The sequence below is a fragment of the Nicotiana tabacum genome, chromosome 11 (assembly GCF_000715075.1).
Source record: "Nicotiana tabacum cultivar K326 chromosome 11, ASM71507v2, whole genome shotgun sequence".
In the NCBI taxonomy this organism is placed as follows: domain Eukaryota; kingdom Viridiplantae; phylum Streptophyta; class Magnoliopsida; order Solanales; family Solanaceae; genus Nicotiana; species Nicotiana tabacum.
Genome location: NC_134090.1, coordinates 152,642,480 through 152,786,654, shown reverse-complemented (window position 1 = coordinate 152,786,654; position 144,175 = coordinate 152,642,480). Strand labels below are relative to the sequence as shown.

Sequence of the window (144,175 nt, the reverse complement as noted above, 5' to 3'; positions counted from 1 at the left end):
GTAAAAAGGCGAACGACATTTCGATAGGGCCTTCGTGCTTTTAATATAGTATAGATTAATTAGGGAAAATATTAATAAGTTATTCCCTAAGGGTCGTTTGGTATGATGTATAAGTAGAAATAATGTTGGGATAAAAATTTAATAGCACCTTAATACTTTGTTTGGTTAGTAAACCCGGGATAAGTTATTTCGGGATTAAAATTAGTATCGGGATAACTTATACCTTGTAGGGAGTGGAATAATTAGTGCTGGAATAACTTATACCCTCTTCTTAGAAATTATGCAAATGTCATTTATAATACAACATACCAAACAATGGATAAAAAACAATACCAAGATAATTAAGCCCAGCATAACTTATCCAAGCATAACCTGCATTCAAACCAAACGATCCCTAAGGAGTCGTTTGGTTTGAAAGAAGTTATCACAAGATTAATTATCCCCGTATTAGTTATCCCGAGATTAGTTATTCTACCTTTCCACGGGGATAAAAAAACACTAGAATCCTGGGATAACTAATCCCAAGATTAATTATACTGTAACTTTCTTCCAACCAAATACGGATAAATTCTTCTTAAATTTAATCCCTAAATAAATTATTTCTTATCCCTCATACCAAACGAGCCCTAAAGAATTTAATATTAATTCCCTTGAAACTGCACGCTCGTTCACATGTCAAATTTAAAAAAAAAAACACTCTGTCCCTCTCCTCCCCCACATAAGATTTTAATGTTGCTAAAGTAAATAGGAATCAACCAAAAAGAAAAAAGAACATGATACCCTCTTCTCATAAGAACAACAAAAAGGGCAAAAAATACTACGGTATAACCAGTTTTCGGACTGGTCTATCAAAAATAGCCAGCGTTTACCAAGTCAATGAAAAATAGTCAGTATTTTGCTGCAGCAGAGACCGGTCCAGCATAATATACTAGAGTTCGATGCACCTGTGTATGAACTCCAGCATATTATGCTGGACCGGTATACTTTGCTGGCTCCAGTATAATATACTGGAGACTGGAGCACCGGTGCTCCAAACTCCAGTATATTATGCTGGACCGGTATACTTGCTGGAACTCTAGTATATTATGCTGGAGTTCTTGTGTAATTATGCTGGAGTTCCAGCATACTTATCCTGGAACTCCAATATAATATGCTGAAGTTCAAGTATATGTATGCTGGAACTCCAGCATAATATACTAGCGTATTTTTCGGGTTTTGAACAATGTTTTCGCTCAGATTTATCTCTACATGAAAAGTGGCTAAATTTCGATTACTTTTGAATCTGAGCTATTTTTGAACGACCAATTGTAAATCTGGCTATTTTTGAATTTCTCCCACAAAAAGGAGTGTCAAAAAGAAATCAAGAAAAAATATCTTGCTCGAATGGAATTTTTCGGCCAAATCACACATAGGATTTTCTCACTTTTCGGTGTAATTTAGACCGACTTATTTTCGACCAATTATGAACTTTGAATTATTCCTACTCAAGTTCATTAACGGACCTTATTATTTTTCAATTATTAACAACTTCCCTCGTGTCTCTTGCAGCAAATGAGACAAATAATGTGGATTAGCCAAAAGCATTTTAATGGACCATTCTAATGTAATTTCTAAAAGTATATCTTTGTAACAACAAGAAGGTCATGTCCTTATTTACTTTCCTAGAACTATACTTATGAATTACGCACTGTTGGTATTCTTTGCGTTCAAAATCAGAAAATCAGAGAAGTAAAGAAATATTAGTTCATTAAAAAAAACAATTTCCTAGAATATACTTAACTTACGCACAACTCTGCTTTAGCTTGATTTTGGTGATGAAAGGTTAGCGGCATATAGGGGGCGAGGATCTCCTCCTTTTTATTTTTATTTTTTATTTATCTTTATTTTATTTTAATAAAGCTTCACAAAATAAAAAAAGTGGACCCTCACTTGTTAAGTTTTATTAAGTCCCAATTGTAAAAAATGTTACTATATTTTATGTATGTTTTTTGCTTTTCACGCGCGTTGAAGATTACTTTTTTTGTCACTTCACCACTTAAGGAGAAAATAAATTTACTTGAAACAAAATTAGGGGTAAAAGGTTACCGGTAAAATTAAAATATATAATTGAGCTTTTGAAATAAGTTTAGGTAGCAACTTATAAATTTTCCTTTTAATTATTAAAATTTTGTCGTTTTGTGAAACGTTTGAAATAGCTTCAACCTTAAAAAAAGTATGTTTTGAGTCAGGGTTTTGAAAACAAAAAATATTTTGGTAAGGAACACTTCAACACACCTAAATAGGAGTTCTTTTGTAGTGAAATGTTGGAGAGTCCAATGCAAAGAATAAAATACAGCTATTACTATTACAAATAGACATATGTTATAAAATAATAAGAGAAAGAAAGAAGAATATTGCAGAGAAAAGTAGAGAGAGAATTCTTATTAATTTGGGATGAATTGCAACGGAACAGAACCCCTCTATTTATAGGGAAAAAGTGACTTAGCCACCAAGTAATAAACCCTAAAATCTCTCAAAAATATAGACATTCACCTTAAGTAGAATTCTATTTATAACACTTTCCCTTGAATGTCTATTCAACAAATAATGTGTCTCGTTAAAACCTTAACTAAAATAAAACCCAGTGGGAAAAAAATTTAGTAAAGGAAAAAGAGTACACATATCTAACAATACGCCTGTTGATTGCCTTGTTAAAAACCTTGCAAGGAAAACCCATTGGGACAAAATCTTGTAAGGGAAAAAGAGTACAACGCGTATTAACTCCCCCTGATGAGAGCATCAATTCACATCTTTGAACCTATCCATTCCAATCTTGTGCACCATCTTCAAAAGATCGTTGGTAGAGATTTGATAAACAAATCAGCCATATTAACTTGACTGAATAAATTGTACCTTGAAATCATCATTCTTGATAGATATATAGTCTTCATATAATGTCGTGGAATGGCTTTTCAATATCTCCATAGAGGTATTCTCGCTATCATATTATCATGTTTATAGTTATAGCAAGATACATCTATGCACAAATTGCACTGACGATGTGGTACTTCAAGATCAAGAATTGTATATACTTTAAGCAATTTAAATCCTTTGGGGATTATCATATAAGTATTGTCAAATAAGCCATTTAAATAAAGTTTAGATGCATATCAGCTTTTCATGTCATGCTAGACAAATAAGATATCAGAAACGAATTGCACATATCATTGACTTTATACTTTCAAGTGTTTGAACAATATAGACAAAACTATGTGTCTTTCATATGAAACCAATTCTATTCGAATTGTGTCTCTTCTATTTAGCCAATATTTTTGTGTCTGTAGGCGACAGACTTAAGATCTTCATCTATACTTAGCGCTATCATAGATATCGTCAACGAAAATTTTATATCGGTTCCAATATTTTTTCATAAAGACATAACATAGAGATCTCTTCATTCATATTTTCAGGTACATGAACCTCTCCTGAGGTTTATGAAGTGTTATGTCATGTGATCTTCTAGGTCACTTGCCTCCATATGATGATCATTTTGATCGTTTGCTCATCTTCTTTATCAAAAATTTTATTTGAAACGATCAGTCTATAAGCTTTAAGTACCATAGACTTTATCCTTCTAGGACTTAATAGGAGCATTTGCAATGAGAATATAGTTACTTCTATGGATCAGCAAATGCGTCTGGCATGCTTTGCAATATATTGCAAAAGAATTATCTTTATGTGAACTTCAAGTTCATATTATCTTATTCGAGGATCTATATGTACAAATGATAATTCATTCCACGTAACTTTTTTTCTCTAACTATTTATCATGTCTCCCCCTCATGTTAGAAAAACTAACTTATTTCCTCAACTTTGAGAATCCGTCTTTGTGCGTAATGGTGTTAATCAAAATATACACCGTACATCACTAATAATAAGATGGAATTATTTTGTTCCTGGCCCCGAACCACTTGTGAGGGGAGAATGTAATATACTTTCGTATATAATATATATCAAACTGATATAGATAACTTTATTCTCATAAGCAATAGCTTAGCTATTAAGTGGAGGCACTCAATAAATTATTTTGCTAAACCAGCTGTGATGTAAACCAACTTATCAAGATGAACTTCTTGAATAGAAAATCTTGAAATTATGCTCGAAATTAAATTATTGAGCAAGTTACCTCGCAAACACCGGCCAAGTTGCGAGTTAATAATAATCGCGCATATAACCATCTCATAGATGCATCTTATGTGGTATACATGGCAGGTGAATGAGCCCATATTCACTTTTGATATTTCCAGCATTCATGAGAGTCAATCCCAATTTTAGTTGGTCTTTTAATTAATGAGAACAAACAACATAAGATAATTCGTAAAGAACTTTCTAGTTCTTTAATATTTACCCATATGAATTCTCTTTTATTTTTGCACATCATACTTAAATTGATATGGCTAAATCAATTATGCCAACTGAATAAATTATCAACATTGATAAACTTCAGGTTTACACCATGACGTGTGCAATTATCAATAAACTCCAAGTTTATTATGATATGAATTTTTATATCAATAAACTTCTACTTTATTGTGGCATTCTTTTATTTGTGTAATACAAACTGGAGAATAAAGCGGGCAACTTTTTGCATATATATTACCCCGCTATAAGTTGTAGTAATAGAAAATTTTAAATCTTTTCTTTATTTATAGTCTTAATATAACCAACCGCTTTCGCGAATACTTTAGAAACTCAATTTAAGTTTCTTTGAGACTTACTACAACACAATGCCTTATTGATAATCAATTTTATTCCTCCAAAATAGTAATAATTGGCTCTTCTAGAGCTCTCAATTAATTTGGTACTATCACATATTCATCAACATCGGGTGAATATCTCTTTTAAAGAGAAAGTTATACCATTATGGTTATGGTCAGAATTATATGCAAGATCTGTTTCTTACATTACCGTTGTCTTTAAATAATCACATTGCCAAAATATTTTGGTGTGTAATAGGTACGTGATCAATGATCATTCATGTCATAATAATGACATTATTTTCTTATATCATCTCAAACCTCATTCTAGAGGTGAGTGTGGTATATTCACCACCACTAGCACGTTCATAGTCTTCCAAGAATGAATATGTATTCAAAAATCACACGTCGCATTCACACCATGAATAAACCATAATCATCTATATATGCTTTATAAAATCTCATGTCAAATCGATGACAAATATTACTTTCACAAAGTGAAGGATTATTTTGAGAATACTTATTGTTCTCATTACCACAATGATGACGATTATAATTTCGTCTATTGCCACATCCACATCCATTGATACATTCATGGCAATAATTTTGTCTTTTTTCAGACGTATCGCATACTGCTATTACATTCTCTTTAGGGAATGAGAATGAAGCAAATTTAATGGGATGCGTTTTCACTTCTTGTACCCATAATCATACATGAATTTGATCATGGCAAAGCATAGAAAATTACCACTTCGGGTGGTTATAATTTCTTGTAAACTCTATTTGAGTTATAATAAAGATTTATTGTCTTTGCTTTTATTTAAAATCAAATTATAGAATGTCAAGAATTTAAAAGAGAAAAATAAAGTAAAATACTTACCTTAAATCCAGAATTTAATCATGAAGTAAGTTCATGGAACAATTGACAATCATTATGTTCAATCTCAAAGCTTCTACTCAATTGATTAGAATCTCGTGCTGATAACGTGTTATAAAATAATAAGAGAAGAAGAAGAATATTGCAGAGAAAAGTAGGGAGAGAGAATTCTTATTAATTTGGGATGAATTGCAATGGAATAGAACCCTTCTATTTATAAGGGAAAAGTGACTTAGCCATAAAGTAACAAATCCTAAAATCTCTCTAAAATATAAACATTCACCTTAAATAAAATTCTATTTATAACAACATACATATTTTCATTTGTTAAAGGAAGGTGATATTAAGTTGGAAACCTAGACTTAACACCTTATCCAAAAATTATTTTGAATCACTTGATGTCGTACTATTAATGTATTGTTAGATCAACCAAATCTCACCATTTGAGCAAAATTAGAGATGAACTATAAGCTAGTTCGAGCTGAAGAGAAAGAGAGAAGAGAGAGAAGATATTTTTTTTATTTCTGTAGAATGTTATATGTATCCTCACGTGTACTGTATGTGTTATATATATATCAAGGAAAAAATAAAAATACCCAATGCAGTTAAATGTACAAATGTATTAGATCCTATCTATAATTGGGCCTTGCCTTTGTTGTCTCCAGTTTGAGCCTTGATAGTAGCCGTCTGTAATTGGGGTTCATGTGTTGGACTAATACCTCAAGCTGGAGGGTGAGAACACTCCCAGTTTGGACAGAATATCTCGATGGGCAGCACCATACAAAGACTTAGTCAAAAGATCAGCCAGCTGTGCAACAGAATAAACAAAATGTAAAGAAATTAGACCATCATGTAAACAGTCATGCATAAAATGACAATCAACCTCAATGTGTTTGGTGCGCTCGTGAAAAACTGGGTTCCTAGCAATATGTCGAGTATCTTGGATATCACAATAGACAGGAATAGGAGCATCAATAGATAAACCAAGATCACCCAAAAGTCTACGAAGCCATGACAATTCAACAACTACCATTCTGAGGGCCTTGTATTCAGCTTCAGTGGAAGAGAGTGAGATGGTGGGCTGCTTTTTTACTTTTCCAGAAAATTGGACTACCACCAAGAGTGATAAAAAATCTAGTAATAGACTTGCGAGAATTAGCACAAGCAGCCTAGTCGTAGTCTGAATAAGCCTTGAGTGAGAAGTCAGGTGACTGAGAGAGAAGGATACCTTGAGCAGGGCTATTTATGATATACCTGAGGACATGGAGGCCAGCCAACATGTGTGGCACTTGAGGATGCTATAAAAATTGACTTAGATACTGTATAGAGAATGAAATATCCGGCCTAGTATGCTGAAGGAAGTTGAGCTTGCCAATGAGCCTCCTATAAATGCTAGCATCAGCAGGAGGCTGACCCATATCAACCAAAAGCTTGGATGAGGGATCAAGTAGAGTCACAACATAACTAAAGTGATCACATTTAAATTTAGAAAGAAGATGAGAAGCATACTTATATTGACTCATAACATATCCAGCACGCTATTTTGATATCTTTAACCCCAAGAAGTAGTGCACACAACCAAGGTCTTTGATCTTAAATTGATTATCCAAGAATGACTTCAGACCATTCAATTCAGAAAAGTCATTCCCAGCAAAAAGGATGTCATCAACATAGACTGCAAGGACAACTAGGGAGCCATCAGAGAACTTGGTGAAGAGGGAATGATCATTTTTTCTAGGGAAATAATCTCTGGAGAGCAAAGCCTCAGACAATTTTGAAAACCATTATCTAGAAGCTTGCTTAAGATCATATAAGGACTTTCTAAGTCTGCAGGCAAGAGAGGAGGCAGGGAAAAAAGAAGAAGAAGAAATAGAAGACACCTCAAGGCCAAGAGGAATCTTCATGTACATTTCTTCATATAAGTTACCATGTAAAAAGTCATTGTTGACATCAAGTTGGAAGACTGTCCAATTTCTCTTGACAGCTAAAGATAACAAACAGTTGATGGTGGTTATCTTCACAACAAGAGAAAAAAATTCATTATAGTCTATCCCTCCTTCTGAGTATTCTCCCTGATGACCAATCTTGCCTTGTACCTCTTAATGGTGCCATCAGACTTATGTTTGATTTTACAGACCTATTTACAAGAGATGACCTTCTTATTAGGTGGAAGTGGGACTATGTCCCATGTGTGGTTAGCAACAATAACTTCAAACTCCTTAAACATGGCTTGTTGCCAAGCAGGATGGGAAACTGCCTATTGATAGTACTAAGGTTCATGTATGAGAATGTCAGAAGTAGACAATTTTGCAGGAGGATGAGCTGGGGCAGGAGCAGAAGAATAAACATGAGAACAAACATAATCAGTAAGGTAGAAGGAGGGTTAACATGTCTGGAGGACTTTATGATAGGAGGAGGAGAAGGTGTGGATATGTGAGGGGAAATAGGAGATTGGTTAAGAGGAGAGGGAATACCAGGTGAAGGGATTTTGTGCAGGGGAGGAGAAGTAGGTGAATGAGGACTGGGTGGGGAAAGGATATGAGGTAGATCTGCTTGGGAAGGAAAAGAAGAGGAAGTAGGTGAAGGAGTATCAATAAAGGTGGGAGGGGTAGGGAGATGGAATGTGGAAGGATTATTAGAATGATAGGGAAAAACAGTTTCATAAAGATAACATCTCTAGAGTAAAAAATAGAATGATTAAGAAGACTAAGAAGCTTATATCCTTTCTTCCCACAAGGATAACCAAGGAAGACAACATCAGTTGATCTACTTTGAAACTTATCTCTGCCAGGTTTGGGAGAAGAAGCATGGCAGAAACATCCAAAAGACCGAAGGTATTCATATGAAGGAGAGAAACCATGTAACTTTTTAAAAGGAGAAATGTTTTGTAAAATAAAAGAAGAAAATCTGTTAATTAAGTATATGGCAGTCAAAACACATTCACCCCAGTATTTTAAGGGGAGTTTTGACTGAAAAGTAATGCCCTTGATACCTCTAGAAGGTGTTTGTGTTTCCTCTCAACCACTCCATTTTGTTGTGGAGTGTGAGGAATGGAGGTTTGGTGCAATATCCCATTATCAGAAAAGAATGTTTGACATTCAGAACTGCCTTCTAATTCAAAAGCATTGTCAGACCTAAAAGTCTGAACATTTGAATGAAATCGACTTTAACCATAGAAACAAAATCCTTTAAGACAAGGAGAGCATTACTTTTATAGGTTAGTAAAAGAGTCCAAGTTACTCTAGAAAAATCATCAACTAGAGTGATGAAATATCTGAAATCATTGTAGGTCATTGTGTGATATGGCCCCCATATATCAATGTGTACTGATTGAAAAGGAAAATAGAGTGAATAGAGCTATCAGAAAATGGTAACCTCTGTTGTCTAGCCATAGGATATACAGAACAGAGAAAGGGTTGTTTAGATGAAAGTATACTAGATAAGAAAGAAATGGATCTTATCTTATTGAAAGGCATGTGACCTAGTTGTTGATGCCAAAAAGATCAATTTTATTTCCAACAGGTGAACCATTACATGGTACATTAGGAATTTTATAGGAATCATGAATAGAAAGGACAAGATGTTACATTGTCAAAACAAAAAGAAGTACAAACAGGAGCAACAGTTGAAACACTAGAATCAGTTATACTAAAAGAAGGAACAACGGGACCGACTAAAGTGGATGAGTTATCTAGGTGCAAGAAGTACAATCCTTTAGCAGCTCTACCAATTTCCAATGACCTCTTAAGAGAAGGCACCTATAGAAAACAAGCAAATATGGTGAGAATTGCAAAACAGTCAAGTTGGACAATCAATTTGTGAGTAGATATCAAATTGAAGTGAAATGAAGGTACAAGGAGTACATTGTGTAAATTTATGTCATGTATTAAGTGTAAATAACCAATAGATATAACCTTTACTTTGTAACCATTAGATAGAGTAATTAGAAAAGGAACAGACAATAGTTTGAAATTGTGAAGAAAGTGTTTGTGTGGTGTCATGTGATTAGTTGCCCCAGAATCTAAAACCCAAGAGTCTACATCTAATTTTGATAATCCACAAACATGAAAGTTAGCACTACTGACTACAGAACAGAACACACCTGCAAAGCTAGCAAAAGCAGCATTATCGCCAAAAAAAGTATCAGGAGTAAAGCCAGAAGCAGGATAACCAGGTGTATGTTGATTAGGTATGAATGTGTCTTGAGAAGAAGACTCAGAAGATGGTGATATTGCTATTTAATGAAACCATGAGGAGCAGAATTTTGATCATCAGAATCTGGAGTAGTGATTGTATTCTGCGCATAAGAAGCTGAACCCTTTCTGCCCTTCGTGAACTTAAAATCAGGGGGAACCCATGAAGTTTGTAGCATTTGTCAATAGTGTGACCCTGCTTCTTGCAGTATTTACAAAAGGCAGAAGATGAAGCATGCTTCTTTGAGTCAAATTGAACTCTTTGAGAGAAAGACCTATTGTTAAAACTATGTCCAACAGAAGCAGAAAAGAAACTGAATCATTTGAGAAGTTGGGAATGTGATTGGTGTTTTCCTTATGATGTTCATCATGCTGAAGTATGGAATATGCTTTGCTTATGGAAGGATAAGGAGACACTGACACACCTCCTTCTATCGCCCCCGCGAGGGGCGTAGGAGTTTTTTCAATTAAAGGACAATCGAAACGGGATTTGTTTATTTATTTCAGAGTCGCCACTTGGGAGATTTAGGGTGTCCCAAGTCACCAATTTAATCCCGAATCGAGGAAAAGAATGACTCTGTACTACAGTCCGCGAACCAGAAATCCGGATAAGGAATTCTATTAACCCGGGAGAAGGTGTTAGGCATTCCCGAGTTCCGTAGTTCTAGCACGGTCGCTCAACTGTCATATTCGGCTTGTTTATCTGATTTTATACAATTATGCGCTCATGTGCAAGTTTTAACTCTTTATCGCTTTTATTATTATATTTTAAAAGAATGTGAACATCATTTAAAAAAAACATGTCTTTAGATTGCATCACATGAAATGCACCCGCAATCCGGAACACATTTTTATTCAATATTTTGGGATTTGGATTTGGGTCGCATGAAATGCGCACCCGAGTTTAAGAAGGTAAGATTAATTAAATCGCGCCTAAAGAGTCTAACGCGTTATTATCTTTGGGGAAGACAGTGAAATTCACTAAACAGTCCATCCCAAATTCTAAGTATTTATTATGACCAATTATTGAGGGCCCCGCAACTTGCATTTTTATTTGGCGAGGCTCGTCTCGTTTTATTTAAAAGGTCGTCCTATAGTGGCTATGTTTTCTATTGAGTTTGTCTCTAATAATGAAAGAAGAAGAACGGTCCAACTTTATTTACATGCTTACAAGTTAGTTATTAGTCGGGTTCCGAATATGATTTGCAAAATCCGAACATGAATGTGTATATGGGCAGTCATTTAGATATTACGGGCCCAGGCCCAATGTGCATAACGTGATACTCGGCCTGGGCCACCCTTATTCCAATTGGGCCTATTCAACTTATTTGGTATGTGCTTAACATTCATAAGGGGGAAGGCTAACATACAATGTACAACTTACCTTAATCAAACCATATTTTTACCAACTAAAAAAAAATTGCCATTTGTTTAAGGAAGTAACTATTGGATACCTAACATGCTTCTTGACAACAATGATGAACTTAACAGAACATGGCTACTGCAACATTAATCCTTTTTTATTATAAGCAAAAACATAGAGTTTTCCAACTAAATGATATGTATAAAAGTGCAGTTACACCACAGCTGATTTCATGGTTCTAGTAGAGAAAGTACACTATCATACATACAACTAATGTTCAGTATATTTCTAAAATGAATTCAAAATAACTTCAACTCTTTGTATTCATGCTTCAAATTTCAGCCTACATTGACCAATGTATCTGTTGTGTACCTGGTATAGGAAAGCAAAAGAAGAAGAGGAATGATCAGCAGAGCAGCATGCAACAACACAACAACACAGGCAGTCGACAGCCCCAAACCAGTAACAGCAACAGAGACAGCCCAATAACAGACCAAAACTCAGCAGCAACTTAAGAGAAAGCCCAGCAGAAATTTCAGAAAACCCAACAGCAACAACCAGTGCTAACAATAACCAATAAACAGTGCAAATTTTTGAGTACTAAACAGAACTTCAGCGGAATCAGTGAACAAAGAAAAACCCAGAAGACCCAATAAACAACACCAGCTACAGTCCTGATGTTCAATAGTGCAACAGAAAAGACCTCTTTTATCTCTCAAACTACTCTTTTAGCTTTGGAAAATTAGCTCAACTTTCAGCCTATTTTTGACTTGTGAAGGTTCAGAAAAACAACAGCTGAAAGCTTTTCAAATTCTGAAATCTTAGTGTTCAGCCTTAAATTCTGGTTTTCTAACCTCTTAACCTCTGATGTTCAACCCTTTTCTCTACCCTAAAAGAGCCTATTTATAGGCAAAATACAGGCTGCCTCGTTTCCCCCAGCCCTCAACTCTGCCCATACCCATTTATTTCACATTAACATGTGTTTTGTGCCCCAAATGGTATGGGCAGCTGACAATCTTCAATTAACCCCATGCTATCAAGTTTTGTTCCCCACTATTGTATTAGTTTAATCCTATTTCAGTACCCTATGTCAGCCCAACTTAAACTAACCATTTCTGATCTTTTCACACCCCAAACTACCCCTGTTAACCCCTGGTTACTACTGTTTTACCCTGCTTCAATAACCTGAGATTTTGAACTTCTGAAAGTTCAAACTCAAGCTGCCCTAAACTGAGTTCTATTTATCACATTGCAGCTACAAACCATTCACAGATAATGTCAAACAATCTGCTAAATGACAATGATTCGATCAATCATATGAAGCTATACGAATCAGAATATTTGAACATTCAGTCCTATAAAACTAATCGACGACGTTTATCTAATCGACTATACTAATTATAACATAGAACAATCAGTCGATCAAACAAACAATACGAACAGGGTCCCAAATGGCTTCAGACAACTTTGCACAAAACAGAGGAACAACATGAATGGAACACTTGACGATACTGATCAAATTGAGCATGTATGTCACCATACGTATTCAACCATAAACGGAAGAATAGTCGACCAAATAAAAAGGTCTTATGGAGATGGGGAAAAATTGAAAGAAAATATCAGAAATACCAAACAAACTCACTAAACATGTTATCAAATTCAAACAACACTCAAACGAAAATAGAAAAAGAAAAAGGAGAACTAACTGTGGAAGCTCAACAAAAAAAACGACCCAAGCTTGAACCAGACTCGATCATTTGAGGTCGAACGAACTTTAATCGAAGTGTTCTCGATTAAGGTCTATTAGACCCCAACCCTCTGTTAAAACTGGCCGGATTCCCAAAGTTCTTGTGTTCTAGGGTTTGGACAGTCCGATTTTGGGGCTTGAGGATTTGTGGGTAGATTTGGACCAAACCAAGCTTGGTTTGGTCACGAGTGAGGGCAAGGTAACGGCTGGTATGAATCCGGGGTGGGTTGGTGTAGATCGGGGTTTTGCTCGAACCTTCAAACGAAGATTCGAGACGATGGGGAATGATTCGAACCCAACAGTTTGCAGATCCGTGTTCAAGGTGGTTGGGTGCATCAGGGGTGTTGCTTTGGTGGTCACCGGCATCATTGCCGCCGGGTTCATGGTGAGGGTGAAGGGTGGCGGCTAGGGTTTGGCAAAGGGTGTTAGGTTAGTCTCTTGAGAGAGACGATGGAAAGGGGGGTGTTCGGCTAGGGGGCGTGGGGTGTGATGAGGGGCTTATATACGGAGGGGGAAAATGGATCCTGGCCGTTGGATCAGGTGAAATCGAGGGCCATGATCCCTTCACTTAAAGGGAACGGTGTCGTTCCACTTAAAATGAGGTCGGGCTGGTCCGGGATAAAATGGGTCGGGCATATGGGGATGGCTTGAGGCCGTTGGATGGGATTGGGTTAACGGTTAAGATCAGATGGCCCTTTACGGCGTCGTTTGGGTAAGTGAATGGTCTGATCTGGGCCGTTCATTTAAATCAATCAATGGCTCAGAATGGGGATGCTAATACGGCGTCGTTCCACCGTCTGTGAGACCGGGTCGATGTGGACTGGGTCAGCCATAGATTGGGCCTGATCTGCTTGGGTTGAACATGAGCCCAAAATCCGAGTTTCTCTTCAATTTTGAATTCTTTTTCTTTTTCTATCTTTAACTAACAATCAATAAAATTCTAAAAATGACTTGTAAAACCAAAATTATCCTACAACACTATTAAACTTTAACAACAATTATCACACAAGGTTAAATATTTAATTAATTAAATCAAAATTACACAGCGGCACACAAAAAATGCAACAAAACTGCATATTTTGTAATTTTCTTTCTTTTTCCATAAAACATGACTTAATTAATTCCAAGACGTACAATTAAATCTTGGATGTGCATGCAACATGTATTTTTGTATTTTTTAATTAATCTTATCAAAGGTAAACATTTACGGACAAAAATAATTACCAAAATATCACGCAAATTCTCAAAATTATACACAGATGAAATTTGTTTTATTTTTTAATTTCTTTTGAAGTAGTTTTCCGTGAAGCAAAAATCACGTGCTCACAGACACCATCATGATGTTGGTTTTGCATGAAGAATATGTGTAATTTAGTCCACTAAGGAACTGAAAAAGTTGTTGATCTTCTAAGAGTTTAGGCAGAGCCTCACAGGTGCATGTTGGATCCACATAAGCAACATTGAGTTCATCTTATAACCCTTTCGTCTTAGTAAAGTATGTTTCTATGTCTGAAGATCCCAGGGTAGTAGCAATAATTTCCCTTTGAATCTGAATATACTTTGAATCATTGGATTGACCAAACCGTTCATTTATGTTTTTCCAAATATCTTTAGCAGTATTGAATCCTATAAGACTAATTGAAATCTCTCTAGTCAAAGAATTGGTCATCCATGCAATGATCATGTTATTGCTTCTCTCCCAAGCAAAATAATATGGAGAGTTTGGTTCTGGTTGCGATTTCTTCCCGTTATCACCCCGAGTTTATTTTTGGCCGAAAGTGCAACTAGCATATTCTTTCGCCATACTACAAAACCACGACCATCAAAGGGAGGAGATACTAGGGGAGTATTAGGATTATTTGATGGATGAATATAAAAGGGATGTGATAGATCAACAGAGAAAATAGTGAAACCATCAGTGCTTTGAGTAATAGGAACACTAGTAGATGTCAAACCAAGAGTACTTCCCATTATGTTCGATTCTACAGTTCTACGTCTAATAGATTTTACTTCGCATAAAATTTCTACAACCAATCACAGTAGAAAAAGAGAAAATGATGAAGAAATTGTATCGTCTTCTTTCAAAACCTAAAGAAGTAAGGCCTTTTGCAGAATCTATGAAATTGAGCTGGATTTGAGCTGTCCTAGGCACATAGAGAAGAAGAAACAACTTGATCGGAGGTGAAAGAGAGAGAAGCCCTAATTTTTTGGCGAGCGATTCGTACGGGGCATCGTAAAATTCTCCAGAAAAAATTGACGAGGGTAACATCGATCGGAAGTGGAGATCGTGAACAAGCTAGATTCTGGCTCTGATACCATGTTAGATCAACCAAATCTCACCGTTTGAGCAAAATTAGAGATGAACTATAAGCTAGTTCGAGCTGAAGAGAAAGAGAGAAGATGTTTTCTTATTTCTGTAGAATGTTCTATGTATCCTCACGTGTACTGCGTGTGTGTTCTATATACATCAAGGAAAAAATAAAAATACCCAATACAGTTAAATGTACAAGTGTATTAAATATAATTGGGCCTTGCCCTTGGTGTCTCTAGTTTGGGCCTCCGTCTGTAATTGGGCCTCATGAGATGTGTCCATGTTTACATGTATCAATGGAATAGACAAGCAAAGAGAGTTATTAATGGTCCAATTACAACTCTCTTATATTGTTTTAGATTTTTTTTTTATAAATAAGAAAATGAGATTTTTGTACCTTAACGTAAAATTTGACTTACTTATCAATTTCTAACTATATTTTAAACTATTAACAACATAACAATATATTAGTATTGGTTAATATACGTGATTAATTTTTCATTTTCATGTAAACCAGGATTAAAACAAATATTCATAAACTTTTTTTACCACTCATCAACTACTCTATTGCTACTCCCTCCGGTGCACAATAAGTAATTTTTTGGCCTTTTTTATGGTCCAAAAATGATTTTTTCATATTTCTAGAATGAATTAATTATTTTTTCCCTACATTATCGCTGGAGTAAATAATATTGGTGTATGTGTTAGGAGTATTTATGTGAAGAGATAGTAAGGGTTAATATGGTCAATTTCGTTGCTAATTAATGTTAAAAGGTGAATTTCTTAATCTGTGTGAAAACAACTAAAAAATCATTTATTGTGTACCGGAGGAAGTTATCTATTTTACCCCTTATTATACCACATATATATTGGCATTTAATTTAACTCGCACTATTTTACTTTGTGTTAAATTCAGCTTACTTATTTAGACAATTTCCAAAATAATAGTGTGGAACTTTCCCTTTGTGGCAAGCGTTATGTGGTGGTTTTATTTTAGCTCACAGATGAGAGAAATCAAATTCAAATCCTAAAAGCATGTCCATTTTCAGTTAAGGATTCTTGTGACAGTTCAGTCCAAAATGTTTTTAACTTCGAGTTACGAATTAACTTTACTAAACTTAAAGTACTACAAAATTTAAGCAATGCTAATATACATTGACTTGCAGAGTTAAGGTTTATTATATTGGAGCAATAGGCAAAAACAACTGAAAGGCCCTATTTTACATAGATTATTACAATATTACCTTAGGCGAATATCTCCAACGTCTTAGAAACACATAACCTGTAAATATAAAGCTGAAACTTACAGGACAGAACGACGATTGAGTTTACGAGTTCGAAAAATCTAGTAGTTTTGGCACAAACCATACATTTGTGTTAAAAAATTCACTTAATATATATAAATAATTTATTCAAATTTCAATAAATTTTATTTTCTAAAATCTAGAAAGAAAAAGCTCAAATCCTAACTCCGTCTTCGAAGCATTTCGCCAAATTATTATAATTGCACGAAGAGATATTAATGTACATTGTTGATCTTCAGCTTTTCAGATAAATAGGAATTTAAGGGGTATTAAAAAATTTCACCAAGCAAAACTTGAGGAGATAATGGCCGTCGAAGGGTGAAAAGATTGGGTGTTCATGAATTAGCATATAAGAAGAAAGTGTTAGACACGAGTTATATACGTTCTTAGTGTATTAATTGTTGAAATTCGTACGATCAGAAAGGTGTGACAAGATCATTGCGACGTTTTGAATTAACGAGACGTTTCGTGTCCAAGCATTGCAGATTGATAACTGATCACGCCCAATTATGCCTTATAAAAAGGACAATGCGGTCGTTGCAAATATAATTCAGTTTACAAGTCCGGAGTCGAATCCCACAGAGAACTAAGGCTTAGCTACAACTGTTCACTATCACCAAGAAGACAAGCTTGAACAGTTCCTAACTTATAGATATTTAGATTCTTGTGTTTAACTAATTGATTAACAAATTAAAATAATAAATTAACAACTAAAGATACTAAGAGTTAGAGACAAGATTAAGGAGGTCTAGAGTTATGATTTCCCCAATTGTCGGAATCCTTCCCGCTATGTCTTCTATAATTTCGCCTAAGTATTCTCTACCGATCATGAGCACTCTTATTACCGTAAATCTCTCCCGAGTAATCACGACAATTTACTAGACGCACTCTCCCGAGCTACGCTAGCTGGCTTTTGATACAGCTCACTTCAGATCGCACCCAAGGCTTCGTTATCCCTAATTCCGCCTTTAAACCCTCGGTTATTGATCCCTCATATACTCTGGGAGTGATGTTGTTCAACAATTACCTAAATATGCACTCTCTCCCGAGTTATGCACACTAAATAGGCACAGCTATTTGAGAGCTCTTCAATTAACTACAATAAGAACGTAGTTGAACAAATAGAGATTATACTACAGCTCAATTATATAAAAACATAACAAGAATTTATCCTACAAAAGGTTCTATCAAAACTCTAGATAACAAATTAGCTATTCATAATAGTATGTAAACTACAATACTAAAAGTCATAACCAACAATAAAAAATAGGAAGAGAAAAGAAAAAACTTGTAGTAGAATTCCCAAGCCTTGCTCCTATTGTGTCTCTGCCTCCTTAGGTCAAATCTATGTCAAAAAATATGTCCTCTCCAATTCTTGGCCGACTTCCTTGGTTTAATATAGGGTTTAGGGCTTAAAATCCCGTGTTTTGCACTTTGGTCCCTGAAATTTACACATCCTGCCGCGGTTCCACCGCGGTCGCGCCGGAACCGCGGTCAAACACCCTCTCAGATTCTTCAGTTGTCCGCGACTGCCCTCTGCCGCGGTTCTGCCGCGGTTCTACCGCGGTTGCGGTTTTTGACCCTGTTACGTTTGGAATTTGGAAAAACATAAAACATAAAAGTTGTAGCTCTTTGAGTTAGCTTTCTAACCATATATTGTGGAGCTCAAATGGAGTTCTGAGTAAAAGTTATGTCTATTTTACTAGACAATGCACAATATACCTCTTCGAGTTTTCGTTTTGTTGTTTTATCATCCGTTGATCCCCGAACGCGATCCCGGCTTAATTCCTTGAGCTATTACTCAGACTTCAAAGCTCCAAACCACTTAAATTCATTACATAACATCTATATAGCTCAGAATCACACCTACAAGGCATAAAACACACAATTAGTGCAAAACACTAGCGATTAAAGCGCAAACTCAACTAAAGTGCAGTAAATTAGAGTGTAATAATCGACTAAAATACGTAATTATAGCCTATCATCAACACCCCACACTTAAACCATTGCTCGTCCTCGAGCAATCAAACTACACTTTTTTTTATAGACACGACCTTTTTAAACAATTCTCCTAACTCATCACACCAAGAGTATTTAAAATAGACTAAACACAAAAGCGTAACATCTTCACCTCAAGATTTGACTCATAAGTACCACGCATTATTCACAATTCACCTACTTACTCTAACATAGAGGTCACTGACATTACCTTTCCTTCATGAATCAAGTACCCTCATACAACAAAAGAGAGTAGTTCCACACAATAAAATTTAAGAACACTTAGGAACTCAAGATAGAAAGAATTCACTCACTCTCAGAAATAACATTCATATGCCACAAAAGATGCACCATAAGCTTTCCCGTAGTGTACTACTCTACTAATGGAGCTCATTCAATCTAGGATCAATTAGGACTTTATTTGATTGTAATGTAGGCTACGGGACATGTAGGATACATTTAGATATAAGAGTGACTACAACTCCCTTAGCACTTCAATACATATACTTTAACATTCAAACTTCATACTTATGTCAAGCCAAACTCCACCTTCACATCAATATACATCAATTCCCAAATTATTTAAGCACAATTATATCAAGAGTCACCACTATCAAAGATTTTTTTTTTACAGCAATACAACCTTTTTTTTTTCAATTCAAGAGACTCTTGCTTTTCAAATCAGTGCACCCTTTCTCCTTATTTCATTAGTTCCACTCAAAAGTCAAACCAACCACCCCACACTTTAACTTTTACAAAGTTCATAAACAATTCAAGTGCTCATGAGAGGTTACAATGGTTCAATAGATGGTTAATTCAAACAAATGGGTAAGGCTTGTAATGTGGTTGTCAAAGAAACAAGATTACAGGCTCAAAGGGGTTAACTACGATACATAACAATTAGGTGGGTAAAATATACATATCTGGCTCAACAAAGAAATGCCTATATCACTTCCTAAACTGAATAAAACTACTATTTCACTTTGCAAACACACGGGGCAAGTTCTAGGCATCAAATGCAATGCACAGAATACAACAAATTCTTACACATACGTGGCACATGACTCACTCAAGATTGGATCATCAAGACACTCTAGTCAAAGCAGTTAAGCAAAGTTAAGATCATACAATTTAAGGTACTTCTACAAGAGTCAAAAACTGAGCCTAAGCGTCACAACCAATGTACTCACTATTCTAGAGGCATAACAAAGTCAAGAGATATTGCTTCAATTCAATTCACAACACAATGGCTCCTACTCCAAAAAAAAAACTAACTACACCCGGTTCAAATAAAACCCTTGGAAAAGAACCGTGGTTTAAAGAAAAACCAAGGGGTAATTATTACACTACCTAACAAAAGAAAATCTTTTTGTACTTTAGACTTAAATCCCTCAAGAAAATTTTCTAATAGATCCATCGTCGGGAAAAGTCCAATCTTTTCTATTTAAAAAAAAATTGTTCAATTAAACTAATACAACTAAAATAACATAGAAAGTCACCTAGACAATCTTCTCACCCCACACTTAAAATTGTGCATTGTCCCCAATGCACACCATAACTAATAAAAAGGGTAAAAGAGACTCCCTGGTAGGCCAAAGGCCGAAACATTAACAGCTCATGGGGTACTCAGACTTCTCCCAAGTTTGGTCCTTTGTGCGGGTACCTCACACTTAGTTTCAACCATTTGGTTTGTTGTTGCATCCTTCCAATACCTTTGTTTTCCATGCTCCTAGAAAATAAAAAATTGACACTACAAAAATAATACAATTAAAAAAATAAAAAATAAATAAAAGAAAGCAATAAAGTTAGGTTGCCTCCCAACAAGCGCTTGATTTAACGTCGCGGCACGACGCGGATCACTTTTTGCTCCACCTCGAGTTTATGAATTGAACCCCAAGTTTTGATTCAAGCTTATGATTATGGTCATGGGGCGGTGGAATGAATCTGACTGGCCCAATAAAATAATGTAGTATTCTGCACTTCTTGGCCTTTAGATGAGGTGTGTAATCCCGACTTTCTGGAAAGAAGAATTCCAGAATGTAAGCACTTTGTTCCTCATTCCTTGACTCCTCAAGTGGCTCGGACGACTCTATTTTCATATCATCATCTAAACACAATGTGGAAACATGCTTGGAGTGAGGACCAATGCGCTCAACTACATGAACATTGGGACAATCTACATTCTCAATACTAATGACAATAGAGTCAACTAAATATGTATCCTCAATATCCTTGGTTGACTCTAGTATCTCCTCTACGACATCGGCATCCTCAAAATCTAGATGGTTAGAGTGTTGAGGTTCTACTTTGGATCCCTCCATTGGCACCTCAATTTCCGTCTCTAATGCAAATTGCTCCCGGCTACTATCCATAATATTGATATATTGAGCATTAAAAGCTTCAACTAGTTGACTCACTTGAGCCTCTAAGTTGCGAATAGTTTCATCTTGCCTGCAGTTGTATTTTACTTTGTTGTTCTATAATGCACTTTAACATATCTTCGATCTTCTTTAGGTCAGCTTCCCTAGGTTCTTTGTTCCTGTTATCCCCGCAAGAAAACGTAGAATCATCATAATAAGGGGTTGGGGGAAGATAAGAAATATAAGCACAACCATGAAAGTGACCATCTTGACCACCACACATATCACACACATTCCACACATAATATTGAGTTGGTGCACATAACTCGCTCTCGGGAATATTTTGATAACTTTGCCAAGGGTAGTTTTCATCACAATATTCGTAAAGAGGATTAAAAGTAGAATTACCAACATCAAAAATTTCATAATTCAATGATGCCATGTTTTTTTTAAATCAACAAGTAAAACAAAAAAAAATCAAATACAAAAAAAAATAAAAATAAAAGTTCAAACTTGAAACCTAGCAATATGTACACCTACAACTACACCGTTAGTTCCCCGGCAACGGCGCCAAAATTTGATCACGCCCAACTATGCCTTATAAAAAGGACAATGCGGTCGTTGCAAATATAATTCAGTTTACAAGTCCGGAGTCGAATCCCACAGAGAACTAAGGCTTAGCTACAACTGTTCACTATCACCAAGAAGACAAGCTTGAACAGTTCCTAACTTATAGATATTTAGATTCTTGTGTTTAACTAATTGATTAACAAATTAAAATAATAAATTAACAACTAAAGATACTAAGAGTTAGAGACAAGATTAAGGAGGTCTAGAGTTATGATTTCCCCAATTGTCGGAATCCTTCCCGCTATGTCTTCTATAATTTCGCCTAAGTATTCTCTACCGATCATGAGCACTCTTATTAGCGTAAATCTCTCCCGAGTAATCACGACAATTTACTAGACGCACTCTCCCGAGCTACGCTAGCTGGCTTTTGATACAGCTCACTTCAGATCGCACCCAAGGCTTCGTTATCCCTAATCCCGCCTTTAAACCCTCGGTTATTGATCCCTCATATACTCTGGGAGTGTTGTTGTTCAACAATTACCTAAATATGCACTCTCTCCCGAGTTATGCACACTAAATAGGCACAACTAATTGAGAGCTCTTCAATTAACTACAATAAGAACGTAGTTGAACAAATAGAGATTATACTACGGCTCAATTATATAAAAACATAACAAGAATTTATCCTACAAAAGGTTCTATCAGAACTCTAGATAACAAATTAGCTATTCATAATAGTATGTAAAACTACAATACTAAAAGTCATAACCAACAATAAAAAATAGGAAGAGAAAAGAAAAAACTTGTAGAAGAATTCTCAAGCCTTGCTCCTATTGTGTCTCTGCCTCCTTAGGTCAAATCTATGTCAAAAAATATGTCCTCTCCAATTCTTGGCCGGCTTCCTTGGTTTAATATAGGGTTTAAGGCTTAAAATCCCGTATTTTTCACTTTGGTCCCTGAAATTTACGCATCCTGCCGCGGTTCCACCGCGGTCGCGCCGGAACCGCGGCCAAACACCCTCTCAGATTCTTCAGTTGTCCGCGACTGCCCTCTGCCGCGGTTCTGCTGCGGTCGCGGTTTTTGACCCTGTTACGTTTGTAATTTCGAAAAACATAAAACATAAAAGTTGTAGCCCTTTGAGTTAGATTTCTAACCATATATTGTGGAGCTCAAATGGAGTTCTGAGTAAAAAGTTATGTCTATTTTACTAGATATTGCACAATATGCCTCTTCGAGTTTTCGTTTTGTTGTTTTATCATCCGTTGATCCCCGAACGCGATCCCGGCTTAATTCCTTGAGCTATTACTCAGACTTCAAAGCTCCAAACCACTTAAATTCATTACAGAACATCTATATAGCTCGGAATCACACCTATAAGGCATAAAACACACAATTAGTGCAAAACACTAGCGATTAAAGCGCAAACTCAACTAAAGTGCAGTAAATTAGAGTGTAATAATCGACTAAAATACGTAATTATAGCCTATCATCAATAACCTATAGATAAAGAGCATTTTACCTTCTTAGTGAACCTTCGTGACATGAATCTAAATTAGTCTAACTGTCGTGTGAATTTCATATGTGGATGCCTACATAAAAAATTGATATATTTTGATTTTTTCCATGGATATTTTTGGTCATTAGGTTAAAAGTTGTAGTGTACATTGGTGTCAATCTAGTAGATCGAGATTTCTATAAAAATCACATTTACATGTACATTATGTTGTTTAAAAGAAAAAAATTAAAGTGGTCTTGTGGTCTGAAGAGGTCTTGTGGGCAGTGGATCACGCTAAAGGCCGCTCAGCTGAGGCAAATGGGTACAGATTGTGCATGTCTGCAAGTGTTTATCACAATTGGATGGAGAGAAATTTGGGGGTATTTGACTGTTTGGGTATTCCTATGCTATTTTAGTTGTGTTATTTTATATGTGTTGAAAAAAAAAATTAGATAGAAATAATCCCTCTTATTTTTTTATGGCCATGGTTCTTTTCCAAGGGATGACTTTTGAACCAGGTAATAGTTTTTTGTTTCGTAGGTAGAAATTTATAGAGTTTTGGACTTTTCCGACGATGGATTTCCTAGACAGTTTTTGTTAATTTGTTGAATCTACACTCAATAATTCTAGTTTCATAACATGCAATTTAATCTAGAGAAGAAGAATCTGGAGAAATCTAGAAGAAGAAATGAAGAGAAGACAAAGCCATTTTTTCTTAGTAGAAGAGCAAGAAGATACAACTGATTTCTGGAGAGCACTATTCTATTTAACAAAACCACGTGCCCTTCATACTCTCTAACAATATGATCCTCAAGTTTTTTTGTTTACACTTAGGTCCTTCAATTAGTTTCTTAACTAACTAACAACCAACTCTATCTAATGTTCTTGATAATCCCCTCAAACTGGAGAATGGAAAGCATCGAACATTCCCAATTTGGACATTAACATTTGATGCTGAGCTACTCCAAGTCCCTTGGTCATCATATCTGCTACCTGTTCTTTTGTAGAGATGTAATGAGTGGATATCAATCCATTTTTTATCTTTTCTCTCACAAAATGACAATCTATTTCTATATGTTTTGTCCGCTCATGATAGATTGGATTTGCAGCTATTTGTAAAGCCGTTTTACTATCACAAAAAACCTTCACTGGCATCTGTAAAGACACATCAAATTCCTTCAGCAATCCAACTAGCCACACCAACTGTGCATTAACTGCTGCCATGCTTCTATACTCTGCTTCTGCAGAACTTCTACTAAATGTCTGTTGTTTCTTGGACTTCCAGGAAATCAATGATTCACTAAGCTTAATAACATTGCTGATCTTTTGGTGTTTGGGTAGGCTGCCCATTCTGAATCACAATAGGCTGTAATCTCTTCCAATGATCCCTTCTTCAATAATATTCCTTTTCCTGGTGACACTTTTAAATATTTCACCACTCTCACAGCTGCCTCTAAGTGTGGTTGCTTTGGATGTTGCATAAATTGACTTAAGACCTGTACTGCAAAGCAGATATCAGGCCTTGTTATAGTCAAATAGATCAACTTCCCAATCAACTTCTGATAGCCTCCAATATCTGTCAACTCCTCATCTCCTTTGAGTCCTACATGCTTATCATAGTCAATGGTAATAAGCTTTTGATTTTGCTCAAGAGGTGAACTTGCAAGCTTTGCACCACTGAGTCCTAATTCTGATATAAGCTCCAGTGTATACTTTCTTTGATTCAATAGTATGCCTTTGTGTAATCTCATGATTTCATTCCCAAAAAATACCTTAGTTCTCCCAAGTCTTTGAGTTTGAAGGACTTATGTAGGGTCCTTTTAACTTCATCTATCATATTATTGGTGCTCCCAGTAATCATCAAGTCATCAACATATATCAAAATGATCACCAAGTCTGTTCCTGACTTCTTTGCGAACAAGGAATGATCACTTGCACTTTGCATATATCGTGCCTCAATAAGAGCATTAGTTAGCTTTATATTCCACTGCCTTGATGCCTGCTTGAGTCCATAAAGAGACTTAAGTTAACTTGCAAACCTGAGACTCCCCCTGCCTATGGAATCCTTGTGGCGAAGTCATGTAGACCTCTTCATAAAGATCACCCTGCAGAAATGTATTGTTTACATCCATTTGAAATAATTTCCAAACTTTAGAGGCTGCAAGGCTAATCACAGTTGTAGACATGTAATTTTTTACCTTCCCCGAAATTTTACACATTGTAGCGTTTAAATATTTCGTTTAGGTCTAATATCGCTATTTTAACAAGTTTTGACTCTTTTACTTTATTTTATCACGAAAATAAAAATTACAAAAATATTTTCTTTTATTTAGCTAATTGATAATTTATCTAGTTACTTTTAGTTTATCTACCTTTCATAAAATTAAAAAAAAATAATACAAAAATAGTATTGATATTTTATTTTTCCAAAAAAAAAAAGAAAGATAAGAAGAAAAATTTTGAACTAATTTAGTTTTACTTTTATGTGAGAAGACCATTATTTTGAGCTTTATTTGACCCAAAAAAGACCCAAATTCGGTCAAGACCAATTCCCTCAAGCCCATATCCATTCCACATTTGACTTAACCTAATTTCCTAAGGCTAAGGACGAACCCCGATTCCCAAAAAGAAAAAATGGCGTCCTTCACCCTTCAGCAAAACCCCATCTCTTTCACTTTGAAAAAGAAAGAAGACAAAAAGGGCAGACCCTCATTCCCCATAAAAATCGGCCTCACCCATTCTTGGAATAGAGGCAAGCGACACCCATCATCCTCTGACCCAATTTCCCAAAGAAGAAACAAAATACTCTCAAAAAATTAATTCTCCAACTTCAGAGACAAAGAGACCACACACAGAACATAAAAGGGATTCTTTGCACAAAAATTAGGGGTGGAAAACAAAAAGAAACGAAAGAGTTTTCAACCCATATCACTTCACATATATCACCTTAAACCCATTTGAGATTCCATTAAAATCAGCTTTAAAAAAAGACCCAAACAGTCATCAATTTCTCCATTTTTTTCAGCCGACGAAGCTCCGTTTCAGCCCTGTAATGTCACAAAAGATAGATCAGGATAGTCGAATTTCTGTTTGAGAGATCCATCTAAAGTTCCGGCGAGGTTCCCGTTAACGTGCTGCTGGTCTTATTTCCAGACTTTTGTGGCTTTCTAAAAGGTCCGTTTCTTATCGCTACTCTTCGGGATCCAGTCTATCCTATGCTTTGTTATTGTTATTTTATTTTAGCCTCTTTACTTAAGGTTGATCCATGACTAATTTATTACTTCACTTTGTCTTTCTTTGATGAATACTTTAATCTAGCTGGGTGTTTCTTTTAGTTTTCTTTTATAAAGATAAATCAATAAGCCTGGTGTTGGTATGCTTTGGTAATCAAAACCTTCCTATTGTGTATAGCCCTTAGCCACTAAGCGTGCCTTGAACCTGTCAACTTCACCATTGGCCTTGTATTTGATTTTGTACACCCACTTTGAGCCAATTGCTTTCTTCCCTAGTGGAAACTCTACAATCTCCCAAGTTTTGTTAGCTTCAAATGCTTGAATTTCTTCTTGCATAGCTTGAATCCATCTCTCATCTGTGGAGGCTTCATAGAAAGTCTTTGGTTCTGTGAGAGTAGAGAAACTGGAGAGGTAGTCTTGATAGTGTTCTGGAGAGTGTGTGTAGTTGACATAATTAGAGATTGGATAGACAATGTGTCCTGATGCCTTCAATCCAGTAATATAATCTTTGAGCCAAATTGCTGGCTTTGTGCCTCTGGTGGATTTTCTAAGGATTGGAGCTTCTGCATTGATAGCAGGTTCAATTGACTGAAATTGTTGAGTTGCTACTTGTTGTTCCTGCAAATCTGCTTCAGCTTTCTGCATAATGGCTAGAGGTTCAACTACAATATCTTCAGATGCATTTGGAATGTCTGCATTAACTCCTGTTGGCTCATCCAAATCTGCAGCTGATAAATCTGTTGTTGTATTGCTTGGTTGAGGGAGAAGAGCAGGGATTGCCTCTTCCTCCATGTTTTCATTGCTTAAGTCTTCCTAAGTGTTAACAGAAACACCATCACCATATGTTCTCGGTGCAATAGTGTTCATGTTTGCTGGTGCAAGAATGAACAAATCCTCTTGACAAATTTCTTCACCTTGAAAGGGAAAAATATCTTCTCTAAAGGTTACATCCCTTCTGACAAAGAAAATGTTAAATTCGAGATCAAATAGTTTGTATCCTTTTTGTGTCTCTGAATACCCTATCATTACTTCCCTTCTTGCTCTAGGATCAAACTTTTTTCCTCTAGGAAGGGTACTGGTATAACATAAGCAACCAAATACTCTCAAATGATCTATACTTGGTTGTTCATAATACAACAATTCACGTGGAGGTTTTTTTAAGACCTGTGTGGGTATCTTGTTGATGAGGTATACTGCCATTCTAACACATTCTCCAGAATCTGATTGGCATATTATTTTGAATCTTGGGTGCTCTAGCCACATCAAGGATATGCCTGTATTTCCTTTCCACCACTTCATTCTGTTTTGGAGTGTATGGACAACTGCTTTGATGAACAATCCCAAGTGCATTAAACAACTCACTACACTGACTGTTGAAAAACTCTGTGCCATTGTCTGTTCTCAAAGTCTTAACCATCACACCAAACTGATTTTTAACCAAAGAAAGAAAGTCTTTCAGCACAACAAAAACTTCAAAAGAAAGTCTTTCAAGACAACAAAAACTTCACATTTTGATTTCAGCAAACAAGTCCGTGTATATCTACTGTAGTCATTAACTAAAGTGACGAAATATTATTTTCTATCATAGGTTCCTACCTTGTAAGGACCCCATACATCAACATGCACTAATTGAAACACACAGTTTGAACTACTATTACTTATGGGAAAGTTCAGTCTACTTTATTTAGCTAAAGGGCAAATTTGACAGTCCTTTTGCATCTCTAGCTTTACTTTATTCTTCAAATCTGGCAAATGTTGCATAGCATGTGTAGAGGCATGTCCTAGCCTTTGATGTCACGTTGTGGTTGTTACTCCTTTTTTTGTGAAATGAACTAGCAACAACTACGTCTCCTCTACTAAGTATGCAAAGTCCACTATCTTCTTTACCAATCCCCAGCACCCTGCCACTGTATAGTCCCTCAAACACATAAAAATCAGGGAAAAAACATGCAGAGCAGCATAGGTCCTTAGTCAGGTTGGATACTTATCACACCTCCTTTTTCTCGAGAAGGATTAGGGAGTTTTTCCAATTAAAGTGACATTAATCGAAATAAGATTATTTATTTAATTTCAGAGTCGCCAGTTGGGATAATTTATGGTATCCCAAGTCACCGGCTTATTTTAAATTCCAAATCGAGGAAATTTGACTTTGTTCTAAAGTCTGTGAAACCAAAATATCGGGTAAGGAATTCTGTTAATATGGGAGAAGGTATTAGGCATTCCCAGATTCCGTGGTTTTAGCACGGTCACTTTAATCATACCTGGCTTAATTAACTTTATTCAATTACGTATTTTAAACCTACGTGCATTTTACCTTTTACCACTTTTAATTATTTATGGTATTTGTTTGAACAAGTCGCGATGTCGCGCACTTGTTTGTTTTGTACACATTGCGAATTGCGTACGGAAACTTACACATGATCTACAATATGTTTAATTTATTATTATTTGAATTTGAGATCGAGTAGCGTGAAACGCACACTCGAATTTGGGTTATATATCATGACTATGCTACGGGAACCGTATCCATAGTCACGATGATTTAAAATTAATCGTGCCTAAAGTAAGCTACGATGTTCATGATTATTTCTTTCTAAGTTTGAGATTATTGTAAGACCTTGAGTTATGGAGATTAATTGTGGTAAATAAAGAACTGATCATTACGAACAATCATAGAGTTGGCAGATTTGATTCAATCAATTGCTTGCACTTGTTTTCATACACTGATTCATTTCTACGTGAGAACCCACATGTTCGTGCATTAGTTTTCAACCAAAAGGGGCAATGAAATGGAAACAAAAGAGTACCAAACTAATTCAGAATCAAGATTACATCCAGGCTATTCTATAATTACTTATGAAAATACGACTAATTTATGCCTCTAACTTTAACTCTTATTCATACTTTCCTTCTATGCGTGTGATGCTCAACAGAGATTAGACCCAAATCAGACAAACTGTTCATACTTTATAAAGTAAGGCTCAGTACATAATCGTGTTTTCTATTAAGGTTCCTGAACATTTATTTGATGCTAAAACTAAATCAAAGCCAATATAGCCAACAATACCAAATAGATGCATCAGAGAACAAACACGATTCTATATTAGCATAATAATATCCTATTACTAAAAATGTAAAAAAAAACATAAATACTCAAAGGAGAAAAACAAATTCATAAAGAGGGAATAATCATGTAAGATTAATACCGATTTCCTCTCTTTTTTTACTCTGTCTTTGTTATTCCTATAATCCTAATTAGTAAATTCAGACAACTTAAGCCCGTAATTCTTTTCAAACCAACCAGTTGCTGTTAGGCAAAATTCCTTTATCCTTTTAGACGTGAACAAAAGGAGGAAAAAATTAGAGTTATACGAAGGTATTATTTCATTTCTTGTACTTATAAGGTCCCATATCACTTCAATTTCGCTGAATTAAAATAAATATCAATGAACAAACAGAAAACATCAAAGAACAATTCCACCATATATACACAAATAAATTTCAGCAAATTTATAGCACATGGATGTCCGAACAACCATTACATTTCGAGATTGATATAAATACCTCTACACAGCAGTAGAGATAAACTTCAATAATCAAATAAAGGCGAAGGGAAAGCTGGAGCTCAGCGAAAGTAGAAGTAGCAAAACATAACTTCAGCTTCTAAAATCAAAATCAAAACTCGAACACCTAGAAATTGGAGAGATAAAGCAGCGAAAATCAGCAGAGCCTTCGAAACTCCCTGTTCCCCCCAATTTTCTTCTAATTTTGAAACCTCTTTTGTCGTTTTCAGCTTTCAAAATCTTTCAGAACTTCCAATTTTTCTTGGTTTTTCGCTTGTTGCTAACTGCTTTTGTGTGTGTGTATTTTTTTTTGTGTGTGTGGTCGTTTATACAGAGAGAGAGAGAGTGAAGGGAAAGAGAGAGGGGGTGCGCCGTTTTCATTTTTTCCAAGAGGGGGAGGGGTTCTATTTTTGGGAAAGGGTCCTCTTCTTTAGGTCTTAGGGTTTTCTTTTATTTAAAGGGGAGGGGGACCGGTTGGGCCTGGCAGGCGTGGCTTGGACGGGTTTCGAGGGAGTTGGGCCATGAAAATTGGCCCATGTCCGAATTTAGACCCAAAAATAGCTTTTCCCCTTTTTTTCTTTGTCTTCTTTTCGTTTTGATTTTAAATTCTTGAACAAATAAATTAAAATCTAACTTAAATCTCATTAGCAAATTCTATTTATCTAATAACAAATGCATGAAATATTTTGTTTGATTTTTTATGAATTAATTCTAACAAGTAAAGAGTAGTTAATTCCTAAAAATGTAAATTAAACCTACGATGACATGAAACGAAAATGTGATAATTTTTTATGATTTTTCTTATGATTTTAAAATATTAAACATGCATGAAATGCAACTAAATAAAGAAAAACTCCTAAAATCCATTAAAATTATTTTTGGTCTATTTTTAGGAGTTATTTCCATGCAGGGCAAAATTAGATGATCACAGTTGCCCCTCTTTGCTCGGAAACATGAAGAGTTTTCGAGCAAAGAAAAGTGAGTAATTACGAGCAATTTTTGTCCGTTTGACACCCCATGGGAAGCATTTTTTGAAAAAGTCTTACCGAACCTTGCTTCGGAGGTTGCCTACATATCCTGGCTATAAAGAAATCAGGTCAGTATAGTTCTGGAAGTTTTGGTTGCTGGAACTACCGGATAGCTGTGATTTCACTGGTGTTGCTGCTGTTTCTGCTTGCTGAGCTCCTTATTACACCAAAATCAAAATGAAAAACTAAACTAGTTAAACCTACCAGCTACGAGTTACAAGATTCCTGTCTATAAATCTTTTGAAGCTTGATGTTGAGTCTTGGCTGGTTTTTCATGCAGACTCTGATCTGAATCTTGATGCTTGTTAGCTGCAAGTGCTGGTTCATTCTACTTTAGCTTTTCGAATCAAGGCGGGGCATGCAAAGCTTGTGACTTCAATCATATCTTGAGCAGTCCACATCTTTTCTCCACTTCTGCACTTTGAGGTCACTTCTTTTTCTTTTCTTCTTTTCTTTTATTCCGGATTGAGACTTCTTCTTTCGGTCGTCTCTTATCTTGCGCCTCGAGGTTTAACCTGCTCAAGCATCAAAACAAACGAACAAAATTTTTCTGTCCCAGTTTTCACTAGGAAAAATTTCGTGAGTTATTTGTAACCAAAACTCTATACTACCTCATTATTGAAAGCAACAAAAATCAGGATTGTGTATCCTTGAAAAAAGAGATTAGGGAGTGGAGACCCTATATCTAAAATGAAATCAATTAGGGAAAATCATAAACTAAGGAATGGTGACCATATGTTGGCATTATGTTATACTGACATCAGGTTATGCTGGCATCAACTAGGGAGTGGAGAGCCTATGTTGGCATCAGGTTATGCTGGCATCAACTAGGGAGTGGGGACTCTATGTTAGCATCAGATTATGCTAGCATCAACTAGGAGGTGGGAACCCTATATTAGGATCAACTAGGGAATGAAGACCCTATATTGGCATCAGGTTATGCTGGCATCAACTAAGGAGTGGGGACCCTGTGTTGGCATCAACTAGGGACTGGTGACCCTATGTTGGCATCAGGTTATGTTGGCATCAACTAGGGAGTGAGGACCTTATGTTGGCATCAACTAGGAAATGGAGACCCTATGTTGGCATCAGGTTATGCTGTCATCAACTAGGGAGTGAGGACCCTATGTTGGAAAAGGAGACTAGAGAGTGGAGACCCTATGTCTAAAACAAACCAAGAAGGATTTTTTTTTTGTTGAGAAAATCATTCTTTTAAACAAAATGCCACAGCGCTTATTTTCTGAGGGCATGAACAAACGATTTTTTTTTTCAAACAAGACTTCTTCTCTCTTTATTTATAAAAATTATCCTAGGAAAAAATTCATTAGACTAGGTTTTCTCATCTTAGGAGAAAAATTCATTAAACTAAGACGTTTATCTTAGGAGAAAGATTCATCAGACTAGGTTTTTTTTTAACTTAGGAGAAAGATTCATCAGACTAGGTTGTTTATCTTAGGAGAAAGATTCATCAGACTAAGATTTTTATCCTAGGAGAAAGTTCATAAGACCAGGTTATTTATCTTAGGATAAAGATTTAAATTCATCAGACTAAGATTTCTATCCTAGGAGAAAGATTCATCAAACTAGGTTTTCTTATCTTAAGAGAAAAATTCATCAGACTAAGACTTCGATCCTAGGAGAAAATTCATTAGACTAGACTTTTTTTGTTATCTTAGAAGAAAGATGTTGATACCCTATTTTTCCCTATAATATTTTTTCAAATACATATACAACTTCAAAACTATGCATTAGCATCAATTGACATTTTTTCATAATTTCTACATTTTTAGGGATTTTTAATTAATTTTATGCGGATATTTTATAATTACAAATCGCATCGCAAAGGACTTTATAAATATTTCATGGTTTAATTTTGCTGTTTATATTCATTAAGCTCAAATTATTTCATAAGTAGCCATATCTACATTTTTTGTTATAATTGCAATAACTTTGCAATTATTGCTCATGCATGCATTATTTTACCAGAAAATAACTTGTTGCATTTTTAAAATATTGAGTAATTATTGTAAAGCATTTCTATGCATGAAAATTATTTTTATAAAATATTTTTTACCAATTATTTGGGTATTTAATAAATAGCCCTTTTTATTTCAGACTTAACCCTTTTAATACCAGCCCAAAACCCCCTTAATATTAAACCAAAAACCATCCCAAAACCCTTTAGGCCCAATCTGTATTCACCCGACCCAATACCCTGGCCAATCCTGGTCGTTGATCAAAATGATCAACGGTCCAGATTTTCCCTACCATAATTAAACCCTAACGACTCCCCCCCTCCCCAAACCTCTCATTCTCTCCTCTCACCCGCCGTCACTCACCTCTCCTTCTCTCAAATGCTCTCTAATCTTAACCCTAACTCACCCTCGCCGTCACTCATCCATTGCCATCCATGGTGGTTTCTCACCACCTCGGGCCTCTAATGGCCTCTCCTATGCTGGGTACTTCCGTCTCTAAGGTCCTCAAGGGACCAGGGTTAGTCCGCTTACGCCTTTGGTTCTTTCTCGCCTGTTTTAGGTCATTCTGGTTCGATTTCGAGTAAGAATTTCTTATTTTTCATCTTGAACCTGTGGAGTTCTAAACCTATGTCTTCATCTCTGTATTATTTCTTAAAACCCTAATTTCATCTTTTGAACTTCTCAAATATGTACATATCTGAGATAGATTGAACTTATTTCACTTGTTTTTTATGAAAATCTTCTGGTTTTACGAGTGGGTTTCCATTTTCTTAAACTAGGGTTTCCTGAAAATCCTTTTCTCCAAAACGTTTTCTGACTTTGGATGTTTGATCCGCTATTCTTATGTGCTTTTGACCGATTATGTTGAGTTTGCCTCGACCCTAACTAGTTTATGCTAAAACCCCATTTTTTGACATTTTTGCTTTGACTCTGAGTTTGACCATATTACTTGTGCACTTTTTTCATTCTATGCTTTGATTCTTGTGATTTTCCTTTAGCTTAATTCGATATCTTGACAAGAGGGGTTGTTCTGATGGTAAGCAACCTCCACTTCCAACTAAGAGGTTGTGAGTTCGAGTCTCCCCAAGAGCAAGGTGGGAAATTTTTGGAGGGAAGGATATCGGGGGTCTATTTGGAAACAACCTCTCTACCCCAAGGTAGGGGTAAGATCTGCGTACACACTACCCTCTCCAGACCCCATTAAGTGGGATTATACTGGGTTGTTGTTGTTGTTGCTGTTAATTCGATATCTTATGATTTTTACCCTAGTATGTCTTTATTAGGGTTTATGATTCGATTCTCGACTGATTTTGTGTGTTTATACTTGGCCTACTTGTTTATTCATGGAAATCTATATTATTCTCCCTTAAATTGGTGTTATTTGTTTGAATTTTGATTCATTTATTTGCTCTATTAAAACCTATGTGTTGGTTTTGATTATCTCCCTATTTTTACACCTTCTAATTATTTTCTTACCTTATTAGAATCAACTATGATACTCACAGATTCCTCAAAATGGTTTTCTTAATTAAACCCATGTTATTTACCCTTAATTGCCCATTATGTGCTTAAGTTTTACTCGATTCTTCTTTCCTTAAATACTTTCCTGCCCTTTACCGTTGGTTGATTACCCCTTAATTAGGGGAAACCTTACTGATTTTATGCATTGTTGAGTCTGTAAATTTCCTTAATTGCTGAACAATTAATCTGTTACCTTATTCGATTTAATTCTTAACCAATATATATGCTCTCCTCTATTTTCACTTCTGGACACGAACATTAGTTCACCACTACACTTACACTCTAAAAAGCTCTATGTTCTTCTTTTCTACTTGCGATATTCATTAGTCTTGCCTGCTGTAAGCCAAGGTTAGATATTGCACAACATCTGCTTTACATCTTGTGTTCTCTTTCCCTAATTGGTATGTCTCTGATTTAATTTTAGAATCTAAACCCTATGTGTTTCATTACTACCTTAGTTCATCAGTTATGAGTTCCATTCTTGTTCCTGTTTAGTGTCTTGCTTAGCATGCCTAACGCTGTCATGTTCAATATGTGATTAGCATGTGTAAATTATACTTGCCTGTTTACTGTTTATCTAGCATGTCTAAATCTTATTTTGTTTAGTGTGTGATTAGAATGTCTACATTATAAGTGCTTGTGTGGTGTTTGCCTAGTTTGCTCATTTAAGTCCTTGCCTACTCTGCTTTACTAATGGGATCATGCTAAGTCATCTAGTCTCTCAAGGCAATTCTAGTTGTGTGTTTGGTCATGTCCAAGGTTTATGTGTTCTCAACATGTCTTTGTTGTAATCTCTGCTCCATGTCTCAATCACCTACCCTTTCTAACTTATTAATTCTACAAGCTCTTGAGAATTCTGTGCATCTGGTTGCTTATGTGCTCCACTATACAGTAAGGTGTATACTATGTGTCCCCAACCCCTCTCTCCCTGTGTGGAGTTTGTTTGCCAAGTGTTTCTGAATCTGGTTGTTCTATGATTTGTGTTCTGATTTCAAAGTGTTTTCATACTTTTCTCAAGTTGTTTTACCACCAAAACTAGTTCTGATTTTCAGAAAATCTTTCACTCCTAAGAGTCCTCTTTATACTGTTTACCAAAACATTTTCAAAATTATGTCAAGCACTCTCACTTACTCTTAGGTTATTAAGTCATGCCCCTCTGGTATGCGTACTGCTTAGAGATCCTTGAGATCTCTCTGAACTTTGGCATATCAGGGCTGGCTCTTCCACACTACACATAATCAGGCTTTATTTGAGAAAGTCTGGGTGTGATCACTGCCTAGGATCCTTGAGGTCCTTAGGGAACTCTGACACACCTGGACACAAATGTGGCAATGAAATCTTGGGCATTTGAGACTACTGAAGACCTGGTACTTCAGGTTTGCCTTGGGCCTGCATCAGGCTCCCTATAGCTTAATTTCTATTGCATTTATGTAATTTAGTTAATTTTGGTCTATAATAATTATTTGTAAGCAGATATTAGGGTAACTAGTGAAACGGAAGGGTAGCTGTATGGTACTATGGGGTAATGCTGGGTAGAAATCATGTTTTTAGGCTTTACATTACGCAAATCTTCACTAGAAATCATGTTCTAGGACTGGTGTGTCTATTTGCATTTAAACCATGTTAAACCTGCACGCTAGACATCCTGTTCTTAGGGTATTCACGCTTATTACTTCAACATACTACATGTCATATATCTCTATTCGAGCTTTGATTTTGCATAAGTATTTTCACTTAGAGATCCTGCTATTAGGTTAATAATCCTGCCTTAAAAAATTTAGTCATCTCCTGTATGCATTAGATACCATGTTTTCTAAGAACTCTATTTGCATTTGTTTGAACCATGTCTATTTCGATCAAATCAATAGCTGTCTACAAAAAGGGTTTAAAAATAGTCCAAACGCATAGATATCACGTCCTATTGTCAGCATGTCTAAAATTAGTCTTTGTCACTTAGATCAGCATGCCTATATGATTAACTCACTTCAAGCTGTTTAATTAATTCTCAGATCATGACTGCACATAGACACATGCCTAGGCAAGCCTTAGGCCATTAAATAACTGTGAAATCTAGTTCTGTTTATGTGTGAAATTATCCAGGCTTAACAGGCTATAAAACCAGTAGGCAAACTAGTTAGTATTCTGCCACTTCCCTTAAAACAAACGTTGCATATCATGTATCTGTAACATTCATCTAGATACCATATTCCTAGGCTTTCTGAACTTCTTCAAAATCAACTGTTTGGGACGTGCTGTCTATTTGCCTAATACATGTGGAGGTAAACATGAGCCTTTTAACTGTTTTTTCTCTATTTGCTTGTCCTACATGTTATTTGTTTGTCGCCTAGATTTTTGCCTTTTAAATACCTTAAGTTTGTCTAGAACTGCCTAGATTTAGAGGTCCTAAGCTCCTCCAGGACCACAAGGAAGGGACGGGTAGCAGCACGCTTAGAGGTCGTTAATCAAACTCACTTATATAACCATTAAGGGGAGGATAATGGGTAGTAAAAGGATATGATGACCTGCACGCTAATGTCACGTGTAACCCCTCAAGTTGAGGAGGATTACCGGGTATTGCACAGATTGATCCTGTAGGTTAATCAACTTAGGACTTCCCTTTCCCAATTTCTATATGTGTTTAAATTATCTAAACTTCCCTTTTCTTTACATATACGTGTGTAAGCTGTCCAAACCTCTTTTACCCCCATTATCTAAACTTCCTTGATCATATATGCATTTAGATGGGGGGAAATTACCTTATTTGCAAATACGTGCTTACTTGTTAATTGACTAATTCACATAGTTTAAGTTCGGTCGGGACCCACCATTGTGGACCGCGAGGAATGCCTAACAACTTCCCCTCAAGGTTATTTCGAGCCCTTACCCTAATCTCTGGTAATGCAAACTAGTTATATGACTTAATCGCTTTAGGTGCCCTAACACACCTTAAACTGTTAGGTGGCGACTATTCAAATACCCAATTCCCAAAAGGAAACGAATTGTTCCCCATGAATGTCGAAACCCGGACTTCGCGAAGGAAAAAGGGGGCACGACAAAAGATTCATCAGACTAAGATTTCTATCCTAGGAGAAAAATTCATCAGACTAGGTTTTCTTATCTTAGGAGAAAAATTCATTAGACTAAGACTTTGATCCTAGGAGAAAGTTCATCAGATTAGGAATTTTTTTTGTTTTGTTATTTTAGGAGAAAGATTCATCAGACTAAGATTTTCTTATCTTAGAAGAAAGATTCATAAGACTAAAATTGTTTATCCTAGGAGAAAGATTCATCAATCTAGGTTTTCTTATCTGAGGAGAAAGATTCATCAGACTAAGATGTTTATCCTAGGAGAAAGATTCACCGGACTAGGTTTTTTTTGTTATCTTAGGAGAAAGATTCATCAGACTAAGGTGTTTATCCTAGGAGAAAGATTCATCAGACTAGATTTTTTTTTGTTATCTTAGGAAAAGATTCATCAGACTAAGATTTCTATCCTAGGAGAAAAATTCATCAGACTGGGTTTTCTTATCTTAGGAGAAATATTTATTAGACTAAGACGTTTATCCTAGGAGAAAGATTCATCAGACTAGGTTTTTTTTTGTTATCTTAGGAGAAGGCTTCATCAGATTAAGATGTTTATCCTAGGAGAAACATTCATCAGACTAGATTTTCTTATCTTAGGAAAAAAATTCATCAGACTAAGACTTCGATCATAGGATAAAGATTCATCAGACTACATTTTTTTATCTTAGAAGAATGATTCATCAGACTAAGATTTTTATTGGAAGGAAAATCCATCAGACTAGGATTTATTACCCTAAGAGGAAAAAAATATGAAGAGCGATGACAGGATTTTATGCACACTAGCAAGACTAATAAAGGCAAAGATATGAGAAACTTCTCTTTGTCGACTCTTCTCTTCTCTTCATTTCTTCTTTTTTTTTCTCGTTTTTTTTTTTGAACAACTTTTCTTGCACTGCTTTATTCTTGTTTCAAACAAAGAAAATTTTGTCAGTTCTAACAGTGGTCGGTTTGTGGCTTTGAGTCCTGGGCAGCTTGGCTTTTGCTCAATCAGCTTGAGTTAGTTTCAAGAGACTTTTGCTCTGCATCAACCCTGATTGTTTCTAACCCAGTACTATTTGTATTTGTGGTGCTCACAATACTGAGAGTAAATTGAACTTAAAGTTTGGAACATATAAAACATTCTTAATTTTCTGATTCTCTAGGATTGTAGCATCTCCAGCATGTGTGATTTCAGATCTATCTCGTGTAGATGTTTGTACTCCAAAACTACTTTGTCCTTTTACAGGTCTAATGGTATCCAATACATTCTTGCAAAATGCTATGTGATGCGATGCTCCTGAGTCTAGTATCCAATCATAAACACATATGTTGGATACACTAGACATCAATGACATAATACCTTCCACGTTTGAAGATCAAGTTAACTCTGATGGTCCTGCATTTCTTTTTTCTAGTGAAGTTCTCTCCAACAGGTTTACCAACTGTTTGTACTGTTTTGTTGTGAGATAGTTTCCTTGTGGCTGATTACTGGTTTCAATACTTACATATATGTTAGAATTATTAGCAAAAGGTTTATATGTACCTAGTTGCCCCTTCTTCTTGCTTTTAAAATCTGGAGGATAGCCTATTATTTTGTAACAATTCTCCTTCAAGTGGCCTTTATAACCATAATGCTCGTAGATCAACCTTGGTTTCTTGATTTTGAACATTTGACCCCTTCATGCTAGCATTGTTAAAGGTTCCTTGTTTGATTCCAGAACACCTAGTGTTCTTTGACTCTCATCCTCTATAGCTACTACATAAGCCTGATTAACTGATAGAACTGGTCTTCTCTGCAGTATATTGCTTCTTACTTGACTGTAGCTCTCATTGAGTCCCATAAGGAACTGCAACAATCTTTGCCTCACTAGATGTTCCACATAGGGCCTCGATTCTTCACAGTCACAAGAAGGTAATGGTGTTAAAATGTCCAATTCATCCCATAAATCCTTCATTTTTGAGAAATATGAGGTAACCGACTCAGTTCCTTGCTTTAGACTTGCAATCTCAGCCCAAAGTTGATAGATTCGAGTCAAATTATCCTTATCAAATCTCTCTTTAAACTCATCCCATACCTTCTTCGCACTAGAAGAATACATGATGCTAGGCACCAATTCACCAGCTACAGTGTTGCTCAACCACGAAACTACAACAACATTATATCGTTCTCACTGTGTCTATAATTCTCCTTTATGCGATCCTTTTACACATGTACCGTCCACAAACCCTAGATTGTTCTTCACTAACAGTGCAACCCTCATTAGCTCTACTCCATATGGCATAGTTTTCTAGCCCTGTGAGCTTTAACGAGATCAATGTTGTTCCAGGTGCATCTGAATCTCGAAGGAACAGTGGGTGATTGCGAGGTAATTGTGCAATTTCATCTATCGCCATGACTGAACTCAAGGTTATACAATTACAGTACTCCGATCTGCGCAATTACAGCAATCAAGGCTCTTATACCATGTTAATTTGTTGAATCTACACTCAATGATTCTAGTTTCATAATATGCAATTGAATCTAGAGAAGAATCTGGAGAAATCTAGAAGAAGAAATCAAGAGAGGAAAAAGCCATTTTTGCTTAGCAGAAGAGGAAGAAGATACAACTGATTTCCGTAGAGCATTGTTCTATTTAACAGAAACACGTGCCCTTCATACTCTTTAACAATATGACCCTCAAGTTCTTTTATTTACACTTAGGTCCCTCAATTAGTTTCTTAACTAACTAACAATCAACTCTATCTAATGTTCTTGATAGTTTTCTTGAGGGTTTAAAGTCCAAAGAAAAACAAAAAAAAATCATTTTTTCTTTTTGAACTAATAATGGAATGGGAAGAACTTGAGTATTATGTAGTTTGACATGTTTTATATCGGGGCTTAGAGGCGGAGCATTTGCAATAAGTACTTTCTTCATGATCTTTGTAATTATATGCCTTGGAAACATATGTGACTTTCTTTTGACATCGAGGCTCATCTTTTGACTCTTTTGATTAATTCTCATGTGCTCCAATTAGATGATAATTGTTCTAGTTGCTTTAACTTAAGAGTCAGGTTTGAACCATCCTGAGTGAGTCATGTGCATTGTGTGAGGTGAGATTTTGGTGTACTTTGTGCCATCCTTGCTAGTCTAGAACTTGCCCCATGTGTGAGTCGAAGCGAAATGATTAAGTCTTGTAAGTTTGGGAAGTGATATAGACTTTCTTTGATTGACCATTTAGCCTATTTGCCTATAACTAGTGCTAATATTATCCGTAGTCAACTCTTTTGAGCCTGTAGATCTTTTTTTGGCAACCACATTACAAGTCGAATTCCCTTTGTTTTAAGTCAATCTTGTTGAACCTTTACTTCCGAAAGCACTTAAGTAGCCAGAAGAGTAAAGAAAGAGATTGAGTAGCTTTTGAGTGGAACCATAGAAAGGCCTAAAAGGTGCCCTTGTGTATAAACAAAAAAAAAACAATAGCAAAATATACCAAATTAAGGAGAGTGAAAAAAAATAACACCTCGTATATCTTTGTCCGGGCTAGTAAGTATATATATGTTGAGTGGTTAATGAAGAAGGGCTTAAGTGTATATGGTTTCATGGCAAGACATTGAATTGGTCATGACAAGAAAGTGCTTAGAAGTGAAGTGTAGTGTATTAAAGTGCTTAGGAGGGTTAGTCACTATTTTCTCAAATATATCCTACCCGTCCCTTAGCCTACATTACAACCTATAAAGTCCTACTTGATCCTAGACTGTGCAAGCTTAAATTAATAGAGACTTACACTACGGGCAAGCCTATGGAACGAATGTGGGTGGCATAAGAGTTTCTTTGTGAGAGTGAGCAAATTCTTTCTATATTTGAGTCCTTAAACTATACTTGAACTTATATTGAGTGTGTGGACTACTTTCTCGCTGTGGTTTGCTGGTGAGGGCACATGATTTGCAAGGTATTGGTAGAGACCTTGATTTTTGAGTTGGCACAAGGAGCGAGTCATAGTGTGGAATGTATTACAGTCAAGTTTTGAGGGGAGGATGTTAGAAAGAGTCACATGAATATTTTAAATGATCTTGACATGAGTTTAAAACTTGAGGAAAGGTATGAAGAGTGTATATGTTGGGTTCTAAGAGTTGATACAAACCATTGTCATTGGTATGATGTTTGAGTATGTCTTGAAAGGTAATTCTTGCCTATGCACTTAATTTTAGGTTGCTCGAGGACGAGCAAGAGTTTAAGTGTGGGGAGGTGATAAAGAGTGAAAAGTGCATGTTTTGAGTGTGTTTGTGTATTAATTCTTGTGTGAGTTCTGAAAGTTCACACCGTTTTTAAAGTAACAATATGCTCATTATGTGTTTCTTATATGTAAGAACAAACTTGCGTGGAAAATGATCAAATGGGAGAAAAATTTGGTGAAAAAAGAGCTGAAGAGAAAAGTCCCGGACAGCGAAGCGAGGTTCATTTCGCCAGACCGGAACTGGAGGAGAAGAAACCAGAAAAAATCCCGGATAACAAAGCGAGGTCCACTTCGCTAAACCGGGACCGGAGCAGAGAAAAAACCAGCTTCTCCAATCCGAAATCGGAGAAGGATAATCCGCCTCATACAAACCCTAGTCACTATAAAAACATCCTAAAACATGATTTTGAAGGGAGAGACACTACTTTGGAAGGAGAAAAGACTTTAGAGAGTCAAGAACACGCTAGGAGCAAAGGAGAAGGATTCAACTTCACGTTTTTCCCTCTTTCTTCCTCTATTTGTATGATTGGTTATGAATTCTAGTATTGTAATTTTACATACTATTATGAATAGCAAATTTGTTATCTAGGGTTTTGATGGAACGTTTTGAAAGATGAATTTTGTTATGTTTTTATATAATTGAGTCGTTGGACTTCGCTACTTGTTCAACTACGTGTTTGTTGCTGTTGATTGAATGGCCATCAGCTGACTGTGCCTATTTAGCGTGTATTGATTGAAAAATGGTATATATATATTTAGGTAGTTATTGAACAACATCACTCTTAACGTATGTGAGGGATCAATACAGAGGGTCTAAAGGTGATATTAGGAATAACGAAGCCTTGGTGTGATCTAAGTGCGCGGTGTACTTGTGCCAGCTAGCATAATTCGAAAGAATACTTCTAGTAAATTGTGGTAGTTGCTCGGAAGAGAATTACGACACCCAAAGTACTCGCGATCGGTAAAGAATCTTTAGGCAAAATTATAAAAGACGCAGCGGGAAGGATTCCGACAATTGGGAAAATCATAACTCTAGACCTCCTTAATCTTGTCTCCAATCATTATACTTGTTAATTGGTTGTTTTACTGCTCTTTATATTTGTTAGTTAATTAGTTAGAAATAAAATCTCAATCTTTATAATTTAGAAAATTGTTTAAACTTATCTTCTCAGTGATAGCGAACAGTTGTAGCTAAACCTTAGTTCTCTGTGGGATTTGAATCCGGACTTTTAGATCGTATTATATTTGTGTGATGACCCGAAAGGTCATCACTTGTTTTAGAAAGAAATTTTGTGTCCCGAGGCCTTAGAAGCCTCCTTTTTCCTCACATCGATTTGCGCACGGTTTGGGCATATATCCGGAACGCTTTTATATGAAAATGTGATGAAAATATTCATTTGGCCTTTAAAATTGAATTTAAGTTGACTTCGGTCAACATATTGGGTAAACGGACCCGTACTTGTGATTTGACGGTTCTGGAGGGTCTCTAGGAAAATATGGGACTTGGGCGTATGCCCGAAATCGAATTCCGAGGTCCCAAGCCCGAGAAATGAATTTTTGAAAGAAATTATTTTATTGAAAATATAAGAGTATTTGGAAATTTGATTATATTTGAAATTCATCGTATCGAGCCCGTTTTTTGGTTCTGGAGCCTGGTACAGGTTCAAGATGACATTTAAGATGCGTCTGTGAAATTTGGTGAAAAATGGAGATTATTTGACGTGATTTGGACCTACGGTTGAAGAGTTATGAACTTTAAGTGTTCTTGATGAAAATGATGAGTTTTGCAGTTTAATCCATAACTTTCCATGTTATTTTGATGATTTGATCGCACGAGCAAGTCCGTATGATGTTTTTGGATATGCGTGCATGGTTGGTTTGGGGCACCGAGGGCTCGTGTGAGTTTTGGTTAGGCCACAGAGTGGATTTAGACTTAGAACATAGCTGTTGCAGGTCTCTGAACCAGCCTGTGCGGCCCGCGGTGATTTCTTGCGACCGCGGAGGAGACTTTGCGGCCGCACTCGATTTCTTGTGGTCTGCGGTGGAGCTCTGTGGCCGCAGTCACTTTTGTGCGGTCCGCGGAGAGGGTCTAAGAGGGGTATATTTAAACGGACTTTTCAGTTATTTTTCACTTTTCAAAAACCCTAAAACGTAAGAGGCGATTTTCCAAACACTCTTTCTTCTCCAAAACACTAGTAAGTAATTTCTAACTTATTTTTTTTTGCTCCTTAACTTCTTTTAACAAGATTTCATCCTAGAATCTAGGATTTTCATAGGGAATTGGGGATTTTGGGTAAAACCTAAGAATGTTGAAATTTGGGGGATTTAGACCTCGAATTGAGGTTGGATTCCAAAACCAATTATATATCCGGGCTCGGGGGTGAATGGGTAATCGGGTTTTGGTCCGAATTTCGAGTTTGGACCAAGCAGGCCCGGGGTCAATTTTTGACTTTTTGGGGAAAATTTTATAAAACCTATTTTCATGCATTGGAGTTGATTCATTTAGCATTTATTGATATCATTAAGTAAATTGTGGCTAGATACAAGCGAGTTGGTGGTTGAAACAAGAGGTAAAGCGGTAGTTGAGGCTTGAATTCTATTCGTGGCATCGAGGTAAGTGTTTGGTCTAACCTTAGCTTGAGGATTAAGAGTTGAGTCCTATTTGCTATGTGTTATTTGATGAGTATGACATATAGGCATGGTGACGAGTATATATAAATTGGTGTCAAGCATGCCCGTGAGTCTTAAATTGAAATCGTTGTGTTCTTAATACGTACTACAAATGCCTAAGTTGTTGATTCTCTGTGTTGGGCAAGAATTATGATTATTCTCGTGGAAATTGCTTATGGTTGAGTATTGGTTCTAGTTGAGGTCTCTTTTGTGAAGATAAATGTTGGAACAAGTTTGGTTATAGCTAATTCCCTTGACGGGACGTATTTACTTCTTACTGTCGATTCCCTTGCGGGATATTATTGTTCCCTTGTCGAGATTCTTTTGTGATTGGCATTGAAATATTATATGGATCGGGTTGCACGCCGCAACAATATTATATGGATCGGGTTGCGCGCTGCAACAATAAAGGATAAAAGTGGGTATCGATTTGTTACTGTTTCCTTATTCTTTCTGCTGCGAACTTTGAATTGTTCTTCATGCTTTTCTCCTGAGTTACTGTCGGTAAATGATATTCTCCCATAGCATGTCCCCTTCCCATCTTTAACTGCTAGCTGTCCTTTATTATTACTTGCCATATATATGCTTTAACTGCACAGGTTTAGTTGGTAGTCTTGTCCTAGCCTCGTCACTACTTCGCTGAGGTTAGGATCGACACTTACCAGCACATGGGGTCGGTTGTGCCGATACTATACTCTGCACTGTGTGCAGATCTCGATACTGGAGCATACGGATCATAGAGAGAGGTTGCTACCTTCAGTCCATCAGGAGACCTGAGGTAGTCCTGAAGGCGTCCCCTTCTATCTTTATATTCCATTTTCATTTGCTTCGGAGACAAACTGTATCTTTCTTTCCAGACAACTATTTGTAGTATTCGTAGATGGTCTGTGATATTGTGACACCAGTTCTAGGTAGAGATGTACTTTGTATTTTTTCGTACTTGTATTTGGCTAGGTTATCATATTTCATCTTCCGCATGTCTTTAATTACTATTAATATTCCACTGTTGATCGCATGTTGTTTTAAACTATTTAAAAGGCTAAGTAAGAGGGTTAGTGAATCTATAATACTCGGCTTGTGTAGCTTTCACGAGTAGGTGCCATCACGACTCCCGAGGGTGAGAAATCCGGGTCATGACAATTTGCTCGTCAATGGTGGTAGCCTTGTGATTTTTCTGGATAGTTTCACCGGTTCCATTTTCTTGTTGGTGGAACAGGGTTGCTTTTTGGATGATAAAACATGAAGAAAAGAAGAAGAGAAGAAGGGAGATGAAGAGGGGGGCCGGTACGTGAAGGTTAATACTGCTGGAGGAATTTTTAGAGAAGAGGAAAAGTTGAGTGGAGACTAGGATGACTTGGCAGTTGACATGAAAAAAATAGAGTGAGTCGGCTGCCACATCGGGCATCCATTAAGGTTAGGGGCAATCTCATCAAGTTTTTTAACGGTAGGGTGGGTTTTGGACGTAAAGTGAAAAGAAGGACAAACGTGTACTATTTTTTTTGAAGGGAAATGTGCAAATATCAATAATAATAATAATAATAATAATAATAATAACAATAGCAAGCTAGGGTAAAAGACCCGTAGCATTGTCTTTAGTACATACTAGAGAAATGCCTTCTAAGGCACATTCATTGCCTAACGCAGTTAGGTTAATACACACATTCATAAAACACGATCTAACATACATATGGCCATCCTGGTCCTTGCAATAGGCATCCATTGCAAAGATAGGAGGTGATACAAAATAACAAGTTTTATTATAATTATGAGACATTAGAGCTTCTTTTGCCAACTGATGTGCTACCATGTTCCCCTCGCGAAAGCTATGCTTCATTGTGATCTCCCCTTGATTGGTAGCCTTCTCCATTAACCACCTGCATTCATGAATTAAATCATTATAAGTAGGATAATCATCATGAAGGAAGCGTAAGACCTCTGTGGCATCTGTTTCAACTTCAACTGGGAATATGTTTTCATTGATAATTCTTTGAAGTGCATGTCGTAGTGCTTGGAGTTCTTCCTGGATAGGTGATGTTGTGTGATACTTCTCGTAGTAGCCCAACATCCATTCGCCTTTGCTGTTGCAAATTATTCCACCGATACCTCCATGTAAGCATCTATTGTTGAAGGCTCCATCAATATTGAGCTTGTACCAATTCCTTGGAGGAGCCTGCCACTTTACTTTAAGCTTGAGTTTTATATTATTAGTAGTAGGCTTGGATGTTAGCAAGTGGTATTCCAATTCTTGTTTAATAGCCTTGGTTGTGTTGATATGATTGCTTGTATTGTTCACGTTATTTTCATTTCTGTTTTTCCAAATAACCCATAATACAAATGGAAAAATTTCTTACCATGTCAAGAAATTATTGGTTTTTTTAGGATTCCTAGTACGTAAAAAATCTACCCAGTGTTCATTGTTTATTTGATTGGTTAAGGCCACCCCCATGGTTTGCCAAAGGGACTGAGCCATCGTGCATTCCTAGAAGATGTGTATTGTGGATTCATTTATGTTCTTGCATATGGGATAGTCAGTGTCGATATTAATACCAATGTTTCCAAGGTATTCTCTAGTAAGGAGACATGAGTGATAGCATTTCCATAGGAAGAACTGGATTTTCCTTGGATATTTTGTACCCCATATGCAATTGAATTTTATATTTGAGGGTAGTTGTTTATCAATTAGTTTGTAACAAGAAGTGGTTGTAAATACCCCACTAGGGTTCATACTCCAGATGAGGTTCTTGATATGAGTAGGGTCGGAGGTTATAACTAAGGAATAGAGAGTAGTAATAATACTTTGAGGAAACTCAAAAGAAATTTTTATTAGGTCCCATACGTCATTATTACGGATGTCTTTAATTTTTAAACAATTTTCATTATAGGTTAGGGGGCCAATTATATTATCTCTAAGGTTGTTGAAATTTGGGATCCAATTAGTGTCCCAAATATTCATGCTCGAGTGTTGGTCTACTGGCCACCTTATTCCTTGTTTAAATATGGTCTAGCCCTTTAATAGGCTTTTCCAAGTACTAGAGCAACTCTCAGTTCTATTAATATACTCATACAAGCTAATGAGAACATGAGCCTAGAGGGATGTCAGGTTATTAAGAATACACCATGCTAGGCTTGCCAGAAGGGTTAAATTTTTAGATTTTGCTTATTTAATCCCTAGGCCCCCCTCATCCTTTGGGTTTGTTACTATATTCCAACCAATTAGGTGAATTTTTTTCTTTTCTCTAGTAGTTCCCCTTAGAAAATCTCTCTGGATCTTGTCAATTTCCTTCAGGGTTTTACTGGGAAGTAGAGATAATTACAATAGGTGATTTGGGATTGTGTTGAGAGTAGAAGTTATTAAAGTGCACCTTCCCGCCATGCTCATCCACTTAGCATTCCAGTTATTTAACCTTGCCCGCATTTTATTAATTACGGTTTGATAGTCTTTATGCCTAGGGTGGTGTTGTAGCATGGGAAAACCTAGGTAAGTACCAAATGATTTGCTAACTTTTATGTCAAAGGTGTTTGTGGTCATTGTGATATTTTTCTTAGTGCAAGACTTTGACACTAATAATTTAGATTTATCTTTGTTGATATTTAGCCCGGAAAGGCAACAGAAACTTTCCATGCTTTTCTACATATTTGTGATAGTGTTATTGTTTGCACGACCCATTAAGGTTAGATCATCTGCAAAGAACAAATGGGATAGTGGTGGACATCTTTTGTTTAGCCTAATGGGTTCCCAATTATGAATATCAACTTGATGTTCAATATTTTTTGATAACATGTCCATGCATAAGATGAAAAGATAAGGGGACATTGGGTCACCTTGTCTAATTCCCCTAGAGGGATAGAATTTCTCCGTTTTATTGCCATTTACTAAAATGGAGATTATACTAGTTGATATACAATTAAGGATTAGGGAAGATATATTTGGAGGAAAGTTGAAAAATTTAAGAGTTCTGTAAACATATGACCACTCTAATTTGTCAAAAGCCTTTTCTAGGTCAACTTGAGTATGCAATTTTCCTTTTCTTTCTGAGTGTTAAACTGTTTTAATACTTCTTGAATAATAATAGCATTGTCACAAGCTCACCTATTTTTAATAAAGCTACCTTGTTGGTTGTTAATAAGATGTTTTAGGAAGTACTTGATGCGGTTAACAATGACTTTAGTGGCCACCTTGTACAAAGTGCTGCATAGGCTGATTGGCCTAAAAAAATTTAATTGATTTGCATTAAGGAATTTAGGGATCAAGCATAAGTATGTTTTGTTAATTTCAGGAGGCATAACCCTTGTGTCAAAGATTTTTTGGCATAGATTTATAACCTTACTGCCTAGAATTGGCCAGAATTTCTTGAAGAAAAAGGGGTGTAGACCATCCGGTCCAGGTGCCTTGTGTGGTTTGAAGGAGAAAATAGCTTTTCTAATCTCATGATTTTTAGTTTACTATCAAGGATGGATAGGTCAACTTTTTTGTAGGTAGTGTTATCTGATTTTATGGATTTTTAGTTAGTATTATCATGAGACATAGTAAAGATACTCTGGAAGTGATTGAAACATATGTAATTAGGGCAGATTGATTTTCTATCCAATTTCCGGATTTATCTTTAAAAAAGACAATATTATTCCTCCGTCTACGGTTAGTGGCTTGGATATGGAAGAATTTTGTATTTGCATCCCCTTCGTTTAACCAATTGACCCTAGAACGTAATTTTCAGTAGTCCTCTTCTAACTTAAGGATTGTGTCATATTCTTCAATAAGATTTACTTCTAGGTCTCTAAGGTATTGACTAGTTTGGTAACTAGGAGAGTTTTGTATACTATTAATACGTTTTAAAGTTTTCTTTTTCCTGGCAAAAATATTCCCAAAGGTAATTTGTTTCCATTCCAATACCTTTTTATGGAATGACTCCATCCCTTCAATTATATTCCTGTTCACCCAACTATCAGACACAACTCTAGGGAAATCAAGATGAGAGCACCAGAAGGTTTCAAGTCGAAATGGCCTACCATGGTTATTATTAATTTTATTATCAAGATTAACCAAAATAGGTTATGGTCCGAGTGTAATTTAGGAAGGTGTGTTACAGTAACATTTGTGAACTCTTGTAACCACTCGAAATTGGAGTATACCCTATCTAGTCTCTCCATTATTATGCCCCTTTTTTTTTCTACGATGGTTGAACTATGTGTATTTACACCCCTTAAACCCAAGGTCTACTAAATTACAATAGTTGAGACAATTTATTAGGGACTTAGTCCTTTTTTGGTTGATAAACCTGCCCCTAAATTTATCCTCCGAGTCTATCACTTCATTAAAATCCCCACGATTAACCATGGTCCATTATACCTATCAAATGTGTCTTTAAGATTATCACATAACAACTTCCTAGTAGCTATACCATTACTAGCATAAACAGTAGAAAATAACCAAGTAAGGTTTTTATGTTTTACCTCTATCATTGCATGAATTGCTTGGCCATTCTTAGTAAAGTTGCTAACCGTCACCACATCATGGTTCCATAGGATTCCCAAACCTCCAACTTGTCCAAACAGCAGGAACCTCAACCATCTCAGTGAAGTGAAAATCTTCTAAGATTGAAACATGACTCTCCATTTTTGTTTCCAACAAAGCAACTAGGCATGGCCTATGGGTATCCATAAGCTCACGAAAGTGTCTCCTAAATTTTGCATTGTTTGCTCCTCTCACGTTCCAAATTATGATATTATTTGGTTGATACATGGGATAATTATTGATTGGTATGTTGTTTGGGTTCCTCCTTATGGAAGGAACCAATATCACCACATGTTTTCCCACCATGGGGTTGTGTGGAGGACGGATGTCCCAGGAGCACTTGTAAAGTGTCGTCGGACAGCTGAAGATAGACTTCCTTTCTAGTATATCCCTGAAGATGAGTATTTTTACCTCGTTTAGGTTTGAAAAAGCTACTACTGGCTCCCCCAAGTGGGCCAAGTCATCCTCTTCTTCCTCTTGAAGTCCTTCCTGGTTCTGCATGTTTTGTACTGGTGCTTGATCTTCCATTGGATCTGGTTGTGGACCTTGTTGTTGGTCTTGCATGTGCTGTGGAGTCCACTGTGTGAAGAAGGGGTTTAGAAGCATCATGTCCTCCGGTACAAAGTAGGGGAGGTTGATTGGTGGATTCTGTGGGAGCTGTTGGTTGGAGTTGTGAGGTATGTTCCACATTTGTTGCATGGTGTGTACTAGATTTTGGTTCAAGGAGGGTGCTAGAGGTTGGAGAATATTGCTCATCCACATTTGATTAATATAGTTGTTCATTACTAGGCTCATCCCTTCTGAGATTAGTTGTGCAAGGAAGTATGTGATTTGAATTATTAGGATTGACTCCTGATCGTTGATTTCCATATTGAAGGAGATTGCATGCCCTTCGAGACCCAACTCCACCCATGATTGAGGTACCTGGTTGGGTGGACTCGAGGGTTGGGCATATATTACTGGATTTGGGGGAAATTAAGGAGGAAGTGGTGGTAGGTTGTTCATCCTTTGGTTCCTTGAGAGATGAATTAGTTGGATCAACCGATATATCCTTCTCAAGGTAAGTGGAGGTCTTGCCATTGTTAGTATGCTCGGGTAATATAGGAGGGATAAAATCTATTGGAGTAGTAGATTTTGCAATATTTTGCTCTACTTTTGTAGGAATTGAGAGGGATTGCATGTGGTTTATATCCAAATCTTGCATGGATATGTCCTTCTCCACTTGGCTATCCTCTATGTCCATGTGTTGCATGGATGAGTTGGTATACGGGAGGGATTTTGCATGGTGAGTGCGAGTAGATTTACCTTTGTTTTTTAATTGGTTGTTAATATTAGAGGGGTAATTATTTTTACTAGAGTTAATGATTTTTTGGAGTTTCTTATTGGTTAGCGAGGGAGTTAAGTCCAAATCCATTTTGTTGGACAAGAGATTTAGGAGATTATTGGACTTAGCAGGTGAGACATGTTTTGGACACATGTAGTGTTACCCTTTATCTTGCCATGCAAATTAGGGGAGTTTTGATTTAAATTTTTTATTGATTTTTCCAAAACTATGTGCTCCAGAGGGTTATTGGATAAACCACCTTCCTTACCATTGGGTGGTTTTCCAGCGAGTTCATTTGCTACTGATGTTTCAACATCACATTGGTCACTTTGGACAGTAGGGTAAGCTGCATTAGGGTTAGTGAGCAATTGCTTATTAACATAGCTCATAGGTTGAGTATTTAAATACTTACCTGACAAGGCATCATACATGCGAACTTTAATACCTGGTGCAACAGAAGAACTCGCCTTGTCCATGGACTGATTGGCTGTCTTTGATTTGTTTTTCCTGGGGAAAGAGACTGTCATCCACTCATGTGTAGTTTCTTCCTTAGGTTATGGTGCCTCCTTTGGTAATGGACCTTTATTATGGCCGCTTGTTAGAATCGTATAGGGGGCAGATTCTGCTTGAGTGCCCCAGCCTTCCATAGACTTTGCACAAAAAACCTTCTCCTTCATAGAGTATAGGTTGTTTGTGGTGGCCAATCATGATAAAATTTTGTACTGGCTGATCCAGCGGTAATTCCACACAAAGTCTCGCATATCTTCCCCTTAATGTGGCTGATGTGCATGCATCCACTTTTAGCAGTTTACCATTGCAGTTTCCAATTTTTGTTAGGATTATGCCATCATAAAATTCTGTGAGGAGTTGTGGTAATCTTATCCAAACGGCGGTATAATTTTGGTATGCATTTGTGGCTACAAAATTAGGCACCCATTTTTGCACTGATAGGAAAAAGCCATTGATGAACCAAGGTCCATCATGTAGTATTCTAGTCATGCTTTCCTTTTTGGTCAATTTGATCGTGCAGTAATCTTCCCCTAGATATATTAGAGGGTAGTTTTCATCTACCTTCCATAGTTCTTGGGTTTTCCTCTTTAAGTAATGGTGAACTAGCCGTTTGCCTATGAGTTTGATGATGAGTGAGTACTTCCAAGGATTGTACATTCTTTCTCTATCATCCTCAGTTAGTATGATGTGCTTCATGTTTTGGGACAAAACCTCCAGGGCAGTGGCTTCCAAATCAGTTGATTGGATATCCATAGTAGTTGATGGGAATCTTGGTATTGATTGGGAGGCAATGGTAAAGATTTCCCCTTGAATTAGTTTATCTTTGTAAGAGTGAGTAGGATTGATTGTTGGTGAAATTTTATCAGGGGATTTGGGAGGAATTTGATGTGGATTCCCTGAGTGTTAGTGTAGTGAGATGTTGCGAGTATTTAATATTAACATATTTTGCCATATACAACACTGACTATTTTTCGATTGTCAGTCCGAAAACTGGCTAGCTCATGCTATTTTTAATTTTATCATCCCTACATATAACGATTATTGCACTGAGAGTGAAATTGTAATGATGTCTTTTTTCCTAGGAGCAATACAACGAAGTAGAACATTTATCTAAAACGAAAGCTACATCGATTATGACACGAAATTTAATTAGATCATAGCAGCATGAGAAACTAAACTCGAAACATGGGTGAGTTAAATGATTTCTTACAATAGTACAGGGATAATAATGACCTTTTTTCCTAAATTATTTACGGCATAAATCAATTGTTGCTGTCGTATTAGCATTTTACTTTTTAAAATTTAAAGACTTTGTAAATGTTTTATTTTCAAGTTTCTCTGCGTATCTCTTGAGAAGATTGAAAATTCACGATTAGCAAATCAGTAAAACAATTCATTAGGAAGTAAAAAAAAATGATGTTTACGTGGCATTTCTTTTAGATCAGTAAATTTATTTATTTCTCACTTTTTTGTTTTCTCCCTCATTTTCCGTCTACAGTAGTTTGAACATGCCAACAGTCACCAAGTATAGTTATCATAAAAATTAGTTGCAACAGTAAATATTATTTATGAACACTGTCCTTGTAAAACTACAAAGCGATTGGAAATGCTTTTACTCATTTGGTTTTGTCGTTTTGCTCTATTTTATTCTTATACAATTGGTTTTCAATTCTTTTTCTTATATATATATATATATATATATATATCAACTCTTCTATGTATTACCGTTGGTTAATTAAGAATTTCACTTTCATTTCATCTTCGAAAACGAATGTTTTGGCGTTAGAGTTTTGAGATTCCTAGGAATGTTAAAATACTTGTACTTGCAATTAGATTCAAGGAGTGACAAAAATACATGTAAGAGATAACTCTGGACGAGGGAAACTGAAAAGAAGATTTTACTGAAATCAAATATTACCATGAATATTTTTATATCATACCTCATTAGTTCCACTTTATGTCAATTTATCATTTTTAATTTGTACTAATAAAAAGAATTGCACATCTTTCAATATTTAGAATGTTTTTTACTTAAATTTCAATTCTATCCTTAATAATAAGACACAAGATGTAAGATAAAAGTATTCCTTTTTTTCTTAAATTATGCGTCAAGTCAAACATAACCATGTAAAATAAAACAAAACAAAGTGTCACCAATATACAAGTGACGCGGAGACTTAGCTAGGAATATTTACATTAGCTAGTAATTACTAAGGGGAATGCTAGCCAGATATCCCAATGCTCAAAAAGGCTGTCGAAGTACGTTCAACAGTTTGTTTTCAACTGACTTTGGATTAACATCTATATAGCTACTACGCTATGACAGTGAATTTCAAAAACTAGAATATACTGGAGGAATGAATCCTCTACATTGGTGATGCGTAGATCCTTACTTAAAACCTTCAGTGATCAATTGGCTTTGCGCACAGTAACATCAGCTTCAATTATGACAGTATCATCCATAATATAACCTTTTCCAGGATGACATAGCTCACTAAGAAGCATGAATGATGTGAAACCCCAGTCCCTCTCTCTTTCGTTAAATTGGTTCTTAACCGTACTTCATTGACCACTAGTCACACCCTTGAGCGCGAGAAGCTTACTATTCTAGTGAAAGACTAGAGATAATAGCTGCCTAACACATTATACCAAGACAAAAAGGCAGTGGGACTATCCTCACTTTCCCGAAGTCCCTCCCGTAAGGGAAGAAAACAAAGAAAGCCATCAGGCAAACCAATCCGGTGGCTACAGATTTTGAAATTTAAGGGGGGAAAAAGAACTAAGAAAACTGAGCAGGCAAGAAGAATAGTCTCTTGCTTTAATCCGTAAGTTGGATGCAGAAGGAGATGTAGATATCCTACATGGGACTACCATATATGAGAGACTCAGCGAATTCATAAAAAAATAGTATTATATTCCACCGTATCGCCGGGACAAAGCAGAAAAACAACCTTACTTCTGCAGCCCAAACTGGTTATATCAGCATATCAATAGTGAATAGGTTCAGCTCCTTAAACGCCGGCAAGGCTCCGAGGATAATTCAGGCCCACCGTCGCAGCAAACAGAAGCCTTTAGAGGAATATACTATCCCTCCTGCTACTTGTGGAGCCTTTGTGTTCTTTCTCATTTGACTGCTCAACTTCTACTTCATGAATATATTATTCTTTATGGATTAGTTATAAAAGTAGAAAGCTCAGCATTAATTCTGTCTCTGTGCCTTTTTCACTGCTTCACAATGGCTCCTAGGTGCATGGTGAGATTTCCATTCCAGTAAACTAATGGTGTCATGATTAAACTTAAAAAACACAAAAAGTGCTCACTTTTGCTAAACTTAAAGAACTAAATATGTTCAGTGGTATATTTAATAGACGTCTTTAGATCTACACTCGAACATAAGGGACCATTTATGTTATTATCTCTAAGAAAATATATATATAAGTACATTAGAAGATGTTGTCTATAAAAGCTCAACATATGACTGGTACAGAGTCTTTGAGGTTTTTCTAAGGTTTTGTCCAAGATGGGCACGGCCTTTGAGGGGTTAGAGGATGATTTTTGTACATTTGAGGAATAGCCTCTTATTATTAGTTAGCTTTTGGTGCACACATAAAGTTCTTGCGTATAGAAGATTGGGTAACATTTTCAGGAACATACTATTCTGTAGGTTCTCTACTTATTGGTATACGTCCGGTACACGGGAGCTTTTTCCATATTTTTTAACTAGTTTTTCCCACATTCATTTTTAAAAAAAGTTACCTTACCGGGAAAAAGATGACTCGTACAGGCCGACAAGATTCAATTTAATGGACAGATCTTTCCAGAATCAATTAGACATACCAGTATTAAAGAGGCCTTTTAGACAATACTACAGGTTAAAAAATAATGATAAAGGTGATCCCAATATGGCTTTCAGCAAAACAAGCAAAAGGAACTCATGGAGAATTAGCATCACAATGTTGAAGCATGTTGGCAGAAGAATTGAGCAATAAAACATTTATGAATCCACATCATTGTTGGAGCACTAATGAAAATCAACAGCCCAATGAAAACCTAGATGGCGTGTTTTATTATTAACAGTCAAATCTCAAAACGATAATACATGGGTGGAAGTTCATTTATTAATTAGTTCCTTACGGATGAAAGAAAAATCAAACATACGCACAGAATACTTCCTGAAATAAGCTATCCAGAAAAGTCTAAAGTTTGATGATTACTCTCCACAGCTGACTACGAGGGTGTTTGGATTCGCTTTTAAGCTGGTAAAATCAGGTTTTAAGTTCTTTTTAGTTTTTCTTGGTATTTGGCAAAGTTAAAAAGTGCTTAACATAAATTTAAAACTGCTTAAAACAAGCCAAAAGTAATATATCGGGCAACCCCAACTTTTTGTTTTTTGCCTTAAAAGCTATTTCCGCTGAAAAGCCACTCTTTTTAAGTCAATCCAATGGCCTATGACGAAAAACAGAAAAAATCTAACGCAACAAAACCTTATTCAAATGGCTTAAAACATGCAGTTGTTAGAAAACCAATAGATGTTCCCTCATTTTATTAATTCATGCACAAAATTCATATCTTTTATACACAAGTGAGATCTCTGACCTTTTCTCACTGTGAACTTGTTCTGAAGTTGATTGTGAACAGCTAAGCTAAACTGAGCATATCTACTCCACCCGGAAGGCAAGCTTTGCGTAGATTGATAAACAGTCTACAGTGTTCCCTTTTGGGAATATCAATATCCTCCTGCCAGCCACAATGCACCATATAGTACATCAATATCATATCCCCATTAAATTTTGTCGCAATCCACTAAAAAGGGGGATGTTGAAAGAAATTACCATTTATATCCTCCTACATTAAAAACATCAGAGTACCACTTCTTCACCTTCAACCTTGAAAATTTCTTGATAGTCCATGTGAACCGGACTGACACAGGATCATCCACCGCCTGTACATCAACCACACTTGCTGTGCCCGCTGGTGCAACCGCCAAAAATTAAAGCGTGCAAAATTTAGGAAAGATAGAGAAAAGATACAATATCAGTCAAGCAACCAACTACTCAATCCCAAACTTGCTGGAGTCGTTGGTATGAATCCTCTACATATTTTGCTTAATTCGGGTCCATTTCATTCTAATATTGGTAATGTGCAAATTGCACATACTACAATTCAATTGACGTAAAGATAGATATATTAAACTAGTGGAGTAAGGAAACTGTTTCAATTTAAATCACATACTTTTCTTATTAATCTGTTCCAAAAAGAATGATATGCTTCTATAGTTGGAAACAATTTAACTTTAAACTTTTCATACTTTATCCTTAATGAGAAGCTTTTATAGCCACACAAATATCATGACCCCACAAAACTTTTGTCCCTTAAGATTTTATGACCACATGTTTCAAAAATCTTTTTTTTCTTAAATTTCGTGTCAAGTCAAACTACATCTAAATTTAAATGGAGGGAGTACCAAAAAATAAATGAGACAAACACATACATTATTACTCAATATAAGTGTGTGTGAGAGAGAAAGCTTGTGTGCATATTGTAAAAGTAGGTGAGTTACCTTCTATAGGCCGAGGTCTCTTAGTAGGAAAGCCGCAACTAGGAACATTCATTTCCTGCTCTTTCGACTACCAAAGACGAAGCAAAGTAATAAAATTCGATCCAACAAAGATGGACAATTTTGATTATCTTTCGCATTTAAAGAGAGAATTTAGGTAAAGTTTACACCACAGTAGCATCATATTATTAAACTCAGCAATATTCATCCAAGGATCAATTTTTTTTTTTTTTTTGGGAACTCCATCCAGCAAAGCACCTTTGAACAAAAAGAGTAAAACTATAAAATAAGTGATTAATTGAGCAAGTCAATGGATTAAATTTGGCACCATGGCATTTTAGAGAAATTTAAATCAATTTTCACACAATCACAGGGTTAAGCTATTTTAAACCCAAAAACAAAAATACTGTGAACAGAGTAAAACTGTAAAAACAAAGTAAATTCACACAGCAATACAGCTAAAAAATTCAGTCACTATCATATTTTAAAGAAACTTTAGGCCAATTTCACACCGCAAGCACAGTGGAGTATATTCAGCACCTATATATAAATAAACAATCAATTATTTTAGAAACTACACCAACCAAACTACTTTAAACAAAAAAGAGTACGGGAAACAGAGCAAAGCTGTAAAAGCAAAGTGAGCAAAAATTACAGAGAGATGGAGAGGAAGATTACATCTATCAAAAGAGGAGCGAGGAGAGTGATTAGCGGAGAACAGTGACCGTCCAATTGGCAGTGAATATGAGATCTTCCGTAATTGAGAATTTAATGTATGTGAGAGGAATGTAAATGTTTGGCATGATGTATCAAAGAACTTTGTTAGAATCCAAGTTTTTGTGTGACAAGGAAAGGGGGGAGGATTGTTGTTAATTTTATTGTAATCGAATATGTGTCTATTTCAAAACATCTCTGTCTCATTGATAGACGTTCCTAGAGTATTAACAGTTGATATTCTGTGTGATAGGATACTGGAACCTTTTACCTTAGCTAGAGATTTTGTGTTCAAGCTTTCCAAATTGAGAACCTTTAGATAAAGAGTGTTTTACCTCTTGAGGGGTCTACCTGACATGAACCTGAATTAGTCAACTGTGTGAATTTCAAATACTGGTATACACAAAAAATATTGTTAAAATTTTTTATTTTTTTCCATGGATGCTTAAATATCTTCGTTGTATTTATCCAATACTCCTATTATTTATTTTTTGGTCATTAGGTTAAAAGTTGTATTCTATATCAGTGTCATCCGCGTTTCTATAAATTTGCATTTAAAACACAGATTTTAAAAGAAATGGAAAAGATTTACTTGCTAAAGGGAAGCGTTCTTGTGTTGAGAATGATTATGAATTTAACACCAGTCTAGAGTTTGTTTGAATTGCTTGATGTTGTTGACGGCTGTAATGTGGATGGACCAGTAACAAGTGCTATTGCTGGACCAATCACAACTCGAATGATATGATCTTGATTTCCTTAAATAAAATGTGATATTCTAATCTCACCGTAAGGATTTCTTATCAACATCCAAGTATACTTTAGTAATACCAACATAGTGATGTATTAGCATTGATTTACTAAAAAGCAATTGATTTATCATTTTCACACAAACTTCACAAAAGAATACCTATAAACCCTTATCTTTGAATTCCTCCTCCATAATTATCACAGATTGGCATGGATTGCTATACTTCTCGTTGCCTTTACTTTGTGTCAACTTCTGTTGTTGTATGCCTTCCTATTTATGAGGCCAGTTGCCAAAGCATACACTACTACTAGAATTTATCTAATTTCGTATGGTCAAAGATCTGTCGGAAAACCGACAAAATTCCAACGACAAGAAATACTACGTTGCCGATGGAAGTCCTCGGAATCCACCAGAAGACTTGTGGCGCCAGTTTGAGGGAAAATCTTAGCGCAACTTTTTCAGGCGGCTAGCCGATGGACATTTATTAAATACATAAATTATCTATTGTTTTAAACCGTCCAAAATGTATAAAAATATAATAACTTTTGGATGGCTAGCCACATCATACTTACTGAGATAAGTGTTTTCCGACGGGGACTCTTTAAAATTCCAACGAATAGCCGTCCGAAACGTCTTATAAACTCCCCGAGTCCCCTTTCTTCCCCATTTTTTCTCTCTAACCCTTACTCCCCTTTTACTCTCTTCCAAGAAACATTTTGTCGGACATTCAAGAGCTTCCACCAACCACCATCTTTTCCAGCCAATCACTACTCTCCCAGCCGTTCAATAGCCGGACTTCCTCACTGAGAAACGAAATTCTGGTGGAGCTCTCGATCTCGCAGGTGATTCATGGCCTCCTGCTTCGGCATATGCTGCTGTGTTTCGTCATTTAAAAATGCTCCGGCAGTTAAGCTCCACATTTTTACATGTCTTTAATCTGTCTCTTTCTCTTGACTTCGTTGCTTGCTGGGTTTACTTGTTTGATTAAGTCAAAGTGAGGAAAATAAGCACAGAAGGCGTACTACCAAAGATATAGCCATCATCAAAATCTATTGCATTGCTGTAACATTCTTTCATACTCCAATGACAATATCACAATAAGAGTGTGCCACACGTTCCTGATTGTGCACGTACTTCAAAAATGAAGGAACATCAGGAAAGCGATATTGTTCACTGCAGTGATTTCGAAGGGATTTCTGAAAGCAAATTATATCCCATCTCCTATCTGCAAAGCCAGAGCATTGTACTCGAAGGGATTGCTTGCTGGTAGCCTACCTTTTCCTGTAACAAAAGTTTTGTTCTTTTGATTCGCCTTTTCTTTTGTATTACATTTACTTTCACAATGTGTGCAGATTTTGTTCTCAGGAAGTTTGATGTACTTGCTTTTGGGATCCCACTTAGGTGCAAGAGTCCCATAGCTAAGTCCTCTCTTGTTGCTACTATGGTGTTCTTGTAACCATGATAGTGCATAAGATGACTTATTCCACTTGCTAGTTCTGTCTAGTTCATGCTTAACCTTGCCTAGATCTTCTTTTAGGGCTCTTATCTGCCCATCCTTTTTGTACAACTTATCTTTCATTTTTCCTAGATTTTCTTTAAGGTGAGATGTATGTGATTAGCTTTCTTTTTACCTATTCCTAATTTCAGTTTTAAATTTTCAAATTTAAGCTCTAACGCAGTGGTGTCAAGAACCTGGTTCTTCAACTCAGCATTTTTACTATCACTTTTACTAGCCCTGAGTTCCAGATTTTTGCACTTAGCTTTCAAGATTACACATTCCTTAAACACTTGTTCCTTTTCATTGTTTATGACCTCAGATTTATCAATGAAATGTAACTCAGATAGCCTTTCTTTAGACAAAAATTTAATCTTGTCTTTGAGATGAATCACGATTGCCTCTGGTTCATCATCTGATTCTCCAATGGCCATAAGTGCTTATTCATCTCCATCTTCATATTCTGAATTCTCATCTAAGCTTTCTCCCCAAGCAACAACCATAGCCTTTGTTGATCCTTTGTTCTTCTTGGGATGAACCTGTTCCTTCTTCCTGTTTCTTCGTTCAACCCTTTCTTTCTTTCATTCAATTTCCCATTGAGGACAGTTTTTGATCATGTGGTCAGGCTTACCACATTTGTAACACCCCTCGTTGGTCTGTTTTTCAGGGACCCTTGGTTTGTTGTAAGTTGCACCTCTTGAAGAACCCTTTCCTCTCATTAGATATTTCTTGAAATCCCTCGTGATCATAGCCATTTCATCCTCCTCTAGATCTGCACCTTCAGCAATTTTGAGAGCCAGGTTTCTTTCCTTCTTGGGTGCATCCATCTTCATGGTTTGCCTTCTAAGTTCATAGGCATTGATATTTTCAATTAACTCGTCCAACTTGAGAGTAGCAATGTTCTTTGATTCCTGAATAGCAGTGATTTTGCTTTCCCAAGTAACTGGCAAAACCCTTGTCAGAATTTTCTCAACCTTGTCTTATTCAAGGATAATCCTTCCAAGAGACTTAAGTTCATTTGTTAGCGTTGTGAACCTTGTATACATTTCTTGGATGGTTTCTCCTTCCTTCATGGTAAAATTCTCATATTGAGAGTACATCAGTGTTCCTCTTGATCTCTTCACTTGAAGAGTTCCTTCGTGAGCCACTTGCAAAGTGTCCCAAATTTCCTAAGCAGTAGTACAACTTTGAATTCTACTGTACTCGTCTGGACCAAGTCCATACACAAGCCATTTCTTGGCTTTAGCATTCTTTTCCCACTTTTTCAAGTCCTCAGCATTGCAATCAGCTCTATTTTTAGAACTTATTTTTCTCTTTTTAGGTTCAGGCAAAAGAACTTTACCAAGGCACCCCACACTTTTAAATATTTCAAGTTAGATTTATAACTCTTTCATAATTTATAAGGAGTTTTTCCAGTTCTTCTATGTGGTATTCTATTTTGTAAGTGATATGCAGATAATATAACTTCACCCCACAAATTATCACGTGCATTAGAACTAACTAACATGGAGTTTATCATCTCTTTCAATGTTCTGTTTTTCCTTTTAGCAGCTTCATTAGACCCAGGTGAATAAGGCGGAGTTACTTCATGGATAGTTCCATTCTTTTTAATAAAAAGTATTTAAAGAAAACTATTTTCTACCTTTATCAGATCTAATTCTTTTGATTTTTTTACTGAGTTGATTTTCAACCTCAATTTTATAAGAAATAAAAGCATTAAAGGTATCATTTTTGTTTCTACGTAAATACAACTTAGTATATCTGAAAAGATCATCAACAAAAGTCACATAATATCTTTTACCACCTCTAGTCATAATCTGCTTTAAATCGCCTAAATCAATATGAATCAAGGATAATAATTCAGTTTCTCTATTTAGAGGAAAATAAGTCTTTTTAGTGCTTTTAGCTTCAGCACATATTTCACACTTATCAATAGTATTTGAGTCTAAACCATATATTAATCCTACTAACTGTATTTTCTTTATATAAGCGACATTAACATGTCCTAGTCTAGCATACCATAAAGAAATAGACTCAACCATATAAGAAGGAAATACATTTTCATTGCTAATATCAGAAATATTAAGCACAAATAAGTCATGATTGTAATATCCACTGCCCACAAAAATATTATTTTTGGTCAATACGACCTCGTTATTTTCAAAGGAAACTTTCACTCTAACTTTTCCTAATAATTCCACTGAAACCAAATTGGTTTGGATAATAAGAACATGCGACACATTACTCAATACTAGAGTTTCACCAGATGTGAGTTTGAGAAGAATTTTTCCTTTCCCAATAATGCAAGTTGTTCTTGAGTCACCAAGATGAATAGTTTTTTCTCCTTCCTCAACTTGGGTGTAACACAAAAATTCATTTTTGTTTGCACAAATGTGCCTAATAGCGCCAAAATCTATCACTCAATCTCTCACATTTGTCACATTATTTATTTAGAAAATAATGTGCCTAGTAGCGCCAAAAATTCATTCTTGTCAAATACAAAATTTAATAAAATACTTTTTAGAAAAAATAAAAAAAATATTTTTCTGGCTACGGATTTATGGAACCCCACTTTAGCGGGGACTAATTCAACTACTTGCTTACTTTTAGGATTTTTTTTTCCTCTACTACGCTTGCTTAGATTGGACTCCTTTCTATCTATTTTAAATCCTCAGCCTTTTTCTTTGTAGTAAGAAATCACCTTGTCTATTCTTATAGAGTTCAGTTTAGTGCTTATTACTTGGTTGGAGAGGAACCTTGCAACATAAGAGTTGACTCTTCCTTTCCTATGTTTTTAGTAGACTAAGACACAGACTAATGTTATGAGAAGGATCAGTAATTTCATTTAAAAAATAATATATTAAAACCAATCTGCTAAAAGTGAAATCTTTATATCATATGTGAGAAAAGAAAAAATAGAAGTAAAAAGAATGGTGATAAATAAATTATAACAATCTGAATGGTAACATGTGCCGATAAACTCCAATACTAACATTGTTGACATATTCCAATTAAAGATCATAAGTTTCTCCTTCATCTTGTAGTTCTTAAATAACCAACAACAAGAAGCAAGTTAATATGGCTCAATCTTACATGTTCACAGTAGTCTTCCTTGCCTAATTCGTCCATAATTAACTAAAAAATAATAGTGATAATAAAGTATTTAATCATGGTATAAATAGCTAAAAGAATAGCGTACGATTTTAATATTTTCATAATGAATAATACTTTTCAAGTAACAAGTATCCATATTCTTATGTCAACACTATAAACAATTGGTGTATTACGTGCGAGGCACGTACATAGAGACTAGTATTATTATAAAAGCACGAATAATAAAACGTTAAATGTTGAATGACAAAAATATCCTTTAAATATTGACCGACTTTTAAGCCCTTTAGAACTAAATAATTCTTTCATATAATAATTCCATATTGAATAAAATTGTAAAAGCAAAAAATCATTACTTTGCTTTGGAGAATCAGCGTTCACCAAGTAAACTTCTTGTCGAATGTCTCTCAATTTGAATAGGAATCTGTTGCATGTTTGGTATTCTAACTCTCTTTGTTTCTCAATTTGAATAGGAATCAGTTGCAGCTTATCAAGTTAGTTTCCTATATATATTGAATCTCGATCCAATTAAAGTACGCTCCATTGACGTGTTTTGTGTTTTCATGTTTTAAATCCTTAGGACCAAATTAGTGCATATACATCAATTAATTTCTTCATCTATTTTCCTCTGTGCATGATATGTTTTGAATGCACATTTACTGATTTTTTTAATATTCTAACTGTATTTGTAAAATCTAAATTATATGAATATTTTTAAAAAAAAACAATATTTGTCGTGAAACTACTAACATTCTTTTCGTTGTCGAACTTCTTAATGCTGGTAGATTAGCTAGGTGAGATAGTGCAATTCAAGGTACTCAGAAATTGCAATTCTGGAAATGTTTATTTTCTAGAGTATTATTATATGGTGTTATTTTAGTACACTACTTGAAGAAGTTGAGAGATTCGATTCAAGAATTTAAAGAGTTTCTAGCTTCAAACTGTCTTTATCCTTTCAGCTAATTTTGGATTCAATATGCAATAACGTTGGTGAGTGATATTTATTTCTTACAATTTAAATGCTCATGTATCGTAATTGCTTATCCAAGAATGTTTTTAATTTTAAAATTATCGGAAAATTGTTTATAATTAAGTTTTATTTATGAATTGAACTTTTCTATATTATTTTTATTCAAAAACTAGAACTAAAAATGATAATGTAATAAAATTTTAAAAACAAAATAGTAAAAAACATATATTTTTCAATGTGTGGAGTTTGGACATAAATTTATAGATATTTAAAAAAAGTATAAATTCAAAATACATGCATTAGTAACTTCTGTGTTAGATATCAACATATAATTGAATTAGAAATAACACATATGTAATACATCATTTATCACATAAGTCGTTATTAACACTTTGTTCATATAAGTAATAAATTAAAAAATATAATAATTTTAAAATATACTGGTATGGATTAGCTAGATAAAAGAGTGGGTTAGTTAATATGAACATATAACGAAATCAACGTACTTTTCTGGTTAGAATTATTCACATATCCTACATTCTCTATTAGTTGCATATAGGGGTGTACAAAGGAAACCGACAAACCGCACCAATTCGATAATCCGAGTCAAACTAAGAAAAAAAGTTCGACTATGATTTGGATTGTTTTGGAATGGTATTGGAGAAAAAAACCCGACCATAATTAGTTTGATTGGTTTTAACTAAAGAATGTCAAACCAAAACCAAGCCAACTCAACATTGCATATATATAAATTTTAGATATATTTAATATATAAATATACTTATTGTGATGTAATTTATAAATATTTCTTAAACTTTTTCATAATTTTATCTTTTAAGGTATTAATTCAAGGTTGAACTTAGAACTTTTGAATGTTCCAATAAGTTTTATAGCCATTAATATTAGTAACTTAAATAATGTTAACAAAAGCACAAACCAAAATTAAATCAATACTAATTCTAACAAAAGACATTCAATTCAATACTACGAACGACAATGTATTGAATATCTATTTTTTATTTTGCAATAATTTAGATAACTAATATTCCCTTATTAGTGTACTTATTTTAGTATGACTTAATACTTTCATATTATGTTTATTTTTATTATGTTTTTTTCATTAGCGATATTTATCGTACATAATTTTATTGTCTTTATTGTTGAATATTTTAGGATAATGCTATGACACATCTCATATTTTGTATTATTTTTTTTGAAAAATACCTTATATAGTTGTATCTTACTAGGATTAAAGAAATATTTTGAGCGTAAGTAATAAGTTTTGTGCTACGAAGATTTTACTGGTAAAAACCCCAAGAAAACCGAAAATTCGAGATTGAAAAATCCGAATTTTATTGGTTTGGTTTGGTCTTTAAATTTAACAACCCGACACAATTGGTTTAGTTTGGTAATTGTAAAATCCGAACCAACCCGACCTATGTACACCCCTAGTTGCATATGTTATTGAAGACTTCTAATATATACTCTCTTATGTTAGCATTCTAATTTTCCATCCTTTTCTTCTCATTGCTAAAGTATTACGTACAACGTATGTACATAGAAACTAGTATACTATATTAAAAGTGCGAAGACCCTTCGTGAAATGTCGTTCGCCTTTTTTACCCTTTTAAAATAGAGTTTACCTTGTACAAAATAGTAATTTTATTATTTACCTAATATTTAGAAATAGACATTTAATTATTTTCTACTATTTAGGTATTCGAAAATAACTAAATTTGGTGTATTAAGTTCTTCCTTATTTAAAGTTTGTAATATAACATATTTGTATTTCTTGCTGGAGTCTTTATTGAACACGATTGTAGTGAAAAATATTGCTTCTTCCCAAGTTCTTATTTATTTCCTTTTTTTGTTACTTAAAATAATTATTTTAGACTAGAATTGGTTTGGAATAATTCTATTAGTTAAAAGATTTAATACCATTTTGAACAATAAATATATGAAATTTACATGTTGTCCTATGCATTTATGTTTCAATCTCCTATTCCTAATATAAACATGCAAAAAATAGTAAGAGTTACACTTGAGTCATAAAAGCATGTCTATAAAAAAAGAATTTCCATGCAGTAAATTTAGCTTTGTCACATGTCTTTATTGACTATATTGTTGAGGTATTTCTATGGCTAAACCATTTCTTTTTCTTTTTCTTTTATGGGAATGGTTTTTAGTTTGCTTTTCTTCCATATGTTTGTGTGTTTAGTTTTCCTCTTTAATTGTAATTAATTCTTTGGAAGGATTAACATAAACATATAATTGTTGTGATCAATATTGGACAAAGATTTGCATGTTCAGGTTTTAAATTTTGTGTATTCTATCGTAAAGTTTTGTAATCCTCTAACTTATTGGATTGATGCAACATAGTATTCATATAGATCTACGCCTTATGACAAAAAGGAAAAAAGAATAGTTGATTGTTTGTGAATATCAAGGTCCGGCTTCTTACTTTTTTCCTTTCCGAAATTTGGAAAAATTTTGTTTGATCCCTGCACATATTTTTCTAATTAAGTGATGACGCTTATCAATTTAGTAACAAGAAATACACAACACCTTTTTTATGGAATTAACATGAAAGATATTAGTCATATCCATGTCAATGCGATTTAGAGGGCGTTTGGATTGATTTTTTATTGAGCTGGTCAAATCAGCTTTTAAGCTCTTTTTTGCTTTTTCCAGAGTTTGGTAAAATCAAAAAGTGTTTAAAATAAGTTAAAAATTGCTTAAAACAAGGCAAAAGCAATAAGTTGGGCACTTTTAACTTATTACTTTTTGACTTAAAAATTATTTCTGTTGAAAAACCATTTTTTAAGCCAATCCAAATTGGCGCTTAAACTTAATAGAATTTAATGGAATTAGCATAAAAGATATTCGAATTTGACGGAACATATACGTGAAAGGTAAATGTAATTTGTATGTTCTATTATAAATGCACAAACTCAACATGAACTTTTAATTAAAAAAAATTATTATTTAAAAGTAAATATCACATTAAATAAAAATTTTATTTAATTATTTTCTTAATATTTATAACCTTGAAATCAAATAACTATTTTCTTATCAAATCAATTTTTTTTGAACTCTGTTGAATTCCTAATATTTAAGACTTGAAAATCAATTATGATTTTATCTTATATGGTTGAACTGTTTAACATAATTACAAAAAAAAAAATGTTTAGAAATGTAAAGAATTAGAATTTTTTTTCCTGCTATCTTACTTTTAAAAGTCTCAATTAAAATAAAAATTGATTATAAATACGGGAAAAAACTAAAACACTACATGTATGTGAGAGTTGCAGTTGAAAGCATAAAATATTTTTGAATCAAACTATCTTACTTCTAAAAAGTCTCAAAAATGAAAACTATTACAAATACAGAAGAAAACACTGGATATACACGAGAGTTGCAGTTGAAAGCATAAATTTAATTTTGATTTTAATATGAATTTTATAATTTCACTCCTTCTAGAATATTATTAGCACAATTCTTTAAAGTCCATCAATTATAAGTAATTTTCTTACAATCTTAGTCTCTTCCTTCCATAAAGTGACAATATCTGAATGCATAGTTATGTGCTTCAGACAGTGAATATATAAAATCTCACTTCAAAGCGAAAGAAAAAATAAATTAATGAGAATGTAACAATTGTATTCTACTTTTGCAAAGTGATTTCTAATATGTTAGAAACAATTCTTATGTAATTTTATATATTAAAACAAGAATATGCATTTTGCTCATGAGAAAAGATAAGGATGTCTTCTGTTAGTTGACTGAGATGATTAGGATTTTTATAGGATAATTTTTTCTTTTATTGAGTAGTTAAATAAAATTAATAAATAATTATTTTCAGGAACTCACACTTTTTTTTAACTTTTATTTTATAACTTAAATACATATTTTAATACAATATTATCAAATTTTTTTTTAAAATATTTTTATTGAGATAGGTACACGCGCAACGCGCATACCCAAAAACTAGTTAATTTGAAAAGTATTTCTGAGCAGCAATTTGTGTTTGACCAAACTTTTAAAAACTGATTCTAAGAGCCAGTTTGGCCAAGCTGCCAAAAACTACTTATTTTAAAAAACACTTTTATTCAAAAGCCCTTTATGAAAAAGTACTTTTGCAAAATAAGTAGTTTATATTTGGCCGATTCGTTTGAAATAGTGCTTTTTGCAAGCTCATTGTGTTTGACCAGTCTTTTAAAAAAGTACTTTTAAGTATCAAATTACAAAAAGGACAGTAAAGGTTCAATTTACGATTAGTATTATTTAGAAAAGAAAAATAAACTTAAACATTTATTAGAAAATAATTCTAATTAATATAAAATATAGTTGTTCCAAAGCAATACTATTGAGTGTTTGGTATTACTTATTATTTATATGATAATTTAAATATGTCAAAATATGTCATTTAATATAAATTTAAAATCTACGCTTAGGAACAAGAGAAAGAGAATAAAAATATAATTAAAATAAAAAAGAGAATAAATGTATGGCAGAAATAAAAAGAAAAATTAAATCAATGAGGGATTGAAAAATATAAATTTATTGTAAGATTATTTTTGTCTTGAATAAATGAATTTTCTGCTTCTGCTTTTGCTTTTTGGAAGAAGTTTGAATTTGTAGCTTCTCCCCAGAAGGAAAAACCGCTTCTGATGCCGCTCAGAAGTACTTTTCATTTAGGCCAAATACCTTAAAATTTTCAAAAAGTACTTTTTTGACAAAAAAAAATACTTTGGGCCTCCTAGAAGCTTGGCCAAACAGGCTCTAAGTATATTTTTCAAAATTGCTTTTATAGAGAAACTATTTTTTTTACATTTTTAAAATTACTTATGCTTCTACTCAAAGTCACTTTTTTCTTCCAAAAGCTTGGTCATAAACTTCAATTTGAAAAAAAAATGCTTTTGGCTTTGGAGAAATTCCGTCAAAAAGGCTAATTTTTTTTCCCCATCTGGTATCCGGTACCTGCATTAAAGCCCGACTATATTCGGATTCGCACCGTGTACCATTCGGGTACCAGTAAATGCTAAAACGAAATGTCGAACAATGATTTAATTACCGACACGCCCGCCAATGTCAAGTCACCGATATTTTTTTTTCTCTTTCCGTGTTTCAATCCACGAAATAAAACCCTAATTTCCCATTTTCCCTCCCTCTCCAATTTTTTCCCTCGTCTTTTTCTCTCGGAAGGTTTGAATAAATGGCGGCGGCTGGCAGCGGCGGAACGACAACTTCCTCAGCCTACGAAGGCACCGGAGGCGGAGCAGGAGGAAAGTTCCGGAAACGACCTTTCCTTAAGAAACAAACTACTCCATACGATCGCCCTCCGACGGCTCTCCGGAACCCTAGTTGGCTCACGAAACTCTTCGTTGATCCCGCCACTAAGCTCATCACTTCCGGTGCTCAACGGTTCTTTTCGTCGCTCTTTCGGAAACGTCTTCTCCCTGCCCCAACGCCGTTACCACTTCCTCCTCCAGGTTCTCCTTTTGCACATTTTCTCTATTGGACTATATATTCGTATTTGAAATTGTTTGGTTTTTGCTTTGTTTTCTGTTGCCTTTGCATTGTTGTTGTCAAAAGTTGTAATTTCCTTTTTGTTACGTCTAGTGGAGCTCGATAATTATAAAAAAGAGTCTTATAATTAAGAGTTTAAGTTATTTACACTGGCCAATTAAAAGTAATTGCAGGTAACTTTAGTTTTTTTGGTAGCTAACTATTTTATATTACCACTTGAAAACATGTACAGCTCTGTCAAAAATGAAAGGTATGCAGTTTAGACATTAGTCCTAAACTTGAAAATTGCTGGTAACTTTAGTTAATAACATTGATTGTTAATCTAAAATAAATACTCCCTCCATGGACACGGGACTTTTGAAACTTGTGTGGCTATGAAAGCTTCTCACTAAGGTAATATTGGAATTGCAAAATTAAGAGTTTCCTTATTAGGGAAGGGTTCATTTCTTTTTGAAATGGACTGGTTCATATAAAAAACAGTCGGAGTAGTAAGTTACTTGCTATGACATGTTAAATTACGTTGACGGAGTAGAATTTTTTTTACATTGTCAATGTATATAACTTAAATCCTACAACGAATTATAACTAGTTTGGGATGGAGCTGTAAAGGTACTGGTTATTATTTCTTCTTTTTGAGTGCGTAAATAACAGAATTCTATTACTATGATGTATGCTGTAGTTTTAAATTTGGCTCATTAAAACTTTGAATTGAGGCAGTTAGTAGTAATAGTTGTTGTAACTATGTCCAAAAAGCAGAATGCTTTTAATGATTTTTGTTATGTTTCAAGCTGTTTCATGATATCAGTTGGTAATGTCTAGTTGGAAATTTTACCTTCTTTCTTTGGTAAATTCAGAAAATTTATTAGAAAAAGTTTGCTTTGTCCCCGTATACACTTTTCTGTATGGTCTAATTGTATGTGAATTGAGGTTTTTCCCTCTCAGATGTTCTTCGTTCCAGAAAATTGATTAGATATACATTAGATAAAATGGGCTAAAAAGGAAAAGAAAAAAAAGGAATACTTAAGCTGATTTGAAGTAGTATGATTGAGTCACAGTGATTTTTACTTCGTCCAAGCATTGAATCTCCTGTCTCATCTCAATTAAGAGGTAAGCAATTCATGTAATCTTTGACCTCTTGCCAATTGATTGTAGTAGCTTAATCGAGATCAGAAGCAAATTGTTCAAATGCTTCTAATTTTGCAAATCATGCTAATTCTACTTTTAATACCAGCTTTGATATGAAGGTACGAGGGAGATAAAAAGGGAGTATGTTAGTCAAATAGAGGGCTCTCATGGGGGTGTAGTTCACGGCTTTAGCCTTAGGCTAGGGACCTGTAGTTCTTGTATGGGCAAACCCTATTTCTTTTAGAATAGAAGTGATCTATCATCAAGGAGCTAAGTTAGAGGCTTAATGAGCTGCTTTTCTTGATTATGTTGAAAGGATCAGATTACTCCGCTCGTAGGGAAACATATCTGGTACCCTTTTCCTACTAAGTGCATGATGGCCACTCCAGACATAGTGGTTAGACAACTTCTGAGCTTTTGAAGTAAAACTATATTATTGTTTCTAGCTGATGTAGTCTGGTCTTTTTCACTGATCTAACCAAGCTGAACATGCCCAGCCTACTGGTTCATTTGCCTGCACTAATTAAAATCACCGATCTCCCATTTTATACATAACTTGGGAGCTATTTCCTTATCATAAACAACTTGGGAGCTAGTTAGTTATGTCTAACGAGTGGTAGCCTTTTTTTTTTTCTTTAAAATGATGTGATGGTTGACTGAAAGGGTTGGAGTAGGCTTCAGCCTCAAGTTACCCGAGTTTATGGTTGGAGCTCGACGAATATTGACCATTAGGCAAACGCTTGAGGTTTATATATCTTATGCTGGCTATTGAAGAAAAGCTGCATCATCTGTTATGTGTCTCTTTGAAATGGATAACATGTTTGACTTCCAGCATAATTAAATTCATCTTGTGCAACCAGTGTTAATTATTAACCACTCCTTATCGGAATGATCATTTGAGACAAATCACTGACATTGCAAGTGGCATGTATGGTTTAAGTTTATTTGCTCTGAAATTCTTTTGGGAAGGAATTTGCTCTGAAATTTTAATTCCTGGTCACCTATCAAAAGACATTCCTCCGCTATTCATATTTCCTTCTCATCACGAGAAACAAGTAATGTGGCTTTTGCATCTATTGTCTCTCTGTTATGTGGGTTACTCTAAATTGTTCTCTGACATTTCTTAGACGAATGTCTTCCTATGAGCTTTGTTTGCTTCTTTTTGTGTTTTCATTAAGTTTTACCATACTTTAGTTAAGACCTGATTTGCTTTTCGGTACAAACAGAAGCAAGACAAGAACCAGTGGATCTGCAGCAGGAGTCTTGTCCTAATGTAAGTTTATTATGCAAATCTTGTCCTCAAAGCTTCTGAAACCTGGTGCTTATATATTTTATTTTTCACGTGTTTGGATCACAAGAATTGTCCATCTTCCTAGACACAGCAATTTTGTTTTTTCCTTGCTCATATACTTGTATTGGTGGTCCAATGTTTCACAAGACTTCAATCATTTGTTTATTGAGAATAATAACTTGATATAAATATATAGTATGGTATGCTGATAAAGTTCCCCCTTCGTCCTTCCCTCTTCTGGAACAATTCTTCTTTTTGGTGAAGGATCATGCTGGAGCAGTAGTAGTCACCGGACATGAAATTTGCAACTCTGAGGGCAGTGCATTCTCAGAGCTTGAGCAACTGTTAAAACAGAAGACATTCACCAGGTAAGCTTTGGGATAACCTAGCAGTTGCTAGAATTGTATCTGGTTTATCTCTTGTTTCAGGTTTCGGTATTTCTGCATGTCTATCAAATGTAAATTGACTGCGCTGCTGCATACTCTATTGGTGGTTAAATCTGCCATTTTTTCTAATGTGCGTTTTCGTAATAACATACAATAGCAAACTGGAAATCATAGAATTTTGATCTTGCTGTTGCCCCCGTACTTTGGTTCAATGTAAAGGTAGTAAAAAGCGCTTTGTGTGGTAGGGGCATGTCACCATTTCGAATCCTTCTTGATTTATTCTGGTATTTAAGTGGAGAAGGGTAGATTTGGGAGCCAATTATTCACTTAAGTTTCGAAGCTGTAAACAACCGATTTCTCAACTATTAAGCATACTTTAGATCTTGTGATGTTTTTTCCTAGTAATTGCTCTTTTGTTTCATTTTGATTAAACAACTTCTTTTGAACTCTAATGTAATTATCTATCTGAATTTTATATTCATGATGTTGGCCTCAATGAGGTCATCTATATCTTGGATGGAGGGTTAGGTAAACATACGCTCTGGTTTCATCGTCTCCTTTTTGTCTTAGCAACTACTTTTTAGAGGTAGCCACTGCATCTTTCTTATTAAGTACTTTTAATTGATTGCTGGGAGGCTAATGTTCTTATAGGAATCTTGTTCAATCGAATCGAGTTTCTAGAAACTTAACCCCCCCCCTCTCCCCCCCCCAAAAAAGGAAAGAATTGACAGTTCTAGTATATTCATATTTGGTTTCAAGGTGGCATGCGATATTTACTAATATGAAATTTGGTGCGTGCAGAGCTGAAATTGACCGTTTGACAGAACTTTTGCATTCCAAAACTGTAGATACCTCTGTTGGGAATGATAAGAGAGCTGAATCCATTCAATATAGGCCTGTAGCCAATTATTCTAGCTCTTTACTTGAAAAAAATAGGGCTGAGAAGGTTACATCTGATGCAGCTGTTGGTACTCCTGCCACAAGTTCGAGGGTAAGATGAATGCCTTGCCTGGGTACTCCACATGTTAGCTTTGTGACAATTTTTAAAATTGGGTCAGTCTGACATCTGTGTTGTTGATGGTTCCAGGTCCCTAAAGGCGATGTTGCATCTCCTGCTGAACTGGCAAAAGTTTACATGGATACTATGCCTTCAAAGATGTCATCATCAATTCTGAGTTCGCAAAGTCAAGTTGTGAGAGTAGATACACCACTGCTAAAGAATATAGCATATTCCCAAAATTTACCTATTACATCAGTGACAACAAAGACTGCTGGTCTTGTTGGGGTTCGAGCAAATGGATTTACCACTCCAAGATCTCGTGGTAGATCTGCAATATACAACATGGCGCGCGCTCCATACTCCAGAATTCGTCAAACTGATGGTCAAATGGTGCATTTGCTTCTCTGCCTACTTTACTGTTGGAAATTATTTAATTTGTTTGAATTGTTGGTTTAACTTTGGTCCTCTATCAGGCTAGTAGCTCCACATACAATGCATATAGCAGGCCTTCTTTATCTGAGTCAGTCTTGGAGCATGATGGATATTTTGGCTCTAAACAGGTATTATTTGCAATCACTGTGGTCTTGAACTGATTTGAATTCTTTATTTTTATGTATTACCATCTGTGAGTGAATTTCACCTTTTCCTCTTTCAGCCACTCAAACGGAGAAGTTCTGTTCTAGAAGATGATCTGGGATCTGTTGGCCCCATGCGGAGGACTCGACAGAAACCCAATCTCCTATCAAATGGAGTTTCTCGTCCTAGTCCAGGAGCAGGGGTTGCTTCTTCTTCTGTCGTTTATCAGGAGGTCTCGAAAGTTGTTGGAGATAACAATGTGCCGACAAGGTATGCCCACATTCCTTCCAAGTCCAGTGAGACATCTGCGAAGATATTGGATCATCTTGAATATCTGACCCCAAAGGAGACGTCATCAGAATCAAAACAAGTTGCAGGGAAAGATAAAACACCCAAGAAATTGACACAGAACATGCTTCATGGACAAGCTCTTAAAAGCTTGGAGTCTTTGGATTCGCCGAAGCTGCTTCATATTGCACAAGACAACAGCCATAAGCTGGAAAATTTGTCTAAGGTTTTTCCAACTGATGCCCATGATTCTAGTTTGCAGAAGCAAGGCAAAATAGAACAAAATGGGCAAAGGATATCTATTAGCGAGTCCACCGTTTTACGAAAGAATGATGCAAAATGTTCACTTGAAGATGCTCAACATGCTCAGCTAGTTTTGGAAAATGCTGATTCCCTGGATAAAATGTCTGCAGCTCAACCTCAAAAAAAGCAAGCTTTTAGGATGACCGCACATGAGGTTCATTCCCTTTATTCAATTCACTTGGAATCTTTGAATGTCTTTACTAGCTTTGAATTTGAGCATACCGTGTTACAACATATATTGACCTTAGGGGTGTTCATGGTTCGGTTTGGATCGGTTTTTCCCTAAAAAGAAATCAAACAAAGTAAGTCGATTTTTTAAGTATTGGAACCAAACCAAACCAAACCAATTAAGTCAGTTTTTTATAGATTCGATTTATGTCAATTTTTGTCGGTTTTTCGGTTTTTTGATTATTTATCGGTTTTTCTTAAATATGAGACATACACTACCAAACACATATTCCGGCGATTACATTTTTAATGTAACACTATCAAACCAATTGTTCTTTGAGAAATCTATCATTTACCAAGATATATTGATGATAATTGAATCAAATAGTGATGAATAATTTAAGGACTCAATTAAAAATAGATTATTTTTAACGTGAAATAGATTCTTGTACTTAGCAAAAAAAACTACCAATCAAATAGAATGTAGAGGCAAGAAACTAAATTATTATAATAACAAAGAACTAGATTAAAAGTGCAAATGATCAACATGTACTACAAAATTTTAAAAATTTTGTATACACACACACGTGTGTGTAATAATAAATTTTAAATAGCTACTTCTATAGTCGGTTTGGTTCGGTTTTTTCGGTTATTTTTTGATTAAAACCAAAACCAAACCAAATTTGATCGGTTTTTTGAAATTCAAAACCAAAACCAAACCAAACCAAACCATAAAAGTATCGGTTTTTTTTTTGTCGGTTTTGGTTTGGTTTACGGTTTGGTTCGATTTTTGGGGTTTTTATGAACACCCCTAATTGACCTTGTTGGTGTATCTTGTGAATGCTTGTGAACATCTTGCTCTTTGTATTGCACTTTTCAGACAGTTCCTTGTGGCGCAATGACTATTTCTCTATTTTCCAATTCCATATATGAGTAGATACTCAAGGTTTAGAGGTCTGTTTAGGTGGTTGCTATTTAACTTTGCTCTGCAGCTGATGCCACTGCTGCTGTGTCAGGACTGCATTGTGTCCTAATATTTGCTTGTATTGCCTATACTTCCTCAGTTCCAATTTATATGGCATTCTTTCTATTTTAAGATGTTCCGAAAAGTTTGACCCTATTCCATTTCCAGCAAAGTCACAACTTTCAAGAATTTAAGTTCATTAACTATTCACACATTAACCTGATTGTTTGCTCTATTTTCAACCACTACTTTAGTTCTCTTTCATCATCATTACTATGTTATAAAAGTCAAATTAACATCTTAAATTCTCTGTCCGGTCAAACTCGATCACATATAATGAAGTGGAGGGAGTACTTTTTTCCTGCTTCATGGCCAGTACTCACTTAAAGTTTGGGGTACTTGCCTTTTTAGTTTTATTCATCTGTGTCTTCACCAGGACTCTTTTACGCTTGATGTTTTGCAGACCATAACAAACTCAGTTCATACGTCCTTTTGTTTTTTCCCCCTCATCTTTGCAGGACTTTTTTGAGCTGGACGAGGACATAAACTTTGATGAGTCTGCATCTCAAGTGGCTGAAGGGAGAGATAAGATGGGTACATCTGATGCTGAAAAGAAGTCTCTATCTACTGATGGAGCCCTGAACAAACCTGCAGCTTTTATTGAAACGAAGGCTACTCTGGGGATTTTGAACAAAAGAAATGATATGGAGGCTCCTGATGCTGCTGTTATCAGCGTCGATAGCACCAGTTTCCTGCCCAGTGCCAATTCCCTGTCACCCGAGGTTGTCCCGCCATCATTTGGGTCTAACAAATCAAAAGAGCCAAGTGTTGATAAGGTCCCAGCACTTCTATTTTCATCGTCACCCCCACTCACAGGGTTAGAGCCAGAAAGCTCTAGCAGGTTAGTTCCTACTTTGTTATATTCCTCAGATATATATTAATCCTGACCAGTTTTGTCACCTTATATTCTGCCATCCATTTGTGTCTACTGATAATGTTAGCAGCTATGAGGGTGCTTATTGTTGAACATACCTTGCTAAGAGTACCTGACTTATTTTTTTTCTCCTACTTGTACTTTTTCATGTACATGTGTCAGTGCACAGATGCAGATTTTTTTTACCTTTCTATGCATTTCCTCCAATGTTGTTTTCACACGATTCAAGGGATCGCTAATGGTTCTTTGTTCATGTTGTGTACTCTTTTGCTCTAAAAGAAACAGGTATATATAAGACTATCTTCTTAAACTATGAAATATTAGAAGTTAAAGACAGTTATTAGCCAAACTGATGGCAGAAGAATAGGCCACATAATAATTAACCTTTAGAGAAAGGGTTAGGATTCTGAATTGTACTTACTGATTTGTGGTGATCATAGCAAGTTTTCTAGCCCTGAATCGGTGATTCAAAAGAAAAAATTAAGAGATATTGTAACAAAAAGGAATGTGTACACTGAGGTTCATAATTTGTGTGTGATTGCCGACTTTAACCAATGTTGGTTGGAGCTAAAATAGTTGGAGTTGGAGAAGAGGGAGCAGAATTGAGGTGAAGGGGCTTTTCAATTTGCTTGATTTTGAAGTAAATGATAAAAGCATAGGGATTTGTAATCTTCAATGTATGTTTTTCTGGAGAAATACGAAGGTATTGAAATGAAATTATGCTCAATAATTGGTGACCAGTACATTTCCCTTTATTCCCCTTTAACTTATGAACACAATGGATAAGAGACCATTTGTTTTCTCTATAATTCGCCTGTTCCGCACTCCCCCTATTTGAATTTGACTTGGTTAAATAGGCGATGGATGATGTACTCTTTTAGGACATTCTCCTGATGATGTCCATGAAAACTGGAGTATTTTATTGTATATGCTCAACTATGGGTGAATAGTTAGATCTTGCGTGAAAAGTGCCAACTTTTCAAATATCTTGATATTTTTTTTATTGGATACCCCTGAACAGATATCTGATATTTGATATTTGACATTGGGTTTTGATGTATGCCCAAGTAGCTTGAGATTGAGTGTAATTGTTGTTCTGTATGGTACTTGTGGTCTGCCTGTTTATTATTCTGATTACATGTTTTTTCTGAAGCATGGAAGTCCTAGCTCTCTTGATGCAGACTCTGATAAAGATCAGATGTGATAGTTATTTGTTCCCCCCACCCCGACCCCGCACTAAAAAAAATTCATGCTATTTTTGTTATGTTCTTTTAACCTTCAAGTTGATAGGCACTCGGGATTCCAGGTATTTTGCACGATGTAAACATCTGAAGCTCTTCTGACTAACACTCACAGTCTATTATTTTTTTAATGTGATTGATGAAAACCTAGGGGAATAAAATGTTGAGTTATTATTGTCTAGCCTGACCTCTAGTGTGAAAGGGTAATCGCCTGTTAGAAGAAGTCTAGTAGTTGAATTTTATTTGCAAAGAGACTTTAAGCTGAGAACAGGACAGTGAAGATTTTAAGTTGAGAACAGGATAATGAAGATTTTAAGAATGCTTAGCAGCTTGCTGGAGAAAATCAAGTGAAAAAGGAAATTAGTTGGAGGTCCTTTGAGTTTTATGCACGCTTTCTTAAAACTACTTGAAAGCATGTAACAAGTTTCTTCACTTATCTACAGCTTATGCAACCCTCCTTTTGGCCTGGCAAGTGGTCCGTTGGAACTCTTCGAGTCAGATAACTCACAGAAGCATGGAAAGAGCAATGGAAAGTTGGAAACTTTATCATCTGGTCTATCACCTTCAACTTCATTTGCTGCTCCATCAAGTGCTTCTAGCTTCAGTAATGGACAGTTTGCACCTAGTCCTGCTATCTCAGCCACCTCCCTCTTGGCATCAAGGAATGTCCCAAAGGATGTTCAATCTGGTAGCTCAAGCGAGGGTGCCCCTTCCACAAGCATTTCAACTGCTGTTGGCAGCACAGCAGGCAACTCCATTACCTCAGGTAGCTGCCTGTTTAGTTCCGCTGCAGCATCTTCAGTATCAACTGAACCTCCTATCAAATTTGGGCTGTCTGAAGATCCACCAACAGTGTCGACGCTATCAACAACTTCCAGTGCAGACAATGCAAACTTGAAAACCAAAGCAACTAATTTTGGCAACTTGAGTAGCACTTCATCTTTTGCGGGCTCATCATTTGCATCTACAAGTCCTGGAAATAATATTTTAGGTTTTAGTTCACCAGGAATGTCAACAGATAATACAGCTAGTATCCAGTCTCAGAGTTCTGTTTCGCTTGTTAGTGCTCGAACTTCTCTAGCTGGATCAGACAATGCCAAAGTCTCACAGACTGTTCCTTCTCATTTTTTATCATCTACTTCATCACCAGAAGTTAGAAACTCTGGAATGACATCTTTCTCCACAGTTGGTTCTGCTTCCAGTAATACTGGCATAGTTTCTGCTGCTTCTTCAGATGGCAACCCAGCTGGCACCAGCACTGCTCAATCTGGAAAATTTAGTATTCTGGCAAGTTCCCCAGCCTCATCTACATTGGGCAATTCAGTCGGTCCTAGCAGTGAGACCACTCAGCTGGCATTTACTTATGGTGCTAGTCCTGCAGCAGTAACCACTGCACTTGCCACTTCCAGCAATGCTACTTCTGGTGTATTTATGTTTGGTGTTAATTCTTCATCTTCCTCGATAAACGCCGTCGACACCTCTACTCGTTCTAGTCCTGGCACATTTAATTTTGGTGGTAGTTCTTCAGCTTCCTTATTGAACAATGTCAGCACGTCTAATGGCGCTACTCCTGGTGTATTTAGTTTTGGTGGTGGTTCTTCAGCTTCCTCAGCAAATACTATCAGCACCTCCGCTAGTGCTACTCCTGGCGTATTTAGTTTTGGTGGTGGTTCTTCAGCTTCCTCAACAAATACTATCAGCACCTCCACTGGCGCTACTCCTGGCGTATTTAGTTTTGGTGGTAGTTCTTCAGCTTCCTCAAATTCTGTCAGCACCTCCACTAGTGTTACTCCTGGCGTATTTAGTTTTGGCGGTGGTTCTTCAGCTTCCTCAACAAATACTATCAGCACCTCCACTGGCGCTACTCCTGGCGTATTTAGTTTTGGTGGTAGTTCTTCAGCTTCCTCAAATTCTGTCAGCACCTCCACTAGTGTTACTCCTGGCGTATTTAGTTTTGGTGGTAGTTCTTCAGCTTCCTTAACAGATGTCATCAAGGCCTCAACTACTGCATCTCCTGGCGTATTTAGTTTCGGTGGTAGCTCTTCAGTTCCATCAACAAATGCCGTCAATGCTAGCAGCACAGTGAGTCCTAATCCATTTGCTTTTGGAGCCACTTCTGCCTCTTCACAAACTTCCAGTAGTGCTGGAATTTTTGGTTCCAGTTTACAGCCCCCAAAGCTTCAACCAGGTTTTAGTTTTAGTTCTAGCACCCCTACTGGGTTTACATTTGGAGCATCTTCGTCTTTTAATGCTCCAAGCACTACTGCAGTAGTCTTTGGATCAGCACCCAGTACCCCTAGTGCACCAGCCTTTCCATTTGGTTCAACTTCTCCGACAGTATCATCTTCGCAGCCCATATTTGGGAACTCCAATCCTTTTACTGCGCCCCCCATGAACAATGGACAGATGAGCATGGAAGACAGCATGGCTGAGGATCCTGCACATGCATCTCCCCCTGCAATTTCATTTGGTCAACCTTCTGTCTCGCCCTCTCCAGGTGGTTTCATGTTTGGTTCAACGCCTAGTCCATTCCAGTTTGGTGGTCAGCAGAGTAATGCTGCTGCTCAGAATCCATCTCCATTTGCAGCATCCAACAGTTTTGGTGCTGGAGGGAGTTTCTCATTGGGAAGCAGTGGTCCCGACAAATCAGGTCGAAGGATCATCAAACCTAATAGAAATAAGAATAGAAGGAAGTAAAGTGTTGCGCAACAAGACATTGATCCTCATGGTAGATATTGGTTGGCAAGAGGATTTTTTGACGACAGATCGGCAGCCACAGGTTGTGGGTTTGTGCAATTTTCCTTTTTTTTTTTTGGGGAATTTTGGGCACTGTATCTGTCTCCAGGAAGTGAAAATCTTGTAATCCTATCTGCTTTTCCGTTTTTGGCCCAAATTCTATGACATAAAATATCACAATTTTGGATAACATTTTTAGTGAAGTGGTTGTATTGTATGGGGTGGGCGGGGGGGGGGGGGGGGTGTAGAGGGCCTAGTTAGCCATTTTTCTTTCTCTATTATCGATTTCTGTATTTCTACGTGTAACATGACAAGGAAATGTATGCTTCTGTAATGAAAGGTGTCTCTATCGGGGACTTATTATGAAGATAAACATCATTATTGAATAAAGTTTTTAAAGCATTGTTGCCGTTTGTTTAGTTTCCATTTCAACCCTAAACGTTCATCTTTTCTTTTGGGTGATTACTGCAGTCTTTACTTTAGATGGATTTAGCTTATATGCACTAGTTGTGTTTAGAATGTTTTTTCTATCATTTTATTTTAACATGTCGGAACAGATTACTGCAATAGAGGGGATTTGTTTTTTTCTTTTCCCTGAGCTGTTTGGATTGAATGCAATTCAAGTGTCAATTTGGTTTGTAAATTAAATAAGTTTCACTTATAAGTATAGCTGAAAATAATATATATGACAGTCTAATCCCTCCAAGTGAAAAAAAAGAAAGAAAAAAGAATCCCTCCAAGTATTGTATCTGCTAAACAGTTGGTATAATACAAAAAAGGTTAGCTAAATCTCTACAAAAATGGCATGCACGAACCGAGAAATGGATATAGTCCAACAATTTGACATGGTTGATGAGCCTTTTCTTTTGTATGGTATATGGAAGGGAGAAAGAACAATTAAGTCTTGGTAATATTAGCATAATAATTAATATAGCATCCAATGGTGTAGTCTCACGGTTAATAAAGTGAGACGAAAACTATGAAAACCTAGAGTTAAAGTTTCAAGAAAGGAAAAAATAATTGATTTCTTCTTATTTGCTTAAGTCTTGATACGTGGAACCCTACACATACCATTAATGGTGAAAATAATAAAAATCGGATGGAATAATCGGACAAATTAACCCGAACACCACCATATAAAAAAATTGCAGCATTGTTGCATCATTTAGCATGCAACATTTGGTGGAGGATTCTATTTGGATAAAAATAAATTCCTCAATTGAAAACTAACTACCAGTTCATTTATTTACTTGTTAAGAAAGGCACAACGCATTTGGAAATAGAAGTTATCCGATTCTTAAACCAAAAATTAAGAAACCAGCATTCTTGAATCTATAATTGCAACTAATGGATTAGGAATATCTTAGCAGTTAACACTAGGAATATATACTCAGCCTTTTAATAACTAATTAAGTTATCCTAAGTTGCTTTCCATAAAATTTGGAGCGAAAAAACCCCAAAACTACTGAATATATTAATAAGATGCTACCATAGAGTTTTGCAACATCCAACTAATGTTGATCTACGAGGAATATAATCACTTAATAAAAACAGACTAATTTAAGTATCAATCACCTAATTCAAATTTGCTTCTAACGCGACTACTATCCTGTTTGGTCAAACTTTCAAAGTTTAATTTGAAAAGTATTACCTATCAAAAGTACTTTTGGAGAGTAACAATATGTGTTTAATTAATCAATTCAAAAAAATTGTTTGCCAATGTCAAAGTAACAGTTTGTGGTTCGCTAAGGTTCAAAAAGTACTTAAGAGAAAAAAAAACTATTATTTTTTAGCTTCTGTAACAACTTTTACTACTAATCAAAAGCACTTAATTTTTTCTAAAAATTTGGCCAAAAATACTTCAACTCTCTAAAATAAGTGTTTTAATAGAAAAAGCACTTTTGCTTTATTCAATTATTTTCTGTTTGTGTCAGCAAAATTGTGTTGCCTCATTTCTAAAATTCTCATAATTAAGGAGGTATTAGCTAGAAGATCAACCAATATTTCCAAATTAACGAATCATATTCAAAATTCTTTAAATGATACAGTAACTTGAATTAAAGACCTCTTATCCATTGAGACTTTCAAAAATAGATCATACTCCCTCTGTCTCATATTATGTGTCGTGTTTCTGTTTTACACGCCCCTTAAGAAATATTAATTAGGAAAGAGATTGAACTATTCTATCTTTATTTGTATTTTAAGATATAATCTCTCCTCATTGAATATTTATGTGTTATCTCCATATTCAAGAACAATTCTTACTAAGGGTGAAAAAGGAAAAAAATAATCAATTTTGTCTTGAACTTCTAAAATGACAAATAATTTGAGACAACTATTTTTAGTAACCACGACCATTAATATGAGACGGATGGAGTACATTGTTCATACCCCGATCTTAGCAAAATAATAAAAATAAAAATTTATTACGAAAGTCTCAATTTTTTGGCAACCTTCTTACCCTCATGCTAGCTCTAAGCCATACACGTGATTTACCATATGCATGGTTGCATCAATCCTTGATAAGTAATTGTGTAAACTGAATCAAGAAATATTTATAAAATACATAAAATTCAGTAAATATTGTAATAAAATTGGTAAAACAACATGATCTTAAAGGTAATTACAATACATGGAAAGTTTTTCATAAAGCATTACAATTTTGAGCCTAATTACCACATGTAACTAATTTACCTAATAACTATTCGTAGTTACCGTTCAAATGTTACTAGCTTGTATCACTTGTATTCAGACACGCAACAAAATACAACATGTGTCAACTGTATTCATTCGCAAATGAATGCAACCTGTATTAATTGTATTCGTTCGCACAATGAATACAACCAAAGCAAAATACAGAAATATAAAAAAATAAAATGCTCTCGTTAAGAATCGAACTCAAGATCTCCGCTTACTTTAACCAACTGAGCTATGAGAGCTTGTTACACTCTTGTTTCAGTTTAAAACAATTGATCTCTTGTTTTAGTACTACATGTGAATTTGCTGCATAAAAGTCAAATATAGCTACAAACAGTAATTTATCTAAAATATATTCACACTGTTAAATCCATCAAAACAATTATATAACCTACCATGTACATTAAAATTGGATCATTTACACACAAGAAAAGGAAAAGAAACAAACAAAAAGAAGAAGGCAAGACAAAAACCTAAGCAAGGAAACCATATATGGTGGTGGACTCAGCTTTGCCTTATTGCCAATGGAACCACTTCAGCCAAAGGAGTAGGCAAAGGAGATGGAAAAGGAGAACTTCTACAATTTGGACAAGTTGGGTGAAGCCTTAACCAAGGGTCAATACACTTGACATGAAAAATATGGTGACAATCAGGCAATAACTTAAGTTTATCATTGTCTTTATAATCTGCCAAACAAATTGAACATCCTGATGAAGAAACTAAGTCCCTTTTATGAGCTTTGGCTTGTGAATAAAGTAACTTTGGATAGCTTTTTAATGTGTCTTCATCAATACCTTGTTGAATGAAAATCAAATGATTTTCTAATATATTGGTGGTGGTGTTGGAATTTCCAATATGGGAAGAGGAAGTGTTGGTTGATCTTTTTCCAATATATAAGTAGGAAGAATAGGTGATGAGTATAAGAATTACAAGGATTAATAAGGAAAATCCAATGCCATAGCCATAATTTTCAAAGGCTTTTTCATTAAATTGATCTGGACCTTCACTTGCTTCCCCTATAGTGCTATTCATTTTGCTTGAAAATGAAGAGGTTTTAAATTAAATCTTGAAAAAAAAAGTGTTGAGATAGAGATATGGTGGAGGAAAAATGGGCTTTTTTTTGTACTTTGGAGGCTAAGGAAAGGGAAGATATGTCTAGCTAAGGAAGCTTTTATAGGTATATATGAATAAGAGAACCTTTATGTCATGCAGGATTAAGCAACTTAAAAAGAGTGTTGATCAGGCAAAAAAGGTTCTTTTTTTTATTCTTTTTACTTTTATTGATGTGCTGGAAAAGGGGTTTCTTTTCTTTTTTCTTTTGTTGGGGGGGGGGGGGTTAAAAAAAGATTTATATTATATACTATGACAATTGACAATTTTTTTTAGTAATTTATAAGTATATTATAACATGTTAATTACTTGCAATTAATTTGAAGTTATCAATTAATTAAAGCTTATTACTTATAATTATCTTTCAAGTTACATGGTTGTGTAAATAATTTTTTACTGTTAATGGATAAAATTTAAACTTAAGAACAAATTGAGTGGATCACTTAATTTTCCTTTCCAACATTGCAACTTGGACAGTTACAATATATTCTCCAAATTATATCATCCTTGTTGGCCTATGTCCTAATTTGCAACTTGAACTGATAGTGTCAATAATATTCTTATGTATACAATCAAGTTAAAGTTACCTATAACATCAAGTACTATTAACTCTAATTTGATGTTATAAGAAAAATAGTTTGACAGTATAAAAAAATTGAATTATATAGGCAGCGTCTATCTCAGACCCCACTAATAGGATTTTACTGGATTGTTGTGGTAGGCAACGTCTATCTCAGTCATGAATCATATCTTATCAATAGCACTAAGCAATGAATCTAAAACAAATATATTGGAAAAGAAAAACATTTCGTGAATTGTATTAGCATAGTCCTAGCCAAAATCAATTTTTTTTATAGCCAAAATCAATAGTTTGAAGACTTTTGTGTTCACAATTTTCAAGTGTATTTATCCCGTGAAATTAGTTAAGGTATGCATAAGCTGACCCGAAAACTACGGTTATAAAAAAAATTCAGGAGAATTAGGTCTTAAAACTTAAAACTTTTTGTAAGATTAAGAGAAGAAAGGATAGACGATAAAGCAGGAAAAAAAGATCCAAGAAGAAGCAAGCTAGCAGCAGCATTTGCTACGTTGAAAAAATCTATGCCTAGATTTTTGTTACTACATTCCGCACTGAATCCTAATCCAGCAGCTGCACCAGTTGCCAATAGATACGAAGTAACCTGCAGCCCTATGTTAGTTAACATGAAAAAAGTAAATTTTTTGGCTAGAGCATAGTCCTTTTTTCTTGTTAAATATACATCAGGTAATTTCATTCAACTTTCAGTTATGCGGCACTAAAGTTATACTAAAATTGATTTTCGAGAAAAGTTAACTCTAGTTATACCTATATATCATAGGAAATAAAATCATTGAACAATACCAAAAATTGATCGAAAAATGCTAGTAGGTTGCCACACGTATAAGATAGTACGTAATGTACGTATAGCTACGTCAGTCAATCGTTCACTATCTTACATAATATCCACGTGGCACCATAAGAAAGATCTCATTTTTCAACCCAACCTCCTAATACTAGATATCTTTCACCATGTGGCACATCATGAGTTTTCTTATTTTTTTAAGTGGTGTCATATGTCGGTATTATGTAAGGTGAGTTGTTGAAGTGGAAACCTACTTGTATTTCTGGCACCAAGTTTAGTTTCTTTTTTTTATATTGTTATTTTTCTATTCCAAAAATTAATTTACCATAGCAAGTTGGATGACCATTTGAAATTAACCCTTAAATATGTTTATCATTCATTTTCTAGCCTCACATAATGTGGATATATTAGATCATGTGAAAGATCATGGATCCCGAAATGTAACACTACAATTTACATCCATTCAGAAATCAGTTATTTTCGTCCAAAAGACACATTGATCTTCCTACTTCAGATTTTGTCATACTTTTTGAAATTGAAGGATTACTTTTCATTTTTGAAGAATTAATTGGCGTACCTTTTCGCTGTAAAATTCAAAATAAGCAAAGCCTCTAACGCCAATAGGAGTTTCACAGACTGCGTGGAGTATTGTTAACACAGCTAATAGCAGTGTGTAGGCCATCCCAATCGCAATTGCAGATATAAAGTAACTGTATCCCAAATATTCAACAAAAATAAAGAATCTAATCACTAAAAAGCAATCTGACCCAATTTGCTTAATATATATAAGGGTAATAGACAATTATTTGATCTGTCTTCCAAATTCAGCTAGGAGTAATTGGCCCAAAAACAAAATTATAACAAAGTAGTGTTTAATAAGGGGCATTTGCATCTATATCCGCTTTTTGTGTCACATTTGAATTTGTAATTGCAAGCGTACCCACTTTTTCGCATAACTTCAGCACACGGGGCTGAAGTAGCAAAGGCAATCACGCAAAACTTCAGCATTCTAGTAACCGGGCCTGAAGCTCAGCTCTAGAGCTGAAGTTTTTGTGTTGTAATTGGGAAACTTCAGCTCTAGAGCTGAAGTTATTTAGTTCTCTTTTCTTTCTAGTGCTTGCGTGTTCCAGTCCTTTTCTTTCTTCTTCAGCTTCTGCTTATTTGTCTTTCGTTTTGTTATTTTAAACTCCATCAAAAAAAAAATGCAGGCTAAAAGCGGACGTAGTAAAATCTTTGAGTGCAAAACATGCAAAAAATAATTTGATTCGTTTCAAGCATTGGGTGGACACAGAGCAAGTCATAAAAATACAGCTATTAAACTCATGTTGATGACTACTTTTCCTAACGAGTTACCTACTGTTAAACCTAAGAAACATGAATGTTCGTTTTGTGGCGAAGAGTTTGTTGTCGGCCAAGCTTTAGGTGGACATATGAGAAAATATCGCGACGACTTGAATAAATTAAATCAACAGCAGCAATACCAGTATTAGAAGGAGGGGGAGAAAGGGGAAAGAGGAGGAGAAATGGGCTAAGTTATTTAAAAGTGGGTATAAGTTAAAAGTTTTTAAAAAAATGGGTATAGGTTAAATGATGGCGACCAAATAGGGCGCCCCGTGCAATTTTTACGTTTAATAATTTATTAATTTTTAAAAAATATATTTATTTGTTTTAGAATAAATACTTATAAATCATGCATATTTGTATGTTGATAAAACAAACAATGCTAATTATTCAGCGTTTAAATTTAAAAATATATTTTAAAAATCAATTATGCATCATATCAGGACATCTTAATCTTTAAGGGGCAAAAACAAACAAACAAACAAACATGACTGAAGTATTTGAAAGGAGAAAGCTAGTTTGCCGATAAGCATAGAAATCAGTGGCCTTGACTGGAAAACCAAAGATATCACTGATTCAACAGTATCAGTGGCAAGGACAATCAATGATACTAACAAGAAAATGAATGTAAGGAACCTCATTAGAGATATCACTAGCGACCAGCCAACTGTCACTGTTGATGTCTGGTTTTCGTCCATATTTGCCATTGATGATGTTAACACTGGACATCTTCACGCACACATGACCCAATACATCTTTGTAATAGTCTGTAATTAGTCTTACATATATAGTCACCATATGTTTACTCTTAACTGATTTTTTTAGTCTAGCCTTGCAATTCTTTACCTATTGTATATATAGCCTTAGAATGATTGAATATGTAACACACACAAATATTTTTGATACATTCATTTTCTCAGATAATAAAAACTCTCTCTCTTCGTCTCTATTTCGAGTTAGGGTTTTCTTCTTCAGATTTTGCTTTTGCAATTCGATCTTGTTGATCTAACATGGTATCAGAGCGCATAATCGAATAGTACTCGTTTTGAGCTCTCGATTGATCTTACCCTTACCGTTTTTCGAAGAGTTTCAGTTCATCAATTTTCACCTAGGGTTTCTGAGTTTTGCGAAACTTTGAAAAAATTTGTGAAAGTTCTCCGATAGAGTTTGCTGTGGGGTTGTGATGTCGGAATCCGAAGGCTTTCATATTATCCAACCTTTTCGACTATTTTTAACAGTAGAAAACCTACTTCTCTAGGTTTTTGAAAAGGACAGTAACATATAAACATAAATTTTGTGTGATATTGCTGTTGCATGTCTATATTGCTTTCGATATGGGTAGTACAGTAGAATTTTCAGATGAAACTAGGCAGACCACTTCTGATGATGGATTTACCCCCTTTTCCATCGAACCTACTCATCCTTTTTACATTCACCCATCAGATAGCCCAGAGAGTCGTCTGATTTTTGATATATTTGACGGAAATGGATTTGTTCTATGGAGAAAGAATATGCTAGTTGCCCTTTCCGCTAAGAACAAACTAGGTCTCATAACTGACTGAATTCTCCAGCCTAATCTGAATTCTCATTATTACTCTTTTTGGGAACGTTGTAACGACATGGTTATAGCATGAATTACCAATTCTTTGTCCAAAGATATAGCTACTAGTGTCATGGGTTTTAACACTGCTAAGGATATTTGATTTGATATAAATGAAAGATTTGGTCAGTCTAATGGTTCCAAATATATACAACTCCAAAAAGAATTAGCAGCTACTTCCCAAGGGTCTTCAGACATTGCAACTTATTTCACAAAATTGAGGAGTTTGTAGGATGAGATTACCACTGCCTATGTAGGTCCTGTATGCACCTGTGGTGTTTTACCCAAACATATTGAAGAATAGAAAATATTTCAATTCCTTGGTGGTCTAAATGACTCTTAGTCCATCTGCAAGAGTAATATTTTGATGATTTCCTCTCTCCCTTCCATTAGTAAGGCTTACTCTATGCTACAACATGATGAGAAGCAAAAAGAAACCTCCAGTCATGTTCCTAGTTTTTCAAACAAATCAGTTTCTTTCTCTGCATCTACTGGTCCTCCTTATTTTGGTAATTTCAACAACAATAAAGGAATTAACCAAAGAGTCCAATTTGACTCCAAAAAGGGACTCACATCCAGCCTCTTCTACAGATACTGTAAGAAAACTAGGCACACTATTGAAAAATGTTATGGGCTGCATGGTTTTCCCCAGGATTTTAAGTTCACAAAGGGAAAAAGGGTGCATCTTGTGCTCAGTCTGAGGGATATGGTGGAGAGTTTGCTGGTTCTGCTAAAACTTCTGAGCCCTCTGCTCCTGCTCATGGTTTCAGCAACGAGCAATACCATCACCTCGTGACACTCTTTCAACAGGCACAACTATCTCCTCCCTTCATTCCTGAAGGTCTCAGTGGTGAAAATCTTGCCTTTGCCAACTTTGCAGGTGTGTTTAATTGTTCTATTTTTACTTCTGATGGTTATAGTGTATGTGCACATTCACAAATAGATAGAAGTCCTTGGATACTAGACTCAGGTGCCACAAACCACATGACTCCTCACAAACACCTACTCCACAATCTTCAACCTTTAACCACTTCTTACTTGTTTACTTTACCAAATAGTTATAAGGTTAAAGTTTTCTGTACTGGTTCTTGACAACTGGTTCTTTAACTCTAAGACCAGACATTACTCTAATTAATCTTATGCTAGTTCCATCTTTTCATTTCAACCTCATTTCTATTCACAAGTTAATCACTCAATTATATTGTTATGCACTCCTTACTAGTTCTCAATGTTATTTACAGGGCCTTTCTCTGAATAGGTCACTAGAAATTGGTAGGTCTGCAAATGGTCTGTACTATTTAACCCCACTACATCTACTTCCTTGTCTACTGTGTCACCTTATGTAAATAATACTCAGTGTAATGTTTTCAATTTAATATCTACTTGTGACATTCTACCTCATGTAAATAGTTTTCATAGTTCTGCTTGTAATTCATCCACTGCTATTAATAAAATTGATGTTTTCAGGTATCAAAGAATGGGCCACAAGCGTGTGATGACCCAAAAGGTCATCACTCATTTTGAAAGTAAATTCTGTGTCCTGAAGCCTTGAAAACCTCTTTTTATCCCACCTCGATTTGTGTGCGCAGTTCAGGCGCATTTCCGGAAAGCTTTTTATATGAAATCTAAGTAAAATAAGGAAATTGGCCTTTAAAATTGATTAAAGTTGACTTTGGTCAATATTCTTGGTAAACGGACACGGACCCATGATCTGGCGGTTTCTTAGGGTCCGTAGTAAAATATGGGACTTGGGCGTATGCCCAGAATTGAATTCCGAGGTCCCAAGCCCGAGAAAAGAATTTTTGAAGAAAATTATTTGTTGGAAAATATAAAGACTTTTATAAGTAAGTTGATGTGATTTCTTGATGGTATCGGGCCCGTATCTTGATTCTGGAGCCCGATACAAGTTTAAAATAATAATTTGGTTGAACCTGTGGAATTTGGTAAGAATTGGAAGTGGTTTGGTATAAAACAGACCTATAGTTGAGAAAAAAAATAAAATGTTCTTGAGTGATTTCATGAATTTGAGGTTTAATTCATAGTTGTTGATGTTATTTTGATGATTTGATCGTACGAGCAAGTCCGTATGATGTTTTTAGACTTGTGTGCATGATTAGTTTGGAGCCCCGAGGGCTCGGGTGAGTTTTGGATAGGCCACAGAGTGAATTTAGACTTAGAAAATAACTGTTGCAGGTTCAGAGAAGTTGCAGGTCTCTTAAATGAGTTTCGCAGCCCGTGGTGAAACTTCGCGATAGCGGTGGGGTCTTCGCGACCGCGGTGGGCAAGGTCATATCTTCGCGGCCGCGCTTGATATTTCGCGGTCCGCGGTGGAGCTCCACAACCGCGGTCCTTTTTCTGCGGTCAACCGTGAGGGTCTGAGAGGGGTATATATAAGCGAGACTTTTCAGCCATTTTCATTTTTCAAAACCCTAAAACATAAGAGGCGATTTTTCAAACACGCTTTCTTCCCCCAAAACAGAAGTAAGTGATTTTTAACTCATTTCTTTCACTCCTTAACTTCTTTTTACAAGATTTCATCCCAGAATCTAGGGTTTTCATGGTGGAATTGGAAATTTTGGGTAGAACTTAGGATATAGAAATTTGGGGATTTAGACCTTAAATTGAGGTCGAATTCCAAAACTAATTGTATATCCGGACTCGGGGGTGAATGGGTAATCAGGTTTTGGTCCGAATTTCGAGTTTGGACCAAGCGACCCGGGGTTGATTTTTAACTTTTTGGGAAAATCACTAGAAAACCTATTTTCATGCATTAGGATTGGTTTATTTAGCATTTATTAATGTTATTAAGTAAATTATGGCTAGATACAAGCGAATTGGAAGTGTAATCGAGAGTTAAAATGGTAGTTGAGGCTTAATTGTGTTCGTGGCATTGAGGTAAGTGTTTAGTCTAACCTTAGCTTGAGGGAATAGGAATTGTGGTCTTATTTGCTATGTGTTAATTGTTGAGTACTACGTATATGTGTGGTGACGAGTATCTATATGTTGGTGTCAAGCATGCCTGTGAGTCTTATACTATGATTGTTGTAACTCCGTTATGTATTGTCCATGCTTAGTATGATAATTTCTAATGTTGAACAAGGCTTGTGGAAGTATTCTTGGTAATTGAACATTGTAGAGCATTGGCTCAAGTTGAGAATTGAGTTGTGAAGTAATTCTAGAAAAGAGAAGAGGTTTATGATATCATTTCCCTTGCCGGAATGTTATTGCTTATAATATTGTGTCCCTTGCCGGATGTTATTGCTTATGATATTGTTTCCCTTGTCGGGGTATTATTGTTATACTATTGTTCCTTTGCCGGGATTCTATTGTAATTTTATTGATTCCCTTGTCCGAATTGCTTTGTGATTGTTGTTTGGGTAAGGAAGAGTGTAAAAGCACGAAGGGTGATGCCGTGCGTGATATTTGTGAGTGCGTGTTAATGCACGAAGGGTGATGTCGTGCCGAAATTGTGAATATAAAAGCACGAAGGGTGATGTCGTGCCATGATATGAGTGATAATGTATGAAAGATAATGCCGTGCCATGATTATATGAGGTAAAAGCACGAAGGGTAATGTCGTGCCGAATATATTGATTCCTATGGTGAGAACGGGAGTAAAAGCACGAAGAGTGATGCCGCGCACTTGTTATTATTCTCCTTATTCTTGCTTATAGTTGAATTTTGGTGTTCCGTATGCTTCTTTACTGAATTTCTATTTGTACATGATATTCCCCCGAGCATGTTTCCCCTTCCCATCTTTAACTGCTAGTTTCTGTCGTTATTATTTGTTGTATATGATATAATTGCACATGTTTATTTGATAGTCTTTTCCTAGCCTCGTCACTATTTCACCGAGGTTAGGCTCTACACTTACTAGCACATGGGGTCGGTTGTGCTGATACTACACTCTACACTGTGTGCAGATCCCGGTGATAGAGCATTTGGACCGTAGAGAGGTTGCTGCCTTCAGTCCAGCGAAGACCCGAAGTAGACATGTAGACGTCCGCAGGCCTTGGCGTCCCCTTATATCTTTTCCATTTTGTTTTTATGTATTTCAGAGACAGATTTATATTTTTCATTCAGACCACTGTTTGTAGTATTCGTAAATGGTCCGTGACATTGTGATACCAATTCTGGGTAGAGTTGTATTTTGGATTTTTCTTGTATTAATATTTAGTTAAACTATTAGATTTAGTCTTCCGCATTTCTGTTTATTATGATTATTCCACTGTTGATCACATGTTAATTTGTAAATATTAAAAGGTTAAGGAAAAAGGGTAATAAAAATCTGTAAGACCCGGCTTGCCTAGCTTTTATGAGTAGGCGCTATCACGATTTCCGAGGGTAGAAAATCCGGGTCGTGACAATGCCTTTTAATAGAATGAGGTTTATTACTTTCCTATCTAGTAAACTTTCTACCAAACAATAATTTTTATGTGATGTTTGTCCTATGGCAAGATAATACAGACTCCCCTTTCCTGATAATGTAATCCATTTCACTACACCTTTTCAATTGGTCCATGTTGATATATGGGGACCATACAATGTTAGAACATATAACGGATTCAGATATTTTATTACACTAGTTGATGATTACACTAAGGTGACTTGGACTCATCTCCTTTCTTGTAAAAGCAATACTTTTTCCATTCTTAAAGCTTTTACTCTTATGGTCCAAGTCCATTTCAAATCTCATATTCAATGCTTTAGATCTGACAAAGCATATGAATTGTGCAACAATTATGAAGCACAATGGTTTTTTGCTAACCATGGCATATTACATCAAACTATCATTCCTCATTCCCCTCAACATAATGGGGTTGTTGAAAGAAAATATAAACATCTTCTAAAAGTTCCTAGAGCTATTCTGTTTCAGTCTAAACTCCCTTTAAAGTATTGGGGAGAATGTGTCTTAACAACCACCTACCTTATAAATAGGATACCTTCCACTATTTTACAAAATGTATCTCCCTTTGAGAAACTACATGGCAAGCCTCCTTCCTATGATCATCTGAAGTCTTTTGGGTTCTTGTGTTATGCAACCAGCCCTAAGCAAGGCGGAGACAAATTCCAGTCTAGAACAATTTCCAGCCTTTTTTTGGGGTACCCTTGTGGTAAAAGGGTTACAAGTTATTCAATTTGGCTAACCACTCTTTATTCTTTTCAAGGGATGTCACTTTCCATGAAGATGTTTTTCCTTATCGTTCTTCCACCTCTCCTTCTAGTTTTCATTCTCCTCCTTCACTTTGTACTGATACTCCTTCCTTTCCTTCTTCTTCTTCTTCTTCTCCTCCTCTTCTCCTAGTACCAACCCTTCTTCTTCTACTGCCAACCCTTTTTCTCCCCTTCCTAACTCTTCTTCATCTCCCAGTGACGCTGCTTCTCCCAGTCAATCTCCTATTTCTACTCCTTCTTCTTTGCCCTATTCATCCTCTCCTATTCCTCCCGTCTTGAGAAAATCCACTAGGACTAGTCATCTCTCTACTTATCTTTCAGACTACATTTGTTCCTCTACACCTGTTTCTATGGTTCCTTAGATTTCTTCTAGTGAGTTGCATTTGCAAGAACTCAAGTTCTATCAACAAGCAGCTTCTCACCCTGCTTGGCAAGAAGCTATGCTTAAAGAGTTCCATGCACTTGAGGCTAATAAGACATGGTACATTGTCCCTCTTCCTCCTCATAAAAAGCCTATCCCTTGCAAATGGGTGTACAAAATCAAACAAAGGGCTGATGGATTTATAAAAATGTACAAGGCAAGACTTGTTATTAGAGGAGACACCCAAAAGGAAGGGGTGGATTACACTGAAATATTTTCTCCAGTTTTGAAACTCACCACTATCAAATGTCTTCTGTCACTAGCTATTAAGAAGAATTGGATTGTCTTCCAACTTGATGTCAATGATGTCTTCCTTCATAGAAACCTTCATGAAGAAGTTTATATGAAAATTCCTTATGTGCTGCAGGTTATCTCTTTTGTTTCTTCTTCTTCTTCTTCTTCTTCTTCTTCTTCTTCTTCTTCTTCTTCTTCTTCTTCTTCTTCTTCTTCTTCTTCTTCTTCTTCTTCTTCTTCTTCTTCTTCTTCTTCTTCTCCACTAGTCTATCGCTTAAATAAGTCTTTATATGGCCTTAAACCAGCCTCTAGATAGTGGTTTTCAAAGTTGTCTGAGGTTTTGCTGTCAAGCGGCTACATTCCCAACAAAAATGACTATTCCTTTTTTACAAAATCTTCTGCTGGATCTTTGGTTCTCCTGGCTATTTATGTAGATAATATATTGTTGGCTGGGGACAATTTGCCTGAAATGCATTCTTTAAAGACTTTCTTGGATGATAATTTCAAGATCAAGGATCTTGGTTCTATCCATTACTTCCTTGGGTTGGAAGTCTCCAATCATCCTCAAGGATATCTTGTCAGCCAACACAAATATGCCTTTGATTTACTTGCTGAATATCATTGTGCCAATTTTAGTTCTGTTGTAACATCTTTGGATCATCCCCTTAATCTTTCTAGTGAAGTTGGTGATTTTTACCTAATCCTAGCTCTTATAGAAGATTTGTTGGGAAGCTGAATTTTCTGCAGCATACCAGGCCGGACATCTCTTTTTCAGTGCAGCACTTAAGCCAGTTTCTTCAGACTCCTAGAGTACCTTACATGATGCCTGCTCTTTATGTTTTGAAATACATCTCTTCTGACCTTGCACAAAGGATTCTTCTTTCAAGGTCTTGTGATACTTCTCTTGTTGCATAATCAGACTTTGATTGGGCAACCTGTGCTACTTCTAAAAAGTCTGTCTCTAGTATTACATTTCTTTTGGAGGTTGTCCAATCTCTTGGAAGAGAAAGAAGCAACCTACTATTTCCCTCTCCTTTGCTAAAGCTGAGTACAGAGCTTTGACGAAGGTAGTTGCTGAAATTTCATGGCTGATAAGGTTACTTGGTGATTTAGGTGCCAATTCTTCAGTCCCTGTCCCCGTCCACTGTGATAGTCAAGTTGCCTTACACATTGTGAAGAATCTAGTCTTCCATGAGCGCACTAAACATATTGAATTCGATTGTCATTATGTTTGAGATTGCTTAAATTCAAGCCTGATTTCCCTTCATTTTGTCAGAAGTGCAAATCAACTGGCTGACATTTTTACCAAAGCTTTGTCTAGTGCTTCCCATCACTCTCTTTTGGGCAAGCTTGGAGTGTTATCACTCTCCAACTTGGGGGGGGGGGGGCTCTTCACACATAAGAGCCCACACAAGCAGGCCCAACTAGCTGACATGTCCCAATACATCTTTATAGTAGTCTGTAATTAGTTTTACATATCTAGCCTTACAATTCTTTACCTATTATATATATAGCCTTAGAAGGATTAAAATGTGTAGCGCACACAGATATTTTTGATACATTTATTTTCTCAGATAATAAAAACTCTCTCTCTTCGTCTCTATTTCGAGTTATGGTTTTCTTCTTCAGATTTTGCTTCCGCAATTCGATCTTGTTGATCTAACAGATGATGTTTGATTTTGATCCATGGTTGCCTTGTACTTGTACTATTAATCAACATGATTTTTTTCCCAAAGTCATTAGGTAAAATACCCTTTATAGTGCTTATAATAAATTTTATTGCTTCCACCAAGGTAGTGGCAAGATAGATAAGATCCCGTCATCTTTAATCGAAGGTTTTCAAAGGTCTCGAGTTCGAGTGTTGAGACTAAAAAAATTCTTGAGAGGATTCTGTCATGTTTAACTGAAGATTTTAAGTTCGAGCCCAGAGATTAAAAAAAATTCTCATAGGAAATACTTCATGCCCCTTTAATAGTCTTACACGGCACAAATCAGAATTGGTCAGGGCCTAATGCAATATCCAATTTGGAGTGGAAAGCCAAACAATATTAGTGTTACTGCTAGGAAATTTTTATTTGTCAATTTCGCGTAAGATTTTTAAATTATAACTCAATTCCTTGGAGCTTTCTATTTGTTTGCAAAGTTGTTCAGAAAATGTATCTCAATCTATAAAACATAATTCCTTTTAAAGAAAAGAAAAACAAAGGAAATGCGGAGAACGAGAATACAAACAAAAGAAAGCCGGCATGAGGTGTTTGTTTATACTATCGAAACTATCGATGCCGGGGTAAGGTTTCCTTAGGAGTGTACATAGATCAGGTTGGTTTGGATTTTTTAATTACCAAATCAAATCAATTGTGGGTTATTAAATCTAAAGACCAAATCAAACCAATAAAACTCAGATTTTTCAATCTCGGGTTTTCTCGGGTTTTCGAATTATTCGGGTTTTTTCGAATTTTTTTCCGATAAAATCTTCTTAGCACAAAATATAACTTGTGCTCAAAATATTTCTTTAATCCTAGTAAGATACAACTATATAAGATATTTCTAAGAAAATAATACAAAATATGAGATGTGTCATGACATTATCCTAAAATATTCAACAATAAAGACAATAAAATTATGTAATATAAATATTGCTAATTATAAAAATAAACATAATCTAAAAGTACTAAGTCATGCTAAAATAAGTAGACTAATAAGGGAGTATTAATTACATGACTAAACGCTAAAGAAAAATAAAAATAGGTTATGCATTTTTATCTAAATTATTGCAAAACAAAAATAGATATTCAATACATTGTCGTTCGTAATATTGAATTGAATATTTTTTGTTAGCATTAGTATTGATTTGATTTTGGTTTGGAATTTTGTTAGTGTAAGGATAATGTCACGTAGGAATTGTTGAAGTGTATTTAGATAGAGTTGGTGGAATTGTTATCTCATTAGGAGTCCTAAGCAGTGACTACTTTGGAGTCTTATTCTCCAAGTGTTACATCCCGTACTTTAATATTAGGATAAGTCGTAGTAATTCATATGAACTTGAAAGGATTAAGAACATTTATGAGGTTATAAATTATTTGTGACTATATTATAAGACCCTGTAAATTTACCAACCTTGATACCGTTAGGTATTATGTTAGTGTGGTATTTTCTTTTTAAGTGAAGTATTTTAGTAAATATTTTATAAGTAAAATTTTGGATAGTTACACTTATTACTGTTTTCGGATATGATAAATTATACACATAATATAAGAAAGTTTATGAGATTTTCTTTATTGTAAAAATAGAAATTATTTTCTCACAAGAAAAGAAGGTTATCTTTTTTACCATTTTAAGAATTAAGTGCAGGAAAGTTTTTACTCTTTGTATGAGGTTAGGAAAATTAAAAGTTGAGAAATTATATGTATTTTTACATGAATATTTTAATGAAATAATAGTGTATTAATTTATTTTACATGGTACCACAAGACCGTAATAATACGGCGTATAAAGTGTATTAAAAATACGTAAAATTTTAAGTAATTTGAGACAATTCTTAATTATGCGAATAATTAATAATTATCTAAAATATTTTGGATAAATCTTGAACTTTAAAGTGGCAGCAAAATATGGTATAGTTGGTGACTCTTAAGTCACTTTGAAAATGTGGCAAGATTTAAAAAAAACATTGGAAATATATCATAACAAGAACACTTCTTTCTTGATTTTTTCACAACCCTTCTTTTTCTGTTTGATTATTTTGCTGCTTTGTCCTTATAATCAGCTTGTTTTCATCATTCCTACCTTTGTCTATCCTCCTACTTGAATAAATTAATTTATGAAAACAGAAAGAGAGTATAAAGAAGAAACATTTATAGCTTTTGGTCTTATGGTCGTGTAAATATGTTTTGCCGGTGGGGCTAAAAGATCCAGCTGATTAGGACCCCAGTTTGATCACCCAAATCTCTCTTTTTTCTCCTAAAATACAAACCATCTTAGCTTGCCTCGATCTTCTTTCTATCTCAATCTCCATTTCCTTTTTCTTACTTCTTAGCTAAATTTTTTTGGATATTTCTTCATATCTTGTTGATTCTTGTTGACAATGATCATGTGCAGATAATTTTTCAGTTCAACCATGCTTTCTTTCTTTTACTTAGATAATTATTTGGACTGTTTTACAAGAGCTGGTTTTTTTGTGGGTAAGATATTGAAGGTGAAGCTTTGGGTATTTAACTTTATCTACACACTTCAATTCCAACAGAAATTGGGTCAAGCGGCACAGTGAGGTGTGAATTTCAAGGCATTATTCCAAGACTGAGAATTTTTCAAGTCCCAGGTCCGAGGGTTTCTCTAATAATCCAATTGGTGGACATGACATAAGTTCCTTTCTTTTTTTTATATTGATTTTTATGGCATTCCGAGAAAATCTTATTAACGTATTTTTTATGCATTTCATGCATTGCATTCATTTACACTGACACATGACCAGATGGCGTTATATACGCGTATATATGTAAATATATATATATATGGGATATGAGAAGGTTACAGTGCTATATACGCACCATCACCTGATCAGCTGGTATATGTTGATGATTTTGCCCACAGTGGCTGAGATGATATGATGGGATGTCCTCAGAGGCCTGATGATGTTATGAAATATGTACCTATGCACGACATGACACTCATATGCATATGCATGATACTATAAGTATTAAATGATATACAGAGTTATCCAGACTTACAGGCTCAGTCGTTTACTCTATATTTCTTCCATGTCTGTTATGTACTTATTTATGTGCCTTACATATTCGGTACATTATTCGTACTGACGTCCCTTTTGCTTGGGGACTCGCGGGTATAAACAATCAGTTTGACGAGATATCAGCGAAGGATCGGTAAGACTCACCTTATCCGGAGTGCAGCCGAGTCTATGAGTCATCGTGTCAGAAGTTTTCTACAGACTTATGGGTAGGACGGTACCCTGACCCATTTGATGTCAAATAATCTTAGAGGCTTTGTAGACAGAGGTTTATTTTGTATAGTATGTTAGAGGCCTTGTCGGCCGATATGTATTCATGTTTTAAGAAAAATGGTTCAGTAATACATCGTTTGTCAACTTATAGTTATACATTACGAGTTGTGGTCATATTGGCCCATGATAGTTACAAAGAAAAAAGGTTGCAGAGTGGTTCGCTCGGGCTAGTGCGGCACCGGGTGCCAGCCATACCTTCCCAAGTTTGGGGCGTGACACCAAGAAACTCCTGTATATATTTATGTATTTACACACAAGATTAAGTGTGCTGAGAAGTGCGTTCTATTCTATCAATTAGCATTATTTAAGTTACTAATGTTAATGACTATAAAATTTATTGGAACGTTCAAAAGTTCTAAGTCTAACTTTGAAATAATACCTTAAAAGATAAAATTATAAAAAAGTTTAAGAAATATTTATAAATTATATCACAATAAGTATATTTATATATTAAATATATCTAAAATTTCTATATATATAATGTCGTGTTGGTTTGGTTTCGGTTTGTCTTTCTTTAGTTAAAACCAAACCAAACCAATTATGATCGGGTTTTTTTTCTCCAACACCAAACCATATTCGGATTTTTTTCCGGTTTGACTCAGATTATCGGATTGATGCGGTTTATCGGTTTTCTTTGTACACTCCCTAGTTTCCCTTCCACAAATATTCCCTCCGTCTCATATTGATAGTCATGGTTACTAAAAATAGTGTCTTAAATTATTTGTTATTTTAAAAATTCAAGACAAAATTAATTATTTTTTCCCTTTTTACCCTTAGTAATAATTGTTCTTGAAGATAGAGATAACACATAAATAGAATAAATATTCAATGAAGAGAGATTATATATTAAGACATAAATAAGGGTAGAATAGTCTAATCCCTTTCCTAATTAATATTTCTTAAAGGACGTATAAAAGAGAAACAAGACACATAATATGAGATAGACGGAGTATTTATTAATTTGATGTTAATATTTGGTGCTGACAAATTGGAGTATTTATTAATTTGATGTTAATATTTGGTGCTGACAAATTTTCATTCAATGTACTATTGCACCTATTACTTTGTTGTTGTCACTCGTACTGGTGATTCTGGGTTCGTTCCCCAGCAGAGTCGCCAGAGCTGTCACACCTCCTTTTTGCGCGCCCGCCCCTAAGGGTAAATGCGCGAGGGAGTTTTTTCAATTTAAGTGACGATATTCGAAATGGGATTATTTATTTAATTCAGAGTCGCCACTTGGGAAAGGTTTGGTTTTTGGTGTCCCAAGTCATCGGTTTATCTTGAATCCCAAATCGAGGAAATTTTTGACTTTTCCAAATGAAGTGTGCGAGCCAGAAATTCTAAGTAAGGAATTCTGTTGACCCGAGGGAAGGTGTTAGGCACCCTCGAATCCCGTGGTTCTAGCACGGTCGCTTAAATTGTTATAATGGCTAAATATCTGATTTAAATACATGTTATGACTTACGTGCTTTTATTAAGTTTAAACCGCTTTTATTATTATCATTTATTTTTATAGAATTGCAACGTCGTGAAAATGCATCTCGAACCACGTCACAATCAATGCACCCGTAGTTGTTAACACATTTCGACTCCGTTGAGATTTGAATTTGGGTCACATCAATGCGCACCCGAATTTAAGAATGTAATTTAATTAATTCGCGCCTAAAGAGTCTAACGCGTTATTAGCTTTGGGGAAGACAGTGAAATTCACTAAAACGGTCCCTCCCGAATTCTAAGTATTTATTATGATCAATCATTGAGGGCCCCGCAATTTGCATTTTTGTTCGGCGAGGCTCATCTCATTATTTTAGAAGGGATATCCTAAAGTGACTACATTTCTACTGTGTTTGTCTCTAAAAATAGAAGAAAGAAGATACATGCTAATTCAATTGCATGCTTTGGCCAAATCCGGATTCTTGTTAATCATCTGATTAATTGTTTACCAAAGAATGAAGAATGCTATACTTCATAGAACATGCTCTTAATTTGATAAAAAGAAAATTAACATACAAGATTGATGGAACGCTATACTTACTCCAAACAACCTTAAGTTAAATTTAGATTAGCCCCTTTAAATAAGATTAATAGAATTACTTATTAGAGGACGCTACCAATGGTATTCGGAAACTCGTCCTATAAACTGCCTAATGAAGCTGAAATTCAAGAATTTAAAATTGCATCGTATTTGGCAAAATTTAAAAGCCATCCACCCTACATATTCAAAGCATGACTGGAGAAAGAGTTTGAATTAACAATTATATTAAGCGATTGCACATTCCATAAATTATATAACTATGTCATATATACTACTAAGCGAACCATTTTGCAATTTCTAGACCTAAGTAGTTTTCATTAAGTACAAACTTACTAAGATGTTCTCTATTAGGCTACAAATTAAAGAATTACACAATTTGACAATATTTACAAAACTGTAAGTAAAGCAACGACTGATTAAATTCCTTTTGATCTTCATTTCATGCTTTCAACTTCTACATCAATGTGAGGTTCAAATGTGTACTTGAATGTTGAATATCAACAGAAGAAAAAGAAGATAGGGAGAATCAACAGCAGCAATAACAGATAGCAGCAACGACAAAGCAACACATCAACAATGGCCAAACCCAGGCAAAATAAACCAAAATAGTAACCCGACGATACAGTACTCAATGTTGATTCTTTCAAATACTCAAAGGAAAATCCTAAATCTTGACAGAACCAATAACAAACTTGATGCTGAATTTCAAACAAAAGAATGGGGAAAGAGCAGTGTTTTCAGTTCCAGACAAACGAGAATTTCTTTTCTAATCTCCCTAGCTGATTTCTGAAACCTCTCTTTCTTATTCAAAGCCTGTTTCTCTAGTTTCAGCTTCTCTTTTGTATGTGTGTGTGTATCTGTGTCTATGTGTGTTTGTTCTGTCTCCCTCCCAGTGTATATATGTGTATTTATCTCTCCGTGTATATCTGTCTATTTCTATATACCTCCCTCTCTTTTATAGCCTAGTACCAGGCCCTTTACAGTCTGTAAAACCTATTCAGATCCCCTCCCATGTGGCCTGCTGCCTTTCCAGTTTCCACTCAACTATTTAAAGTAAAACCCTTCCTATGATATTCCCCTGTCAGCCCTTTATCATCTTATTTAAATTAAAACCAGGGTATGGGCAGCCTGAAGATGGCCTGACAGCCCATGCTGTCCCATTTGCTCTAATTATTAAAGCACTACAGTGCACATGCTATCAATTCAGAACTCAAGCTGAACTGAAACCACAACCTAAACTATAAATGTTTCTGATTCAAATCCACAAACAGCTATACTTATTTCCCAGTTGGATTCAGACAGAACTTCACACAAAAACCATAATATGAATCAGATTATTATCATTCAAAGCTAAACTAATCGGCGACGTATATCGACTCGACTGTACTAATTGTGACACAGGACAAACAATCGACCAAACAAACATAAATAGGGCCTAGGCTGTTCTTGACAATTTTGCACGATACAGGAGAAAAACAACATGCAATATTGGTTTGACGATATCAATTGAATCGAAATATGTATACTACTACACAGATTCAACACAAACAAAACAAACAAACGACCAAATAAAAGGTCTTGATAGATATGAGGCACAAACTGACCACAGAAATCCCAACATAAATAAACAAACTAAATAAACAGGCTGATAAACTAATCTAAAACTAAAATAGACAACAAATGAACAAACCTGAAAAGCTTAAACATAGATGACCCAGGCTCGAGCTTGATTTACCCATTTGAGGCCGGACAAATCCTAACCGAGGTGTTCTCGAACGAGAATACTTCGATTAGGATCTACTAGACCCCAAACTTTCGTTTTAATCCAACAGACTTCACAAATTCTTGTGTTCTAGGGTTCGATTTTTTCAGATTTGGGTTTTTGGGATTTATGGGTAGATTCGGACCAAACCAAGCTTGGTTTGGTCACGAGGGAGGTCAAGGGATTGTCTAGTGTGAATCTGGGGGGTTTGGTGTAGGTCGAGGTCCGGCTCGAATCTTCAAATGAAGATTCGAGAAGGTGGTGGGGGGGGGGGGGGATTCGAGACAAAGGGACAACAAATCTATGTTCAGGGTGGTGTGGCGGTCCTATGGTGTTAAGGTGGTGGTCAACGATGTCCTTGCCGCCGGGTTTTGGTGAGGGGAAGGGGGCGGCTCTAGGGTTCCGTGGTGGCTTGGGTTAGGTGAGGGGGATGAGGACGAAGGAGGGGTGTTTGGATAGGGGGCGGGGTACGAGAGGAAAGCTTATATATGGGGTGAATGGCTTGATCTCGGCCGTTAGATCAATCGAGATCAACGGCCTGGATCTGAAGGTTTAAACGAACGGTGTCGTTTGGCTTAGTATTAGGGTCAGGGTTGGTTCGGGTAATGGGTCGGGTTCGTATGGGGGTATGGGGGATGTGATCTTGGCCGTTGATCGTCCTGAGATCAACGGTCCAGATTAAAAGTGGCCCAACTGGATCGGGCAAACAGGGATGCTGGGTTGGGTTGTTTTGGTTTGGGCCTGTTTGTTTTAATTTGGACTGGCCCAATCCGAAAATCCTTCTTCTTTTTTTTCCTTTTTTTTTCTTTTTAATCTCTTAAATTAAATTGCCAAATAATACTATAAAAAATATTAAACAACAATTATCCCATAATTAACATTTAATTACACTAACATCACTTAATGACAAAAATAGAATGAAAGATGCATTTTTTTGTGATTTTCCTTTTAATAACCGGATTACGGTTCACACGACATATATTTTTATATTTTTGTTTGATAAAAAATAAAAATGGACAAGATCACAAATAACTACCAAAAATGCCACGTAAATTCCAAAAATTGTACAGCAGGACCATTTGCTATTATTTTTTTATTTCTTTTGGAATGATTGTCGCGTAAAACAAAAATCACGTGCTCACAGTTGTAATAATGGATTTTGATTTAGTATATCAGCATTGTGCAAAATCCCGTTTTGTAGGACTTGATCAATTTAAGTATTTAACTAATTAAGTAGCCTTACATATACATTAATGGAAATCATTTTCAGACAAGAAAAGGAAAAGAAATTGTTATATGCCAAATAGTTAGAAGGGGTAGATTAGACATTTCACTCAGAAGTTAGTTACAGGTTAAAGGGGTCAGAAGTGGTCAGAGGAAGAATCTATTAGTGAGTTCAGTAGCAGTTGATAATAGCTATAAATACAAGATATATTGTAAAGGCTGGATATATTGAGATCAATAAACTCTTGTCTCTTCTTCTTAGTCTCAATTGTCTACTGATATTGTTAGGAAATTATTCTTCTCCCTAATCTCTTAGATTCACTTCTAATTTTAACTTCCATTGTTAAATTACGCAACAAAAATTAAACATGAACAAAAAGAAAAAGACAAGATAAAAACCAGAATAGGGGGGAAGCCATACATAGTAATGGAGTCAGCTTGGAAAATATTTACTCGCACCCTGTATCTACGACTAACCAATAACCATATATGTATGTTGTTTAAATTCATTATCGTAATTAATCATGCTAATAGTAGGCAACATGCGTTGGCGGAGCCATAATTTTTATTAAAAGATGTCAAAATATATAAAAATAAACATATCAGGAAATCAATACATAGTATATACATATAATTTTTTTTTACCTACGTACACAGAGTCATTTGACACCCCTTCCTATAAGGTGGCTCTGCCACCGACGACATGTTAAGTTTATTACACTCCTTATGTGAAACTTTTTTTGTAGGATCAAGTTACCTATAACAACAAATAATAACTCTAATTTCATAACATGAAAAATTAAAGTAAATTACTTGCTATAGTAAATAAAATTACAATGATAGTATAAAAAAGTTCTACACACTGTCATTTATAGACATGCATGCCCAGGGACAGAGGGAGGGTGAGTGTTACCTACGGATTCGGACGAATGCAATGCTTTTTGCTTAGATATTGTATTTGTTTTTAGAAAATTTATTAAATATGTATAAATATTTAATTGTGATCCCAATAACTAACGAGCTATGGATTCGATTGCAAATTCAGAACCCATAAACTTTAAATTCCGACCTTGTCTCTGAATATGCCCTGGGGTGGAGCCACCTTATAGAAAGCGCTGTCAAAGGAGACCGTTTTGTCGAATTTTTTATATTAAATATATCCTTATAGATATAAGCAAAACCAAATTAGCCGTATAAAGAAAAACAAGTGACACCACTTCTACCAAAAAGGCCCAATGATCTGCAGGTTAAGCGCTACAAATCTCTTACTTGAGATCGTGAGTTTGAATCCCAGTGCTGTTTTTATCATTTTGGAGACTTTACTTATTAACATATAATTATGTATTAGTGAGGCTTGAACCACTTTAAGGAGCAACAAAACCACTCGATCTAGCATCCAAATCAAACCATTCTGGAAAAACACATTTCTGAGGCTATTATAGACACATTCCAATAAATAAAAACTCACTGTAGAGAGTTGTACTAATGTTTTGAATTGTATTCTTTTTAAATACAATGTTATTGTAGTTATCTATATTTTTTCACTTTTTTTTTACCTATAAAAAAAGTGACACCGCTTACAAAAAAATCCTGCATACGCCATCTCAGGCACGCATGCAATTTATTCATATCTTATTAATTGCTTTTAAACAAGCAAAACAAGAACCAAAATTTCGAAAAACAAAAACATACTGTGAATTGCAATATAATAATTTTTTTTGAAATATGTGTCTTCAAAATCTTCAAGATTAGTAGTAGATCTTCAAGCTTTTGATCTGTTTGGAAGATTGAGGGAAGAAATGAAAGAGGAAATAGTAGAGCAAACAGATCCAAGTAGAAGCATGCTAGCAGCAGCATTTGCCATGTTGATAAAATTTTGTATATCTTCGCCACTGTCCAAAAATTTGTTAAATTCCACACCGAGTCCTAATCCAGCAGCAGCTCCAGTACCCAATAGAAATGAAATAACCTGCAGCGTGCTCTATTTGTCAGTTAATCCATAAAAAATTTTATGGATAGTCATCCAACTTTTAATCTTACAGTACTATATATATATATATATATATATTCAAAAGTTGAATATGAAAAACCAAAATAACCCTATACTATATTGGACTTTTATGCCCTTAAAAGTTATTTTAATAATACCTTCAAATTTAATACTCCCTCCGGTCCATAATAAGTGACCAATTTGCTGTTTTATTTTGGTTCAAAATAAGTGTCTATTTATATAATCAAGAAAAAATTCAATTTATTTTTACAAAATTATCCTTATGTACATATTCCTAAAAAGTTTTCTTACTCCTCACATTAAATATTTAATTAAGGGTAGTTTAGTTATACTAGGTATTTTTGTATAAAATTTAATATTTTCTTAATGGATGTGCCAAAAACAAATTGATCCCTTATTGTGGACCGTAGGGATTAACAAAAGTTAGTTTTGTAACATTAAATTTGACTTGGGATTATCAAAGAATTTAGTAAGGTCCTTGTATCTAAATTTTTCACTTTACAAAGTCTCTTTAACTTCAGCGTATAATAATTTTTTTGAGTAAATTTTATATTCTCCTTTTATTTTTCTTAGCTTAAATATTTAGATTGTTATTAGAAATGATTTCTAAGCGCAATCTTTTTCTTATAAATACAATCATGATTCAAAGTGTTTTATTATCCATGTACAAGATGATATAATTGTTTACTAATTATATGGGATAGACGCGTAACGCGCGTGCCCAAGGACTAGTATATATATATATATATATATATATATATATATAATAGTCGGAAAATGCTAAATCGGTACCGAAAAAGCAAGTAGGCTGCCACATGTATAAAATTGTTATGCAAGTATAGTCATGTCAACAACTCACTTTGCATCATATTCACGTTACATCATTTTAAAGAAATAAAATAAAAATATTTTTTGATCCAACCTAATACTTTATGTCTTTCAACATGTAGCACACTAAGAGTTTATTTTTATTAAAAAAAAACTAGATGAGAAAATATATTATTTTTTATTTTAAGAGGTGCCAACCGGTATTAGGTAATTAAGGTAAGTTGTTAGAAGTGACAACCTATATATGTTCTTGGGATCAAGTTTAAAATATTTTCTGCATTTTTTTCTCCATTTTCTGTGGCATGTACACATATTTAATACTAACTTTTTTATTCCGAAAATTAGTTTTATGAGTTTGGTGCAATAAACAGAAAGTTGAATAACCATTCGTGAAATTTACTCCTAAGTCTCTAGCCTTACCTAATAAATTTAGAAAGGTTGGATGTGGAAAAAAAATATTCCTCAATTATTTCGAATGGTGTTATTCTTTTGGCGACTGATTGGATTACTTTTTCAATTTTCATTTTTGAAGAATCTCAGTTGATTGACTTTACCTTATCGCCATAGAATTCAAAATAGGCAAGGCCACTGCCAATGGAACTTCCAGATTTGATAAAATGGGAGATTGTTAACACAGCTAATAGCAGGGTGTAGGCCATTCCAATCACATCTGCAGATATCATATAACTGCATCCCAAGACAATTTAGCAAAAACAAAATTAGTAATTAAAAGCATATTTATATAGTCATTCTTCCATTAGAAATGTTAAATCTCCATTTTACTTGTAATGCATTTGACTAGTAAGGCTAATGAACGACTATTTGGTCGACCACCTGTAGTGTTCCAACTTCAGGTAGGAATAATTCGCCAGGGGAGGATTTACATGTAAAAAATCGGGATCTCAACTCGGTTTCGGACTATATTGTAATTATATAAAAAAATTAAGAAAACTAATATAATAGGGCAAGAAGCACTCGAGAAACAAAAGATCTAATGGGTGCTTTGGTTAAGGAACGGTATTGAAGGCTTTAATATGAAGTGAGGGATGGGAGTTGGAATCTCACTCATAACAAGCAATTCCTCCACACCCCCCCCCCCCTTTCTTTTTTTTTTTACCCCATTTAGGTCTCTTTTTTCACCATATATATATCAAAACAGTTAAGCATTCACGAATCCAAAATCTTGGATCCTTGAGAGTTTAACTTATATTATAAAAGAGTTTTACATTATCAAGTCATCTAAAAAATAATTACAAGTGATTACTCATTAATAAGAAAAATTAGTAATTAATAACCTGAAAAATAAAGCAATATCAACCTATTAGAACAAGTTAAATTATACTTGGGGGTCACTGGGTCGGAGTGAATGAAAAAACTCTCTATATAACTTGTGCAATTTGGGTGGCCGTATGAAATTATGTTGTGTATTATTTTATGCGGAGTTAAAATATGAATTATAAATACGTGTCTTATCTATAGTGACTTAAAATATTTAAGGACAAAATGCCACTAAAGTAGGTAATTCTTACCTAGCATTTATGATATATTGTTCATAACAAACCCAACATTATTAATTGTATAACATTTAATTCAATATTAGTCACCTCATAGATTATCATTGCATGCATTATAATCCCACATAACTACATTTTGAGCTAAACAACCTCTTAAATATTCTTTACGCTGTCAATATAGAGAAGTTAAATTCAAATGCTAATAAAGTAGTACAAATAATGAAGTAGTTGTTAGGGGAAAGGTAATTTACCGATAAGCATAGAAGTCATTGGACTTAATTGTGACTGGAAAACCATAGATATCAAATGTATCAAAACTGGCAGAGGCAATGACAATCAATGATATCAACAACAAAATAAATGTGAGAACTCTCATCACTAGAGATACCACTAATGACATTGACAAACCAACCACAGGTGACGCTGCTGGTGCTGGTGTTTGGTTTTGGTCTATAGTAGTTGTTGATGGTGTTTGAGATTGGTCGTCTATGATAACCGTTGATGATGTTTGGTTTTGGTCCATGTTTACTTTGTTACCTTGTATTTTTACAACTAATCAAGATGAATCTTCCCAAAGTCATCAATTAATTAAGTCTCCTTTTATATTGCTTTATTTTTTTCGCATTGCTTTTATATTGCTTACAAAGTTATACAACTATGACTTTTTGTTTGTTATATTAGCCAAAGGTTTCTTGGATTTATAACCAAATTCTTTGGAGCTTTCTATTTGTTTGGATAGTTGTTTTCAAGATGTGTCATAATCCATATGAAAGATAACTCCTCCTCTCCTTGTAAGGAGGAATATTAAAGAAAAGAAGAACAAAGGAAATTGCAGAGAACGAGAATACAGAAATAAAAGAAAGCCGGCAGCTGCTAAGATCAAAGTGATTTAAGATTTTAAGTCAGTATGGTATATTGTACAATGCATCCGGCCGTTACTTTTTTTGTGATAAATGGATTAAAATTTAGTAAAAATATGTATTCTTTAAGGAGCTTTCAAATTATATACATATAGTTCAAACTGAATATAATGCATTCTCATACATCAACATACATCCACCCACTGTTTGACTCCACGAGAAATTCAAAGCCAACAGCAGCTGCAGACGCTAAAAGGATTTGGAGATTTCTGGCCCCCAAAAACGAAAAAATCTGGGAGTCTGATTTCTTACAAGTGATGCTCCACAGACACATAAAATGATAACACGGGATAGGATAAAATAGACAGAAAAAAACTCGGAATCATATTGTTAAACCTGGTGTTGTATTCTACATGTGTAGAGTAAGGAAGAAAATTTTATCAAAGAAATAATCAATAGTTCGTCAAAGAGTAAGACGGAGGTTTTGGACAGCATGAATTATGTTGGAGTTGTGTGTTGAGAGGTTAATAGTAGGTGGTCTGGCAAAGATTATTATGTGAAAAATGTATATGATTTGGTTGATAATGGTACAAAATATGGTCTCATAAGCTAATTATTTGGTTTGTGTTATAAATATATTATATTATGGATGTTCATTTAGTACTCCATTGTAAATAAGTTTTCTGAAGAAGCTTACCCATATGGGACTCCGCCGTAAATATGTTTATCTATTTAGTACTCTATTGGAAATAAGCCTCCTGAAGAAGCTTATCACTTCGGTACCCGGTAATGGATAAACATTATCTCCGGTAGAAGATTATCCATACCGGGTACAATGAGCTTATCTTTTCAGTACTCCGTTATGGATAAATGTTACCCCAAGTAGAAGATTATCTATACCTGATACAATGAATTTATCCTTTCAGTACTCCATTATGGATAAACATTACTCTCAGTAGAAGATTATCCATATCTGGTATAGTAGCAGCTTACACAGCAGCTTGCAGTAGCAGCTTACACATCAGCTTCCTTTCTTTTATAAATAGAGGAGATTTCAGTTCATTATGTACGTGAATTTGAAGTTGAATAATAGATCTCTCTCTCTCTCTCTCTCTCTCTCTCTCTCTCTCTCTCTCTATTTGTCTTTGATTTCTTTACTTTAAAGTCTTTATTTTATAACACGTTATCAGCACGAGACTCTGCCATTTTGAGCACTTACTTCAAATTTAATTTCTATTTCAGAGTTCATCTCCAATGTATGGCGATGCACTTACATCCGTGGTAGATCTTGTTCATTTCGAGCATCATAAGACATTATATGAGGTGGTGAGCTTTTCTTCGTGGCGGTAGAGATGTGGATATCACTTACGTCTGGAGTGGCCAAATTTGTGTGAAGTAATTTGAGCCTTTTGCTTATATTTGGTTTAATATCTTTATCATCGCTTGTTTGGTTATATGCTACGTATACAATACCTATTTTGATATTTATTTCCTTCATCCTAATTATCATAATAAAGGATTATAAAGTGGATAACATTGTTAAATCCACCTAAACTCAAGCAGAGTTTGCAAGAAATATATAATCACCAGAAGTGGTTATGTGTTTTATATCTAATTGTAACTAGATTTTGTTAACCACTAGAAGTGGTATATGCCTATAACCACCAGAAGTGATAATTTAGGCTTTCTATGGTTACAATTGAAGATAAGTTAGAAATAAATTTCTCTATATTACTTGCATGCCTCGATTTGCTCCTGAAGTAGCAATATCTTAAAAAAGGTTCTAAGCCGTCACACAATTTGGCGTGATTAATGCACGCTCAAATAATTATGTTCCGTTCCCTGAAGGATAAGAACTTTTAATAAATATTAATCCATTCCTGAAGTGAATGTGACAATATTAATAAAGCTCGTAAATATAAATGCGCTTTTGGTGTGAATATATTACAATTCACCTCCAGAAGAGGTAATATGATTGAGGGAATATATACTCAATATTTCGTATTTTAAATTTGCCCTTGAAGAAGTAACACAATTGAAATTTTCTCCTGAAGCAGGAAAATATTAGGAAACTGTGTCTTTCTGTGCTTAAACAAAATAATAAGCTATTCAAAGTTATTTTTGAAGCACATTTTCATTCTCTGGAGTGAATGAAGAAATATCACAACTCACCTCCTGAAGAGGTAGAATAACAAAGGATATAAATCTTGTTGTTGTGGCATAAAGATCATTGTTGCACGTACCCGTTGTACGTAAAATATCTTGAATTTTTTTATTAAATATCATTCCAAGGCAAAAGTATTCTTGTAGAATGCTTTCTACTACAACCACATTAATATGTTATGGTTAGTTATCGAATTCCCCGAAATAACAACTCATATATCTTTCCCTGAAGGATGTAATGACTATGTGGTTACCGCTTTGATATAAATTATTCAGATGTTAATGGCGTTTCTCCCTGAAGCAGATATTTGTCACAAAGTTGGTAGTAAATATACTGAAATTCTTAATTTCTTATATTTATAAATTTAGAATTGTCTTTATATTGTCAATTTGATTATGATTTTCTCTCATGACTCCAAAAGTATCTGAGCACTATTTGGTAGTACAAAATTTATCAAAAGCTCCTGAAGAGCTAACTATTTCTCTAAAAGACACATGATACAAGTAGTGTCTGAATAATATTTGATTGTGGAAAATAAATTGAAGAGCTTATATGCAAATTTGTTATTCATATTATATGATTGTGGTCAAAACATATGTTGTAGTAAACCCAAAGTTTAATAATACAACTGACTATTATATTGAGACTACAAATAATTGGAAGATTGAATATCTTCACATTTCCACAATCATAAGAGGTAAAATAATATGTATATGAGAAGATACCCGCCTTATATCTTCAATTTATACTACATCATGTATCATAGTAAATCAGAAGTTTACTAACGCAAAAGTTTATGCCATAGTAAACTAGAAATTTACTAAGAGATAGCACATGCCATGATAAATTTGAAGTTTTTATTTGCCATTTTTAAATGAGCTATTTGAGAATTCTGATAAGCATATACTGAAGAACCAGAAGATTCTTCAATAATTCTCTTGTGCTGCTTGTTCTCATAATAAATTGGTTATACCGGCTAAAGTTGGGACTAAGACCCCTGAATTATGGAATATATAAAGGTGAATATGGCACATTCACCTATCATGTGAACCACTTATAGATGCATATATAAGATGGTTACATGTGTGTTCATTGTCAACCTACATCTTGCCATTTGAAATTGCTTTTCTCAACTAAGAGCATAACTTTCAGATTATGAAACCAAGACAGTTCATCTTGATAATGCTAGTTTATATCCAAGCTGGTTTAGCATTGAATACCTCCTATTAATGGCTAAATCATTGCTTATGAGAACAAAGCTTCATGTGTTGGTCTAAGATTTTCTAAATTGCATGTAGCAACACTTGTATGCATGTGACCAACAATATATGATAAGTCCTCCCCTCACAATTGGTTTAGGATCAGAAACCAAATATTTTTACTATCTTTTGATGTGTGGCATATGATTAATTTCTCTACCACAATGCACAAAGATATTTTTCAAAGAAGATTGGGGATATATGTTAATTTTTCTAACATTTGGGGGATGGAATAAACAACTGAAAATTATGCTATATGAATCGAATTATCATTAATATGATCCCCACTTAGAAGATAATTCAAGTAAAATACCAGAAGCATTTGCTGGTCCAAAATTAAATATCATATTTCAGCTGCAAATGCTCCTATTAAAATTAAAGTCCCTGAAGGATAGAGTTTACTGTACGCATGAAGCGTGGTAGACTAATCGGTTCCAAAGGTAACAATCCTTGAAAAATGATAGGAGCTAATGATCAAAATAATCATAATGAGGAGGAAATAAAACTCCAGAAGAAGTTCAGGTGCATGAAAATAAAGAAAGTGATGAGATCTCAACAAGTTATGTCGCTTAGGAACCGATACAAAATGATCGTCGACGATATATTTGGTACAATATAGTGCACAATATTGTAAAAGATTGTGAGGATCGGACCTGTAGTCCAGGCACATGGAGGTGTCATGCCATTTAAATGCAAGGCATAACCTATATGACTCATTTGATTAAGTATATATGAAGATCCCTGAAGGATTTAAAATGCTTGAAGCATATAATTCAAAGTCACAGAAAATGTACTCGATCAAATTATAAAGATCTTTGTACGGTTTAAAGCAATCTGGGCGTATGTGGTATTATCGCCTCAGTGAATATTTGCTAAAAGAAAGTTACATATATGATGTTATTTGTCCATATATTCAGAATTTGATATACTTGCTGTTTATGTTGATGGCATAAATCTTGTTGGAACTCCAGAAGAGCTCCAAAAGGAAATTGAATATCCTAACAAAGAATCTGAGATGAAAGATCTTGAAAAGACAAAACTTTGTCTTGGTCTGCAAATTGTACATTTAGCGGACATGATCTTTATCCATCAATCTCCCTATACAAAAAGGGTCTTAAAACGCTTTTATATGGACAAAGTGCACCCATTGAGTACACCAATGATTGTTCAATTACTTGAAGTGGATAAAGATATGTTCCGACCTCTAGAAGAGGATGAGGAACTCCTTGGTCCCGAAGTACCTATCTCAGTGCAATTGATGCACTAATGTATCTTGTTAATGCTACAAGACCTGACATAACATTTTCTGTTAATTTACTAGCAAGATATAGTTCTTCTCCTACACAGATTAAAGATCCGTTCTTACCTCCAGAAGAGGATGATGAACTCATTGGTCCTGATATACCCAAGTCTCTGCACTGTACTCTTTTTCCCTTGCTCAGATTTTTAATGAGATAGCTTGCAATGTATATTATTAGTGTACTCTTTTTTCTTGACTAGGATTTTTTTCCACGGGGTTTTTCCTAGTAAGATTTTAACGATGCACATAACAATGAACATCCAAGAGGAAGTGTTACGAAAATATTATTGTGGATGTTCATTTATTACTCTGCTGTATATAATCTTCCTGAAGAAGATTATCCATTTAATACTCATTGAAGTTTATCTACAAGCAGCTGATGCAGGTAGGTTGCAAGCAACTCAATGAAATGACTTGCAACAACTTCTTGATTTGATGAGATTAATTTAAATCGATCTGAAATAGTGGTGGATAATATTCTCTACAAATTCAACTTTTGAGAAGATGGTATACAAGATTGGAATGCGAAGACTCGAATATTTGAAACAAAGTTTTCATCAGGGGGAGTAAAATACGCGATGCACTCGTTTTTCTTTACTAAGGTTTTTCCCCATGGGGTTTTCCTTATAAGGTTTTTAATGAGACACCTAGCAATGTGTGTTACTAAATATGTGTACTCTTTTTCCTTCACTGGGATTTTTTCCCACGTGATTTTTCCTAGTAAGGTTTTAACGAGGCACATTATCTTTTAATGAACATCCAAGGGGGAGTGTTATAAATATATTATATTATGGATGTTCATTTAGTACTCTGTTGTAAATAAGCTTCTTCAAGAAGCTTATCCATATGGGACTCCGCCGTAAATATGTTTATCTATTTAGTATTCCATTAAAAATAAGCCTCTTGAAGAAGCTTATCACTTTGATACCCGGTTATGGATAAATATTACCACCGGTAGAAGATTATCCATATCGGGTATAAGAAGCTTATCCTTTAGATACTTCGTTATGGATAAATATTACCCCCGATAGAAGATTATCCATACCGGGGTACAATGAGCTTATCCTTTCAGTACTCCGTTATGGATAAACATTACTCTCAGTAAAAGATTATCCATAATCTAGTATAATAGCAGCTTACACAGCTACTTGCAGTAACAGCTTACACAGCAGGGAAATTTCAGTTTATTATGTACATGAATTTGAATAATAAATCTCTCTATTTGTCTTTGATTTCTTTACTTTAAAGTCTTTATTTTATAAGAGTTTGGAATAACATGTCCAAGATACTATTCTTGCAGTCATTTGTTTTAGGAACAAATGCACCTACTATATAAGGATCGCTGAGCTTCAAAATGCGGAGCAAAGGAAATTGTCGAAATCTGCCGCACCCACCAATTGTAGAATTAAATTTTGCTTGACAGTATCAATTAGCAAACGTAAAATTCCAAATCATAAGCTAGTAAACTATATCTTACTGTAGAAGCAATATTCCTGGCAATGTCATTATCTTGTCATACAAATACTTAAAAACCAAAGATAGGCTCATGCTGTTAATTCCTTGATGCAGCTTTGGTTTCCAAAACAGTGTCAAATTACTGTTGTGCACATTGAACTCTCTGGGCGCCACCATGCATGTCTTCGTCTTCGTTGTATGCCTCTTGGGCTTGTTGCTGCTTCCTACGCATCTCCTCTTCAATGTTAACATCATGCAAAGTGGTCTCCTCACACTCATCCAATTCCATGTCAGTCATTTGCGTTTTGGGTTTTGGTGGCAGCACCGCTTCAAGGTTCTTGCACTGCTCGAGGGATAATGTCTCTGGGAAATCTACAGTAAAGTGAATGTACAGTTTTCCTCTCATAAACGGCCTTTGGTACATTGGCATTCCTTCATCATTTATGGCCTTAAATTGATCTGTAGAGCCAAAAACAAAATTCATGATTGATACGTATGAAAGAGATTCTCATATCATGCATACAGAGAACCATTGGCCATAGAAGATACTCCCTTCATCAAATAAGAACACACCCCATTTTGACAAACAGCAGGAGATAGACATACACAGTGTGCTCAGTATATATAAGCAACTAAAGTACTGTGGACCTACCAGGCTTGACAACTTCTCCAGGTTGGGACTTAATGAGTAGCTGTCTATTGTCCAAGTGAGTCAAGATGAACTGGAAACCACATAGGGCCTCAGTCAAACTCAAAGTGTGCTCTACAAAAAGATCATCTCCCTTTCGCTTGAACTTGGGATGTTCCTTCTGTTGCAAGATAAAAACTATGTCCCCAGTGATAGTATCAGGCTGCAAAAAAATAATATAAACACAAACATGTGAGAATCAGTGGCCTTTCATTATATGTTCATATACAATTGGTCATTATGACGTAAAGTACTTCAAAAGCTGAACTGCATGTCTTACCGCTTCATCAGCCTCGCCCGGGAACGTAATCTTCTGTCCATTCTGCATACCCTTCTCAACAACAACTTCCAACACCTTCTTCTCCTGCACAACCTTCTCACCTTTACACTGTCCACACCTATCTTTATCACTGATTGTCTCACCACTACCCTTACACTCGTTGCAAGCGTGTTGCATCTGCTGGATCATGGATGGGCCAAGGTGTCTGATAGTGACTTTCATCCCGGACCCTTGACAGCCAGAACATTTCATTGAAACACCTGACTTAGATCCTTTCCTGGTAATAAAAATTTAACACCAACCTCAACAGAGTCTCATACAAACATAAAAGATAAAAAGTGGATAAATGATGCCTAAACATAACTAATAACATTGTAAACGCACCCCTTGCACTTGGGGCACAATACATTGCGAGATAGTGACAGCTTCTTTGACGTCCCATTGTACAGATCATCCAGAGAAACTTTGAGAGGGTGGACAACATCCTCTCCTCTTTTCTGTCTTCTTCCTCTGCTGCTTCCACCACCTGGGCATCAAATAAAGGATACCAGAGAATGAAGGCATCATGAAAAGGAATCACCAAATTCAACTACAAACAAACTGCCATAGAAACATACCCATACCACCACCAAACGGGCTGCCACCAAAGAAAGACGAGAAAATGTCAAATGGGTCGTGGCCACCACCTCCACCACCCATTCCTTCCTTGAGAGCATCTTCACCGTACTGGTCATATATCTCACGCTTCTCGGGATCACTCAAAACCTCATAAGCTTGTGCAAGCTCTTTAAACTGAAATAAACAAAAAATTGCAGCTAATTCATCGACTATACTCAAAAGCAGGTGACACCATTATGACTCCACTATTAAAACATAATCAATACAATCATAATCAGAAAATGATATGACACTAAGAGTGCATATTAAAAGGGGAGATAAAAAATTAACTCTGTTTTGAAACACCTGAAGGTGTTTACTCAAAACATCACATAATATCTGTGTGATTGCCATTAAAAAGTATCTTTAACATCAGAGTTCTTCCTAACAATGAGGAAGTTGAGGGTTCAATTATTACACAACAAAGAAGCTTAACACCAACAAGTCAATGACTCCTACTTCTGGTAAGCAACAAAATCAGATCCAAAATATCCACCCTTTCCTAGTCATCTTAATGTACAGCAACTATCAAGCCACCATGTGCAATGGAAGATAAGGTTTCATCTAGCTAACAAATCCCAAACTAGTTCATCAGCTTAATTTAGTCAATGGTAGAAATCATAGAATTAACTTCTCCTTCCAATTTTACCACCAGAAAATCACTTTTCTTAGCTCAAAGAAGACCTACTGATAGAGCTATGAGGTACATAAATAAAGTAAACAAAAAAGATTCCAAAATACCCATCTTTATAAAGAGATATACAAACAACAGTGATTGTTGAATAAGATAGTTTATGAAGATAAACCCCATAAACACTAGATAATAGATTATAAGAGTAAGAAACCAAGGCACTTCCAGTATTTAAATTGACAGGTAGGCTTTAGGATATGGGTAGGATAGAACCCTATATATGTCTTAGGAAATTCAATAAATTTGTACAAATATTGAATTATCCGAGGGAGAAACTGAGGCAAAGTCAGCATTGAAACACCACGCCTCCCCACCCACACACACACACACACACATGTATTTGCACTGAGCTAAAAAACTATTTGCACAATCAAGTCACGTATTAGGTAATTACATGTAAATTCCTTAACAAGCATTCATCGATAGTGTAAAAAGATCTTTACTCTGTATATTTTCGATAAATTTGAGTTACTCAGCTTATTTGTTAGATCAGCTCCGGTAAAAAACAGTAAAAAGTAACAGTTACCTTTTCAGGATCACCTCCCTTATCAGGATGATTCTTAATAGCAGCTTTACGGTAAGCTTTTTTGAGATCTTCAGGTGAAGCGGTCTTAGGAACACCTAAGATCTCATAGTACTTTGTATTGTCGCTCTTCTTCGTTGCCCTCCCAAACATCTTCGATTCGCTTTACTACTCAAAATTAAACTAAAAAAAACAAACAAATTAACACAAAAATTTGATACCTATCAAAACCTAAAATCAAATTAACACATTAACATAGAAATACAAGTGCGAATTTGATCGATACGTACCGATGAAAAGCGCGGCGAGAAGAAGAGTGTTGTGGGCGTAATTGGGTATGGAGAAGAGAGAGCAAGAGAGGGTTTGCTTTGTGAAAGAGATCTGTGGTTTTATTTGGGGGTAGGGAATTGAACGGTCAGGATTTGTTGGTGGGAGTTGATATTGGGGGAAAATAGAAGAGTCTAGAATAAGTTTCCTTTGCCCTTGGTCTTGGTCTTGCACACTATTTTTCTTTTTTCTTTTTGGTTACTTCCTCTATCATACTTTACTTAACACTATTGGCTAACAAGAGTCATCAAACCAAAACTAAAATTGATAAATGAAATAAAATAGAATAAAAAATTAGAAGTTAAAACAATTGAAAAGGAGGACATAAAATATCACCCTCAATATCACCAAAATGGCCTTAATAACTAATATCCTACTTAAAAATTAAAAATTAAAAAAAGACACTAGTAATATTTTTAAAAAGTGTCATTTCATTTATGAAAGGGTCTAATACGGTTAAGGGAAGCTAATCTCCATATCCGAAAAATAAAATACCCAAAATCTGATCCATCAATATATGTTTGCTGATGTTGTTTGATATGGAGTATTTAGTGAATTGGTATCTTTTTTACTGCTTTAATTTTGATAATTGTTGAGTTATATTGGTAATTTCTTAGAAATGGTATAAGACGAGAAAAACTGATGACGGATTATTTTACTTTGCTAATGTTTGAGGGAAAAAAAATTCCATATCCCGATCAAGTACATGAAAAAGGGCTTGAATACTAATGTGCTAGATACATTTTTCATCCTTTAAACTTATTCATCTTTCTTATTTGTGTTTGGGCAAAAAGTTTAAAACTCTTTTGTCAAACTAATTATTGATAATAAAGAAGGTAATTTTAACCAAACATAATTAATTTCAAATCCAAACATATAAAGTACGAAATAAAGAAGAGTAGGACTGTATAAGATTTATTATGTGGCAATCGTACATCAAACATGAGAGATGAGCTTACATCCAGATCAAAGATGCATCATGAACAAGGGAGCAAAGAAGGGGAAGAGAAGTAGTTGTCGATAAACAAGAGATTCCTCTTATTTTCTCCGTTGTGGTTGCTCTCCTTCTCTAGAATCCCCCCTCTTCTCTGAGCTCCCCGCCGTTGTCGCGCCCCTTTTTCCCTCTTCACATTGGAAAATCGGGTTTATGACATTCAGTATGGGACAACTCATTCCTTTTGGGAATGGGTTGAAGAGTCACCACCTAATGATTTAAGATGCATTAGGACATCTATAAGGTTCATCTACAACTATGTTTGATAACCAGAGTCAGGGTAAGGGCTTGAAATTATCCTAAGGGGAAGGTTTTAGGCACCCCTCAGGATCCACTAGTGCGGTTCCCGGCCAGACAGTTTTTTGTGAATTTGTACAAATAGGCAAGTATTGGCTCAAATAGTAGAGGTTATAAGTTTTAATACACATATATAAGAAAACAACTAAAAAGAGGCGAGATTTTGAAAAGAGTTACAATTTTAACATACTTGAGAATGTAAAAGGGAGGGGGTCCTAGGTTTGTTTATAATGTGGATCACGTCAATGCAATATCCGGTATGACACTCCTCAAAAGAGGGGCTACACATGGTATTAATGCACCGGTCATCATATCCATATCTACCTTTTCCCACCCCGTAAAGGTAATTAGAGTGATGATTGGTCTCGACTCTTATTGCATGCTGCTACCTGTCCCTTCCTATTAGTCCCGGAGGAATTTTAGGACTCCTATTTCAAAAAGAAGGAGGTTCTAGGCAGACCTCAGTTTTAAAGGTAAAAATGCTAAAGCAACATATAAAAAATATAAGACTGCAATTAGGGGGAAACATGTAAGCAGATAGAAGGCTCAGTTATACCTCTACAAATAATGCACACAAACAGCATTACTTATACACAGTTAAGGTTTGAATTAAAAAATATCAAAGTAGGGTGTTTAAGTTATTGAAGCAGAACCAAATTTATTATATGACTCAGATAAGAAGTCTGAATCAGGCCTGCTGGTTGTAGCAGTTGATAATTAAACAAAGGCAGTTTTGTTTTTAGTCAGGTTATTACCTAAGGCTTTCCTAGGTATAAAACCATATGCAGTAGTTATTCCAAGTTATTAAGACAGTTGCAGATGATTATTACCTAAACATGTTGTTCTAATCGCAGAAGTTGTTGCCAATTTTATTCAGAAAAACGCAGTGCGAAAATTATTACTTTACTACTTTTTTCATGAATCAGTAGTTAACTAGGCATTTGGACGAAATGTAAACAGGATCCTAGACAGGATATCTAATATACATATGCGAATGGCAGGGTTGTTAAAGAAACAGAGTCCCTAAGACTTGATTTCTAAATGTATGCATGAGTTGCCGAATTATCAGAATATAACTTTGTGAATACAACTTTTATAGCAATGTTATTATTGCCCCAGGAGCAGGATTTCTAAGCGATAGAGATAAATCATGGATTAATGAATGAGATGTTGAAGCAAGAAACATGAATCCTAAGAACATGATTTCTAATGCATTTGTATGAATTCCTAGACATGGTTTCTATTGCACGATTTGGAAATGTAAACTTAATAACATGTTTTCTACTCTTTAACAACTATAGCATGCATATTTCTCATCCCTTTTTACTAACCAACCCCATACTTGTTTATAATTATTACAGACCGTGTGATTGAATTACATAAGAAAAATGTAAAAATAAGAAGTTACAACTACAGGAAGCCTGATTCTGACTTCCTCTCTGAGTTATAGAATAAACCACCTCAAATGTCAATGTTGTTCCAAAGCCTTCTCATATCTGGGTGTGTCAGAGTTCCCTAAGGACCTCAAGGGATCCCGGACAGTGCTCACACCCAAATTTGCATAACCAAACAGAGTAAGTGCAGTGTGGAAGAGCAGCGCTTATGTGTCCAGGTTCAGAGGGAGCTCAAGGGTCCCAAAGCAAAGCTTACACAAGAGGGGCAGAACCTAGATTCTAAGAGCATAGTGAAAGTGCAGAACACACGTTGAAAGGGATTTGTTTAAAAAGCTGGATTGATAGTCCATTTTGGAAAGTAATCAGTAACAGAGGTGATTGAAATCAGTCTTATTAGCAAATAAAACTCAAAACTCCCAAGGTGGGATCACACACAGAATTAGTAGTCACAAAAGAGGTCAAGGGACTTGGGACACATAGACATTTGACTGTAAACACATAACCCCATCAAGGGTTTTAGGACTAGTAGGACATGCACAACAATAACTAATACTGACATGATCACAGGCTAGTCAGAAAGAACATAAGCACATTGAAGGGATAGGGACTTGGGATGACAAGTACACAATAAGTGATTGACAGGGCATGCTTTGAAACACACATAGGGGAGTGCATTAATCTAATAGGAAGGGGGAACATTATAACATGCTGGTAATGTAACTTAACAGAACCACAAGCAGAAATAGACCAAAATGAAAGAAGTTGAAACAATTAAAGGAGCATGTTGTTGTTGAAGCTTTAAAATTAAACTAGAACATATCAGTTGAGAAAACAAAGTACAGAAAGATAAGGCAAATAGGATTCCACAGTCTAGCCTTGGCTTTCAGCCGGCTAGACAAAATAGTAGCACAAGTAGTAGTAGTAGAGAAAGAGAGAGTTTTTGAGTGTGTAAGTGTGTGTTCTGAACTCAATTGTTCGTGTGTTTAAAGAAAAGGGTAGGGTATTTATAGCTTTGAAAACGAGTAGAAAAATAAGGTAACCAGTAAAGTTTTAACACAAATATAAAAATAATCACAATAAGAATCCCATTAATGCAAATATTCCCTTTAATCAAGGAATTACTGCTCGAACGGATACTGACAGAGATAACTAAGGAAAGAAAATCAATTCGAGGAAGATTGATTTCTGACCATATAAGGGATAATAAAAGTATAAAGTAAATATTTGAGTCAAAGTACAAAATATACTTAATTTTGGCAAAGAATTCAGCAGGGGTAAAACATCACAACAAAGGAAGGGAATCAATCAATTTAAACAAAACGAGTGAAATTAAGGGTTTATAAAAAAACTTTTGCAATTAATCGTAACTTGAGGAAATCAAGATAAATCAAGACGTGGTCATGAACATATAAATAAAAAGGAATGAACAGGCGTATTAGACATGCAGAGTCAAACATATTGACAAAAAGGAGCAAATTAAATGAACATAAACATACAGGAGTGACATGAATATGCTAGGGACTATTCAAAGCATGGTAATCAACAAGGTCAAGCAGTCATGACTCACACGTAGAATCCAAGTGAAGAAATCAGTCTAATAAGTAAAGAGAGTCAGAAATAAGTATAGAACTCACAGTGACAAGTGAGACAAACCTTTTAAGAAATTAGGGTTTTAACAATAGTCGAGTTTAAAAGAATGGTAAGAACTTAGAATCAGATAAGTCAAACAAGGAAAAGGATTCAAACACAAAGAACTTAATCGAAACAAGTATACACACAAATAAACAAAGCATCTTCAGAACTCGGATAAAACAAAAAATACTTAGGGTTTTAACACGATGAACCAGGTAGAAGAAAAGCATGAACAAATCGTTTAAACATGGTAAAATCATAAGACAATACTAAAAATCGTAGAAGAGATCCTTTTAAAAGAGGTTGAGAAAACCTTAGTTGTTGAAGACGAAGAGTCGCTTTGAAAAATCGGAAAGCCTTTGAGGAAAACACTTAAAAGGTTCATAACATATACATATCTAAGATAGATCTGAAAGAAAATCGAAAGATCTTAAAGGTTAGGGTTTCAGAGAACCCAGAAAAATGAGAAAGACTTTGAAAAGTTACCGATCTAGTCGGAAAAGTGAAGAATCTGACTCGAACGGCCATGGATGGCCGGAAAAAGACCAGAGATAAAGGTTGAGCAAGGACTGGACCAGATCTCTTCGAGATCTGTCCATGAAATCACACAAACGAGCCACCAGAAGACGTAGGAGACTGGTATACATCTCAAACAGCCATGTGAATCCATGGATTGATTGGGGGATTGAAAGGGATTAGGGTAGATTTGGTGGCGGCAGCTAGGGTTTAGGTGAGGTTGCAGATAGAATTGGAGAGGAAGGGGATTCAAGGGCGGCGGGTTGGTGGAAATGATTTAGGGTAAGGGGGTCGTTTGGGGTTAAAATGGTAAGGTGGAACGGTGGCCATTGATCTGAATGATCAACGACCTAGATTAAAAGGGGTAGGTGGGGATCCGGGTTTAGGTAGGATTTAATTGGTTAAGGGTCGGGTTTAAATTAAAATTGGGCTGGGGAATTGGGGATTCGATTTAGGTTAAAATTGAAATACAAATGGGTTGTTATTTAAATAGCCAATTTTCCCCTTTTTAAATTTTAATAAATAGTAAATGGCTTCTGAAATTTAATTTAAAAAGCTAAAATGATTTATAACATATAGTTAATAATTTAAAAATATAGGAACCCATTTTATAAATATAAAACCTAATTAAACCTCAAAAAGGCTAATATTACAATTATATGCAATTTAGCTTTAAAAATACTAAATAAAATTGTAAAAATTACCTTAGCCATACCTTGGCATAAATATAAAAATCCAATAAATGAATCATCAAAAATAATAATTTTGAAAATAATTATTGGGATTTTATTGATAAAAAGGGGAAATAAATCAATCAAAACCTTTAAAAATTGTGGAAAAATAATAAAACCTTTGGACATGCTTATATATGCATATATATGCTATTTTGAAGGTATTTTTAATATTATATACTATTTTGAAGGTATTTTGCATATTTAAAAATATATAGAAAAAAATTGGGTATCAACAGATGCATCTCTTTACCCGGGAAGGATGAAGGAGTTTTCGGGTAAAGAAATGATGGCCAATTTTGACCGAGCAAAACGGTTTGAAGAGGTTAGGCCGCACCCAGGCTTTTAAGTTGCCTACATATCCTTGGTTTTATAGAAATCGGGCTGTATGTAGTTCAGGATGCATCGGCGGAGTATATCGATAAAGACTTTTCAAGAACGGACGCAATATCTAGGGCCGGGTGAGCGAACAGTCTACAGGAATGGTCAGGTTTGATATGGTTGCGGGAACGGGAGCAGGATTGCTCTTGCCAGGATGACAGTTGCTTGTCGGTTTACCTGCAATTAGAAACAATACAATCGTGTATTGTGCATAAATTTAAACATGATGTGGATTCCCGTCGGACCATGAATGTTGTCTTTGGACGGTGAGGATGACGTCCTGGGCCATGAAGCGTATGATAAAGGATTAACAGGCCATGAAATGATGTTCTCGGGCTATGAGAATGGTGCCTCCGAACCATGACGCCTTTGAATAATGATATGCAAAAGATTGAAAGAGATCCTCAGGCCATGACATGGTGTTCTCGGGCTATAAAGATGGTGCCTCTGAATGATGATGCCTTCAGATGAGTTAGCGATATTTCAGCCCATGAAAGATGCAGTAGTATGATGCGGATAAGACAGAGCTTAGTCTTGCGAATTGAAGGGCAGAGCTTAGCCCGTAGGAAAAACGATATAAATAATGCTTAGTTTCGAAGAAAGTTGGAGGCAGAGCTTAGCCTCGGAAGGCAGAATGATAGCCTTATGCAAGATGCGAATGCAGATGGAGATAGAGCTTAACCTCGGAAGGCAGAATGATAGCCTTATGCAATATAGATGGAGGTAGATATTACACCCCATATTTTCGTACATGAAAGTACGCCATAAATAAATTAATGAGAGCCCGAAAGTGAGGTGTCACGTCCCGCAGTACTACATTACGATGATGTTGCACCCTGAAGTATTGTACGTTAAAATTTCGTTTTCAGTTAACCGATGTAAGACTCGGGGATGAGATCATCTTGACGTTAACATACTTATGCTATTTATGGCAAGCAATAAATAAGTGTTATGAAGAATAAGAAGGTACGCAGATTAAAGAAAACGAGTTTCGTTAAAAGTGGTCAATTTGGAAAATACGGGTCGAGTAATAATACCCGATAATAATGAACTAGTACCATGAAAGGTACCATATGACCACGGTAGTGTAATATATAAAGTATATATGAAGTATTTTTAAACATATATAGAATTTTAAGTAATTTGAGATAATTTTTAATTACGTGGGTAATTGGTTAATTATCAGGTAACATATCATTACCTAATTAATTAATAAGTTAGGGGATAAGATTAAAAAACTCTCCCACCCCCACGTGGCAGCAATTGGAGGAAGTTAATAGTGACTTTTGACTTAGGCCATTAAATTAGGATAACACATGGAATATCCTTAGTCATTTCTTGCAACAGAATATCCAACACCAAGAGATCTCCATAGTTGGACTTTGTCATTTGTTTGCCTTTGGTTCTCATCATCTTCTTGATATTGGGTAATTAATTGTGATTTTATCACGTTATACATATTTCTGTTATCTTCAAGTTGGGACACGACCAACAACTCTTAGCAGTATATGAATTAGACAATATATATTTAATATTTGATTGACTATGGTAAAAAGATACATCATCTTTTTACCTATTGAGGAACCGAATGAGGTAAAGTATGTTCTCATCATCTTCTTGATAATTTTCATTCATTTCTTGTGTAAAATGTCTCGGCTATCCGAAGAAGAATGATTCATAATTTCATTGCAATTAGTGGCATACTTCTCATAGAACTATGAATAAGTGAGACTAGAAAGGGGAGTTATACAAAGGCAAAGCCAAGGACGAAGGTGAGGGAATTTGGAAATTCGTACGAGACTCCATATTATAATAACAATGGGATTTTACAATTCTAGGGGAGTACGGTGCAATCTTTATGAAGAATATTATACAGAGTTTTCCTTACTCCAAGTATGTTAAGGCTATCCTTTCTTTCTCTTGGTATGATCCATATAATACGAACAAAATGTGCAAATGCACAAATTCAAGAAATGACTCTATTCATAGAGGTATTAAAGATATCTATGTTCTTGAATTTCCATGTGTCATAATATTTTATCATTTGTTCATGGGTCTCAGAAAAATGTGAAAGTTGAAAAAAGGTTTACTTTATGATATTTCTCAAAGACAAAATGGTCTTATGAAATTCCGAAAGATTTTATTAACGTAATTTCATGCATTGCATTCATGTGCATTGACCCATGACCAGATGACATTATATACACTTATATATGTAAATATATGTGTATGGGATATGGGAAAAAGGTTACGGCGTATACGCACCACCACTTGATCAGCCGGTATATGATGATGATGTTGCCCACAACGGCTGAAATATGACTTGGATGGCATTATATACGCATATATATGTATGTATATATATGTATATTGGATATGGGAAAGGTTATGGCGTTATATACGCACTACCACCTGATCAGTTGATATATGATGATGATATTGCCCATAGTGGCTGAAATATGATTTAAATGGCGTTATATACGCGTATATATGTATGTATATATATGTATATGGGACATGGGATAGGTTATGGCATTAGATACGCACCACCACCTGATCAGTTGGTATACGATGATGATTTTGCCCTCAGTGGCCGATATGATATGATGGGATACCCTCAGAGGCTGATGATGTTATGAAACATGTACCTGTGCACAACTTGACATTCATACACATATGCATGACGCTAAAAGTAATTTATGATTTACAAAGTTATTCAGACTTACAGGTTGAGTCATGCACTCTATATGTCTTCCATGTCTCTTATGTATTTATTTATGTGCCTTACATACTCAGTACATCATTCGTACTGACATCCCTTTTTGCCTGGGGACGCTACGTTTCATGCCCGCAGGTCCAGATAGACGGGTCAAGAGCCCTCCAAGTAGGCTATCAGCTCAGCGGAAGATGTTGGTGCGCTCCATTTGCTTCGGAGTTGCGTGTTTGGTTAGTATGATTTAGACGTGTATTATTTGGTATGGCGGGATTCTGCCCCGATCTTTATGACATTCATGTACTCTTAGAGGCTTGTAGACATATATCTTGTATATGAAAGATTGTATGGCCTTGTCGGCCTATGTTTTGAGTTTATAAAGGATTATGTTGGCCTATTAGGCCCGTATGTCAGGTGTATATGATGATGTAATAAGAAAGATACGTTATGTTGGTACTCGGTTGAGTAAACTACCAGGTGCCCATCGCGGCCATCGGTTTGGGTCATGACAAATAGTATCAGAGCAGTTCTGTCCTAGGGATGTATACAAGCCGTGTCTAGTAGAGTCTTGTTTCTGGGTGTGTTGTGAACCACACTTATAAGCAGGAGACTACATGGCATTTAGGATTGTCACTCTTTCTTCTTACTCTAGATCGTGTGGTAGAGCTCACTTCTAAGAATTCAATCCCCTAAATTATATTTTATTCGTAATAAGACGATACCTACATATACAAAGACGGTTGGTAAAAGACATGACTATGGACGAGTTGAGTCAGAGGAACTCGACTTTGCATCATGCTTATGATGAGTAACTGTGAGGTCTTCAGTAGATCATGTGCGTACTGAAAGGTGTAAGCCTCTTGATAAGGAACCTTAAGGCAAGAATATCTATCCACCTTTATGGTAAAAAACAGTGCTTTCAAAAAGTAAAAGAAGCAAGGTGAAGAAAGGTACGAGGTGCTCAATTAATGAAGATTATTAGTATTACAGTTCCGGCAGAAAATATAAGCATTAAGAGTTACCCTCAACAGTAACAGAAGTATGTACAATTGGTCGTACCCATCTCAGTTATGCCCTATGGGGGCTAACATGTGTAGTTTAAGAAAAGGACGAGACATCAGGACTTGGCTGGGGTTAGAGTAAACCAAAATGGTGAATGGATTGTTTGTGCTAGTTGATATTTCTGAAGGATATTGCAAGTGTGCTAGTAGATCTCCTTGTGAGACACCCAAATGGTACACTCTAAAATAGTGCAGCCAGATATGAGTATTACAAAGACATGCACTATAAGCCTTGAAGGGATAAATATTACCTTAGTGTGGCTCGCGTCCCTAGTAAAAGCGAGAATGTTAAGCAACTTGAAGAGCCACTGGATGGAGCAAAGGAAAGCTAAAAGCGAAAGAATGTCGTATTGAAGCTTTCACAAGAAAAGGGATATGCAGAAATATTAGCAGAATAATGAGAAGAGGGATAAAAAAACATTATGAATAAGGTGTTATACATGGTTGAAAACGGTAGAGTGTTACAGAACCTATAGTCAAATGAAGGAAGAGACGAAAGGTGATGGGCCTTAAGACAACAAAAGAGTATAGGCCATAAGTTTATACCCTCATTTCGAGAAATAAGTTCGTGACTCCAACGCGACTACCAGAGGGGAGAGTTAATCCCCAGAGTAACAAAAATCAGTATGGACTGGTAAACAAGATAAACTAAATATGAATTAGGGACTGAATGATTGGAAAGTACTCGACATCATGGGAATTTCAGATTTCGTTCCGGCAGTAATAGAATGGACCATAGAAGAAGATTCACAATGAATTCAGAGAATAGTCATTCAGGGAGACGCTTCCCCAGAGCAAGCAATGTAAGCAAAGTTAAGCTTAAGAGACTATATGTGGCAGTTACGCTAAGTGTCACCCTCGCGAGTAAGGGAATTTGTCATCCTTGGTACAAAAGAATTGCCGCAAGGTGAGTAAGGATCACTGATGTTAAGAAACGATGGCAAAGATGAAGAGGTAAAACATCTATAGGTAGATCCTCGTGGCTTCAACTTTTAGTACACCCCTAAAGGGGGGAATATGGGGTAATGTGGCATTAAGTCATAATTAAGTGGTTCTAGTAACTATGGAGTAATAAATGAAGAATGCGGTAAACACAAAAAAGGAATGCGATTACACTTATTCAGCTCCTACGTATATGCTACAATTCAATAACATTAAGCAAATACGACGTCAATGAGAGGAAGTAAGGGTCCCTTCCCGAGATGTTACTAATAGAAAAGGAGTCAGTATGAGACGTAAGTTAAGATAAAGAAAATAACCCAAGAAAGATTACGAGGAATATTGATATGAAAATGGGCCAACGAGTAGTTAGTAATTGGTCAGGAAGATCCCAGTTATGGCTAAACAAGAAGTTACAGACAAATCAGCAGATCATGCAAGATAAATATAGTAAACCTCAACATGGAGAATTCAGCCCCGCAGTTATGACATTGTAATACTTGAGATATATGCATATAGGAGTTGGGGAAGTTAAAAAGGTATTGTATGAGTGTTATGGAAATAAAAGAGAGTGCCACTAGGAAGACGGTCAAAATATAAGTCTAGAAGCAACCCCACAAGCACAAAGGAGTGGAGATAAGTAACTACGGATAAGTATAGGCAAGGAAGGACAGTAGAAGGTCCGTCAAGTATACGCGCATCTTTACAAGAGTCAGAGGATCCTCCCTAAGTACTACAGTGAAGGAATAGCTAAGGAAATGAAGAAGAAGGCTTCAACCTAAGAACAGTGACCTAATGAAGAAATGGTCATGTAAAAGCAGTCTTACAACAAAAATTGTATGCCCTCCAAAAGAAAGTGGCACCTACCGTGGCTAATGAACAGGGAGAAATATCGAAGGTAATATTCAAGACTATATGAGTTGCACAAAAATTCTGGCATGTGTGGGAACTAGGATAAGTTAAGTATGCACGCAACAAGGGGCAAAAAGACCAGAAAAAGTAGTTGCATACGTTTAAAGAAAGCTGAGATGGAACGAAAGGAATTATTCGATCAATGATCCATGGTTAGTACGTTATGGATATACCCAAGATTTTGGAGCATTATATTTGTTGACAATCATACAGCCATAGAAAATTCCTGTATAAGTTAAAAAGAATAATTGAGCCCAGGGCATAGACAAAGGATTGAATTGTTAGAAGATTGTATCATGGATATTCCATAACACCCATGAAAGGCTAAGGTAATAACTGATACCATGAGCCACGGATCGGAAGATAGCTTAAGCCTATATAAAGGCTGATCGGAAGGAAAAAGAAGCTAAACAATTACATCACCCAAGTAAATCAAGAGTCTGATTATTGGACCTAGAAAAATTATAGAAGTTGTGCTTGAGAACATGACAGAATCACTCTTAATATCAGATGTTCAAGATAAATAACATAACAACCATAATCTATAATGGCTCTACAAGAAAGCCAGTTAGAAGAAGTACCAGCCTCATAAGAAGTCAGTACGAAGTTCCCATCGGATTGTGTATGTAGCAGAGGTGCGAGTATTATAATAGAGCTTCAAGTTATGGACGTGAATTACACCTATGTGGAAGGGAGATTATGAAGGAGATAAAAGATATGATACGATATTTTAAGTAAGTAAGGTAAAAGTGAACAACGTACGAGCTACTCAAATGCAGAAAATTGTAACTAGTCCATACTTCGGATAGAAAGTTATAAGCACGGGGATCCAATAACCAACAATGATAGCGGCATCATCGGCGACATGTCTTCCAACCTATGGTTTCTAAGTACTGAGAGAACCAGTTAAGAGAATAGAGAAAAGTTGGAGACGATGTGATGTCTCACTTAATGTTCCAGAATAACATAAGGAAATCTATGATGCAAGTAAGTTGAAGGAAAGTTTATAAATAGATATGTATAGGTCGCAAGCTAAAGTATGGTAGAGCGACAAAGTTTTAAGAAAACATGAGTAAGGATGAGGAAAGGCAAGTGAAAGATGACGAGAATGGATAAGTCTTTAGAATTAAGCCCATGAAAACAAGAAGAGCAGACAGTTTCTCTATGTTATACAAAACTCACTATAGCCTTAATGAACTCAAAGGAGTCTAAGATTAATAACATTTAGAAGGAATGAAATTCTGGCCTGGTAATAAAATGAGGGTATAATTGTGACAGGTATAGGATGACGTTTGGGCCTTTGATTGAATAAAGATTTAAAAAAAAAGAAGAGAAGGAGAAAAGATTTCGCTGGCGGCACGAAATTAGGATACCCCCATAAGGTGAATCACATTGAGACACTATGAAATATGATTATGGAAATCATTTCAAATGTTCTACAATGCAACGTAAGCCCTAGTGCAATACATTACGTAAGAAATTTCAAGTCTTCAAATGGTATATTATAGAACAACATTGAGGTGAATCAATAATGGATGGGTAAAAGTTGCAAAGTACGAGATGAGATTGCGATATCAGTCTTAAGATGAACAGTAATGAAGAAGCGTTAAAGGATTTAGATTTATGTATATAAGATAAACAACTAGAGTAACCTGGAGTTCGGTAACAGACTTCAGTAACGATAAATCAATGTAAGAATTATGGTATAGTATGGCCTACTTAGATATAGTAAAGCTAATGATGCCCAGAGGGACAACTTGACATAATTTTGTATATGTTCATAAAGTGAAGCCTAGAGATTGGCTAAAAGCTGGAGGAAAGAGAAGAGAAGAGTTGCATAGGTGCACATAGAAAGTTAGAGTCGTAAAAGTTGCGTTATAGAAGGTAGCAACAATTACGAGATCAGAAGGATTCCAACTACAAGTCGTGGTGTGAGAAAGAGGCTTAAACGGGAGGAATGCCCTAACTTTTGGACTTATCCATAGAATAGTTGCTTAGATGGAAAAAGGACTACTAAAGTATTCGCAAGAGCTATGGGAATTCTTGAACCCTGAACCAGTGGTTCTGGGTTGTTGTCCCCAGCAGAGTCGCCAGAGCTGTCGCACCTCCTTTTTCCGCCCCCGCGAGGGTGCAGGGGAGTTTTCTCCAATTAAAGGACAGTCGAAACGGGATTTGTTTGTTTGTTTCAGAGTCGCCACTTGGGAATTTTAAGGCGTCCCAAGTCACCAATTTTAATCCCTGAATCGAGGAGAATATGACTCTGTTTATTATTCTGCGAACCAGAAATCCTGAGTAAGGAATTCTGTTAATCCGGAAGAAGGTGTTAGACATTTCCGAATTCCGTGGTTCTAGCACGGTCGCTTAACTGTTTTTATTCTTGGCTTAATTATCTCGATTTTACATTTTTTATTGCATGATTTTGTTATCGCTTCTGTTTAGATTGTTTATAATTAAAGACCCTTCTTCGAATCGAATCACGCATACGTGTATCCGTTTTATATATTATATATATTTTAACGTGAAAAATCGTGTCATGCGTACGTATACAATGATATTGATAATATAATAATTATTTTTTTTTCGAAATTTGTTTATTATAAAAAAAAACTTAAGTTCGAAATTGTGCTTAAAATAAAATTAAGAACGTTCGTCGCTCTTGTATAATTAAATAGTGAACCGCACATCTCGGGTTATATGAAATTAATATGGATAATCTCCGAAGAACCCCTTTTTATTAAATGTTCGCTCGAAGTTGCGCGAACGCATAATCCGAATTGCTTTTAGAAATATAATCAGGTTACGCGAACGTATCCCTAATCACAAATATATTCTTGATGGTAATATAAATTTGTTTACAAATTATTTATTACATCCATATTATTTTTATATGAAAGCCATAGAGAAACATTGATTTAGACGTCTCTATATTTTCTTGAAAAAAAATCATTCAAAAGTTATTATGTGTTCACCGCAAGTCTTATTTTACGCGTATGAATTATATTCCTCCAAGCCATTCAAATTTAAAGAGTAAAAATAAACAACGTGTGATTAATATTACCATTTTTCTCATAAATACAATATGTGTATACCCAAAAAGTGAATGGCGTATAAAACTAAAAAAAATGATTCACAAAAGGAAGTGATGTTTTCGAAGAATTTTCATTATTCTATTTGTAGCAAACGCTATTTACACATTTTTGACTTAAAATGTTACAATTTATAAATCTCATCCTTCTTTTACACCACTTGTTTTTAGTCCGAGGTTATAATTATTTAGTTAATTTTTGATTACGAAGATTGAGTTTGAGATAAACACTAACTCTGCCTATGCGAATATTTACAAACACTAACTCTATATTTTGTAAAAAAATCATCGACATTATTTCATACATTAAAAGAAATGAGTTGATCGCGTTCCTAAAATAACTATGCCATTTGTTATTAAGAAAGAGAACTAATCTACCAATTGATTTAATAAGACGACATCATCTAGCCTTAAACAAAATTGGATATTTGACAAAATAAGCTAGTAATGTAATTTCTGTGTATTTCCGTACTATTCTTTACTTAGCTAACAATATCACAAGATTTAATTAATGGCCAATTTTCTGCAATGTTCCCTATCTCAACAATTTAAACAGTAAATGTTATCACTAGTCCTCAAAACATATAAGATTATCGTGGAATTTACTACTCCAGAAGGTTAATTAGTTAACAGTTTATCATGTCAAGTATAATACTATATTAACCAACTAAAACAAAATTGAAACTTAAACTAATAAAATTTAAATGAGTAGAAGACATCCTTATAATTCCAAACTTCATTTACTTGCCATGTTGAAACTTTTCATGACATGAATTTAAAATATATACCTGATATTGGAAGCAAAAGAAAATGAAGATGAGAATCAGCAGCAGTAATAACAGTACAACAGCAACAACTGCCCAGCAACAGTAACAACCCAGTAACAGACCGGTGGAGTAGTAATCCCAAAAACAAAAGCTTTAAGCTTTGAATGAAACAACAACCATTAATACTAATTTCAAACAAAGAAAGAAAGCAGAAGATTTTTTAGTTTTTATTTTTATTTTGAAAGCTAAAATATTTTTCGGAATTTTTCTTTCTCTTAAATGTTCAGCCCTTTTTTTTTCTCTCTTCTATTCTCTGTCCGTTTTTTCTCTCTATCTGTATGTGTATTTTTTCTTCTCTGTCTCGTATGTTCTCTCTCTATATTGTCTTGTGTTCAAGACTTCATATATATAATCTCATCCCATAAATCCTTTAATCAATTAAATCAATACTTTTTCTCTACCCAACCCATTATCTTCCCACTCATCCCCATTACATTAAATAAACATATCACACCACCCCATTATATTTTGTCCCCCATGCCTAACATAAAATAATGCAAGATTCCCCCACTAAATTTTGTCTTGTCCTCCCTTTATATTAAATAACCATATCACAACACACCCCATTTTATTTTGTCCCCCATGCTTCAAATAAACAATTACAAAATGTACAATTCCTAAACTACCCCTCCGACCTTATTGCAAATTACTATTTTACCCCCGAAAGTACTATAAATTACCAAACTACCCATCAGCTATAACACATCATTTAATCAAACTTAACCAAAATATAGACAATATGATTAATTTCTAACAATGTTCAAACAACAAAATTCATGAACATGATTTCTTCAACATTTCAACAACAAATCACATGAACATGATTTCAACAACATTTCAACAACAAATCACATGAACACAAATTGAACAACAAAGAACAACTAAAATTTGATTGAACAATATTTTAGCAACAAACAATCCTATTTTCGGATTCAACAACAACAACAAACAAGTATATTTTGATTTCTAAATTCAATAATATTGAACTTAAAATCAACTACTCTAACAACATTACAACAACAATTCCTATATTAAACTTTATGAGACAAATTCAAGAAATAATCACAAATGGTAAACAAGAAATCAAGCTATACAAATTTCGGATTCAAGAACAATCAAACAAAGTATGAACATGAATTAAATCTATTTTAAACAATTAAACCAACATATTTCTCTAAACATAACTAAATTCTTTTAGACAAAAAACAAGATCGACGAATAAACAATTATGAACTTAAGCTTGAACTTAACAATATTAACAATTTCTAACAATACATAAACACATGAAACAAATTGAAGAAATAGTTAATTAAATTTCAATTTGAATCTAACAAACATAAAACTAACAAATACACACTTAAACAATAATACAAATATGAAATAAACATGAAAACAACTAATTAAATCCATTTTAAAATCTGAAAATTAATTTAACAAACAACACATGAACATGAACTAAAAATTAATTCAAACGATAAACAAAACAAACATTTGTTGATTTTAGATTCGAAAATATCAAAACAAAATACGGACAAAATAAAACTCAAAAACTACTAACCGGATCGAAACGACGAACAACAACCAAACAAACAACGAACTTGACGATGAACTCACGACGTACAGGATCTTGACTCGACGAAAAACCCTCGACCTTTGACAAACCGAAGAAGACGAAGGGAAGATGAAGCATTGTCCAGCAGCCCAATGGCGAAGAACAACGCAGCAGCTGTTTGGGACGACGAAGAAGAAAGCAGAAGCAGTTGCGTGAGCAGCAGCAGTTGCTGCGTGATCTTGGCCGTGACGGGGTAACCATGGCTTGGGTTGTCGCGATGGATGTTCAGCCATGAACGACGAGGCAGAAGCTGGACGAGGCAGCTCAGGGCTTGAAGTTTGAACCACGAAGCAGCAGCAGCTGGGGGGCGTGTTTGGACGTAAGCAAAAGCAGCTGAAACGCAGCGGGGAAGCAGCCATAGTCGAGCAAGCTTTGAGCTTGACGAGCTTCAATGGCGGATAGGGCTGGACGACGAGGGCAGCGACGGGGACTTGAAGTTGAACAACGAAGCAACAACAGTTGGAGGCGACGAAGAAAATTGAAGCCATTGCAGCTGCGTGTGCAGCAGTTCGTCGAGGATAATGTTAAAAGCAAGCCGCGATGGGTTTTCTCCTCCGTTGGTCGAGGGTTTTCCGGCGGAGAAGAAGATGAAGCAGCGGCGGAGGAGCTGGTCGTGAGGTGAAGGCTGGTGGTCGACGTTGGGCAGCCATGGTTGGAGTTTGGGTGAAGCTTGGAGAAGAAGAAGATGATATGAGGGGGGGCGGATGGTTTAGCAAATTTTTAGGGTTTTTGGGTTTTGTTTTTTTTTTTGTTTTGTTTTGTGTTGTTTGTAAGATAATAGGATGTTGGGTTATGGACTGGGTCGACCCAGTTCGAAATGAACTGGGTCGTAGGGAAGATTGGGCCAATTTTTGGGCCTGTGGCTTGAAATTGAAGAAGAGGCCTAATTCCGACTTTCTTTATATTTTTGCTTTCTTTTCTTCTTTTATTTCTCTAAAACTAAATTATAAAAATACTTAAACTATTAAGAATTAAATTAAGTTATAAAAGCGCAAATTAACTCCCAATAATAATTAACGCACAATTAAGTATTAATTAAGCATAAAATTGCATATTTGGACATTAAATGCTAAAAATGCAAACAATGCCTATTTTGTAATTTTTAATTTTTGTAAAACAAATTTAATTACTAACAATTGTAGAATTAAATCCTACATGCAAAATGCGACATATTTTTTGTATTTTTTATTAATTTAGCAAATAAACACGCACAGACAAATACAAATAATTATTCAAAATATCACAAAATATCACAAAATTGCACACCAAAGAAAAATCATTTTATTTTTGAAATTTTTTGGGAGTAATTCTCATATAGGGCAAAAATCACGTGCTTACAGCTGCCCCTCTTTGCCCGAAGACACGAAGGGTTTTCGTGCAAAGATAAAGCGAGCGATTTTTGCCCATCCGAGTACTCCGTGTGAAGCATTTTTTTTGAAAAAGATTTGACCGAACCTTTGCTTTAAAGGTTTCCTACATATCCTGGGCTAAACAGGAATCATGTCAATGTAGTTCGGGAAATTTTGGTAGCTGGGACTACCGTGAGACTGCATTGTTACTGTTGTTGCATGTTATTACCACTGCTTACCGATCTCCTTGTTACACCATGCTTAAAAGAAAACAAGAAGCTAGGCTAGAGTACAATTTGTTTTTGTTGCCTTGCTTCCTTGTCTGCTTGCATTTCTTCCGGTGCTTTTCTTCTTTTGACACATGTACTTGAGTTTGTACTGTGACCTCTTTATTGCAACCTTCTGTTTCCTGGTGCCGGGGAATTTTATTGTTTCCTGTTGGGGATTCCTATTGTAACCCTCTGTTTTATTGTCCTCTGACTTGATCTTGAAATGTATGCCTCTGTTATCTGGGCGGGCTCCCAACTTCAATGCTTGAAATATAAAGACTGAAATGTATGCCTCTGTTCTATGGGCGGGCTCCCAACTTCAACAACTGAAATGTAAAGACTGATATGTATGCCTCTGTTATCTGGGCGGGCTCCCAACATCAATAACAACTTTAGAAATAAACGCCATTCCTCTCTTCAGGCGGGCTCCTGACTTCAACAACAACTTTGAAAATAATCGCCATTCCTCTCTTCAGGCGGGCTCCTGACTTCAACCAATACATCGCCATTCCTTTCTTTAGGTTGGCAAGATTTCAACAATTTTCTAAAAACGCCTTTCCTCTCTTCAGGCGGGCTCCTGACTTCAACAACAACTTTGAAAATAATCGACATTCCTCTCTTCAGGCGGGCTCCTAACTTCAATAACAACTTTGAAAATAATCGCCATTCCATTCTTCAGGGGGGGCTCCTGACTTCAACCAATGAATCGCCATTCTATTCTTCAGGGGGGCTCCTGACTGCTCCTGACTTCAACAACTTCTTTTTTTTTTCAAATTATCCTAGGAGAAAATTCATCAGACTAGGATTTGATATCTTATCTTAGGAGAAAGATTCATCGGACTAAGATTTGATATCTTATCTTGGGAGAAAAATTTCATCAGACCAAGATTTTGACTCTAGGAGATAAATCGTCAGACTAGGTCCATTTTGTTGTGATCTTAGGAGAAAGATTCATCCGACTAAGATTTTATCTTGGGAGAAAAATTTCATCAGACCAAGATTTTGACTCTAGGAGATAAATCGTCAGACTAGGTCCATTTTGTTGTGATCTTAGGAGAAAGATTCATCCGACTAAGATTTTATTATATTATCTTGGGAGAAAAATTTCATCAGACCAAGATTTCTATCTTAGGAGAAAATTCATCGGACTAAGATTTGATATCTTATCTTGGGAGAAAAATTTCATCGGACCAAGATTGTATCGGGAGGGAAGTTCATCAGATTAGGACTTTTTATCCTAAGAGGAAAATGTAAAGATCAATGATTTGAGAAACTTACCTTCGTAATTTCTTCTTTTCTTTTCTCCTTCCTTCGCGCTGCTTTGTTCTTGCTTGATGGGGATAATACCACTGTGGGAGTCTCCTTTCTTCCCCTCCTTCAAATTCAATTTTTTTTTTTCAGAATTTATTTTCTCTCAACACTGCTGGGGATAAAAGTGTTATCTTCTTGGGATAACGTTGTTGAGGATAACGCTGCTGGGGAATTTTATCCTTCCAAATCGATGCTTCATTCTTCTGGAAGCTGCTGGGGATGATAATGGCTCTTTGCTTTTCTGAGCACAAATGTCATCCCTTTGTTATGTCTGCTGGGGAACAACTTCCTCCATTGAAACTTATTATATTGGGGCAACACTGGTTCAAAGACCACTTCCCTTGAGACTGGTGTTATCTCTATTCTTCCTCGAATGGGTACCTGATTTCCAGAAAATTTTCTAATTGAAAAGAAAATTTTCTGCCCCAGTTTGATAATCTTTTTTTTTTATGGCATGCCTTTCCGTCATCAATGCCATTTCCTTTACCTGTTTCAAATCAAAAATTTGTTAGCTTAAAGCGTGGTAGTTGGCTGTGATACTCCACTGGGATGGCTTTTCCCTTTCTCCTCCCTTGCTCTGCATTCCACAACTTGCTGGGGGATGATATTATTTGCTGGGGATAATCCTTTTCTGCTAGGGATATCCCTCTTCTTTCGTGACATGGCTCGGAGACTTGCATTTTTCCGACCTTTTAGTCTCGCATGAATTTTCCAAGTCATGCTTATTGCTCTCCTTGTTTGTCCACGGGCCTTGGCCTTGAGGTTTTAATAACCTCTGATTTTGGCAAGGATATCCCTCTTGACACTCGTTGATCTTTTTGTCAATTCCCTTTTGCTGGGGATATCTTTTTTGACACTGGCCTCGCGCTTGTTCCTTGCTGACTATACCACTTGGATGTATTAGTCAGATCTTATCTTGGAAAGCTGATGGCCTATTTTGAAGTCATTTCCCACTGGTTCTGACCAAACAGACTCTACTGGGGAAATTTCTATGAAAGGAAAAGATAAAAGGGAACAGAATAAAAGACAAAGGAAAAAATGACTCTTTAACAAAAGAAACTATAAATAAAAACCTATCAAACGAAAACACCGACTCTAATGGTTATGACATGCATATGTGGCCTATCCTTCGTCATCAATCGTCTTTCGAGGTCTCCCCTTGACTATCCCCCATCTGATTCCCAATCTTATTCGACTTGTAGTGCCCGAAGGGTTTTCACTATCAAGCCTCTCTCATTTTGGTTTTTCTCTCAGCTTGCGTCGCCTTATGGTGTCTGTGAAGGTTTTCACCGATAAGACTCTCTCATTTGTATCACTTTTCAGCTGGGGATTTGGAGTGTTGCCGGTATGACTCTCTCTGCTGGAGATTAGAGTGCTTTCTGCTGTGGAACAGAATGTTATGTTCGCCGGTAAGACTCTCATTTGTCTGACTTGGCATCTTTTGAAGACTGGTCAGAAGGTCTTTCTGTGGACCGTAATTTGGGTTTTTGGACAGGCTAGAAAGAAAGGGTATTAAAGGCTCAAAAACAAAATAAATTTGGGGTTAAAAATTACAACATTCGAAATCATATTTGTTTACAACAAGCGCAACCCTTGCCCTAGTTTCTTGCTTGGGGATTATTTATTATTATATTTTTTAAATTTTTTGGTTACACTATGCATATTACGCACATTATGCGCACTATGCACCCTATAACCGAGCCGTGAAGCGCCTACGTATCCTCTTTGAGGAATCAGGTCAAACGTAGTTCCCAATTCCTCTTTTTCATTTGACTTTCTTTTGTTTTTTTTAAATCATTTTTCTCTCATTTTTTTTTGATTTTTTTGATTTTTTTCTTTACCTTCTAGGCTCGTATTTCCTAGTCGTTGCTATTGATTCCGAACGAGGGGTATGAAAGAAAATAAAATAAGGCTCAAAAGGGGTAACGAAGGATAAAGTGTTTAGGTAGCAGAACAAAATGCCTTCGTCATTCCAGTCTTCAAAACATGCCAAGTGCAAACAACATAATTGAACATAGATTTATAGTCTCTTCCGACGGTGCTGGTCTTGACAATTATGTTAAACACTTGCTTTTCATTTGTCATTTCTAAAGAACTGCTGGGCGACACTCTCACTCTCATGAATGACAATTATGTTAAACACTTGCTTTTCATTTGTCATTTCTAAAGCACTGCTGGGCAACACTCTCACTCTCATGAACGACCCTCATGCCAATTCGGCGAATCTTGCATTTAGCGGTTTTCTTTGTGTTTTACTTGCCCTAATTCCACATGACTCGGGCTTCAAATAATCTCACACCGTTCTTATTTCCTTTAAATGGTCTGATCACCTTTCCAGAGTTTTATAATTAACTTTTAAGACTAGGCCCAAACTGTGTGCGCATGTCATGTCCCTAGAATCGGCATTGAACAAAAGCAAAACAAAAGGGTAAAGAAAACTAAATAAAGAAGATGAAAAAGACTGGAATTTGCTTTTAGACAAAAGGTAGAACCGTTTAAACGACAAAATAAACAATTACAACCCTAAAACTAAACCAGATAACACCACATTAGGTACTAGACAAATAAAAGGATAAGGGGGTTTGACCACAAGACAATATCCGAATTACAACCCTGAAATAATCCGGACGAATGAAATGACAACAAAATAAACCACCAAAACTCCTCTCTGGCTGACCAGGAGATGGAGCGCCTTTCCAATTGCCCAATACGGTGTTTTAGCCATTAAGTTCTGCATCATCATTGCCAAGACCGTTACCAACTTCAATATCATTATCATCAGTTAGCGGCTTCCCGGGATGACTCTAAAATCCCATGTTACCAGGCATCCTCCCCATAAAGTGTGCATCATGATGTGCAGGTAAAGGATTCTGCGTGATATTCTGGGTGTCATTACCTTGGATCACAATCAGATTTTCCTGGATCATCCTTTCTATTTCTCTTTTCAAATCCCGACAACTTTCAACATTGTGCCCCTGGGCATTGGAATGGTATTCACACCTTTTAGAAGGGTCAAAGCTTCTTGCACGTGGGTCCAGATGATTTGGAGGAATAGATGCAATCATGTCGTGATGCTTTAACCTCTCAAATAAGCTTTCATAGGACTCTCCTATTGGTGTAAAATTATCTTTCAACCTTCGTTCCCCTTTATACTTCTGGCTTGGATGTGGGTTATAGGGCACCTGAAAGTTATGTGGAGGCTTCTGGAGATTTTGTGACGCTCGTGCTCGCCTTCTGGGGCGTTTTTGTGGCCGGGCAACATACTGAGGTGGAACAATAGAGTGTTGTGGGTTCTGAGGGGGATAATATTGCTCAGGGGATTTATGGATAAGAGGCTGCTCATACCTTCGAGATGTTCTCATAGGACCTCTTCTTGACCCTGATGTCATCATGATTTCTTCAATCTTCTCATTTGTGTCGCAAAAATTATCAGACTCAACCCGGACAGCGTGAGTTGTAGCTTTAAAAACTGCTTGACTTATAATTTTTCCTGTCTTAAGACCATTCTCTATTATTTCTCCCATTTTGATTGCTTCCGAGAAGGATTTGCCAACTGCGGACATCATGTTCTGAAAGTAATCTGGCTCTTGCGCTTGAAGGAAGACAATTATTAGCTCGTGGTCATCCATGGGTGGCTTAACTCGAGCTGCTTGCTCTCTCCATTTAATGGCATATTCCCTGAAACTTTCACTTGGTTTCTTCTTCAGGTTTGAAGGGGAAATGCGGTCTGGGGCAATGTCGATGCTGTATTGGAACTGTTTGACAAATGCTTGTGCCATGTCGTCCCAGACATACCAGCGAGACGTGTCTTGATCCATAAACCATTCGGAAGCTACTCCCGTAAGGCTTTCCACAAAATAAGCCATCAACAATTCTTCATTTCTTCCCGCACCTCTCAGTTGATTGCAATACCTTTTCAGGTGGGCAACAGGATCTCCATGTCCATCGTACTTTTCAAATTTGGGAGTCTTGAAACCAGGAGGCAAGTGGACATCAGGGAACATACATAGATCTTTGAAGGCAACACTCTTTTGACCAGACAACCCTTGCCTGTTTTTCAACCATTGTTCTAAGTTTTTCACTCTTTGGGTCATTTCTTCTTGTACCATCTTTCAGGCAGGCTCTTCAATCTTTGCAGGAAGATCAAATGAGTACGGGTGGTACTTAGGAGAGTGGTACTGCTCTTGTTGTGTCGCAAATTGTGACTCATGACGAGGCTGTCCTTGCCCACTGGCCCATGCTTGACACCCTCCGGTCATTTGCTGTTTCAGTATTCTAATTTTCCCGGCACAGTAGACTCTTGTTGAACCCTCTGAACAAACCGACCAACTCAACTTTCTTCACAATTCAAAACAAAACATGTTAGAATGGACTCAGTCAGTTCTTATTACTAGCAACATCTTTTTACTTTTTTTTTCAATTTTTTTTTCTCATTTTTTTGTTGTGGTCGAATCTTATGGAGATTGCCTACGTGTCATGACTCCGCATTAATCAGACCTTGCGTAGTTCGGACCAATAAAAGATAAACAATACTAAACATTTTTTTTTCAATTTAAAACACACTGGGTTTCAAAGGTTTGAAGATGACCTACAAACTCGAAAATCAAACAACCCACATATTATAATTAAAGATTTATAACCTCGAAATAAAAAGGCTAGCTTCCTTTCCCCGTTTGACAAATGCAACCAAATGGCTATTTTTGCAAATGTGGCCCCTTCCAAATCTCACATGAATTTTGAGGCCGGGGAGGATTATTTTGTGACACTTTACACACTTGTTTGTTCTTTTACGAAAATAGCCTTTCGACAACTGAAAGATATTCTAAGGCTATTTCGGCAAGAACGGTTTAAGACGCGGCCGAAGCTGGCTCGGCTTATTTTGACCAAATATC

At 35.5% G+C, this 144,175-nt stretch overlaps 7 protein-coding genes, 2 long non-coding RNA genes and 1 other non-coding gene across 10 annotated transcripts; 3 read left to right on the top strand and 7 right to left on the bottom strand.

Moving 5' to 3' along the window:
• Positions 1-25,526: 25,526 nt before the first annotated feature.
• On the top strand, positions 25,527-38,496 carry LOC142166401 (uncharacterized). The gene is made up of 2 exons (XR_012696813.1): positions 25,527-26,128; positions 31,059-38,496. It is a non-coding gene; the product is annotated as an uncharacterized LOC142166401 (long non-coding RNA).
• A 521-nt stretch (positions 38,497-39,017) lies between these two features.
• LOC142166071 (uncharacterized) lies at positions 39,018-39,732 on the bottom strand. The gene is made up of 2 exons (XM_075224485.1): positions 39,546-39,732; positions 39,018-39,484 (listed from the first exon to the last, which is right to left on the bottom strand). The coding sequence occupies exons 1-2, from the start codon at positions 39,730-39,732 to the stop codon at positions 39,018-39,020; spliced, it is 654 nt and encodes a 217-aa protein (XP_075080586.1).
• Positions 39,733-51,644: 11,912 nt separating this feature from the next.
• LOC142166070 (uncharacterized) lies at positions 51,645-52,322 on the bottom strand. The gene has a single exon (XM_075224484.1). It carries the CDS (start codon positions 52,320-52,322, stop codon positions 51,645-51,647), a length of 678 nt encoding a protein of 225 aa, XP_075080585.1.
• Positions 52,323-53,781: 1,459 nt separating this feature from the next.
• LOC107793423 (uncharacterized) lies at positions 53,782-58,183 on the bottom strand. The gene is made up of 4 exons (XR_001649714.2): positions 57,805-58,183; positions 57,130-57,196; positions 56,402-56,540; positions 53,782-56,306 (listed from the first exon to the last, which is right to left on the bottom strand). It is a non-coding gene; the product is annotated as an uncharacterized LOC107793423 (transcript).
• An 11,094-nt stretch (positions 58,184-69,277) lies between these two features.
• LOC107793419 (nuclear pore complex protein NUP1-like) lies at positions 69,278-81,118 on the top strand. The gene is made up of 9 exons (XM_075225578.1): positions 69,278-69,656; positions 72,045-72,091; positions 72,374-72,477; positions 73,297-73,486; positions 73,583-73,885; positions 73,969-74,055; positions 74,151-74,816; positions 76,313-76,695; positions 78,413-81,118. Exons 1-9 carry the CDS (start codon positions 69,380-69,382, stop codon positions 80,664-80,666), a joined length of 4,311 nt encoding a protein of 1,436 aa, XP_075081679.1. The 5' UTR covers positions 69,278-69,379; the 3' UTR covers positions 80,667-81,118.
• A 2,648-nt stretch (positions 81,119-83,766) lies between these two features.
• Positions 83,767-84,524, bottom strand: LOC142166400 (RING-H2 finger protein ATL70-like). Its single transcript, XM_075225577.1, has one exon. It carries the CDS (start codon positions 84,432-84,434, stop codon positions 83,907-83,909), a length of 528 nt encoding a protein of 175 aa, XP_075081678.1. The 5' UTR covers positions 84,435-84,524; the 3' UTR covers positions 83,767-83,906.
• A 974-nt stretch (positions 84,525-85,498) lies between these two features.
• On the bottom strand, positions 85,499-87,942 carry LOC107793420 (CASP-like protein PIMP1). The gene is made up of 3 exons (XM_075224483.1): positions 87,719-87,942; positions 86,472-86,604; positions 85,499-85,693 (listed from the first exon to the last, which is right to left on the bottom strand). Exons 1-3 carry the CDS (start codon positions 87,940-87,942, stop codon positions 85,499-85,501), a joined length of 552 nt encoding a protein of 183 aa, XP_075080584.1.
• Positions 87,943-106,143: 18,201 nt separating this feature from the next.
• On the bottom strand, positions 106,144-109,651 carry LOC107793421 (CASP-like protein PIMP1). The gene is made up of 3 exons (XM_016615765.2): positions 109,308-109,651; positions 108,097-108,229; positions 106,144-106,672 (listed from the first exon to the last, which is right to left on the bottom strand). The coding sequence occupies exons 1-3, from the start codon at positions 109,577-109,579 to the stop codon at positions 106,466-106,468; spliced, it is 612 nt and encodes a 203-aa protein (XP_016471251.1). The 5' UTR covers positions 109,580-109,651; the 3' UTR covers positions 106,144-106,465.
• Positions 109,652-116,068: 6,417 nt separating this feature from the next.
• LOC107829640 (dnaJ protein homolog) lies at positions 116,069-119,361 on the bottom strand. The gene is made up of 7 exons (XM_075225579.1): positions 119,224-119,361; positions 118,937-119,116; positions 117,680-117,854; positions 117,447-117,588; positions 117,063-117,339; positions 116,747-116,945; positions 116,069-116,553 (listed from the first exon to the last, which is right to left on the bottom strand). Exons 2-7 carry the CDS (start codon positions 119,084-119,086, stop codon positions 116,234-116,236), a joined length of 1,263 nt encoding a protein of 420 aa, XP_075081680.1. The 5' UTR covers positions 119,087-119,116; positions 119,224-119,361; the 3' UTR covers positions 116,069-116,233.
• Positions 119,362-126,618: 7,257 nt separating this feature from the next.
• Positions 126,619-128,326, top strand: LOC142166577 (uncharacterized). Its single transcript, XR_012696987.1, has 2 exons — positions 126,619-126,798; positions 128,060-128,326. It is a non-coding gene; the product is annotated as an uncharacterized LOC142166577 (long non-coding RNA).
• Positions 128,327-144,175: the final 15,849 nt, after the last annotated feature.

What these genes read in the sequence shown, in the direction of transcription:
- LOC142166400 (XM_075225577.1), bottom strand. Translation starts at nt 84,434, where the DNA reads ATGAATAGCACTATAGGGGAAGCAAGTGAAGGTCCAGATCAATTTAAT.
- LOC142166071 (XM_075224485.1), bottom strand. Translation starts at nt 39,732, where the DNA reads ATGGCGATAGATGAAATTGCACAATTACCTCGCAATCACCCACTGTTC. An exon ending in GGTTTGTGGACGGTACATGT is followed by an intron (nt 39,485 to 39,545) that starts GTAAAAGGATCG and finishes ATGTTGTTGTAG; the next exon opens with TTTCGTGGTTGAGCAACACT.
- LOC107793421 (XM_016615765.2), bottom strand. Translation starts at nt 109,579, where the DNA reads ATGGACCAAAACCAAACATCATCAACGGTTATCATAGACGACCAATCT. An exon ending in AATGACTTCTATGCTTATCG is followed by an intron (nt 108,230 to 109,307) that starts GTAAATTACCTT and finishes CTTGGGATGCAG; the next exon opens with TTATATGATATCTGCAGATG. An exon ending in TTGAATTCTATGGCGATAAG is followed by an intron (nt 106,673 to 108,096) that starts GTAAAGTCAATC and finishes AGCACGCTGCAG; the next exon opens with GTTATTTCATTTCTATTGGG.
- LOC107793419 (XM_075225578.1), top strand. Translation starts at nt 69,380, where the DNA reads ATGGCGGCGGCTGGCAGCGGCGGAACGACAACTTCCTCAGCCTACGAA. An exon ending in GTTACCACTTCCTCCTCCAG is followed by an intron (nt 69,657 to 72,044) that starts GTTCTCCTTTTG and finishes CGGTACAAACAG; the next exon opens with AAGCAAGACAAGAACCAGTG. An exon ending in AAACAGAAGACATTCACCAG is followed by an intron (nt 72,478 to 73,296) that starts GTAAGCTTTGGG and finishes TGGTGCGTGCAG; the next exon opens with AGCTGAAATTGACCGTTTGA.
- LOC107793420 (XM_075224483.1), bottom strand. Translation starts at nt 87,942, where the DNA reads ATGGCAAATATGGACGAAAACCAGACATCAACAGTGACAGTTGGCTGG. An exon ending in CAAATACTTCAGTCATGTTT is followed by an intron (nt 86,605 to 87,718) that starts GTTTGTTTGTTT and finishes TTTGGGATACAG; the next exon opens with TTACTTTATATCTGCAATTG. An exon ending in TTGAATTTTACAGCGAAAAG is followed by an intron (nt 85,694 to 86,471) that starts GTACGCCAATTA and finishes ATAGGGCTGCAG; the next exon opens with GTTACTTCGTATCTATTGGC.
- LOC107829640 (XM_075225579.1), bottom strand. Translation starts at nt 119,086, where the DNA reads ATGTTTGGGAGGGCAACGAAGAAGAGCGACAATACAAAGTACTATGAG. An exon ending in CCCGTTTGGTGGTGGTATGG is followed by an intron (nt 117,589 to 117,679) that starts GTATGTTTCTAT and finishes TTTGATGCCCAG; the next exon opens with GTGGTGGAAGCAGCAGAGGA. An exon ending in CGGGCGAGGCTGATGAAGCG is followed by an intron (nt 116,946 to 117,062) that starts GTAAGACATGCA and finishes ATTTTTTTGCAG; the next exon opens with CCTGATACTATCACTGGGGA.
- LOC142166070 (XM_075224484.1), bottom strand. Translation starts at nt 52,322, where the DNA reads ATGGATATCCAATCAACTGATTTGGAAGCCACTGCCCTGGAGGTTTTG.